Genomic DNA, 128,818 nt, shown 5'->3' on the forward strand with positions numbered 1-128,818 from the left:
ATAGAAAAGAAATATCTATATTAATGTGAAAATTACCTGAAGCAATAGAAGATCAGAAAACGGCTGCACTGGGATGTTGTCAGGAAGCTTGGGATATTGAGAGATTTCCCTGAGGACAATAATGCTATTACATTATAAAATATAGATTTTTATTCTAGGAGAAAGAGAGATAAAGAATGAAGGAAAGTTGAAATTTTCTTTCAACATAAACTATTCTAGGTCAGTTTATCGATTTAACCTTAGCTAATTTTTATTTCTCCCCTTTTAGAGTAAAGAACCTTCTTGCTTACAGGTCTGAATGTTAAGAAGCCCGACTGAAAGTAGATAAGATGAGTCTTGGATTTCCAAGGCTTCACCTAAGGGATTTTTAACGAGAAACCTCTCGGTTTCCCTGGATGATGCTATCGGGATTTTCTTCTTGACTGGACAGCTGCTTAAAAATGGTAATCAGGGTAATTGATGAGGTGAAGAAATGAAGTAGAGTCTGGTTCGACAACTTGTTTGCCCTTAGTTGGCTACAGATGAAATCGTTATTCTCATCAAAGCCACTTATATGGTTTTCGTTCTTGAGATGTAGCATAGCTTCATCAGAGCTTGGAGTTTATCGATATTCAATAGTGTTGAGCAACCGATGTAGGTATATCACTGGGGAATATGTATACCTACTCTAGATGTATCTAGGTGTATCTCGATTCAAGTGAGCAAGAGATGTACGGCGTCTAATACCGTATTCCTAACCGAGCTAATCTAACCACCTAACAATATCAAGCGTGGCGTGAATTGGCCCATGAATCTTGTAGCTAGCATTTATTCGCAAGCGGCACGTAACTTGTGCAGATTTAGTGCGTTCATGGGGCACACCTGATCAGCTAGAACTTACCATTGAACACCAAGAGAAACCGGTACAGTTGTTCTCACATGTTAAACTCCCGCCAATTGGCTAAGATGCTTTGAATCTACCGCTAAGAATTGCGTGAAGTCTACCAATATTGTAGTCATGGCAATTTAATGTATTACCTTCTACCTTTACGATTATATCGCTCCAGAAGTGTATAGCCTTTCTGCTATTGATAATTTTTAAGCTATTTTTTTTTCACTTCATCTTTTTTCCCCCTTTTCTTTTTCATTATTTGCGATATTGAACAGCCGGAAATTTACGCTGTTCACACAGGAAATATTAATGTGAAAGATTAAAGAGTAGTGATGAAAGGGATTCAGAGTTTCATTTATAGAGAGATAAAAACTGAGTGGTACACGTTTATATATAGATTCATTCCAAAAGCTTCTCTACTATTTCCGCCCACTTTCTCTTTAGTTTTCTTTCTCGTTTTTTCTTTCAACTCCGTCTGACCAATTCGAAAAATATCTACTGCGTCTTTGTATCTAGCCGTTTTTCTAAAATGTCATGTTCTATCCCATAACATTTCAATTTTCTTCTTTTTTTTCTCGTAATTGCTGAGAAGCAGACGGCGGTCGACATAGTGGAAAGGCCGATTTGTGATTCAATTTATTTGATGGGTCTAGTGCTACGAGATCTTGGAGTGTATGTTGTCGAGGCTTCTGAAAGCATTTGTATAATGGTATGAGTTGGGTTTACCTCAGAACTTGCAGAAACGTTTCTCTTGGTATTCTACAGACGTCGACGGAAATTGGAACAATGGATACTCTTGCTCAGAGTCGAATAGCTCTTTCAAACTAGACGCCTTTTGCTTCATAAAAAAACCCACTTATATATGTGTGGTTTTTGTATTATCCTATAAATTTGACTTTTATTTTCATAACATAGATGTATATCATTTTAACTTACATTTTGCTTGCTTTTAGAGATGAAATAGTTTGAAGATAAAGAAGATAATGAGGCAACTAAGGGCTTGATGTTCCAACCTGTCTACCATCATTTTATATCTATCTATTGTGTCGTCTTTGATTTATAGTCATTATAGTACTCCCTGCAGGTTTATCTTAATGTCTCAATACCTTCAATATCTGATTTGAACAGCGGTGGAATACAAAGAAACATACAGTTCCCATTTGTGCAACAACAGTTTTAATTTAAAAATATTTTTTTGCGTGAGAACCTTTTTACTATATCATTTTTCAAAAATCATTCCATGCTATTAACTTAATAACTACATTTAATACTTATTCACTCTTTTAAATGACATTTTTACATGTTACAAAATCAATTAAAACATTTCGAAAAGTATTCGTTGGTTTTTTTTTAATTTCATATTTATTTAAAATTATCAAGTACCATTGAATGTTTTCAATTAAATACTGATCGATAACAAATTTAAATTTTATTCATGTTTACATGTTTGAAATATCCAGCACTGGAAATTGCAGATAATTTTAACGACAATAATAATAACAATAATAACGGCATGATTTTGGTTTTATCTCATTTAATTGTATAACATTGAAAGTATTGAAATGATGTTGAAAAAAAATAATTACTTATTTCAGAAAAATTAGATAATTAAATTGTATAGATTGCAAACATGTGAAACCACCCAGAATGGAATTATCACTACTCACGATTCTCTTCATCACACACGAAGATTTAATCTTAGAAGCGTGTGATTCATCCATCTTGACTAGAAAATCCTCTTGTCTACCACTCGATCCAGCATCTGTTGCTGTCATTTTTATGCTTGCCACATATTCCAGGTACCGCCAATTATTTCCTTTACATTTATTTTCCTTTTCTTTTGCATATCACAAACGGCCTATCTACTTATCTACTCTTAACACTTTTATCCAATTATCTTCTGCAGTTCAGTTATTTTCTTAATAAAAAATACACTTTTATATTATTCTGTCTCGTATATCAAGTTATACAGTTATAATACGTTCCCTCTTATTGATTGTTCTAACGATGAATTAAAATTTTATTCAGGAAATATATTATCTATTGATTGTAAATGATCAGAGAATAGGATATACATTAAATAATAGCTTAATCTCTATCTTTAATATTAAAAAGAGTTTTGGAGTATTTTATTGGCATTGACAGACATACTATTTTAAAAATCCAAGATATAAAAATGTTTAGTTATTGATTGTTCCAACTCTAGAAAAATATTTCATTCATTTAAACATATTATCTTCTGATTGTAAATGATTAATGAATAGTTCACATTATGTGAAAGTATGCATATACATTTGTGAGTTATAGTACATTGTTTCTTACTCAAGTTGCTGCTGAAGGAGCTTCATGTATGTATACATCCTTTAAAAACAAACGTGAAAGATGATGTTTTAGAAATTCTTCTTGTAATTCCTATAATTCCTTCTTCACTTCCGGACAATATATCATAGTTTAACTTGATAGACACTAACGAGTATCTACTGCCCTTGTGGTTTTAAAAATGCATAGATCAAACTATAAAGATCAAATGATTACTCTTAAGTATCTATAAAATTAAGTATCTTGATGAATATATATATTTTTTTTATCGAGTACATTTAACAAATTTTATTGAAGCTAAAATTGCTGTCTTATTACTTCAAGTAACACAGAAAAAAAACATGTAATAAAGTCATGATCAAGTTATTGAATAATATGATGTCATTCATCAGCTTTATGATCAGTAATATCCAATGAAAAATAGCATGAACGTTGAATGAGAAATATTTTTACAAAAAATACTGATGACTAATATCTTGACAGTTGATCTGATTTGATTCATTTCAAATAGTTGAGTTGGTATATTGTAATAGCTAATACGTGATGGTATAACGTGCTGGAGATCAGTTCAGGTCACCTGCTACGTGAAAAACCTACGTCGCTTTCACGTGAGGTCGAAGTTCTTGGTTTAATGAGGATGATCGATGTAGTGTACCACCTTCAACTTTATTTTCATCCATACATTTTTATTTCAACGCTACAAAACACGTACAATAAGTGTGGATAGAAAGAGTCATGTGGAAGAGGATGGATCGCGTGGGCAAGAACAATGCTCCTTTAGCACTCAGTTTAGCTAAAGAAACCAGTAAATCGTTGCCGTTAGCAAACTTTGGATGTAGTCATTGTAATTATTAGTGACATATATACTTGTTAGTTTGAGCTTTTAGTAAAGTTATCAATCAATAAATGAAGGGAATCTGTATATCAGCAACATAAATAAACATAGCAGATGTAATTTATTTACTCAACAACATTAGTAATGTTGATGACATTGATGTAATTAATCGATATCTTCTGAAAGAGAAAATGGAATTATTTTTTCTTTAATAAATTATCATGTACAACAAACTCACTATATTTCTGTTGATGTTGAAGCATCGATTGATCATGCCTTTTGACATTTATCACATCTGTTATATCACCGGATACTTAACCTTCTTACCAAAGTACGGCATCTTATCCCTTCATCAGTCATAATTTTCATCCACAATTAGGACCCCAAGAGCTCAAGCTCCATTTGAAGAATATTACCACCTGGTACCGAATTTCTCTCTTCCAGTAGCTGCAAAAGGGCGATAAAGCATAGTCTGGAATTACCTCCAAGCTGGGTTGGTTGCAAGCATTGTCTAATCTCACGATAAAGAGTAAGCGTCTCCATGGATATATAATACCCTACTCATCACACTGACGTTAATCATGAAGCACGGAATCATCCTCTTTTACTTTGCGTGCCCAAGCGTAACTCAGAAACCTTGATGGAAGGTTCTCACATCTATCTTGGAAGATGGTAACAGTGGTAATATTCACAGCTTCTAAGCCTAAATCCATCTCTTATAACCTACCTACCATATGTCATTGAAGTTAGTAGCGTTGCTGCTAAAAGCCTCATTCTATTCTAGTGATTAAGCTTGACATTTTCTTCTTATCTTTCCCTCATATAGACTGAAAGGTTTTCTCCACCCTATATCAATATTTTCTCTGCTGACAGGCGACAAAAATATTTGATGACTAAGCAGCTTTTTGTTGATAGAAATGGCATTAGCCACTGATGATATGACATAATAATATATAAATTACTTAAAAGATCTTGAATACGATGATAGATTGACGATACTCGAGAAAAAATTTCCAGCTGAAAAGCTCAGTTGTGTATAGTCAGTAAACATTTGAAAATATTTTTGTCACTTGGCAGAAATGATATTGATTCAATTCGAGGATATATTTCTGGATGAAGATGGAGTATTTGGCGAATAATGAGCCCTTTATTTAGCGAGATAAGTGAAGGTGCAAGGGAATAGATTATGATGAGGTGATAGGACGAATACGAATGACCAAAGTGATCTGGCAAGTTCTCAAGGGTGCAACACGTTTACATGACTTGCAAGAGTCTACTCATACTCTTGGTCCAGTTGAACACAATGAACTCAACAATGGCTGATTAAGCCGCTTCTAAACGTGCACATTGTCCGAACAATGTCTCTGCACTTCAATCAGGTAGACATATACGATTGCTAGCACTCTCCCTCTTGCTCTTTGCTCATGAATAACGACGATCACGCTGGTACTGCCGCTCTCTCATCTGCGGTGTAAGGACATGCCGCGCTTACGTAGGCGCAGCCAGGCTGTCTGCCCCACCTTGAACCTGCTATTATGCGGAATAGTGTGTGGTTGAGTAACCATTGCGGTGCCGCTAGAAAACCATAAGTGTGTGTCGGTCAGCAGGACAATTTTCTAAAAGTTTAAGTCATCATTGTTTTTTATTCATTCCATCCTTGATAACTGGATCTATGAATTTGATGAATAACTAAGTTAATTAACCAACTAATCAAGATATATAGCTGATTGAATTGACGGATGTTTTGGGAATGCTATAGTAAATTATTTATGACTTAATTAAATCTGAGTTAAAACAATAGTCATAGCACACTGGCCACAACAAAGACACAAGTATTTTAGTGATATCTGAGCACTGTGTCGCCGTCTTGTCTCGACGAAACGCCGCATGAATGCGAGAACAATGCGCAAAGCCTTGACGACATCAGAGGATTAAATACCAGAAGCATTGTTCCACAACACTGTTTGTTGCTCAAGAGCAGCAAAAACTTGCAAAGAGATCCCTATAATTATTTTTAACGAACATCGTAAATATTTTTTTTTATTTTCTTGAAAAAGATTAACATACTATATTTTTATGCTATAGTCTGCTTTGTACAAATTAATCGAACTGTAATAAAAAATTCTTCAAGGTCCACCAGTTCTTTACTCTGTAAGATCGACGACATTTTACAGTTGCAGACGAGGTTAATTCTCCATTGTGTTTCATTTCTTCTTGGAAGCTTTATCACCAATCAACGGCTTTGAATAAATTACAATTCACTGAGGAGTGGCTCCAACATTGTTGAGAAAAATTAGTAATCGAAGTTTTGCTAACTTTCATCACCAATAGCTAAATTTACTTCAATAATTGTTCATCTCTTTCTGTTCCTCTTACATCATGAACCTAATTTAAATCCAGTCATCATCTAGAGTCCTGGACCTGGTCCACTGGATATGCCTCTTGTAGGAGAATTAATTCCGGCCAAGAAGAGGCATCAAGACCAGGATCATCAGCTAGAAGTTGGAGAAAAGTAGAAGGATAGTTGAAGACTAATTAGAAAATACTATAAAATGGTGTACTATAGCAAAACGTGATCAAGTCCATCAAGACGATATTTTATTACCATCTAGGAATATGCTTATCGACCTTTAGCTCTCCTTCACACACTTTCAATTGATTGAAATTCATTATTTCTGCGAAGGTAAAAAGCAACAAAATATATTCCATGTATTCAAGCATGACATATGTGTTTACACTTGGCGGCATGTGAATTACAATCGACGAATATGGTATTGCCATTCGTGGCGAGCATCCTTCTCGTTATCGCGACGTAAACAAACCAGATTTGCATATCGGTAGTGTTCAATAGTACCCTGTGAACGGCATTACGTTTGTATGAGCCGCAAGGGTGAAATGTAAAGCCAATGAATAAATAAATGTAAGACTAGTTTGTTTAAATACGTTAATATTAATATCAATTAAAATTTTAAATATCAAAGATATTAGCCTGGTACTTTTCTAAGAGTTAATTTATTTTTTACGATTAACAGATCTTAAATTTCAACCACAATTATTGGTGGTCTAGCTTAGTCTACCAGTTTAATAAATTCATGAACAACCGTTGTCCTGTCCAACATTGTCTCTCTTCTACCTTTTTACATGTTCCAAATATCTCACTTCTTTATCGACCCACGAAATCCTGTATGTCCTATCCATTCTTCTTGTTAGTCATGTCCTCTGATATCATCGAATATTCATTGAATAAATATCCTACGAATAAATGTCTTGAAAAATAATTAAATAATAACAGAACTTATTTTATAATTAGATTTAGCAGTTCATGTAGTAGTATATAGTCTTGAATATTTACTTTAGTTAACGATGTGTTAGAAACTCATTTCCCAGGTATGTTTATCTCTAAATGGTTAACATTAATGCACGCGAGTTACGCAAGATGATGATGACCTTGCCCTTGTCCACACAGCGACGAAGGTGAGTGTGAAGGTGTTTTACCACCAACTAAAGTGTACTCTACAATTAATTTACGTTTTAGCGACGGTTATTCATACGTAATATATATTACAGTATACGATGGCGATTATATAATTCCAGTCACGCCAGTAGTCAGAGAATCTCCATGAATATCTCTAGATCTATACAGTGATAAATAACACTAAAATTCATTGTTTATTATATCTCCTTTATTCAACTGGGAGCCTATCACATATTGGCATTTTAAAAAAAAATCAAACTATATCCTCTACAGCTGAAATGCTGAAAAAAAAGTAGAAAAATGTTGAAGTAAATTCGTTCAGCAATATCGTTGATGGGTTTTGTTTAATAAATAATCATTATACGGCAATAAATAGCATAGTCAGACAACGAAGTACTGACCACACGGATGTCTCTAATTATTAATGACAGTATAGCCCTTCCTCAGAGACCTCACGTGGAGAACACTTCCTTCTACTTTTGCTGCTACTCGGTATCGTCACGCGCTAGTACCGTACTGCCTTCGAGTGCCACTTGGGGATTTATTATTTTGCTCAGTTGCAGTTGTTACCAGCATACTCGGAGTCGTTTCCGTTACAGTTCAACGCTTTCTACTCCTTGAAACAAATAAAAATTTCTTTATCCCTCGTGGTTTAGCTTTCATAATGATAAAAATAATTAGTTCAATTTTAACTAAGCATCTTCCTCGTCATTTATATATTCTGAGTTATACTCAAGCATTACTTTTTCTTTCAAATAAATTACAAGTTAAAAGTCTGCTGTAGTATTGATCGACTTACCATTCACTTCAGAATTCATTTAAATATACAAAAAGTTGAAATTAAAAAAAAAAGTTTAGAATAACATTATCACTTTTTTTTTATCCATCTGTCACAATGTTATCGTGTAGTTTCAACTTACTTCATTCCAGCTGATGTGATTGTTAATCCTTCCTTTCTTCAACTTAGTCCGAAATACGCTAGCTCAATGTAGCTCCCAATGAAGTTTCTGAATATGAGAGACGATCAGTCGTGGCTCGTTGCACACCTGCGGTATCCAAGAAGCGGAACTTTAGAGTCTTGGAAAGACAAGACACTTCCTTCTGGATTATCGTATCGTGTGGACGACAGTAGATCAAGTTTCAAAGAACATTTCAGAGTAGCATCATCCAAATTAGTTTGAGAAGGAATCAGAGAGTATCTGGTGGTGGTGGAGAACTGGTTGGTTACCGATGACAAACTAGAGTAAGTGAAGCCAACCGCGGAAGGACTTTCTCAGGACTATCATTACTTTTCGGAATTGAGCTTACTTTTAGTTGCTCTTATTTGCGTGTCTCGTCTGTAAGCTTTGTAACATAGCAAAGAGCTTAAGAGTATAGTAACGAGACAAAGAAGAGAGCCGCAAAAACGTTTCCGCGCACTCGCGGTTGGCAACTAACTCTCGGAACTCGTCCAGACCCTCCCGACCTCCTGCCACGCTCTTGGAAAACCAGTTGAGGATTTTCTTTCCTTTTCTCTCTTTCTCTTCCACATCACTATGTCGCGTGTTTCTCTCAGGAAAGCCGCGCCAATTACTTATTTAAACGGACACTTGCCCCATTAAACATTTCGTATCCAGTCTCTCGGATTAGCTTGTCTCTTATTTATACGTCACTGTTGCAGATCAGACACCAAAAGATTCGTGTTACAGTGACACTTTGTCTATAAATCCTACAAATACCATTCATTTATTTTCAATGCAATGATCAAATCTCTTAATTAGTTGATAACATCATAAAATTATTACTATTGCTAAATGATTTATATTTAATATTTAAACAAGTACAAATAAAAGTGGAAAAAATTTTAAATGTAGCAATAAAACAGAAAAAAAATCAAGAATGTCCTTAATAAAATATAAACTGATACCAACGTCAAGATTGCTATCTAACAACCACTTTTAATCACGCCCCCGTATCACTGAGGTTGGACGTTACTCTGGCATATCTGACAACTTTAGATATCTACCTGAATACACCCTAGTTGTTTTATTTCTTCTACTTGTGTTGACATGATATACACCATTAGACTAGCTTTTTTTCGCTATTTTATCGTATTTCTTTACCCCACGTTCTTTTAGCACGATTGCCAAGTCGTTAAGATGTGTCTCTCGTATTTAATGGTGGCATTCTGTCTCGCATTGATTTTTGGAACTGAGCCAATAAGATCACGTTTTACGTAAGTAGAAAATTAACACACCAAGAAAGGTTCATCTTTTTTCCTTCTGTGAGGAAACCAAGAGTAAATTTTTGGTAAATACTCAGAAACAAATTCAACAACTCTGTTACTTTTTCTTTTAATTTCTTCTCCCTTTCTATGAGAGATCAATTAGCTTCGTTATCGATAAAATTATACACGGAGAGAAAAATCATATAATTTTTGTAGAGAAAATTTCAGAAAAATTACCATGCTCTCTTATAATGCGTGCACGATCGACGACCAAAGTAAAAAGTATTTTACGATCATGTAAATATTATTAAATTGAAACGTAAATATTATCAAATTGAAACATAAAGAGTATTAGTCATGGCTTCATAAAAATTGTTGTGCTGGCATGGTAAAATTTAATGTGCTGTATTAGAAAACTTCCTTATCGATTTAGTAAAATTTCTAAGTATGCTTAACAATATTTATATATCAATGTATTAATTTCTCTACAGCTTATTATTTATTTTTGATTCAAAAAAAGGCTGTAACGTAAAAAATTAATAATGTTTTTTTGATTTAGGGAAATTAAGGAATCGCGGTTGAATTTGATAATGATAAAACACTTTTATGAATTATTAAATATATCTTTATTTAAATTAAAACCAATTTTTGAGAATAAATTTCGCACCATTAGATGCTCTTACAAGATTCGTAATCTTAAAGCTAAATAGGTCATCCAAATTTAGTACATCCCACGTATACTGATCGTTGTACAATCGATAACATTCAGTTTTTTCGTAGAGGAATGTACTTATTAATTTTTTAACAATAAGACATACTTTAATATTGCTACAAACTATAATATTATCTACTTTGTAAAAAATAGGAGCATCTTTATGGCACTTGGAGAACTGTTTTTAATTGTCTATCTTTTTCAGGGCTGAGTATAAGTCTGCTGAGTAAATTTCTTAAGGTTTTCTTCAAGCATCCATTATCTCGATAATATTTTAAAACACTTTTGCCATCAGCTGAATTTAATAAAAGTTGGTATATAGGCTGTAAAAAAATTTTTAAATATAAATTATTTGTCCTTTGTTCAAATAGTTATTGATCATAAGTTAATGACACTCACGTTGTTGATAATTTCTGGACGTTCAAAATGCCCTTGTAAATCCTGTAAGATAAAACTATCTAAAAATTGAGAAAGAACACAATTGACTAGTAATTGAAAAAAATGACAACGGTTAAAAACACTGGAAAATGACTACTTTACTACAAAAACCATCATCTTTTGATCACTTATAATTAACGAAAGAAAAATTTTTCAATTTTAATAAATAAATCCACTATTTCACTAACACTGTTAACACTTTTGCACTTTACAAAAGTTGAGTTTGAACAAAAACTGATTCGATATTTTTAATTGTTGTCATTTTTTCGACAAGAAAAGGCTTAGAAGTTGTGTTGTGGGAGTTAGACTATTTAGTATGAACTACTTACCATTTTACTGTAAATAAAAAATAATACCAAAATCAGTTAATTATTTAAGAAATGAATAATAGATATTATGAATGTCAAATATTAGTTGCTATTAAAGTTTGTGAAAGATTACTTACGTCGTTACAAAATGACGCACTTTTATGTGTCACTGTATAATGTATCACTCTCTATTGATAACACAGTCAATTACGCACTGAGGAACAATAAACGTATTCAAACCTGCTTCGAAAAACTTCGAAGATGCCCGATCTTTTCCGACCTTCGATTCTTTCTTATGTTAATAGCAGAATGCACGTTGTTTTAACTTAATAGTAGAATATCTCGAAAACTATGAATCCGAGATCTAGACATAATGCGTACAATTTTTAGAAAATCGCTTTACGAACAAAATGACCCCTTATAGGCTTCTCTACGATTAATAGTTAATGAGATATCATTTTTTTTGTTTAAAATAATTCTCATGCTCAACAGCGTTGATACCTTCTTTCTCTTTCTTTCTTTCTACTATTAGCAGATAGCATTTGAAAAATTATAAGACAGCATGGTAAAATATATTAGTTCGTCTAGGACTCTATGGCAGCTTAAATAGTAATTTTTGTAAGAAAAACAATTAAAAAATATTTTTCTGTCGGGAATGGAACTTTTTACTGTGCTGTTTTACAAATTTTACAAAGCTGAATTTTAAGAAAGAATATTTTATCCTTTAAATTTTCTATGATTAATTATAATTTTTATATTTTTGCCGTACAAAATTGACTATGTTCGGCTTTCACACGTCGATTGTAGTGCTGAGCACAGTAATTTTTCTATGAATTTTCTCTCCGTGTAGGCTTTTCACAATCTTAAATGATCTGGTTCAATTCCCGTTAGACTTGCTCACGTTTACGAGAAAAAATCAGTAAAAATTGACAACGTGCACGCGTTTTAGGTGCTAAGCACGCTGTTCTAGAAAGACGATAAAGTCTAGAGTAGCCTGGTAAACATATACTTACTGGTGGATAAAAACTTCTTCTAATTGCAATCTTTGTTAAAGAAAGATTAACGACTAGTGATGGTGTATAATATCTCATAAATTTTTTCCCAGTCAAGTAAAAATGTTTCTCGCAACTGGCACTCAGCGACATGTCACGTAGCACCGTAACGAGACGCCAGGGAAGAGATAGAACAGTCAGGTAAAGTAATCACCACCAAGAGATGCTCCTAACAAGGGCGAGAATTTCTCACGTTGCAGTGGGTCACACGCAAGAGTTACTCTCGTGCCTTTTGTTAGTCTAAAAATTTTATTATACACACAATATCAGTCATCAAAAATATACCCAGTGTATAATACCCAAGTTAAAAAATAAGATCTGCTTTCGATTTTAAAAAAATAATGACCTAAATAATTAAATATACTCATTTCTTTCCCCATAAATGTACTTTTATGTGCATAAATATATTGCATCATGTCAACTGAGTTTAAAAATGAATAAAAAAAAATATTAATTGGTGAATATTTTATTAATTTTATATTTTAATCGCTTAGATCAGCCATCGATTAAAAGATAGTCGTAAGAAAAGTAGTATTAGAGCTGGATTTTTTTTTCCTCCAGTGGGATTCGAACCTGCTACCGTTGGATTCGAATAGTGCCTTTATTCACGTTGGTATCCAGACATTTCAAATGTTAATTAAGAAAAATGTATTTCTCAGGTATTTGTATTTACTATTGAAACACCGTCTAGAGCAGATCTTGTATTCCAATTAAGAATTAAAACCTGTTTTCGACTTAGTAGCTTTGATAAAAAAAATTTTATCTTATTAGAGTATGTCAAAAGCAAGTTCAGATTGTCTAAATCAGGTCATTTGCAGTCAAAACCTGGTTGTGATTTAAAAATTTAAATAATAATAATTTCATTTTGAAGAGCTCAAATCAGGTCTTATTTTTCGACTTGAGATGATTGTATTTCACCAACAAGACGCTTGGAGAAGACAATAGACACGTTGAGAAGATTATATAACTCCACAGCATTGGATTGTCTTGACCATTTATTTCGTTCAATGGAGACATTATTGTAATACTCAATGCTCAAATGCAAGAAGGAAACTTGGTGATTTTACAATTCCAGAGTATCTTCTATCTTTACTGAACATGTAGAAGCTACTTTCTCTCTCTACACGCAAGAAGATATTAAACTGGAGCTGGAGATTCCTGATAACGATGGCGTCTTTACTACGATATCCAACCTACAGATATGAAACGAAGCCGCAGATGCACTTGGATATTCTAGATTAAAATAATGAGATGTACCTGCTAAATCGTAGGGACAAGCTTTCTCTTCATCTGATAAAATTGTATCATTTATTTCCTTGGGGCTTAATGGCGTTAAGTAACTATGAATTAGCACAATCACATTGCATTTAAGATTAATACTAAAATATCTACTTATTTATTTATTCATTTTGGTTGTATTGAAATATTTATATTTCATTCTTAAAAATTAATAAGACATTATTAATTATGTTAAGGTTTTATTTATTTATTATTACAAATAGCAATTAGTATAATTATTCAATTTAAAATATTACTTGCTATTAGAAGAGAACTTTATGTTTTTTTAGAAATAAAAAATAACGGCACAATTTTTTTCATATCTTATATAAAAATTTTAACAAAACAAAAAAAAAAAAATATAAAAACTTAGCTTTTAGCTTGAAGAAAATATTTTTAATGTGGGCATAGGACAAAGCTGGTGCACTACACCAATATAATACAGTGCAGCTTTTGCTCCCATAGGACAATATAAAGTCGAGAGCTTTCTTATCAGTTGAAATGCCTCTAGCATAACGCCTCACTCCACTTTGCACCTACGAGACGTTTTATCTTTATCTACGCGAGAGTGAGTTTTAACTTGAACGTTTTCCATTTTGTCCTCAAGGGTTTTTGCTTCTTCGATACTATGTTTTATTATATTCATAACATATTTATTAAAAAAATATCTATCACTCTCAGTAGACTTTTCACGTTACCATATTGATCATTTCCGCTCAGGTATCAGATAAATTTTTTATTTTAAATTGTTTGAATTTAAAAAGAAAAATTAAAAAATATCTATTGCATCGTGAATGTATGTTTTGTTATTAATTATTTCACCGATGAATAAAGTTTTATGTTTCATTTAAAATATTAATAATGAATCGAAAAATATTGAAAAATTCTCAACATAAAATTTAATAGCAATTTGTAAAAACAAAACACTTTTTTTACAATAAAATAAAAAAGTCCATATTTATTCATGAATGAAATCTCTGTAATTGCATTTGTTTTCAAGTAAATCTCTGGGTTGTATTTCGAGTTTGTACATTGGCCAAACACCCGATCACAACGTGGAATAGTCTAGAAAAGAATTGGCTAAGGGAAGTAAAAAAGCTCAAAAGCTAACGGGTAAAACGTGACTCAGTTGTGAAATAGCTAAGAAAGTGTGTTCTTTCAATAAGGTGTAGAATAGTTTTCGTATCACAGTTTCTTTTATATAATACCCAACCTCCTTATTTAGTTTTTAACCCTTCAACGCAGCTTCATAGGAGCCAAGCTGTAACAGTGTAATTTACTGAAAGGAACCGATGTGTACTTTTTGCACTACAAAATGAGACACGTTCAGAAGAGTAATTTCCTTGTAGATTGAATATGCTAATGGTATACTTGAACGATTAAAATTAGATTATAACCTATTTGTAACGTGTGTAGAGCTAAACTCATTGATCTTAAGAAGCTTCGAGCAACAGTGAAACATTAGTTTAACTCCAAAAAAGACATTTTTTCAATGGGATCTAACTAAACTGTTCATTACTCACTTTAAGGAAAAGAAAAAATGAATTAAAAAACTTACTACATCCGTTTACAGATGCTACTTTATTTTCTATGTTGCTAAATTATTAATCATTTAATGAAACCTACTATCTATGCTACTTCATCACGTCATTTTCTTTCTTTTTTGCTCAAAACGAGGCCAAAGAAGGTGAAAAAAGTTCAAGGATCTCATAATAAGGGGTTGTTACTAATATTAACGAGGCAAACTTAGCAAAAAGTTGCTCGCATTATATACCATACATATATAAAACCAGCTATAAGTTGCTTTTCACTTCCTTTTTTACCGCAACCACATCGTAGCGGGCGGATCATATCAGACCGATCGCTTCAAAATGCAAGAGCTTCTCTTGTAACTTACATCACGGCCTTCAATATCCTCCCAACTGTATTATGAACTTTGTCTTTTACTTGGAATACTTGTACTCTCCTGAGTTCAGTTGAGAGAAGTAAGTAAAATTCTTTAGTCATCTGATAGATTACACCCTGGACCTGTTTTGTGCTTTTTTACATAATCAATATCATAGTTACTTTCAATAATAAATTTAAACTCTTTGATTCAATATAAACGCAATCAGAATGTTGATGAAGTAAATGATCTATCAAGTTAAGTGCGGTGCATTGATTTAATTTGAATCATATTTTGTAAATGTTTGAGTGAGATTGATGCTTTGGAAAGTACCAGAACATGGTCGATCATATCAAGTAGAAGGTTGAACTATAATGTTATTTATTCAGCTCTTCAAATTTGTTGGCCATTAAATTAAAATTATACCAATACAGCAACTCGTATAAAAAAATTGAGACTATGAAGAATTTTTAGGGAACTTTATTTTTTTTTGAAGATTTTTCTTTTTACTCCAAAAGTTCACTAGACGCCCCTCAATTTTTCGACAAAATAATTTAATTAGATTTCTTTATTTATTGAAAATGCTACAATAAATGATATAATGAGAATAAAATAATAATAATTAACAACAAATTTAAATTTAATATTATTTAGATAAATAAAACAGTTTGAAATAAATACATTTTATTTTATTTATCATTGATAAATAATTTTTATATTTTATTGTATTGTAACATAAAAAAAATGTTAATTTAACTGTAGAAAAAATTTATATTTATTTTTCATATTCCCATGATTATTTTAAAAAAATATATTTTTTTATGATGGATTTTAAATTAACAAAAAATCAAGTTAAATAAATATCTAAAAAATTTTTATTGATTTCATTATATATAGTATTTCTGCAAGTAGGGAACGTTCGAGATAAAACAAAAAATTAAAAAAAAAAAAGGAAGAAAATAAAGTTTTGTTTAGTTTCACTAGGGAAACATCAAGGAAGAAATAACTTGCATTTAATTAAATTACAAAACAACAATCTTTGTAACAATTAAAGTCTGGTCCTATTCTGGAGTTCCAAACATGGCCTACTTAATCTTTAAAACACCTCGCCTGTTATGACATTTATAAAAAAGTCATTCAGTCAATTCAGGTTTAGGAAAGAAAATAAAACTAGGACCATTTAGTAATTATTTGTGGAATGAGTAGAACTGAGATGGTAATAGAGTAGTAATGAGGTAGTCAGGTAATTTGGTCTTGTTATTAAATATTCCAATACCATTACTGCATACTGTAGGAAAACATAATCAGTCTTATACATGGCCATATTTCATTGCTTCGGTAAAGTCATTTAAATAATTACAATTAATATGTTTACTTACGTTTAATAAAACATTTAATTATATATTTTCCAAACTAGGTCATATTAAAGTGGTTCGTTTGCATGCTTTTAGCCACTTAATGGAACATTTTAGAAGCATAAGCTAATTGTAACAAGTAACATTGTTTTATACAAACAACAAATTAATCATAGTTCATGGAAAATATTAACATCTAATATTTTAAATGCACATGCATCAAAATTGTTCTATAAAATTTCGATAAAATATTCAAGGCAATGAATGTGTATTTGGTTTTTTTTTTCGCTCGATATTGCTACAAATAAAAACTATTGTCACATCAAACATTTTCACCCATTGTTTGATACACTATTGTACATCTTCCATAGATGAAATTTTGTCAAAAAATACAAAACATATAAAACAATGTACGTCTATATGATATTTTTTAATTTTAGTTTTTGAATAACAAATGAATTCAATGTCATTCCAAAAGTATTGACATTTTACATTCAATATCTTTGGCAAATAAGTTGAAAGCAAAAATCCAGCTGAATCATATTCTATTTTTATCGTCATCAATCTCAAAGGATTAAACAATTCTTAAAAATGATAAAAGATGATGATGTGAAAGAGTTCATTAAAAATAATTATATACAGTATTTTATTTATTTTTCAGATCAGTTTTTGTTGTTCACAAATATTGTATAGTAGTGAGGTTTATGTTCAATTCCATCTTCAAAGAAGAACCAGTTGTAAGAGCTGCTTTATTATAAAAGAGTACTTGATCTTCTCGTGATGTCGTTTGACTTTGGAGAATTTTTCATTGTTGAGTATTCTTATTTATTCATCTGTTTTGTTGTTGATCAGAAAAAACTAGAGTTTCTCTTTCTGTATTCTTTTGTTTGATCAACAGATTTTCGTGGCTCTCTAAATCTGCTTTCTCTTACCCATCCTCTGTATCTCGTGTATTCTTTGTTTATCAGACAAACAGAATCGTAGTACAATATCAAAGAGCTGAAATTCGATTTCAAATAATTCACATTCCCTTTTATTTCATTTCTTTTTTTATCCCACTCTCATATCGCTCAGCTCGAAAAAACTGAAAATCTTTTTATCTATCGTCGCGTTGAAACATTGAAATCGGCTTTGTTGATTTTGTTGATTTCTGCCACACACACACGCACACATGTGGCACATCGTACTTGCAAGTTTTTTGCCAATAGTACTTGGATGCTCGATAATTGCAAGGGTGAAAGAGTAGGAGGAGAAGGAGGAGGAAGAGAAGAGCTCGGTGACGAGACCCGAAGTTTCACCCTGCAATTTCCGGTATCGTTCAATCGACAGTAACGTTAATTCCCGGAGGGCGTTACGCGACGAGACCGTTGAAAACTGTTGCATACGAATCGAACCCAAAGCCCGTTGTCGTTTAGGTCGCTAGAGAGTAGTGTACACATACTCATTCTCTTCTATCTGCAACTTCTCTTGCATTGTAACCGCACCAATCCACCCCTTCGATGCACCGAGTGATTTCGCATTCGAGGCCAACGGGGCCAATTTATCCGGAAAACCCCTTGCCAATCGCTGCGAATCGCCAATACTATAAAACATCAATGCGAATAAAAAAAATTTGTGTTTATTTTCCTCTGAATTAATAGTTAGTTTATTTTTACAAACCTAAAAGTCGGTATCCAGTTGGTAGGTCTCCATTACAGGACAGCTAACTAAACCATCTGATCACTGCTTTTGACACTAACATTCCAAAGTTGTCATGCTCAGTTATACATGTTGTTGCACAAAACATTGGCAAAATCTATATACAGTCTAGTGGGCTACAGTTAATACATGCGATTACACAATGATACGATCGTAGTTCTAGGCTGTGAAGAGTGTCCTACATTGTCTGCTATGCTTTTGCTACATCGAATCTGTCACAACCAGAACACACTATCTCTTGTACAATTGTTACAAGTGCTCTTGATATATATTTTATCTCAATTCCAATGAAAAGCACGAAAATTGCTCAAGATAACGATAAAGTTACTTTCATCCTTATTGTTCTTTTACATTTTAAAAATACCTTTCCAATGTTTACTTTTTTAACTACTTAAATAAGACGTTTTCCGGAATTGTAATGATAAGAATGTACGTGAGATGAAGTTTAATTTATAAAAGCATTCTTGCAAAATGATAAAATACAAAGCACGAATAAACAGTTTTCATTTTTTTTTCTTTATGTAATATAACGAATAAAGTTGGATTTTAAGTTCGTTAAATTGTCTCAAGTGACATAAAATTACTTGAGAATTTTGATTTATTTCTAAGATTCCAGCTAGTTGAAATAAATCATTTATTTTTTAATTTCATTCCATTTCTATTAATCATCCGCTAATTTAAATAAGTCTTTAAAATACTTTGAACCTTTTTTCAAATTCATATCTTGTATATTATCACTAAAATGATTTATGATACATGAATTAACCAATAGAAGGAAAAATTAACAATTTAATGTTAAAATATAAGCAAGATAAACAAACGTTTATGCTAATTACTGTGGAAAATGTTGGATTTAGAGTTGAATATAACTAACGAGTGGTACAGTTGTGAGTAATGTCTCATAGGGTCATAGAAACGCCCTCGTTCTTTACTGTCTACAGTCAGACTGCAGATATATTTACAACTGGCAACATTCAGTTTTCACTGTGCCATACGTTGTAAGTAAAGAAACACGCAATGTCGTGCCACTGATGTACTACATATTCTATACATTCAAGAATTAATAAAGATCTTGGCTATTGCACCTGCTCACGAGCTATCATCAAATCAAGTTTGCATCTTGTTATACAAATTGAATGCACTTTCAGCACATTATCCTGAAAGCTTATAGTTACATGAAAATCACCTCAGTATTTTATTATTAAAGTTATTTCCTTAGATTCCTATGAATATTTTTATGCTCACTCATCTTTTATGTTTTATGAATTTTAATTTTGTTTATATAGTGATTCTATTATATCCATGATAAAATTATCCTCTCTACAAACGAAACAATGAAAATAATGAAATAAACTGCAAAATCAATGAATATTCACTGGTTTTGCAGTTTGTTGCATTTTTAGAACGTCCCTTTTAGATCATTTTGGCTATTTTCAAAATCTGTTTTAATACTTGAGATTTTATTTCTAACTATGTACTTTAAATAAATAATACTTAAGTAATTTAAATACTTAAAAACGAGAACCTAAAAGTATTCAACAATTTTTAATAAATTCCCCCAGAGCAGAAATGATATCTTGATAATATGACGGTCAGAAATAAGGTGCGTCAAAATCTTATATCCATACATAAACTTTTTTTTCATCACATTTTCCTGAGAGTTTATGTCAACGTTAGTGTTATTCGAAGCAGTTGGATCTAGATCCTCATATAATTTGACGTCGAGATAAAATCCTTCAGGAATGTCGACAATGAAACCTTGGCCTGGAATCTATGAGGCAATGTCGTTTTATTGGTCACTATAAACAACATGTTTCAGATGAACTCTATTTTTTCGCACAAATATCATTGTGTTAAATCGCTCTTGAAGATCTTTCATGGTCCTTATATATAGATGATAATAAAAAAAAAATCTAGATAAAATGACTTTTTTTTTTGCAAAATAATTCAACTGGAATAGAGAGAATTTAGCATTTCGTACCAACGTCAACTAAACAAAGAATACGAAGGATTGTAATTCGTTGGCACGACGTGTGTGCAACTGGAGGCCAATGGTATTCGGTATCATATTTCAGAATAATATTTCTGGTTATGTGTCTGGGTTGTCATGCTAGTTGCATACTAATGTTCAAAACTTGGTTGCACCTTTCCATCTATGTCTTTTGGAAAATATAATTTTTCAAAAAACTACCTCTTATGACAGGATTTCCTTTGATTTTCAATCTACTTTCGAATATTGAATCTACTCTAGCTATTATGCAGTCATGCTGTCAGTCAAGTACATCATTTTCATTTGTACATGCTTCTTATTTTTATAAATATTTTTCATAAGGCCAAAGAATCCCCTATTTGCTTGCCAAATAAAATGTCATTGCATCATCAAAGAATTGGACTACGCTGATTTAAATGATTTCAAAATAGAATTTAGTTGTTCGTCATTGAATTTCAGTTGAATTCAAATTATTCATTTCACGTCACAAAGGGACAATATTATACTGTTATAGAACTCGAGCTAGACTAATTGTAATACAAAATAGTCATTTGATTGGCTTGTAAATATTCAGACATTTGTAAAACAATATTCAAATGACATTAAATCTTAAATAGGAATATATTTAAAATAGTTGTATCAATTATTTGATGTTTTTAGAGCTACATTTCATCATCAGAGTTTTAATTATAAATTAATTTGGAATGTTTGTGAACTTTGGTCAGACGTTTCTTGATATTTTGTTCAGATTTTTCTTGCCAAAGGTTACACTTATGTTCAGGATTCATAGGACTTCCTCTAGGACAATTGAAAGTTTTTGCAAAGTCTTCCATATTTGAAACTCCACCTATTACTCGAATACGACCAATACTATGAGAATTTAGGCGTTTCAATAGCTCTGCATATTTCTCAGTTGAAGCTTCACACATAATCTATGGAAAAAAAATTTTTTGATTAGTTGTTATTATTAACATTTAATGGCTTCTTTAATTTACTCACGTTAGCAAATGAAATAAAGAACATTTGCTCATCAGTAAAATCCTCAAAGCCTGGAAGCTTTAAGCCCTTCCCATTTTTACTCATCAAGTTTTTATATGCATGAAATACTGATTGGATTCCTGTTGCGTCAGCAAGATTTTCCCTCAGAGTTCGAAATCCTGAACTTGGTTCCTTTAAAAGAAACATTCATTTTTTGCTAATCGATGCCAATAAACATTTCATAAAATTCAATTGATTATTTTACCTCAGAAGAGTTACGTTGAGAATCATTATACAATTTGTTATAATGATCAGCATAACATTTAGCTTTATCAAATAATTTTTTCCAAATTCCATTATCTCTACTTATTCTCTCCATATCAGCGTCAGTTTCAGCATAACGAAATTCTAAAATCAATCTTCAATAAGTAATATTGAATGTAATATATTTTATTAATAAAATTAATTAGTTTTCTTATTATTTATTAGCCCATCAGCGATTGTATGTGTGATATTACATTACTAACAATCCACAAAGTGCACATACATTTACATCTAATCTAATATTAAAATATTTTATGTGATAAATTTTGAATAATACAATACCACGAGTATCATATCCATGTCCCATTTCGTGACCCAGCACAGTTCCTATTATTCCGTAATTAACAAATCTATATATTCAGAAGAATTTACTTTATTAAAGAAAAAAATAAAAAAATATTTCTATTGCTAATTAGATGAATTAATTATTTCTTACTCTGGTAATTGTGGTGCGAGCAAAGGTGGTTGAAAAACAACAGGTGGTACCTCTTAAATATTAAATAATAATCACATTAACAATTAAACAAATTATCATTATAGTTGAAATAAAAAAATTTAGTAAATTAAAACTTACGCACTCTGCCACCTCCATATGCTGCATTTACTGTAATCATCATCTCATCACTGGATGATTTAATTTCATTATTTACAATATTGTTTGTTGATTAATTTTATACTGAGAAAAAAATTTAATCACAATTAAAAATGTTTAAAAAGTAACTATTTAAACTTACCATAATCTTGAATCAAATATAAAAATAAATAAATAAATTTATTGAAATCTTTTATTGCGAATGTTTCAAATTCTTTCTATTGATTAAATAAACATTTTTCTGCATAGCATAAATTGTTTTCTCAGTGTCAGATTATTGTGATTCAAAAAAATACCTTAACCATATATCTTCAAGTTCAACGAGTAGTCGCATTCTTCTCTTCACTAAGAATCTTCTATAGGCCAAAACATTTTCCATGTAATCAGAGCCAATGGTCAACTATTGTATGAAATCATTTTTATTATTTTATAAAATAAATAAATAAATGTCAATAAGTTTTCATGATAAGGTTAATAAAATACTTACACCACGATACACTTGAATAATGATAGAAGTATTTTTGTACCAGTCAGGAAATCCAACATCAAAATCCATTATGTCAAGTTTCTCTAACATATTTGTTCGTGTCTTTTCATCTATTACATTCGAGGTAACGATGATGTTCCGCATACTTTTACGAATGTTTTCTACGATTGTTTGTATCTAAATAATCATTATTAATAAATCAATAATGAGCTGTTTATTTTTATGTAATTAAATGAAATTATAATTTTAATAGAAAATAATAATAAATAATTTAAATAAAAATAATCAAGAGTATTTACTTTTTTATCAGTTTCTTTAGAGAAATATTTTTTCATAAATCCAAAAGCTACAGCATCAATTATTTTCGTTTCTTGAATACACTCTAGCCATCTGAAAAAATTAATATTATTCTACAATAAAATTTTCATAAATAAAATGTATTAACATCCATAATATATTAACCGTGGAGGTCTTTCAGTAATACCATACTCTTTCTCCATTAATTCAAAGAGCTTATCTTTCAAATCTTTTGTTGAATATTCAAGCATACTACTTACAAAATGCCAGTGAATGTAATTAACTGAAAATTAAAATTGTAATAAGCAATAAATATATATTAATTCATTTATGATAAATATTTTACCAATTGTCCTTTTGGATGTCTTTCTCATGACTTCGAATAATTTTAGAAAATACATTTTGTCAGAGACTCCAACATTCAAATCATCACCATAAGTTAGACTAATCATATCGAACATCCTGCCCATCAATTTATCAAAGTCTATGACATAACTGTCGTCCTTATTATCATAATCAATATTATTTTCACTCTCACCATTCTCTTCAATGATTGCTGTTATATTGTCATGATACCATTTTTTAAAATCACCAAACGTGTCGAATTTCCAATCGAAATATTCATCACTTTGAATCTATAAATATTGTATTGAATAAAATTATGATTAATCAAAGTAAATTATTAAAAAACATTTGAGATTTATAAATAGATACTTAAACTTACTGTAAATAACTTTTTTTCAAATTCAACTAATTCTCTCACATCCCTTTGAAACACCTCTTCAGAAACATCAGCTTTATTTTCAGCAATAAAAATCCTTGCAACGCTTTCAACTAGAGTCTGATAAGCATCATAATCTTCACCAGTGTAATTTCTATATTTAAGCGGAAGCTTTCCAATTAAAGGAAGTTCACCAGGTAGAATCTAAATTAATGAATGAATTCAGTAATTACTACGAAAGAAGTTTTAAAAAATGATTAGATGAAAAAAAGAACAAATTAATAAAGTTGATGATATATTAAAATAACTCACACCAATGTCATCGTATGAAAATGCTCTTGGCTTGAATTGATAAAATATATATGATCTTGTCAAATGAAAGTAATATCCCTCAACTTGTTGCCATGAAAATTCTTCTTCATCCCACATCTCTTCATCAATAGTCATTGGCCATCCTCCAAAGCGCATCAAAATTGTTTCTATTGGTTGTAATCCTCGTTTTTCAAGTAAATCTATTAAACAGAAATTTTTATTTTAATGTTTTAGTTATCTCGTATAAAAAATTTTGTTTCTCGACCGCTCATCAATAGATTCGTGAGAATAAGATATTTTGATTGCACTAGTTAAAATTATAATTGTTGCGAAATTTATGCAAAAATTGGAGTAAGTTCCCGTTTTACCCCATTTTAGGGGTGAGAAAATTAATTTTTTAAATGTTTGACCTGATTCCGCATTTCTACGCATCAAGACGGAGAGAATGAGTGGTCGAACTTGAAAATCGGACAACTTTGATTTTTCGACCCAAAAAAATGGCAAGTGGTACCCCTTTCCATTTTTTTTGGCCAAAAAATAAAGGTACTCCGATTTTGATGATTGAGGACTCATTCTCTTCGTCTTGATGTGTAGAAATGCGGAATCGGGGCACCGGTCAAGAAAATTCACTTTTACACCCTTAAAAACGAGTTACACTAAATACAAATTATGGATTATCATCCCCTTGACTTTAAACCCTTATAACTCATGAACGGATGGTTCAATAACTGATTTTAGGGACGTTTCGAAAAGCTAAAAATCTAAGCTAAACATACATATCTATAAAAAATATTTAAAAAATTTCTTTCACCCTTAAAATCACTAAAATATAAGAAAAAATCACATTATTTCAGGAAGTTGCCAACTATTTCGGCCATTTTGAGGGTGAAAGAAATTTTTTAATTGCTTTTTATGGATATGTGTTTTTAGCTTAGATTTTGAAGTTTCTAAAGAGCCCTTAAAAATCATTATTCGATGCATTGGATAAGAGTTATAGGGGTCCAAAGTCTAAGAGTAGATTATTTTTTGGCCCTTACGCGACTTTGGACCTCTTTAACTCTCGAACAGTTCATCGAAAAATGATTTTTAAGGGCTCTTTAGAAACTTCAAAATCTAAGCTAAAAACACATATCCATAAAAAGCAATTAAAAAATTTCTTTCACCCTCAAAATGGCCGAAATAGTTGGCAACTTCCTGAAATAATGTGATTTTTTCTTATATTTTAGTGATTTTAAGGGTGAAAGAAATTTTTTAAATATTTTTTATAGATATGTATGTTTAGCTTAGATTTTTAGCTTTTCGAAACGTCCCTAAAATCAGTTATTGAACCATCCGTTCATGAGTTATAAGGGTTTAAAGTCAAGGGGATGATAATCCATAATTTGTATTTAGTGTAACTCGTTTTTAAGGGTGTAAAAGTGAATTTTCTTGACCGGTGCCCCGATTCCGCATTTCTACACATCAAGACGAAGAGAATGAGTCCTCAATCATCAAAATCGGAGTACCTTTATTTTTTGGCCAAAAAAAATGGAAAGGGGTACCACTTGCCATTTTTTTGGGTCGAAAAATCAAAGTTGTCCGATTTTCAAGTTCGACCACTCATTCTCTCCGTCTTGATGCGTAGAAATGCGGAATCAGGTCAAACATTTAAAAAATTAATTTTCTCACCCCTAAAATGGGGTAAAACGGGAACTTACTCCAATTTTTGCTTAAATCATGCTCCAATTCTAATTTTAACTAGTGCAATCAAAATATCTTATTCTGACGAATCCATTGATGAACGTTTGAGAAACAAAATTTTTTACACGGGATCATTTATTTTAAAAAACATCCTCACCTTCATCCATGCATGAGTGATACCATTTTTTGGCTTGTCTGACTGGCAAAATGTCTCCTGACTCAATCTTTTCCTCTAATATACCTATAAATATTATCATTATTAGGAAGTTGTTGTGACCAATTTTTTTACATTAACAAACCTTTCACTCTCAGATGAACCACATTTTGAAACATGTGAATTTTTGACCATGCTGGAAGATATCCTGGAATTTTACTGGATTGATTCCAATTACCACAGGTAAAATCATAAAAATCATCACACGGATCAACTGATTTATTCATACTATGAAGAAACTCTTGTGCTGCAATAATTTTTTATTCAAGAATTAACATCAATATTTTCGAAAAACAATATTTTAATATATTGAATTGATTTTTACCTATTTTTTGGCATTCTGGTGTTGTACAAACTTGTTGATTATCAACATTTTTTTCAACTCCATTCCCATCTATATCCACAAGCCAACTATAAATGTCGAAATAATCAGCATCATTTTCCCATGTTATTTTTCTTGAATATGTTGGAGCTAAAGTATTAGATAATATAACTGCAACCAATCTGAAATCATAACATTATTCCAATTATTAACAACTATATCCAATAAATTATTCCAGTAGACGAATTTACAAATCATACATTATTTTAATGAAAATTTTGTTTTCCATCGGAGACCAATTAATTGGACACGATATTATGCGAACTCTGAGTAATGACAACTAATGATCTATTTATATTGCATGCTGTCCATGAATACTATCGGCTTACGCTTATCGTCATGGTACATGCATCCGTAATAGAAAATATATCTAGTTTGAATCATTAAACTTGAGGTATATGTGATTATTTTTTCTCGACCATAATTATTTTGCAATCATATAATTTCTGATATATTATTCTATTTATTATAATTTATTTTTAATAATTATTTTATCATCAATTATTTATTTATTATTATTTTATTATCTCCCATAAAAATGCACTTGAATTTCTTCTGGGCATATAGAATACTTTTCTAAAGACACGGATTCCTTAAATATTTTTCACCATTCCTTAGCAATCTTTAGATACCTTTGGTTCATATTAATTCCAAGATAGAATTTTTTCAGAATATTTTGTGTTGTGGATTTGCATTGTAATCATGAAAAAATCTCCATCCATCAAACGTCAGTAACACAACAATAGCTGTGTTGCCCCACAGAAAGACTTCTCGATCCCCACCGAATTCATATCCCTCTCTTCAAGCATCATTTAAATGCCCGAATACATCACATCAATGAGTTAACGAAAGAGCCAGGAAGAAGGGGAGCCAAAACACAACTCTTCCTCAGGGACAACGATATTTTTATCTATCGAGACTGATTTATTACCTTTAATCCTTTATTGTTGCTTCCAAGTTTTTTTCCTTACTCGTGGCATCAATAAATTCGCAAAAAGTTTCGAAAGAATTTAAATCTATTATTAGTATCTTAAATTACAATTTTTTTTCTTGTTTCATAACTTAAATAAATTCATATAAATTTGACTTAAAAACCTTTTAAATATCATTTATACTTTTTTCAATATTTTTATTTACATTTATAAATTTTTCTTTTCAACAATATATAATTATAATAAATGATCTATTTCCAAAAAGTCAAATTCACTCTTCTTATTCCCCATCTCTTTCAAGAAATATATCTCTTGATAAATGCATGTGTGATAGCATCAATCATTTATGTTTGTGTCACATATTTCATATTTAATTGAACATAAATAAATGCACAAAAGATTGATAATAATAGAGAACCATAAAACAGAAAAATATTTCTCTTTCTTTATTACTTTTTCAATTAATAAAGTTAATTCAATTGTGATAATTTATTCGTGCAATGTAACTATTTTATTTAAGAGAATATTTAGAAACTTTGACACAAGATCTAATGAATATTTTCTTTCATTTCCAACTACTTGGGTTTTATAATAAATGAAATCAATTGGTACAAGAATAGTAATTAGTTCAATTTTTAATTTGACTTGTAAAATTATATATTGAAGATAAAATCAAAGTACAGCTTCATAAATTATCGATATTGAATGCAGTTTTTTTTTTTAATCAACTTCGATTAATAATAGAGCCAGTTTTTAAATGGATGATGACGTCTTCGATGTCTCCTATTTTTGCGAGAAGCTTTCATTTTTTGTTTCTTCGCAGCTTTAGATTCTTGTGATTTCCAAATATTACATTTATTCTCAGGATTCATTGGACTTCCTAAGGGACAGTTGAATGCCTCTGCAAAAGCTTTCACATTTGATACTCCACCTATTACTCTCCAACGTCCTGGACTATGTTCATCATACTCGTACATTAAATCTTGATATTTTTTTGTCATTCGTTCACACCATACCTATCAATAGAATCATCCAGTTGTTGATTTATAGAAATACTATTCCAATGGAAATCATGAAAATTATTTTATGGTATACGTACTGTTCCAAAGGAAATGAAAAACATTTGACTATCAGAATATTCTTCAAACCCTGGCAATTTGTAATCACTTCCACCCATCTCTGTTTTAATCATTCTTATATAAGCATCGTACACTGAATCTAGACCTGTTGTGTCAGCGATATTTTCACCTCTTGTTCGTCGACCTTTACTTTGTTCCTAGAAGTAAATACCAAACAATTGAAGAATGAATCTAAAATGTATTAAAAAATATTTATACCATTCCTTCTGATTTCGATCCATTACAATTGGCTTCTGTAACTCCATAATATTCGTTGAATTGGTCTAAGAAACATTCAGCACGTTTGTAATACATGTCTAACATTGTTTTCGATATATGTGTAGACTCTCCATTCTCGCCATATGTAATTCCTTCGATAACAAATAGAAATAATTTTATAGATAAAGATTATTTTATTTAATTAATTGATATGATGTGTTGATGGTTTGCTAATTGAAATTTATTGATAGACACATTTTTTTTCTTACCATCATCATCAAAGGCATGCCCTATTTCGTGACCTATAACAACACCTGCTACTCCATAATTTACAGACCTAATGGATAAACACACAAATAGATGTAAATAAATCAGTTTAATGCATTTATTAGTCAAATAATAATATTAATATTTACCATGGAAGTTTCGATGTAAACAATGGAGGTTGGAAATCAGCCGCTGGTAAATCTGAGGGAATAATATTTTTATTAACTCTATCAGATATTCTTTTAATGAATAAATAAAAAAAGTTTCAATAATTATCGTCACTTACAAATGGCATTGGATTCAGGATCATATGCTGCGTTTACTTCTGTTGGATCCATAAAATTCCTGTAGAAATTGATTTGTAAATTTACTGTTTTATATTATTAAATTTAAAAAAAGAAATACTTACGTAGCTACACCAACATAATCAAAATCATCTAGACCAAATCTCATACGCAGCCATAATTTTAATTCATATTTTTCATAGCTCAGCATGTTATCAAAGTGATCAGATCCAATGATCAACTGGAACAAAGAATCAAGTCATGTTATTTAATGAAAATTTAAATCAATCTTAATCGTCATCAATCCTTACCCCTTTATAAGAGTTAATGATGATTGTTTGATTATTAAACCAACTTGGGAACCCAAGTTCCATTTTGAGTTTTTCAAGTTTCTCAATTACTAATTTTTTGGTTTCATCATCCATCCAAGTAGAGGCTTGAATTTCTTTTTGCATTTGTTTACGAATATTTTTAACCATTGTGTGTCCCTATCCAATAAGATAAAAAATTAAAGTCCATTTAAAAATGAGAATAAATATTACTTACAGCATTGTCAATGTCGTCTGAGAAATATTTTTGAGCGAATGCATAGCCAGCAGCAGGCATCAGCTTCATCTCTGTTATACATTCAAGCCATCTATAAAAGCACCGTGAATATTTAATCAATTTCTCATTAATAAATAAAAAAAATAAACCTAAGTTCACCTTGGAGAACGTTCTTTAACTCCCAAAACATTGTCCATCAACATGAAAATTGCATCTCTCATGTCTTCTGTGGTATATTGAAGTACTTTGCTGATGAAGTGCCAATGCATATAATTGATCACTGTTCTTTTTGGAGTTTCATTTAAAAGCTCAGTTAATTTAATATAATACTCGGGATTTTGAACATGCAAAACCATAGAATTATTAAGAATGTAATCAACTGAATCAAATAAAGTAGAAAGTAGTTCATGGAAGTTAATCTGAAAATTAATAGATTTAATAAATATGATTAATTATTAATATAATAATTAATTTAATTGATGTTTACCATTTGAATGTCTGAATCTTTATCTTCTTGACTGCTTTCTTCACTTGACATTGCTGCTAGTGTCACATTTTTACGATACTCTTTGACAAATTTATGAAATGGCATTGCAATACTGCCTTCTAAATTACTGATCTAAAAATTGATTTGTATTTATTAATATATAGTTTTTTAATCATGGTAGAGAGCGTTTATTATTTTACCATATATAACTTCTTTTCAAACTCAACCAAATCTTGTACATCTTGCTCAATCATTTCCTCGGTAACATCAGCTTTAGTATAATCTGCAAATAATAATGCCACACCTTTTACGAGGGTAGCATATGCTTCATAATTATCAATATCATAATCTCTGTATTCTGATGGAAGTTTATTTTGTAATGGCAGATCTCCTGGTTGCATCTTTTATAAAAAAAATAAATAAATAAATAAGTGATGATCAAAACGTAGAAAAAGAAAATCTGAATTTTTATATTACTTCTAGTTGAAATTTTTTTGCTGCAGGAGAAAATGTAAAAAATACATAAGATCCTATGATTTCCAGGTAATGCTGTTCTATGTCTTGCCATGAATTTTGATTTTCATCCCACTCTTGAGGATCTATAGCTATGGGCCATCCTCCTACTTGCATCAAAACTGATTCTATTGGTGTTAGACTTCGTTTATTAAGTGTATCTATTAACAACAAGTACATTTTAAAACAAGTCTTATTTTTTTATTCCAATATCAAGGTAGTTTGGCATCCACATATTGGTAGTCAAAACAGTAACGATTATTTTAAATTGTTTTGATGAGACATGACTTTAAGTAATTATTTTTCCTAAACAATGTTGTAGAAGAATCTTTTTTTTTCTCTTAACTTATAGAAATATGATCTTGCAGATCAATTAAAATAAAAGGGTTGTCAACTGTCAGCCTGTCAATGCCAAACTACCTTAAATAGAACTTGGAATAATATATCAACCTATATCCAAACATGCTTGGTACCATTTCTTAGCCTGTCTTACAGGTAAAATTTCATTTGTCAGAGGTTTCTCTTCGAGGATTTCTGTAAAACATTTCTCAAGTCAGCAAAATCTAAAATTATCAGGCAAATATTACTTGAGTCTATCATAATACCTTTGAGTCGACGGAAAATAACTTCTTGAAATGATTCAAGTCGATTCCAATTGGGTTGATATGGTGGAATTATATCAAGTGTCAATGATCCACAAACATGATCATAAAAATTGTTACATGGATCCACAGACTTATTCATACTTTTCTTGAATTCATTAGCTAGTAAAATCATTTCATCATTACATCATCATTAATCTTTTTATTATATTTAAAAAACATATTACTTACCAACAATTCGACATTCTTTTGAAGTACAGACACGAGATTCATCTCCTTTTACGAGATCTTCAACATCCGGTCCTTCATCCATGTCGAATAGCCAACCAAGTCTTTTAATAGAATCATCATCTTCCCACTTCTTGACATATTTGGAGAAAACTTGATGGTTGACGACACTCAACAAACTGGGATAATAAAATTTCATGAATGAGTGACATTAGTGTAATAATAGTTTATTCGCTTAGAATATTGACTATTTATACGTACATCAAAAGTTTCAAAATCATTTCTATTTATTTTATATTTACACATCCACTCTTTTGATTAACATCCAACGAAATGTAGCTAATTATTTTCCACTGTCTATTTGAAGCATTTTAAAAGCGGATGAGCCTTGATGAATTTCCGATGATAAGCGTTATTTTGCAACTTGCATCCTCATTAAATGATATCAATAATTTTTATATTCAATTGCAAGGTAATGATATAACTCATGTAATATTATCAATATAATTATATTTATAGAATAGAAACTTTCAAGTATTTTATTGAAATATTTGACTGGTAATATTTTTTATACGTCATAACTTCATGTTTAGTTAGAGAGAAAACTAACAAAAGTTTTCATTTTATTTTTATTTTTATTTTAATGATGAATTGTTGATTATATCCTTCAAATTGAATTAATCATTATTCAATATGACTTTAATTCTCATGTAATCTATCATTGTTTATTAAATAATTGTCAGAGAATAAAATCATTTATTTTATTACTGCCATGCAATTGTGGTGAAAATATAAAATAATATGTCTGACAAATACGTAAGACCAAGTAAGATAGATCTAATATGCAATTTTCCATCATGAGTGTCCACTTTCATTCTACTCTTCAATATCCATTGTGAATGGCTATTCTTCTAGTGCCATTAGAATTGATTTTATTGAGTTTATAGCAAGTGTTTAAAGAACTTCGATTTTATGCAATAATACTTCAGTAAATAGCTATTGAAAAAAAATTCAATCAAATAAAAGTATTTTTTTCTTTATTTCTATTTATTCATGTGCATATGAAAAATTTTAAAAAAAATTATTACAATTGATGAAATTTTTTTAGATTTTTTATAATTGGAATATATTTATTTTATTTATCCTTTATAAATAAAAACTTTTTTAATTATCTTGTGAAACAATTGTATAAAAAAATTCTCATTATATTTATTCTTTATAAAAATTCATACTTTAAATATGTCATTCAAACAAAAAGCTTTGTGAATATTTTTTGTGTAGACCGTTTTTGTTCTTATTCTATCGATTTCACAACGAATTGTATTTATATAAATAATTTATTTACGATTTAATAATGTTAATATCAATACAAGTATGAAATATTTTAATAATTATTTCCTACTGTTCTATATTTTTTTCAAATTTTTAGTTACAGCTCATCGTTTGTTTAATATTCAAATGTAGAAATTAGAAAGTATTGGAAAATTTGGTTATATATAACTACGTTTACTTGGGTATCATCATTTTTTTATTGATTTGAAATTCTCTACTACATTTCCTATCATAGCAAATCTAAATTATTGGAAAAATAATATGTATCGACATTTGGACCAGGACCTATTTATCTACGCCTGAACTGAATAATATATCATAGATATATAAAAACTTTTCAATTATTCTATCCTCTTTATTTTATCAAAAAAAAAAATCCATGAATTTTCCTTAAACAGACAATTTATAACCTATGATTATATTCAATGAACAATTGAAATTCTGATAATCCTTGATATGATCCATAAATTTTCCAGTATTTAATTAATTATTAAATTTAAAAAAAAAATACAATACTCCATTCAATGAATTTATTGAAGGCATTTTTTTATTTTGTACTGATCAGAAAATCTCATAAATAATATTGAAGCTTTTAATTTATTTGCTGCAATTTCCTCAGTCCTTTTATATAACCAATATGATTTATTGATTTCCTTTAAAATATCCATCATGTTGAATGGTTAAATATAAATTAACTGATACCAGAAACAGTAAATATGAACAAGTATGTGGAAAAATATATAAAACTAGCTTCATAATATATTTTTTTTACTTTATTCAAATATATTAGACATTTATATATGATTTATTTCATTAAACTGAACAGAAATATACTCCAACTGTATTACAGAATAAATTTATTCATTGCTGTCGTAGAATGATGATCTAAATGTGGGAAATTACCACTTCAAAACCCATGGATAACGATAATTCTTTTTAACCTTTTCTGATCCATCATTACTTTTAGGTTTCCAAATATCGCATTTATTTTCAGGATTCATTGGACTACCTTTAGGACACTTGAAAGCTTTTGAAAAATCATTGGTATTAGAGACTGCACCAATAACTCTTATTGGAGCTGGACTATGAACGTCATACATTTCAGACATTTTTTGAAACTCTGGTGTTGTTTTTTGACACCATAACTATAAAAAAATAGTTAATGTAAAACACTAATTTTATTAATAATTTATTTATGACTTACTGCTCCAAATGAAATGAAGAACATCTGATCATCCGTGTATTTCTCCAAACCTGGTAATTTAACAACAACATCTGGATTTTTGGCTCTCATTTTTTGATAAGCTTTCACAACTGAATGAAGACCAGTTGTATCAGCCATATTTTCTCCTCTTGTTCGTCTTCCTCTGCTTCCTTCCTATAATAATGATAATTTTAAATTGAAGAATAAAGAATGATTTATTTATAAAAAGAATTATAATGATTCTCACAAATGCATAAGGTGTTGTGTCTTCATATTCAGGTTCAGTGACACCAAAATATTCATTGAATTGCTCAAGGAAACATTCAGCTCTTTTATAATAAATCTCCATAACTTGCTTTGATATTTTTGTTAAATTTCCATCTTTTCCATAGTGAATTCCATTTATGTCGAAAGCATGTCCGATTTCGTGACCAATGACAGATCCTATTAATCCATAATTGACGACACTATAAGATTATTTAGAGATTATTTGATAATCAAACGTTAAAATGTAATTTATTGAACATATAGGTTCATACCTAGGTAGCTGTGAAGTAAATAGTGGTGGTTGGAAATCCGCAGCTGGAAGTTCTTAAAAAATAAATAATATTTTTAAAAGAATTGTATTGCACCATCTCATGTATCATTTATAAATTGTATATTTACCTATAAAATTGAAGTCAGGTGAATAAAATGCGTTAACAACAAGAGAATCTACACTGTATCTAAAATAAAAACGATTTTATTTAAAAATCAAATTTAATGAATTATTCAATTGAAATCAGTTTTAAAAAAATTATACCCTATGTCTTTCGGTTCTTCAGTATCTTTCAATACTTGTTCCCAATGTTTTTTCGTTTCGTACTTCCGGAAACTTAAAACATTGTCAAAGTGATCGTAACCAATGATGAGCTGTAAAAAAATCAATACTTGATTAATTTAAACTGATTTTTTGTAAAAAACCTGATGTATTTATAATAGCAAGTTTTTTACCCCTTTATAGTAATTTTTAACGATCGTTTTATTTTTAAATGACTCTGAATATCCAAGTAAGACTTTCATCGACTCTAATTTGTCTATTGTTACAGCTTTTGTTTCTTCATTCATCCAAACTGAAGTTGATATTTGTTCTTTCATTTCATCTCGAATATTATCAATCATTTTACGAGCCTAAGGAAGGTTTTAAATTAAATAAAAAAAAAAAGAGAAATAATAGTAAGATATTCACTTACAGTTCTTTCAACTTCTTCTGAAAAATATTTCTTGACAAAGGCATAAGCTTGAGCTAATTCCAATTTTACCTCTTTTGTACATTCAAGCCATCTGAATAATTAAAAATCATCATTACATAATAACATCTAATCATTCATCAATTTATTATTTACTTTTAAAGCATCAAGATGCTACGATAAATTAGACCTACCTTGGTTCTCTCTCCATAACACCATATTCATGTTTTTTATATTTATGGAACTCATTTCTCATTTTCTCTGTTGTGTAAACAAGCATGTCACTTACAAAGTGCCAATGTAAGTAATTCACTGTAACCAATATTTTTATTATTTACTGGCATGATAATTGAGTACATATTTATAAAGAAACTTTGACAACTTACCGATGGTGCGTTTAGAAGTTTTATTGATCAAGTCAGTAACCTTGGCATAGAAGCTCAAAGGTCGACCCATTATGTACCAAGATGTATTAACAGGCATATTAATCATATCAAATTTACTTTGTATTAATCTTCTGAAATTGATCTGGAATATCGAATAATTACTTGTTGGAAAGAAACAAGTTGTTGAGTTGATATTAGTTTTAGATAGTTGCTAATGCTATACTGACCTTAGCTAAATTTCGACCCAATTGAGCATTAACTTTATCATCATATCTTTCAACAAATTCTTCAATAGTATCATAACTATCATCACTTTTGTCATCATTGCTAACATCGTCAACATCTTTAACATCATCATCTCCAACATCTTCATCATCATTATCATCATTATCATCATCATTATCATCACTATCATCATCATTATCATCATCATTTTCATTATCAATGTGCTTCTCCACATCATCAGATGTATCGAGCTTGCAAAGAATTTATTTAATGTAAATATTTTATTCAAGGAATATAAATAATTACCCAAATTTATTATCTATAAAAAATACCATATATAATCCTTTTTCAAACTCGATCAAGTCCTTAAGGTCTTTCTCTAGCATAGTTTCTGACACATTAGCCCTATTATGGTCAATGAACATCTGGACAATATTTTTAACAAGTTTCTTATATTCATCGTATTCATTTGCTGTGTAATTTCTGTACTTCAGTGGAAGTTTGTTCATCAAAGGAAGGTCCATTGTTTCAATCTACATTGAAAATAATTTAAAATATTCAAATTTTTTTGGTTAAACTAATTTTTAATTAATATCAAACCTAATTACATACCCTTACTTGAGAACCCGCCCATGATGGTTTAATATCGAAAAATATATGTGAACCAGTAAGATGGAAATAATGTTGTTCGATTCTCTGCCATGAATGTCCATTTTCATCCCATTCCTCAACGTCTATTGTCATCGGCCATCCTCCAAGTTGCATTAATATTGACTCTAGAGGTTTAATACCTCTTTTTTCAAGGGTATCTACAGAGAAATTTTTATCATTCTTCCTGTTGGAATTCTTTCTTAAATTATTCATAAATGAAACTAGATTCTTTTTTACCTGTATCCATACAAGCTCGATACCATTTTTTCGCTTGTCTCACCGGTAAAATATCACTCTTTTTGGGTTCTACTTCCAATATTCCTATCAAATAAACATCACTTACATTAATTATCTCAAATATATTCATTCTCACTCTGATTATATGTCTTTTTATTCACCTTTGATTCGACGATATACAGTGTGCTGAAACATCAGTGGCCTACTCCACATCATAGTATATCCAGGAATTTTATAATTTGTTTGCCAGGATCCACAAATGAAATCATAGAAATTGTTACAAGGATCAACATTTTCGTCAATTCCCTTCAAAAATTCTTTCGCTGAAGACATAAACATTTCTTATTATCAAAAGACTCAACATAAAATTTTTAATATTAAGTCAACATTTCATAGTAAATCCAACTATTTTATTTCTCTCAGTGCAGTGAACTTTGTTTATTGTTTTTCATGAAACTTTATATTACTAAAATGTTTCAAAATTTCCCAAAATAATTTTTTTTAAACAAAAAGTAATTATTATTAATTACACTAAGCTTTGTTTTAATTGATTGAAAATTATATAATAAATTATGATTTATGGCTATGTAAATTTATTTATTAATTTTTAATTAATAAACAGATTTGTTTTGTGGATAATTAAAAACATTTTAGTAATATAATGTTACATAAAAAACAATAAATAAAATTTCCCGAACAATCTACAATTTGAGGAACGAAATTTTTTTTCAATATCATAATATAATACGTACCTAAAATTTCACATTCATTGGTTTTACAAACTCTTTGTGTTTTATTCTCTGGAGTAACAACGTCATTATCATCATCAAGTAGCCAACGAAAATCATTTTTATCACGAATGTCATCATCCCAATCAACGTGTTTATGATGTTTAAAATGTTTTGAAAATACTACATTGGTAACAAACAATAAAACTCTGAAAAAAAATTAAACCAATAATTTAGTGATGAAAGAACAAATTTTTCACTTCACTTTAATACAATTCTAAAAAAAAAATTCTTACATTATTGCTGAATACTTCATTTTATGCCACTAAATATTCTACTGCACGTTTCAAAATTATTTCTAGCAATTCTACTTATTTATTTATACCTCTTTATAAACTTAACTAAAAAAGGATGCACCTTGGAGAACTTCCTATGATAAATGTAATATTCAATATGCATCCGTTGATAATCTGAATAATCTTTTCATTTGTTCAATAATGAATTTTGATAAGCAAAAAATCAATTCTTCCATAGAGTATGATGAGAAAATTGATAAACTCTGATTTGTGTTATTTATAGAATTGAATTCATTCCAGATTCATGACTAGCAATGTCTTATTTAACACATCTTATAATCTCCTCAAGCTATTTAATTATTAATTATTCTATTTCATCTTTCTATTAATTTTAATTGTTCAATACATTAAATTTATCAATTCTAAATAATTAATGAAAAGATCAATATTACAGTTAATATATATAAATACGTAATAGCAGGGTTTAAGGAAACTGGGAAGCCTAAAAGGTAGTTAAAAAAAAACTCATAAAACTTCATTGAATTGAATAAATTTTATTCTGACCATAAATATAATAAAACAGAATTTTCGATATTTTTTATTTTTGTAGAGAAGTAATATTACATCAAGTGTTGTGTGATATAATAAACGTAACTTCATCAATTTTGAGTTTGTAAGCTCTTGATATTCGAACCATAGTTGAATTACTTTTTTGACACGAGTGTTGCTTGTATATTTTTTAACTCTATCAATATCCTAGCCATTGATGATGAATCTTTTCGTTCAAATTGGTAGAATTTTCAGGATTCCAAATGTTACATTTATTTTCCGGATTCATAGGACTACCTCGAGGGCAATTAAAAGCTCTCGCAAAATCTTCACTATTTGCTAGTGCACCAATTGATCGTAATTGCATTGGGCTGTGAGAATCATTTTTTTCTGAAAGTTCTTTCATCTGGGGTGTTTCAATTTGACACCAAAGCTAAAAATTAGATACAATAAGTCATGAATTTTATTCAATTGTATTAATATTAGTTTATTTTGATTAACAATTAATAACTCACTGCTCCGAATGAAATAAAAAATAGTTGATCATCAGTATATTCCTCTAAACCTGGTAATTTAGAAATAATATCTGGATTCTTGGCTCTTAGATTCTGATAAGCTTTAACTACTGCATGAAGCCCTGTTGTATCAGCCACATTCTCTGCGTATGTCATAGCAGCTTTTATTCTACTCTTCAAATAAAATAATACTTCAGAATTTTTTATAAAATTACTGCAAATCGTAATGTTTTGTTTGAATGCACTTAATGTGTTTTAATATGACGTCATCTATTTAATTTGTATTGTAGTCACTTTTTAAGCAGGTTCAAGTGCATTTAAATAAAACACCTTCAAATTTGAAATTTGCAGTGAATAATGATAATAATAATAAAGTTATATAAATTTTACAAAATCTTTCCGAATGGTCTCTTCAGCATCAGCTTTAGCAGCTTCGTAATAGTTTTGAAATTGTTCAATAAAACAATAAGCGTGTTCGTAATATAATTTCAGTATTGTTTTTGTTATTTTGGCACGTTTTCCATCTTTTCCGTATGTAATTCCTGTCGTAAATTATAAATTAATTTTAATCATCAATAAAACTAATTATAAAAAATATTGTAATTTACCTTTAACATCAAAACCATGTCCAATTTCATGGCCAATTATGCTTCCTATTGATCCATAGTTGACAACGCTGCAAAAAATATTTACATAAAAGAGAATGTTATTATTTGTATTTATTTTCAATTTACCTTGGGAGTTCGGATGTAAATAGAGGAGGTTGAAAATCAGCTGCTGGAAGTTCTGTGAGAACGAATAGAATATTATTTTTTTATGAATAAAATTGATGATGATGTCATGCATTGTTTCATACCTATATTATTTCTGGAAAATCTGTAGAGTGCATTGGTAACAAGCGGGTCGAAACTGTATCTACAAAAATCATTTTATTCAGTCAATATTTAATCAAATTTTTCTCATTTATATGGTAATTAAACATACTCTCTGTCTTTGCCATCAATCATTGCATTATGCCAGCTTTGTTTAACAGAGTATTTTTTGTAACTCAAAACATTGTCGAAATAATCATATCCAATAATGAGCTAAAAAGTTGATATCAAGCTTCCATAATGATTGTAAATAAAAATAATTATTGTAGTCATTATTTGTTATGTATTACCCCTTTGTAGTAATTGATCACACGAGTTTTATTCTTGTACCACTCTGGAAATCCTAGCAATACCTCCATTGATTGCAATTTATCAATAACCAAATCTTTTGTTTCTTCATCCAACCAAGTGGCTGCTGAAATTTGTGACTTCATCTCTGCTCGAATATTTTCAACCATTCGTCGAGCCTTGAATAATTTTTTTATCATTCAAAATAGACGGAGTAATAACATCAAACAATACTTACAGTACGTTCAGCATCTGGTGAAAAATATTTTTTTACAAAAGCATAACCTGCTGCTCCTGACATTTTCATTTCATTTGCACATTCAAGCCAACTTTAACATACGTTATATTTAATAAAAATTTAAAATATAATCAATACTTTTAATTTATGAATATAATTATGACTGTTTACCGTGGTTGTGTTTCTGTGAGACCCAACTCATTCTCCATGAACTCAAAGAAAACATCTCTCACTTCTTTAGTTGTGTAAGCCAGCATATCACTCACAAAGTACCAATGTAAATAATTAACTACAGCACAATAAATTATTCTTAGCTTTGAATATGAATTAAAAATGTATTTGAAAATGTGTTGATAATTATTTAATTTACCTATTGTACGTTTGGGTGTTTTATTTAGTAAATCAGTGAGTTTAATTAAATATTTTATTTTATGAGTCATCACAGATACTAAATTATTCACCTCTGAATTTATTAAATCGAATTCATTTTTAATTAGCTTCCTAAAATTTATCTGTAAAAACAGAAATTATTTACATAATCAAAATGATACAATTAACTTGTGATGATTGATAAAAATAAAATTAAACTTACTTTGATAGTTGATTCTTCCATGGTAGCATTGACTGCATTTTCATATTCTACAATAAATTCTTCAATAGATTGCCACTCATCAGGACTATGATCATCTCGAAAGATCTTTTCCAATTGTTTCTCAAAGGCAACTAAATTTTCCACGTCCAGTGATAATGCACTTTTAAAAACATCAGCTTTATTATGTTCAATAAATATTTGAACAATTTTTTTGATGAGTTTCACGTATTCATCATATTTATTTGAAGAGTATTTTCTGTATTCTGATGGAAGTTTGTCGAATAAAGGTAGATTTCTGGCTCGAATCTATCATCAAATTATCATCATTAAAAAAAAATAATTGCTTTACATTTTTTTGGAATTTCTTGATGATACTTACCATGATTAATTTATCATCTACCATCACTGGTTTAATATCGAAAAATATATGTGAACCAGTAAGATGGAAATAATGTTGTTCGATTCTCTGCCATGAATGTCCATTTTCATCCCATTCCTCAACGTCTATTGTCATCGGCCATCCTCCAAGTTGCATTAATATTGACTCTAGAGGTTTAATACCTCTTTTTTCAAGGGTATCTACAGAGAAATTTTTATCATTCTTCCTGTTGGAATTCTTTCTTAAATTATTCATAAATGAAACTAGATTCTTTTTTACCTGTATCCATACAAGATTGATACCATTTTTTTGCTAGTCTCACTGGTAAAATATCACTCTTTTCGGGTTCCACTTCCAATATTGCTGTTCAATAATCAATATTATAAGTATCTATGTAGATAATTATCTTAATTGTATATGTCTTTTTATTCACCTTTAATTCGACGATATACAGTGTGCTGAAACATAAGTGGTCTATTCCAGAATGACATGTATCCAGGTATTTTATAGTTATTTTTATATTCTCCACACATAAATTCATAAAAATTATCACATGGGTTGACACTTTTATTCATACCCTTCAAAAATTCTCTCCCTAAAATGTGATTTTTATTCAGTGGCTTTCATCAAGCTAATCAATCAACAAATTTGCTAATTAATGTATCGATATGATGGTTTGTAACATACCTAAAATTTTACACTCGTCTGTTTGACAAACATTGATCTCTTCATCATCATTGTCCACCACTTCATTATCAGTTATCCACTTGGGTTTATGATTTTCGTTCCATGGTTTAATATGTTTAGTGAATACTGAATCTGCTAATAATAACAAAACTCTGAAACAAATAAAGACTTTTAGGTATTGTTTTTTTACTTATTTAATAACAAAAATTAATTCCTTACATTGATATTTGATATTTCATCTTGCCGCAATAGTTGAAAATTTTGTTCAAAATGATTTATTTATACTCATTCATTTCCTCGGTTAATTAATATGTACTTCAAACAGCTATTGATGATAATGATATCTTCTATATGCATCCGTTGATAGTTTTACAATTGGAATTTTTCAATAGTGTTACACGGAACAGATAAATAGAAATAATCATGTAGGAAATAAATAAATAAATAGATGAGATAATAACAATTAGCTTTCTTTCCATTTCTATCAAATCAATCAATACGATTGTGAATAATTTCATTCATTATACACACTGTGCACTTTGATGTATTTTTAAAAAAGAAACAATTATATTATTAAAATTGTAATTAATCAAACTGAATCGGTCCTTTATTATAACATGATCAATTAATTTGATACAGAAATGACCACAATTTCATTCGTTAATCATTAATATTATTAATTTAATAATAATTAAAATAAATTCAACATATGCATAAAAGCTGATTGATTTTATTTCTTTTAGTTTTATTCATCAAGGGAGATTTTAAAAATTTTATGCTTGTTATAACTCTTAATTTATATTTTTCATCAGATATGATAAATGTTCGTTAAATATTAAAATTTTCATATAACATAATACTTTTGAGATGATAATATACGGCTTCCTAAAACATATGAATTTTACTTTATTCCACAGTACATCCAGGGATTTTGTTGTAAGATTTAAATGATCCACGTATGAACTCATAGAAATTATGATAGGGATTGACGCTTTTATTCGTGCTATGTATGAATTCTTTGTCTAAATTAATTTTTAAATTAATTCAATTTAATAAAAATTCCATCATGGAAAAGTTTTCATTGGTGATTTGTGTAAAGCAATATATAATTAAAATATTCCTAAATAAAATAAAGATAAAGCTGACAAGTTTATGCTGTTATTTGTTTTTGAATTATTAAAAAATGGTAATAAAGATAAATAATTAGATTGATGTTTGCTATTATAAATTTGATTTTTATATTGACCCAATTACAATAACTTCTTAATGGGAAGTTAATAAAATTACCTAATTATGTATTAAAAATTAGGAAGCTTGAAACTTTAACTAAATAATAAATGTTTTATTTTAATGTTCAAGCTGTCGTGTTACTCATACTTGCTGTGGTATTTATTTCTTCCAACAAACGTTATCTTGACGAAACCTGGCACTGCCAAGACATTTATTTGATTTTAATATTCATGGGGAAGTAATTCAGCTGATGATGCAGTAGACTCTGAATTTTATTTCAAAAACGTGCACATCTTGAACTATCATTCCAATAGATAAAATAATTTTAGCTGTCAAATAGTAAATGTAAATGAGTGTTAAATTTAATGACACTTTAGCTTTAATAAAGCAGTCGTTGTAGGGAAAACTGGTATTAACCCTAGTTGCTCCGGACACCAGTGAGTTGGCGTAATCGAGTTTATCAAGATTTCACAGTTTCATTCTCCTCAGTAGAGTAAACCAAAACATATTTCCACTTTTGAACTTATACCAGTTGTTTGCTGTTTTCTCAAGTTTTCAGATTTTTTTCTATTTTTGTTTTCACCTTTTTTCTCACCCTTTTTCCCTTTTTTAGTATTTCTGCTTGCACGTACGTTCTGAAACTTTTTCGATTTAACCACTAAGCCAACCAAGATATGACCAATATATCCTCATGAGGTTATTATCAAATAACTTTGTTCTTTTGACGTGATCACATCTTGTGATATCGCCTACTCCAAAGATAATCATGGTAAATATTTCAATTCCTTACCTGATTTACTATATTTTTTACAATAAAAGTCCAACCATTTTAGATTTAAGATTTATATTTTAGTTTTCCTAGATGAAATTACATCTCAAAGTATATTAAGAGAATAATCCTTGGCTGTTTTTTTGTCTCTCTTCCTTCTCATCTATACCAAGTGCTTAAGTCTGCTATTGTATATATATAGCAACGGGTATTTTGATAAAATAAAGTAACTCAGTGTCTGACACTAAGAATACCACATTTAATCCACTAATCTCTACACAGGATTACTCGGGAATATTAAAAGATCATTTACTTCTTGTCTAACGGCATTTATTATACACGTAGTAAATCTTAATCTGGTACTGGTGCAGTATCCTAAATGGGACTAAGGTGTAACTAGGAGTTGTTGCATAGCAGAATTGTCAATATTTTAATATTTAGTGACGCATCCACAATAAACATCTCAGCAAGTAGTAACGCCCGGTTCAAAATATACCTTCAGGTAACTACTTCAAGTCTTGATTAACTTACCCTTATCCTAAGTTTGTACTCAGTAAATATCGCATAAATTCACTGGAACACAAATTAACAGAATATTCGCGTAGATAGGGTGAAAATACTACTACATGAATAATAAATACAGTTTGTGAGAACAGAAGAGATATTTAGCAAGTATATAAAGAGCTCCCTCGAGAAATATTTCCCGCAGGGGGCGTTAACGGTATTCCTCAAGGGAAAGAAAGAATAGAGAAGAGGAAGAAAAGTAAAACGGAAATACTACTCTATTGTATGCCACGACTTGCTATGTGAAAACGAGCAATATAAATGTCTTCTACCAGCAGGATTCGAATGCTTATATCGTCCGTCAAGGGTAATTGTAATATATAAACCCAACCCAAGTCGTCTTTTCTTGTCATGCTATTAAATTTCACGATATAGAAATTTATCGCTCCCTACGTGCCCTGATAAAATCTCACTGCGACACCAACCTAACGCAAGTCTGCATCCGTTTATTATCTTTTTTTCTTTCATTTTCATACTATAATTCATTGAATTCTCTTTCATTCATAATAGATATTACCACTTTGTAATTATTAATATATTCAATATTCAAGCTGTGTTAAAAATAAATAAGTATTATTATTATTTTCTACATATATATTAATAAAATCAAAAATTGAATAAATTAGATATAATTGTTAATTGCATATTTAAATTATTTCTGACATTAATACTACGTGTTTACTAATTTTTATTATTTTTCTACTCCATGAGTTTTATAATTTATCTTTCATTTCTATTACTTTCTGATTATCATTTTAATTGCACAATATTTCTATCACTTTGAACACCAACTTGAATTGTTGATTACATTTAATTGAGAAATGTTTAAAGTAAATATCAACGAGTAATCAATAATTTTTTTTTTTTTATTTTTTAACAGTTCAATTTAATCTTTCAATGAACTTTAAAACTTGTATTTAATGAATAATTGAAATAAAGTAATTATTTATCAAGTATTTATTAATTAAATCAATTATTAATGATATTATTAAATTGAAGCATTTAATATTATTTTATAGTTAATTTATAGCAGATGGGTAAATTAATTTTTCTGTAGTAAATAGATGAAAGAAAAAAAAAATACTCCATTTAACTTTAATTAATTTCTTTACAACTTCCGTCTTGGAGAAAAAGTGAATTCTGTCCAGGTGAATTTCATGATTATATTAAAAAGTTTAAATAACAAAGCTTATAAGTATTTAAAGTTAAAAGTGTATCAATAACAAAATTAAAAGTATAATAGGGAGGTGAATATTTTTTCATAAATATGCATTACATAAGTCAATCGAATGGGGTTCAACCCTTTTCCCTTCTTACTTTACCGAGATCTTAATTAACTTTATTTCGAAGAATGTCGAGTCTCTCAACCTAACAGTCTAATCGTGCAAACGCATCTACGCCTTCGGCGAATCGCCTCCCTATCTGTTCTTTACCAAGCCAAAAGAAAGAGCTAGAGAAGAAGTGGATAGAAAAGGATACAAGTCAACTTTTTGCGCAAAATCACCAAGAATACAAGCCTGGAATTGGAAAGTTACAAGGAGGGGTTTACTCTTAGTTCTATACGTTCTGAGAACGCTCAAGATTATTTATTTATTTCCGTCTACATTCTTTTTTATTCCTTCTTTTGCGACATGCAATCGGCTTACGTATTTGAGCCCAGTCTTGAGGATATCGAAGATCTATCTTGCATCCTTTTACGTGTTTCCGATAATTTTTCTACTTCGTAAAGGGTAAATACAACACTGTAGCAAGTTTGCCGGTTATATTACACAAAAGACTCCGAATGCCAAGTTTTATCTAAATAATCAAAGGTTTACTTTACTTTCATAAGCTCTAAAAATTGAAGAATGCTACGATAATAACTATTACTGAGTTAATGAACTTGGATGTTCATTTCATTTAGCAGAGAAGAAAATTTACCCCTTGGCTATCATTATTTAACCCTTCTTGAATTTATAATAAATTTATCATGCCTTTACAAACGAATTTTACATTATTTTATTAAGCCGAGTGTCATGATCAAACGTTATTTAATTCCTCTTTTCTATTTTACACTTTTTTTCTTGGAAATTCAACTTGCAAAGTCCTAAACTCTCTTTAATTAGTCATTCTGCTTGGTAGAGACACCAAGTAATTTTAGTCTCGTTCTTCTCCTGGCGCTTCGTTTGCAAAGCAATTCATTATCAAAGTGAATTCTAGACTTTGACCAACTCACATTTCCTCATCATACCCATCAACTCCCTTTTTGTCTTCTTTTTCTGTCTGCCAATTTTTATATAAAGAATTTTCTTTATATCAAATAATAAACCCACCAAAGTCTATCTATGATTATTTTTATAAACAAAATCCATCATCATTCTTATTTCGACGAGATTGACCTCTCTATATCTGTAAGACTCACCAACAAATACAATAACCATTTCCGTAGAGGGTATACTGTGGTCTTATATATCTATAGTTGCTTCGGGATCTATCTTAAGGTTCTAGCATATCTACTTTCTTCTCCTCCTCATTCTACCTTTATAGAATAGGGTACAGAAGCTCTCACCCTCAACGACTTTGTAATCTTCTTGATAGTCCCTCGAGTATCCTGATGGTTTCTCGAGACGCTTCTGATACTACAAATCCTCTTGTGAACGATGTTTTCATCTAGAAAATTAGCTAATGAAAAAGAGATATCAATTTTTTGTACTAATTACTTGTTTTTCGTTTAATCTAAGAAAAAAAAAAATATCTTGTATTTTTATAACAATTAAAGTCATCAACATTGAACACTGTGTATAAATTTATGATACAGATGAAACTAATCGTGAAATTTCTGAAGCATAATAATGGAATGGAGAGAACAAAGGGCGAGGGTCAACTATCTATAAACAAGAGTTAATTATTTCCTGCAATAATGACAGAGTTAACGAAAAAGAAGATATTAGTGTCTAGGTCGATGGAATTCAATGTAATGAACAAGTTTAATGAATGTTCACAAGATCTCATAAAAGCTCTTAATTATTTCATTTTCTTTCTCTTTCTACTTCAACCATCTCCAGGTTGATTTATTCTTTTAAGTACAGTAATGTGGTCAATATAATACTATCGATGTAATCTACTTGATAGCACTGAAATCCAAGACATTTTACATAAAGAAAATGACCATAAGCCTGTATTATTTTCAATTGGTTCTATAAATATAATGAATACAATAATGATATTTTTAAAAGTCAAGTCAAATATTATTATAACTAAATTCTAATACATGCAACATGAGACTCAGATAAGAATATGCAGTAAATTTATATAACCGTATAATATCTACTTTATTTGAGAAGTCACGAAGTAAAAGCTAATCAGCTTTACATACGACTACATTTAAGTTAAGTAGAAATAGTCTGTGCAACTAAAGTAGTTGTTCGTAACCAAACTATGTCCACTTGAAAAGGCTAGAGATGAAACCTCACAACCTCTTTAGTATTAGGACCCATGAGGGTTAGTCTAGTTCTACCCTATCTCGCTTTCTGACGTTATAACACGACTCTGAATTGTTAATTCTGATTATATTCTCCTAGACGTCCAGACACAACGTAGCTGGAGACTTGCCCTTAATGTACCTTCATTTATGTCAAGACTGAATTATGCAAGTGAAACTGTAGAGTCGTTAACGTGACTTTCAAGAAGTCGTTAAGGGTCTTTGAATCTTCTGTCGATCGATTGTAGACACATTCAATATTTCTGGAACACAAAACTATTGCTATTAACATAAATGATCTCAATTTTCACTTATAACTGTGCCAAGTAAGCTACTAGTATAGGTCATGCTTTAAGATATTTCGATTGCTTTGTATCATATCAAAAAAAGACCCAGTTAAAGTTATTAAAATAAATTTTGTATAAAGTTCATTCAATCGTCAATTATTTTTCGATAAATATTTAAATTAATTCGTGAGTTTTATTTGATAATAATCGTTCATTTTAATGAAGTAAAAAAAAATCTCAAGAAAAAATTAATATTAATCGAAATACCTTGATATACATTGTAATACCCTTTTTCAAAGTATTAAAAAAAATATCCATTCTATCAATTTCTTTGTCCAAAGCTTCAATTTGCATGACTCTTTACTCTAATTGTTTATTAAAGTTATCTAGTGCATAAAATACGTATTAAATAATTGACTTTAAAAGAAAATAGAGTGGGCCAAGTACTTTCTCTTAGATAGAGTATTTAACAGCGTCGCGTGCAAAGAACCGATTATCTCAGGCAATCGTGGACGCTACTTGAAGCCCAAGTACTTTGCTGGAAGCATTAATTTTCGTGACGGCTTTCTCACTCTACATTCACTCCTCCCTTTAACTAGAGACTCTCAACCCTGTTTCTTATACTACCTATACGACCCCTTTGTATTTCTTTCATCAGATTTGCCATCATTTCCCACGCTTCGAATATTCCAGCTATTACGACACAAAGGCTATATTGGGGTTGAAAGCCTCTGACTTTAAGGCGTAAATATGAGAACCGACAATACTCTCCAACAGTATGATATTAATCATCTTTCTATTAATTTTCTATTGTATTTCACATTATGAAGTGCCATCTTCTATTCATATACTTTATTAAAAATTCATCCCTTTCTAAATGAACTTTTTTTTACAAAGACAGCAGCCCATTCAATGGAGATCTATAATTAAAATTTATTTGACACGATTTTTACTCAACTTTATTTTTCCCTGAAGTGGTAAGAACATCAGCTAAAGTATCTTTTTTGCTAAAATTACCACAACAGAGTAATGATAGTTTTATGCTAATAACGATGAACATCTAGCCAGCGTCTTATGAACACCATCCTAGAATTTGTGTAGAATACTTAAACTAACTTTATGTATATATTTTTTTCTCAACCTGTCTTGTTGATTTTCTTGTTTTAAATATTATCTCTCACGAAGCCTCCACTTGATGTGTTTACTTGTCAAGATATTTTCTGGAGATCTATCACTGTCTTGATAGCCTAACATTATTGAAACGCTTTAGACTGTGGTCAAGATAGCTAGAGTATTAAAGTAAGATAGTAATGTCATACCCATCAGTATTAAAAATATCAAATGGAGTTATATTCTAACATAAACATTCATCTTCAAAGATATTAATTAGTGTTATTTGTTTGTTTCAGTAACTGCTAACAGTCCGCCTCAGAGACCATGGATTCCCTTGACAAGACCCAATAGGACGAGACCTACATGTAAGTCAATGAATTTATTTTCAATCAATACTCTTGAATGAATTACTAAAATAGTTATTGAAAATTGTATGTCAATTAAATTAACAACAATTCCGTGATTATTTTGTATATTAGAATGGTGAATTCTAGTCAAACGTTAATCATCAAACAAAGTATTATTGACATTGGCAAACAGTCGTCTATATTCAGTGCCATACTATATAACGATGATTGCATTGCAATAATTGAATTCTTGAACAAACAAAAAATTCTGAAGGCTATGAAACACAAGCGTCAATTCATTTGACAGTCAATCAAGATATAACAGATTTTATTACTATCTAGATTTGATATCACACTTGTATAGCGAAATTGATATGTGATGTTATGATGATGATCTTTCCGTAAATACATATGCAAAGATATGGTTTCAACTCAACGGAAATTAACATGACCATATTTCACAAGAAGCAATAGATGAAGCCTCTCACGTATGACTGTTCTAGAGAGATATAAATTATTATTGCTCGGTGGGAGCTGCATTGAATGCTTGTGCAGCTGATGTAAATTTTCAAATGCATATAAAGACACTGCGTTAATATCCACAGCTTGAAAGCAGCACAGGCTATAAAGACGTCGACGTAACGGCGTCAATGCGAGAAAGATTATTGAGATCGTACTCATGCGGCAATTCAAGATTTCTGTGACTAACAATGCATTACGCACGTTATACTCGCAACCGGAACGAATAACCGCCTGGGGAGGTCTATAACTCAGTCTCGGTGTGACGCCATTAATGTGCTCTAATAATAACAGCGCCGCGGCTAATTGATAATCGCACGAGGATCAACAAGCCGCCCGGATATAAAATTAAGTCGACTCTCCAACCTATCATTTGTATCTTATATTATTTTATATCTTTTTATTCTCGACGTTCATTTATTCGATTAATTAAAATTGTAAACAACACGATAATTAATTCATGGTGTCGTAAAAACTTTATTTATTAATTCTAACATTTTTACACCAATATCGAATATAAATAGACGATAATTATACTTACATAAGTTATCAACCATCTCATTTTATTGCTCATATTATTGAAACTTATTTGATATGAAGTCTAATCCTGGTGCAATTAAAAATAGGGTTAATAAAAAATCTCATTACACTAATCAATCGACTTATATGCGCAGAAACTATTAATTTGAATTGTGCGCATTCCCGCTAATTAATTAGTACACTGCGATACCAATGAACCCATATGTTTTTGAAATCAGTGCATTTTTTTATATTAAGATTTTTCATTAACTCTATTTTTAATAGCTCAGTGTAAACCTGAGAAATTTAACTCTACATAACATTCTAACTAATGTATCATTTAAAAAATGAACAATTGATGTACACGACATTAGAATTCGAATGAGAAAGGATTTCCTGCTTCTACACTTGTACCAAGCAAAAGAATGCATTATAAATAATAAATAGATTAAACCATAATGAAACGATTTATGGTTTCTATTCCATGCAAGTTGACAATAGTCTTTTTTGGGGCATACAAAGGCAGTCCATATAGAAGTAGCAATAGTAGCAACCAACAAATATATAGCCACAACAAGTATGAGCCAGCGAGAGTCCAAGCAATAAATCTGTCGACGATGTGTGTAGTATAGTTCTGCAAGAGGCGAGGATTATATGCACTAGCTTCAGGGCTACGAAACTTACCGGTTCAGTAAGTCAGTACATTGGCTCAAATAACTATCGTTGAGAAACACTAACTCTTTTTACATTTCTGTCAATTTAATTGATATAACTCATTTTTTCTCGTTTACGACATTTATTTTATTACATTACATTGAAATAAATTGTTGGAGAAAAAAAAACAATTTTATCAATTAAAATAAATTTTTGATAACCACAGAGATATAAATATGAATGATTTACAGAATGTAAAGAAAAATGAGGATAAAATTTATAGGAATAAATAAAAAGAGAAGTATAAAATTAGCGGAGAAATCTATATGATTTATAAGGGAGTAGTAGCTGGTGTGGTGATTGAGTCGACAGTGTATATACCTTGAAATAAAATTAACGATAGATATATATATGTATGTCTTGTATATATAGAGGATACGATGCATCATAATTACTTGGACACGTCTGGCAGCAATAGTTATTATCTTCGGCCCACGTGGATGATCATTTCAAAGTGAAACGATTATATTATTATTCACATTATCGTCAAGTATTATTATTATTATCATAGTTGGGTGCAGGCATGCTGGTACCACTCTGTTGTATTTTGTTCGTAATCGCAACCACACAGGAATAATTTTTTTTTTTGCTCAACGTGCAAATGCGCAATACGTACGTCGGTACTTCAGCAGGCTTTTCTCTGTTGTACTACAGGTTTTCCTCTCGATAAATCGTTGAAGATTCGAGGGCAACCGTCGATTTATAGTGCGATAAATGCGACCAAGAGAAGCAGCGATTTTGGTATCGGATATACACAAGGCGTAAAGTCGATTATTTATTATACCAAATCTTTTTCAATGCGAGCAGTTTGTCTGGCTTCAAGTCTAATTCAATGCAGACTGCAGAGACAATAATCTTATGGGATATATTTGTTATTCATTTTATGAATATTTTAAATAGTGATATAGTAAAGCAATAATATAATAATTATCTCAAAGCAGTTATAAAAATGATAAATAATGTACTTATCTGTGCAACGAAGCGCTAAGCTCGTTTCAAGCGCCATCGAGAATCGATCGTGACACCGAGTTACCCTCCTGTGGCTTCCAATGCGACAACGACCAACATCGAATCGACGCTATCCAACCATAAAGCCATGATGGAGTGTGCAAGAGTAGACGACCTTGCACACTCCATCCTTTACCTAAGTCTCCAAGAAATACACTTCTCATAAAGTCACTTAGACAAAGACATAAAAGCCTTTTAGAACAAAAGAAAAATACGCAGTTATGCTAGCAACTAGGAGTACTGATCATAAATTTACCATCCAACCAATCATGTTTTATTCCATCTCTAAACAGGTAGGGGTTATTTTGTCCCTGTATTTCATTTCTCATAAAACCTTCAGGCTTCCTGCAATGTATATTCCTCTCTAGTAAACACTTTACTGCGTTGAAGTGATTAACAGGTTGGCTACCTCCGTAGGCACGTTTCTCCACGGTGTGTCGTGCATCTTATGCTCCAGGGCACCAACAAGCATCGTTTGCTTCTGCGGCAAACACACTTTGAACTCGCCACCAGACCTATCTCTACAGTACTTATCTGTCGTATGACAAAGTACAAGCATCTACACGCGAACAGTGTTGGTCGTTGCTTGACGTAGATCGATGGCCATCTACCGATCATTCAAGACTTACGATTTAAATAAACTTCCTTCGGCCATTCCGAACGTTTTGCTTGTCTTACAGTGCACAGCTTAATGGCTTTACGTTTTGCAACTGTCTGACAAGTATTAGGTATCTTCCCTAATGGTTGTATCAATATTCTCCTGCTATGATTGAAACGTAATCATCACGATGGACCAATAATACATCTACATTCCTCGTTAATCCGATCAATTTTTTTGTACTCTTTTTTTTGTTCTCTCTACTAATTTACGTGGTAATCAATCGAATTTGCTTTCTCTTTATTTTCTACGTTCGCTTTGTTACAGCCTCCAACTCCCAAGTGGTTCTTGATCTCATTAGCTTTTCTCTTCTCTCCATACCCTTCAACTCCCTCGGCAGTTCCGTCGGTAACAAGATGTTTGTCGCAATGAAGTGGGAAAAATTGATTAGCACCAGAATCATCACAGTCCATTCTGTCTTTGTCGACATTCTCTCTTCATCCATTCCCTCTCAACATAAACGTTGTTCAAGTATGGATCGATGTTATACCCTAAGGGTAAAGTAACAAAAGGCCAATCTTTATTTCTCTTCACTCAACTATCATTCTCTTTTTTTTCTACATTTCCACAACTTCACATTTTCTACTTTTTTGCAAAACGTTATATGAGAGAAAATTTTTTCATGAAAAGGAATATCTTTTTCAGTTGGATTAAAAAAAAAAAAAAATTTTAAGCCTATAGCTTTATTTGATATTTAATAAAGTAGGTAAAAGATAGTCTGCTAGAAAAATCCTCATTTTAGAAATCCAATTTCTCTTGAAAAAGAGGAACAAGAGAAGTGATTAATCTTGTGAAGTAAACTCCAATGCACTCTCTGGGTCATCAAAGGGTACGTGATCGGTGCTTATCTCGATTGACGATACTTTCTTTATCGTACATGAACACGTTTTATCGGCACTCCTACAATTGTAACGAGTTTAAAATGGATCAGACGCATTAGTGCTCTATCCAATCTGATGGATAAACTAGATAACCTAAAACCTTATTCCAAATAAAATAAAAGTGGTCATCATGTGGTATGGTAATAATATATTGCACAATTGATTGGATTTGAATAACCACTTTACTTTAATCTTCAAATGTAATTAAATAAAAATATTCTAAATTAATATTAATTACAGTAGTATTTGTTCTGTACATAGACAATATTCCTCTAACAATTTTCATGTATTAATTATTGTTAATATTTAATTTATAGTCAATTGTAGTTGATCAATTTCATCAATTTAATCTTAATCAACAAAATTTAACTATATAATAAATGAAACCAATTTATTTTTAATCAAAAAAATTTCTATACACTCAAAATATGAATGGCATTATTGTCATTTGTTTTGCTGTAGAAATATAGAATAACTTTGAAGTTGCAATATTTCAAGTTGAATGTCCGGAGGGTTGTTTTCATTACTAATGCATATATTACGCCTCATCGAATTCAAATAATGTTCGTCCCTACTGTCATCTTTACAAATGAGTCTCAAGTCGTTTAGATTCATAACAGCATTCGTCTGTGAAATATTTGAATTAAATTGACAGTGGATTGTTTTGAAATTTACAATACACTGGGCTCTGATAATGACATTTAACATTGATGAGAAAAAGGTAGAAATGAAGGGAGAGAGAAAAAGAGAGAAATTGATGCCAAGGTCTATACTTGGAAAACATACATTACATTTTCAGATATATATATTGTTCTGTAATCAAGCTAATGCACAGGTGTACATTTACTCATTAATCTCCAAAATGAACAAGTTTTTATTGAGAGCATGAGACGGAAATCCAATTACTGCAGTCGGTTTATTTTAAAGACATTATATTGTCGAGCTTTCCATTTCGATGAAACAAACGCAGACATTTGCATGTGGATGACTTTTATTAAATTTCATATAAGTAAAGTTGACAAGTAGAAATCAAGTTAGCCAGTGCTAATTCTTATTCAAAGAGTTTGATCTTCAGTATCTGGAACTGAAATGAAAATACTCGCATAGAAGTCAACCTAGAAGCCTTGCACATAACATACAGTCATGCATGAGAGATAAAGGATGAGAGAGCAAAGTCGTGATGGGTGAAATTTATACAGACGTATAACGCGACGTTAGTAAGACAGCTCACTTTATGTTGATCCTCTTATCCTCCCCGTGGGTTGGAACTCACGGTATTGGGTAAAGTGAGACATGCTACTATCAAGGCTCTTCATTTAAAGTAAAGGATTTTATCCTTGCATTTGCTGTTTTATTAAAATTTATTTCAAATTCAGATTTGTTCCTTCCTTGTAATCAAAAATACATCTCAACACATTAAAATAAAAAATTCAACAAATCTCTGTACTATTATCTGGGAAAAAGACATTTCAACTCACCAATTGCTTTTTTTAACTTCCTGTTAGGAAGTTATTGTAAAAAAGCTAAAAGATGAAAAAATTATTGATTTCAATGAATGGGAAGTTTGTCGTCAGGGTACAAAGTAAGCCCAGACTCAATTATTTTATTTTAATGTCATGAATGGTCATAAATAATTGTTTTAATCATTGATATTTAAATAATAATATCATTTTCATTAATTAAAGTAAATAAAATAAAGTAAAACAGCATAAAAACCAATGATAATAATTTCAAGTGTCAGTGTCACTTTAATAATTATCTTTATGACTTAACATTAACTTTAATGTTGATCCACTGTTTATCTAAATTACTTAAATACATAAAATATTTCATTTGAGGTAAAAAAACAATCAGATAAGAGTCAGGGAGACGTGGTTTTCTTCAATAAAAATTTGTCTAAACGTTAAATCTTCATAGAGAGCTTTCCTTGAAAGATGAACGAGCAACATAAAGTAAAGGGAGCTTGATGATAATTAGAAAATTCTATTGTCGATTTGTTAACAGATTGAGTTTATTATCTTGAAGCTTTAGCATTTGTGTGTACAAACTTTCTCAATCTCGATTGGCAAGAATTAATCAGATATATAAATAGTAATCTCCATTAGATTTCCTGGCTCTATTATAAGCATCCATACCAAGGGGTTTAATTAGAAGTATTGGATGAGCTTGTAAATCGTCTTATTTACAAAAGTTTGACCATAAAAGATTTTCAGTACTCGGATATGACTTTAGAGAACTTGTAATTAATTCTTGAATGAAAACTTTTATTTAAGATTATTTTATGCTGAAAAGAAGAGTTCAAGGAAATGTAGTAATTTAATTAAAGTTATCGACTGCAATAAAAATAATAAAACTTGATTAACTCACTTGCAAATATTAAAGTAATTTATGAACTTCTTTCTAGGTATTTTTACTGTAATGTGTTACAACGTTTTGTGCGATAAATATGCGACACGTCAGATGTATGGCTACTGTCCAAGCTGGGCACTAGACTGGGAATATCGGAAGAAGGGAATTCTTCAAGAGATTCGTCATTATGCAGCCGATTTGATAAGCCTCCAAGAAGTTGAAACGGACCAATTTTACAACTTCTTCTTGCCAGAACTTAAACATGATGGCTATGATGGTATTTTCTCTCCTAAATCTCGAGCTAAAACGATGGCTGAAAATGACAGAAAATACGTTGATGGTTGTGCAATCTTTTATAGAACAGCCAAGTAAGTAAATCTTTTTTTTTATTCTCTTCATCTTTTCACCATTAAAATTTTTGTCTCTTCACTTTTATGGTGAAATATCCCGAGTCGAAGTATAGGTACTTCTTTAAGTCCTTTTAGATCATTTTCGCCACTTTCGAAATCTGCTTTAATACTTGAGATTCTTTCTTTCGATAATAATCCTTTTTTAACCCTCAGTATTATTTTTCTTATATTTTTTGAGAACTAATGCGTACTTACATGTTTTTTAATCAACTTAGTACTTTACATAAATGCAAATAAATTTTGAATTTTAATCATATTATTTATGCATACACAAAAGAAATAATAATAAACAGAAATGTTGAAAGATAATTTCAAATCCTTAAAAATCAGGACTCTACAATATGAAAAAAACCCTATATTGCGACTTTGGATACATGACTGCTTGGGGTAAAATACTTTACCAACTTTCTCGAAGGTTATTTCTTTCTTTTCGTCGATCAATGATGTAGGAAAAAAGTAGCCATCACTTGGACGATCGACAAAGTCTAGATAAATCGGTTGTCCCAAACTACTTGGGGTTACTTGAAAACAAGAGGTGATCGAGTGGAAGGGAAAATTTAGCATTGAAAAATTTGAAAAGTTTCCTTTCTAGTCCATCTCAACTCCCAAGAGTTGGTCTTACCTTTTCTTTTCCTTCAGAGTAAGTTTATTGCTCGCAAAAGTACCGCCCGAAGAGAGAATCGTTCCGATAACGCGACGACTCTACCTCTTTACGTCTCTCGTTCTCACGGAGGGTCCCTAGAGCATTCACATTAAGTTAACCATTGTATGCTTTATCACTTGGTAAACGTGTATGTGCATGACCGCTTCTATATGTCCATGTACCAAAGGTCGCGTTTATTTTCAATATCGCGATGCAATTGAAGTCCAGTTTGCGATATTTGTTAGGCGCGTTGCTCCGGGTTATCGAGCTACGAGAGGCCATTACCGTGATGTATAGCCAGACCAAGCATATATGCAATCTTGCTTCTCGCGGTTACTATTTAAGTATGTCCCCCTGTAGTAACGGTTCGTTTATATCTGCCTACGTTCCAAGTGCTATTAAATGCTTGCTACAGTATATATCTCCATAACTATCGATGTTCCATGTGACCCGTTGAATAATAACATGACACATTCTTAACAACGACTGATCACTTACGCCTATTTATATTTGTCCAAGTCTATTTTTATCAACTTGACTACTTCAAGTGGAAAATTTTCATTTAATTAATATTGCTAATTCATTATCGAGACAAATGAAATGAAAAAAAGTTATGGAAATATCCAACTCCATCTGTAACAGTTACAAAGATAGTAGATGTATGTTCAAAAACTTATATGCGTCACATGGTCAAACGAAATTATATTCCAAACTTCATATTTTAGGTTACACTTTTTCGATACTTTGATATTTGATGATATTAAACTTTTTCCATTGGATTTTCTGTCAGAGAAAAAAAATTAACCCATATGTGCATAACCAATACTCAATAAGTCACCCTAAAGAATAGCCGCAAAAAATTCTTTTATTGAATTTTTTTCATTTCACAGTCTTTAATTATTAAAACGATTTTTCATTCCGATCATTAGTCTGTTAATTATTGAGAAATAAAAATTTTTATTACTCCTTTTTTAGATTCACTTTGATAAAAGACCATCTTGTAGAATTTAATCAATTGGCAATGGCAAATGCCGAAGGGTCGGACCATATGTTAAATAGAGTTATGCCTAAGGATAATATCGGATTAGCAGCTTTGCTTAAAACAACCGAAGCAGCTTGGGATAATGGTGAGTATTTTATGTTACATTTTGTTTTACTACTTTTTTTTTAATTTAACTCACAAAGAAATGAGTTTTTAATACCTACTTTTTTAAGTATAAAAACCTTTACCAATGGAAGCTATCGATACAAAAAAAAAGAATACACTGATAGAAGAGATTCCGTAAATGCTTAAAAATATTTTTTTACCTTAAAAAATATTTCTTTATGATAAAACAAGGCTTTTTACTATTAACCAAGTCATTTCTCTATGATCAATGCTTCTTCATAGGGATAAAAAATTTTTTGCAATAAAAAAAATATTTCGTCGGTTAAAAATTCATTTGTTTATCAATAAAAGAATAAAAAAGTGCCAAATAAATGAGTGGATTAATGATCGAAGAAAAAGAGTGTAAAATAAATTTTACTATTTTTAAATCGTATGAACGAGTTATCTTAAAGAATCGATAAGGCAGATGACATTAATGCATATAATCAAATTTACAATAAAATGCATGTATTATCAATTACCTTGTCCAGATGATAAATTAACAGAGAGTTGTAGCAATGGATATTTTAAAGCTGTAAGGCTTATTGACGGCAAAGAGTTGTTGAGAAATCATATAAATGCCAGCAAGTAAACTCGTACCATAATCGTGTATCATTTCCTGGAGTGCTCTTATTTCGTCAGTAATGAAACTCAAATAGTATACTGAACATGTAACGATCTTGAAAGTAAATGCCAGAGGAAAGTGCTAAAGGATCCAACGATGATCGCTTACCACTCGTGTCTCAAGATTTTTTTCCTTTTTTTTTTTATTACCTTATTTTATTTCTCAAGTAATAATTTTGCACTGTGGATAGTAAACGAGTCTCAAGATACGCATTTCTGTAATTCAAGCCAATTAACGCGAGATCATAGGTAATTGATGGGGATGTACTGGCATCGACACGCAACCAAGTGTGGACCGAGAAAGATCAAGTTCGACACAGAGAAAACTGCTACACATACACAAGTATTCAGCAATAAATTGACGCTGTCGTAATCTCATACTTTTTACTTATTCGGTTCATCTTCATATGCCCCAACTATTTGCTAATGACATTTAACATGCACTGTTAAAAAAATATCTGGAATGAAAACATTTCAGTGGAATTTAAATAAATGATAATTATTTGCACATAATTAATTACATAAAAATATTTCAAAAAATCTTTATTTAATTGATAAAGAGAACTTGAAATATTTTATTGAATTTAATGAAATGTATTTTGAAATTTACTTTAAGCTTATGATAAATTTAAATACAAGTGATATTAAAATTTTAATGCACTTAAAGTGCTTTAATATGATGTCACCGATTTAATTAGCATTGTAGTTACTTTCTAAATACGTAAAAATGCATTTAAAGTAACTACAATGCTGATGAAATGGGTAACATCATTTTGAATCACTTAAGTGCATTGAAATAAAACACTTCCAATTTAGAAATTTTATTTAAAATAATCGAATCCACTAAGAACTGAATCTATAAAATATTACTATGCCAATCAAAAAAAAATTTGATTACGACTATTCAAAATTTTGCAAAAAATATTATTTGTTCACATTAAATTTTTTCTTAGTGTATAAATAGGAAAAATATTTTACCATATTTATTTTATAAGAAATAAAATATTAATGCTTTATTGATGTAAAAAAAGAGATTAATAGTCATTAACATCAATAAACTAGAGACTAAATTACCTCATAATAGTTGCAGTTAATCGCTTTCTGCATTTAGTGTAGGATTAGGTTGGAATTAGGACGTATTAGTATGAAGTCAAATCATTGAATTAATCATTCGATTATAGAATATGTATTACATACATAAATGTTATGTGAACAGCTCCTGACTTTCTATTCATCTAACATTTATTTTACTATATTTTATAATTTCAATATTTTTTATTACTTTTTTTTTTTAAGAGCCTTTAATTAAAGTAATATATAATTGAAATTTTGTTTGTCTAAAGTTTTCGAAAATACATTTGACAGAATCAAAGTTCTGATTGGTGTAGTTTTCTAGACAAGAATCCAACTTGGAGAAATATGTCAGTATTCATCTCAAGTTGTAAGTGCAGTACATTCTCCAACTGAGCAAAGTACGATAGCTTTGGTTACGTTGAAGGAAAGAGAAAGAGCGTGAGAAGTGTTTAATTAATTACTTGCGACTCAAAGTGTTGTACAATTATTCTTGTCTCGTTGTATTAACACATACATAACATGAATACACGTGCATTCTCTTCTTAAAAAGATGAAGTGCTGCTGGTTAAATACCATTTATACATGACGTGTCGATTGTTTTAATATTCTATTCATAATTTCTAGCATAAATCATACTAAAGATTTTTCATATTTACTTGTGTAAAATGATTGCAAAAATTAATATACAATTGAAAATATTTTATCTCATTTAACAGCTATATCAATAGTCATTTACTATTGTGATGTGAAAAAAAGTATCAAAGACGTTTAAAAAAATGGTATTTGAGGAATTTATTGTCTTTATGAAACATCGTGATATTAACCCTGACATGTTTGACTGCTATAGAATTTATGATTGGCTTCCTTGTTCAGTTGAAACAAAGACTGACGTCTAGATGTCCCCGAGGCGTTGATCCATCAAAGAATATTTTTTTTAAAAAAGAGAGAATTTTTTTTACAGTAGAGACGACTCTAGCCATTCATTCAACCTACCGATAAAAGCTTTCTTGTAAAAGCCCATTCTTGTGATATTGATTCCCTGTAATTTACGAGGTCTGGGAGGTTGAGGTACTCTGACTGGACTGAGAGAATCTTAACCGGTTGTGCTACGCCCATGATACCTAAGAGATACCTATTCTAAACTGGACTGATTTATTTCTGTAATGGGAATCACCGCATTACTTTCTCAGCTTCTCAATTAATACTAAATGCAAGGAAGAAAAACATAGTTGTTTTATTGAAATATGTTTTATCGATTGAACAATTTTATAATACCTGTTGGGTAAACTGGTTTCAAATGAATACATTTTGAACAAAGTTCTAACATTTTTATCCATCTTCAGTTTTACTGGAATGATTTAAAAATTAGAAACTTGAAGTTGTGGTAAACTGCGCGCGAAATTGATACTGTGCTGTCATCTGCCAAAAATTTATATCATTCTTTACTGGAAAAAATTCAGTCGATAAAGAAGGAAATAGAAGTGACATCTGTTTGATCATACTTACTGTCGTGTTGTCAACAAAGGTGCTGAGATACTTGTTCAATTTTACAAAAAATCATCAATAATTTATATAATTAATTGTAAAATATAAAATGGCAAGATATGGTGAACAAGATATTCCTTGGGACCCACCTTCTCAAGGCCAATATAACTTTGAAGCTGCAGGATTTGGTCAACCTAACCAACAGTTTGATTTTCAATCATACACAGATGATCAATCACCTGTATATTCTCCATATCCGCCAGGAAACTTTTTGGATCCAACTAAAAATGTATATACTGGTGATATGATGTATCCAGATAATGATTATGGAAAAAGTAAGTATAACTTATATTTTATCACCAACATAACCAATCACTAAACTTAGTATTTCATCAAATAATTGCAATAAAATCATTACAAGTATTTACCATTCATTTGATATCTATTTAAACTGACAGTAAACTATTGTTACCATTGATTATTAAATATATTGAATGCTTAATAACTTTCAGCACCTGGATTCAATGAAGAAGAAGATGAACCACCTTTATTAGAAGAGCTTGGAATAGATCCAGATAGAATAATACAGAAGACTTTAGCAGTATTAAATCCATTTCATAGACGCGGTCAAACAGATGATGCAAACTACTTAATGCAAGATTCGGATTTAGCAGGACCAGTTGCTTTTTGTTTAGTCCTTGCAGCATTTCTACTATTAGCTGGATCAAAAGCTCACTTTGGTTACGTTTACGGTCTCGCATCTACATCCTGTCTTTTAATGTACGTGCTTCAATACTTGATGAGCACTACCGGAAATGTTACTTTGTCTTCAGTCGCTTCTGTTTTGGGCTATTGTCTACTCCCAGTGGTTGTCCTAGCAGGACTTAGTGTTTTCACAACTCTTAAAGGACCAGTAGGAACAGTTTTTGCAGTACTTGCTGTCGCATGGGCTACTTTATCAGCATCAAGATTATTTTCTGCAATGTCTGGAGATGAAAAACAACGTTTACTTATTGCATATCCTTGTCTTTTGCTTTACGGTGTATTTACATTAATTGTCATTTTCTAAGTAATTTATCTTAGGTTTTATATTTTGAAAATCAATGTATCGTTATTATAATAACTCATTCAATATATTATAAATTGTAATTTATTTTTGAATAAATCGTTTCAAGTAAATACATTATTTGTTAGTGTGTTATTTAAAATTGTAAACATTCTCTAAATATATTTTTAAATTAATTCAGTCATATTTATTATAAAATTAATATTTTCAGGGCTTCCTTCGGATCCAGTTCAAATTGAACAACCAATTCTCGTATGCACTGCTCATATTCATTGGGATCCTGAGTATTGTGATGTAAAATTAATTCAGACAATGATGTTGAGTAACGAATTACGATCTATTCTTGATCAAGCAAGCCAGCAATTCAAGCCTGGTCATAAGCCTGACTCCAATATTGTACAACTTTTGCTTTGCGGTGATTTTAATTCATTGCCAGATTCAGGTAAATAAATATATCTAACAATTATACAAATATCGAAACAACTGCAAAATTTTTAATTTATTAATATCAATCATTGGATGAAATTCTAGGTGTAATAGAATTCTTGACGTCAGGAAGAGTTGCTTCTGATCACCGTGATTTCAAAGACCTTGCTTATAAATCTTGCTTACAAAAAATTTCTGGATGCGACAAACCAAATGAATTCATCCATTCATTTAAGTTAGCTTCAGCTTATAGTGAAGACATAATGCCGTATACCAATTATACGTAAGTAATTTTACAATAAATTCTAGGAAAAATATAAAGAATATTGACTAATAATACACTAATTATATTTTTTAGATTCGACTTCAAAGGAATTATTGATTATATTTTCTATTCGAAACAAAGTATGGTTCCACTAGGTTTATTGGGGCCTTTAAGTCCTGACTGGTTCAGAGAACATAAGGTTGTGGGATGTCCTCATCCTCATATCCCTTCAGGTATAAAAAATATTCTATTTAATGAGATAATATATAACGATTAATTTAACCACAGTAAATTGGTATCTAGTTATAAGGAAAAAAACTTACAAATCATCAAGCAATATTTTCTTTCCTTTTACTTCTCTACAAGGATGTAATGAAAAAACTAAATGTTTTTTGCAGATCATTTTCCTTTACTAGTGGAATTAGAAATGACGCCGACTATAGGGACTAGTAATGGTTTGATTTCACGCAGGTAGCAGCCGCTCCGATCTAGACCGAAATAAAAAAGCAAAAACTGATTACCGATTATGAAAACCCGATGACTCCTTACATTCTGGCTCTAGGATTATCACTCGCAACAGACTATTATTGAAATAATTGCAAATGTTCAAATACTCCACATTACCGCACATTCTATTTAAACTGACCGATAAAATCAATTAATTTTAATGATTTAGGTGATGGGAGCCATGTTGTAATGCGTTTAGCCCATGTATAGTGTATTGCATTTTTAAGAAGTTATGAATATCATCGTTAATAATCACGGTAATATGTATGTAGATACCTATTTTCCTACTTAAAAAAAAAAAGAAAAAAAGATTTAAGAAGCAAATTAAATATTCCGATCAAACCTCTGTGATATTGAGACTAATTGGAACAATTTCACATATTTATTAAACACTTAGAATCTACTAGAAAAATTCTGGAATCTTCCTAAATGTCATTACAACAATCTCCAAGCCAATTTTTTAATAAAAATGCTGCCATCCATTGAAAAATTGTATTTTTAAACAAAAACGACTAAAGAAGAAAAAAAATATACATATATATAATAAATATATATGAAAACATACACGCTATACTGGGCTGTGCGAAATGATTGGAGTTGACTTAACAATTTCAATGCAAGTACAAATCTGTTCTTATTGGCCACGTATATTGATAATGATAATGTTAAATAATAATTAAACAAAAATAGATGATATTATAACAAATGTAATTGTATGTATGACTATGTAATAATATTCATGTATGGTAGTATTGTCTAGATTCGGTTGTCATTCATTCATTAACATTTTTTAATTCAATTTATATATAAACATACTTAAACGTATGAAATGTATTATTTTACTGCTTGTTGATTCAGCTTCTACTTATTTTGCTAGATGAATTTCAAAACGATACGATTTCTTCATTTTTAATAATCGAATAGGAATATATTAATAATATGATGAATTAACTCTATCCAAAACAATATACATTTTTGAATATATTTGCGAGTGCAATTGATATAATTTTTCATTTATGAAATAAATTTATTATGCAATTTTTCTCAGGACAAATATGAAAATATTTGAAATTTTTTTCATTTTATAGAATATAGTTTTCACGACGATCAATTGTAAATAATTTTAATCAATAATGATTCTGTAATTAACGAATTTAAACAATGTAAAAATAGTTTTAAATAATTATTTGATACTCAAAACGAACTGAATACAACAAGTGGTAACCGTGTGAATTTATATAATTTTGCATAGATAATGAATATTTGTAGTGAATGTTGTAAAAAAAATTACATAACTGACCATTTTTATGAATCAAACAAAATCGGGGTTCCATATTTGTATATTGGTTCATTACGCTCGTTTCATACCATAATTTAGAGCAATTGAATAATAAGATATCACTATAATGAATACAGTTTATAATTGATCTCTGGCCTAATTTGACAAGATGCATCATGTATTGTTTACCTTCATTAATGAAGGTAATCTATCAATTTACCATCTAAATACGATAATTAATTAATTAATAATTCATGTCTACCATTTAAGCCTCTTAAATTACGTTGACAATATTATATTTTATTATAATCCTTTTACCAATTAATTACAATGGAAACTCATTAATTAAATGTATTGTCAACATTATATCTCATTCAGGATAAGTTACCATCATTTACATCTTCATGACTTTTTTGTCATTAATCGAAGTATATTTTACTCGAGATACATAATTTGTATTTATAATTTAAAAAAATGATTAGGCCACACATGCATGCACTGAAGATATCAGACTTGTTATTTAGACATTAAGACATACGAATTTCTAACGGAAATTAAAATGGAAATTTTATCGCATAATGAAAAATAAGTGTGTTGTATAATTAATTCCATGATCGTTTGGCATTTTTCTTCTTTCCAATAAGTGTAGTAATATAATAATAGTAAAGACAGAAGTACTTATTTATAATTATTAAGATATAAATTTCCTATTTTATTTCTTTTATAACAATAACAAAGAACTTTAAAAAGGAAATTAATCGTATATTGAGTTGTATGGGATTTTTCAATTAATAAGTAATTATGTGAAATGATCGAATATGGATATTGATATTAATTATTTGAATTGTGTAATCGATGCAAGCTAGATAGGTTTAATAAATAAAAATTCGACTAGTTATCATTTAAAGTTTAGCAAACAATCATGTTGTGTAGCATATATTTGCTATTGATTGATAATTTCTGCTTTGTCAGTATAGATCTATTGGCAACAAGATGACATTACATCAACTTAACTTTATTAATTATTAATTGACTTTAAATGCACATCGAGTTTATATAGATTGAGTGATAATTGAAGCATATTAATTATACATGATAATAGTAAAATAGTATAATGTAACTGCCTCTTTCAATAACGGAAAAATATTATATTTAATCATAAATCAAGAAAAGCTTTATTCAATAATGTTAATGATAAATATTGAAAAAGAAATCTTTGATATTAAATTGATCATTCACAATAATATTGTTGAAATTTAATATCAAATTATATTAATTCAATCGGGTCTCGCGTTGGCTTATCAATACAGTAAAAAATTTTAATATAAGAAATAATCGCACAATTAACGAGAAAATTTTTTATCACAAATTAATTATTATTATGGTACCATTTTGCACTTTTTCATACAATGTAGTTAAGCTACAACAAACATAATCAATATTTTACGTATTTACAATACAAGATGCATCCTTTTCCACCATGAGCTAATGGTGGAATTTTAATAATTTAATGTTAAGGATTCTGTGCATTTTTTAACATTAATTAATACGCATTTAGTTGAAAAAAATTTTAATAATTTTTATAGAACTGCACTGCTGTCAAATTTAAGTCTTATTTCAATTATTATGTAAATGAATTAATTTTCCATCGTATTGTCTATTTTAATGGTAACATATATACGAGTATGTTAACATGTATATAAATTTATTTTTTATCAATGGTGTTTGCAATTAAAAAAAGTTATCAATTAATGTTGTAATGATAAATACTCGCAAATTAAAAGTGCAAAAGTACAAATAAATAGCTCAGCGAGGCCTGATCGGATATTGAATGATGTAAGTTGTAAAGACATGCTACGGAGAAAACGAAAAAATCTAGTAGTTTCCATCGTTTGTCTCATAATTTTTGATTCAATCATGTTTTTTCATCACTACATCTCATCAACGTTATAATTCAATATCCATTCAAAGGTATTGTATATTTCAAGTTTGATTGACAATGCAATAAATTGTATGTGGGCTACGTTTTCATCATGATTGAGTGTAATAATTAATAATTAATAAAATAATAAAACAAGTAAAATATGATTAAACGATTTTCTTTCTTCTTACTATAATTATTAAATTGATTTTCAATAAAAATTCTTTTATTTATATCATTAATATAATTCAAAATAATGTAAATGGTGTTTTCTAAATACAATTCTTTATATTTCTAAAAAAATTTCGAATATCAATATATCTTATACATATCTAAATACTACATCTTCTTTACTCTCAACTGATTGTAATTCTAATTTAACAGGACATTGAAGCCAGTAACTCAAGAGCTCTTGAGTATATCCAATTAAGAAATACATTTTTCTTGGTGCTAAATTTCTCTGAATAATCCCAGCTATTCGAATAATATTGTGTTGTCGTTTTATAATTAATTCTGATACAAAAATATTGTGCCACGTGCCACACATAAATCGACGAATAAATTCATCTTCTGCTGCTGTCTCAGCAGGCCGATTTCCATCCAAAACATTTGCTAAATAATTCAAAGAATCGTTTACTTTTCAATTGATATCCATCAAAGGAATTATATAAAAAGTACTCACAAGTGTTCCATGCATTCCATGATTTTCTAGCTGCAATATCCCAAGGTTTCATTGCCATTTCATATGTAAGAGGTTTGGTTCGATTTCTAGTAGATTTATATTTTCCAGAAGTCGTTTTATTAAGTGATGCAGATGTATGAATTAGTTTTTGCAAACATGATTGTATTTGTAAGCTCCTTGCGACCTGTTCAATAAAAACGTTGATTGTGTTGCATTAGCTTATTTTACATAAACAATAATTGACAGTACAAGAAGTTGTTAATTGTTAAAAATACAACAATATTCATTAATTCGTTAAGAATAAAAAGGGGAATATCAAAAGTTATTATTAATAAAAAAGACCTATTATTAACGTAGCCATTCTGAGGTTATATTGATAAAGATTACTTCTTAATCAATGTCAACTTACATTTTGGACTATTAATGCCATAATTGATTGATGCTATTATAACTCAATATTCATTTAATTGATAATTTATTCCAAATCGTTCATTAATTTAAAGTTAAAAGAGAAAACAATTATGTCATAACCTTCCACAACAATAGGAAGTCTGATCATAAAATTTTGAACTAGTACAGCAGAGAATATAGATGAATTCTAGTTGCCAGCAGCTAGTGACATCCAAAGGAATGATATGGAACCAACTTCCGCGTCGTACGAAAATTTAAAAATAAAAAATAATTAATGCTAAACGAGCACATCAATAATAACCTATAAATAAAATAAAAGTTCAATTCAATTCGAATGGAAATTAATAATTAATTAATGCTAATCCATAAATGGAATGAAAAAGGTTTTTTGTATAATCAAAGGTTACATGATTTATTTTATATGGAATAAAATAAAATATCAGGTTTTATGGGAATTGATTATCATTAAATTAGAATCATACTACCAATGCTTTCAGAATAAAGATAACAGTCAATAGATGCTGTAATATAACGACAGTGTAATAAATGGATACAAGAAATGTGAAACAGTGTTGCTAGATAGGTTTCAACAATACACATATGAAGCAACGTCCTTTTCCTATTCAATATATTACGTATGATTCCGAAACATCATCATCTCATATATAACTTTGACCTACTTAGAATTTAATTACACTTGTTTGACCTCTACTGGAAATTACTCCATCGCTACTGGATTTAATTTTTGTTTGTTTGGTAAAGCTTCCTCCGGTTATTAAAACCTAATAAAAAAAATTTTCTATTGCTACATTCAACTTGTATCCATCTTCAAGTCCATCTATTGCTCCAAATTAAAAATAAACTTGTAAGGTTTAGTTTGATGAACAAGATATGTACATAAGTGTGTATGACATAGATGAGAATAAATAGAAAAAAAAAAAAAGATGAAAGAGGATAAGCAAGAAAATTAGCTCACACAGTCCAGTTGGATGATTCTTAGTACGTCCAAGAGAACTAAGAAAATGTGGAAGAAAATAAAAAACAAAAGAAAAAATGGGCGGGAGGGGTTAAACGGTGGATGCGTGTGGCGCCTGCGCGAACCCAAGCACCATCAGCAGGTAGTTGCATGCTCATGGTACAAGAGTGAGTCGAGTTGTTTCAACTGTGAGGTGAAGACTAAAGGGTAAGGTGGCCGCTTCTATTGTTATCATTTGAAACTTGAAAATCCAAAGACAAATGTGGTATAATAATAATAATAACAAATAAATGTGCTGGTAAATGGAAAGATAAACATAAAATGAGGTCGCATTAAAAGCTAAAAATAAGAATGATGTAAAGAAAGAAGCAGCACAGGGTTAAAAAGCAAAATAGAAAGAGAACGAGATAAACAGGTATGAAAGGTGACTGAAGCGAAAAACGAAGTAGTCGAAAAGAAGGGAGAAAAGTAAGGGAGAAGACTGATAAGTAGTGGGGAGTGCGAGGAAGAAAGTTGTCTTTTTAGTAAAGGAAGGCTGCAATTGTGCGCTGCTGAAACACACGAAGTGATAGAGGGGAAATGTCTGACCCGCTCGCAGTCTCGTTGATCCGGCACTATAGTCGGACTGAGAAGAGAGTTCCTCAGATGCTCTTCATGTGTTCTTGTACGCTTGCGCAGTAGTAAAAAACATGGTAGAAGGGGTAGAAAATCAGTGGTGGGGAGCCCGAAAGCATTGAAGCAACTGAGGAACTCTTTTCTCAGTTCGACTATAGCAGTGTGCCGCTGCGACGTGACAATGGCAGTAGTCGTTATTATGTGGGATATTGTGATCAGCTGATCGGCTGGCAACGACTACTGCCGGATTATAATTAATTAAACAAAAAAAAAGTTTATTAGTTTATGAAAATATTTAAGTAAGTAAAACACAAAAATGGATCCGCCATGATCACTGTATAATTATGCGGGTTTAGTTATTGTTTTCAAAGTGTATTTAATTTTGTTTGTTGTTTTTATTTTTGTTTTTATTTTGTGTTCTTTCTTATTGCTCTTCGAAAAGTGCACATGTGCGCGTGTGAGTCAAAAGGCGCGAAAATCGCAATCAGAAACAGGAGATAAATGTATCGTAATCATGCCTGCAAGGAAGTACAGAAGGGATACAAGTGAAGTGAGCTGCTGTCTCAAATATGTGATCTTTGGATTTAATGTTTTGTTTTGGGTAAGTTTTTATTACTTTTTGTAACTTTCACTTTTTTATTATAATATTTTATTATAAAAGTTCATTCCTAGACTAATGTAAATTTATTACTGACATTATTTTTATTCATACGCTGCTCCAAACAATTAAGGCTACGTAACTTATTTACTTACCTTGACTTTGGAGTGGAGTTTTCATTATGAGCTACTTTTTCTATTGCAAGCCACTATTTATTTCAACTCTGATAAACAAGTTTAATTAATATTTTAATTACCTATTGTCTAACAAATCTTTGATCTAACCTTGGAATTTTTTCTTAGTCACTTAAAAACAAAAGTATTTCGAGATACATTAAAAAGTCTTTTTTTCTTTGAATAAAAAAACTTGACTAATTAATTTATTCATTTTTAAAGACAATCAAAATGTTTCTAAACAATAGTTTTTATATTGAGTTTAAATAGAAATCATAAATTAAATTTAAATAATAAAATTTGGATAACAATTGAGTGATATTTTGTATGTATTTTTTTTTTTATTTCTCTTATATTTCGGCGATATACTCTTTATTTTTGCAAGTGACTATAACACTGTGAAATAAAAAGAGATTACTTTGCCGGCAGACGCTGTGAGAGACAGTAAAAAAGTTTATAACTGACTAAAGGGGTAGTGGTATGATGGTAGAGTGTGCACAGATCGTATCCCTTATGAAACGTTCGCTGGTCCAATTGCACTGCATGTGGTACGTCGCGGTCTGGTTATTGCTGTAGGTTGTGAATTCTATCTGTATACATATATACATAAAACATATTTTTATATAAATACAAAAATAGTAGTCATATTTCGTTATATAAACTTCACGGGACATAAAACAATTTGACCCATAATTTAACAAATTTTTGCTTTATGTGCAGAAAAAAATTTCACATTTATATGTTTATATAATAAATAATTAGCTTACTAATAATGTTTATGTAGCTGAAAAATAATTATCGTTTACATGACCTTTATTAAGACTCTTTACAGTTGCAATGGGGAGTAAGGGAGATTTAAACTTTGTTCAAATTATTGACTTTATAAAGACTCGACATTTCTATTTACATTAAAGTTTGTAGTCATTCAACCGGATGATTTATCTTTCGTCTCGTCTCCATCGTTTGAAGATGCTGAAACATGATTGAGTTTTATAAATATACTAGACGGCACAAAAATCTACGACTCTTTTTTTTTTTTAACATAAAAAAGTAGAGAAATGAAATGAATTGTATTCCCTAACTGAACAGAAAACAAAAAATTTTCTTTTCGTCTCGAAAAGTTGGTAAAACATTACACAGTCAAAGAATTAATGAACTTACTACTTTTATTTACCGTAGGTAGTAATTAAATTCCATCTTTTAAGTAATCAAAAATGATGTTTGCAAAAAGAAATTTTGAAATAATAATCAAATATTTTCCTACTACACACTAATAATTGAAATTGGTATGGGATGTTGTTGATTTATTTCAGGTATTTCGGTTGCTCCGCGTTGTATAGAAAAAAAGACCCAAAGCCTTTTGAAATAAGATTAATATTTTTTATTAAATACACACACCAGCTCTTTGCATATTGATTAATTTGTTTTCTATTGCTTCGAAAAACATAAAAAGATTGGAAAAAGAAATTTATTGTCTATTTTACAGGAGAGTTTAAATTAAAATTATTATTGATAATTTTTTTTTCGTAATGGTATGATAAAATTTGATTTTTAATATCATTTTTTTTAAACGAAAATTTAAAGAACCGCTTTTGAATTAATGTTAAAATACCTATAGTTACTATAGTTTTACAGTCAATCATCAGTGAATTAAATGGAGAGAAAAGGGAAATTTGATTTCGAATAACTCGCGTTCCAAATGATTGGAATTATGGAATAATAATTTTTGAGTAAATATTGAAATACATATAACCGAATTTCCTTTTACAATAACATCAGTCTTACAATTGTCGTAAACATATATGGACTTTGCACACGAGGACATGCAGAGTCGCGTGCACACCCGTGTTAGGAAGTACACGGAAGTACCTACTGTTCTTTATGTAAACGTCAGAGTTGCCCCTTTATAAAGTCTTTCTTTCTTACTCCAACATTCACTCTTATCTTCAGTTCTTTCTCTGATCGACGAAACGTTTGAGGAATCTCATTATAAAAGTTGCTTGCGAAAAACCGGTTTGCATCCTTTAACCACTTGCGTCTATTGGTAATGCTAGTGCACTCAACAACAACCACATAGATATGGAAAGGTATAGGTTAGGCGTGAGTCTCACCAACCGATTTGTCTTCTTGACTCTTGAGAAAAACAAACGTGCTTCGAGATCTTCCGGTATCAATACTTGAAGACCTTGAGAGTGACTCTTTCTTCCTTCGCCCACGTTTCTTATCTTATTTCACTCCGTCCCTATATACGGCAACGAAGAAATTGTCCTCATTATTCCGCCTCCGCATCTCGCTCTGAAACATTTTTTTATTCCATATATCTATTCAACGAAACAACCGTTGAAAGTAAATTTGAGTTAAGGAAAGCGTTTTCACCTGTGAATATATTCCAGTTATTCCCAACAGGATCACTAAAATGAAAAATTCCCACTCGAATCCTAAGAGACTGAATAATCTCAATTTATGCAGCTCTATGAAACGATCGAAATGTTTTTTAACATTCATATTTTTCAACAAAAAAATTTTTTTATCTATTCTTTCATAATGTGACTATGCTAAACGACAATAATATCTCATTAAAGTTTCTATTATCATGGAATCCATTGTCTAAATGAAGAGTTATAAATGAGAAACTCTAATTAAAGTTGAAAATTATATTAAAGAGTATTAAAATTAAATTGTAAATTATTCAATTGATTTATCATTAATTTTTTAAAACTAAAATTATAGTACCATACATTAAATAATATTAGTACCTTGAAATAATTATACAAACTTTGATTTAACTCCAAGTTTTCCCATCATCATCTTCTTGGATATTTTTTTATTTCAATGAAATTAGCCACAAAGTCTTGAATTTTTTTTGTAGATTAAATCCACTGAGAAAAACGTAAAGGTTCGTCGAGTGAAATGAAGAACACGCCAGTCAGAAATACCCGCATGTCACGTTTCACTCAGATTTTTTATTTTATTTCTTCTATTTGAAAGAAGAAAAATAACTGTGGTACGTTTAGTGGAAAATTTTTTGTTAAATCTCATGATTTTGACACCAAGTCTCAATTTCAATCAAAGGAAAAAACATTTAAACAAAAAATTTGTCCTAAATTTTAAAAAGATTCTACCACCACTAAAATAAGCAAAGAATAACAGTTAAGATATAACAAAGAAAAAAAAGTGTGAGAATAAAAATGGTTTTACTATATATATATATATATATATCTTCTTTACTTGGAGATTTCAATTCTCTCTTTACGACTCGAAAGTTCGAATGAAATATACGAGCACAAGTAATAAATATTTCGCACTTTTCATTGCGATTATGATCGTATTGGTTTTAATAGCAAGTTCATTTTCATTTTATCATCTTCCTCTTTGCTCGTTTATTTCGTCTTTGTTAGAGTCATTTACTTGGAGATAATGTAACGTAAAACTCTGACAATGGCATTTAATTAAACAGTGAAGTAATAATTAATAAAATAAGCTTATAATGAATATCAAATCTCGTCAAAAATTTTCACCTTATCTTTCATCACATTCATACACTGGAAGTATAAATTTTTTAGTAAATGTAATATTGTGTTGTACGTTCAATTCACAGTTAATTTACTGCTTTAGCTCATGTATGAAAATTTCACACGAGGAAATTCGCTTTTCCTTTTGAACTTGAGAAGTGTAAAATTCACGAGAAGATAAAACCACGTCACTTTGTAAATCTCATAGGAGAAGGTAATGCTTTTGCGTTGACATCTTTGATGTTCTCACACTTCTATATATATATACATATATAACATCCTCGGTAGGTACTTACCTGGTGTTCATACGCATCGCTACATTTTCATGCAATATTCTTACTGACGTTGGAAGACGTTCTAGATGCTTTGACTTACTCCATAATATAACGCATACCTTATAGAAATGCACCTCCGGCAGTAGCAGTAGCACAGAACGATAAACTAGAACAGATGCGACAAACGGAAATCGACAATGAGATAGTAAATGTAAATGTAAAAAAAAATTATTATTTCGAGATATTTTCATAAAATATTTGAATTTTAAATTCATTTATTACAAGGCCAGAATATTAGACATTTACCTTAAATAAGAAAAAATATTCTCCTTTAATCTCTTTTTAATTCAACCTTGTGTATAATTCTTTTCAATGTAATTATATCCAAGATTTTAATAACACTATGAATATAGATTAATTTATCCACAGCATTGTAAAAGTAGTACTCGGTTTCTCAGTTGTTGTTTTTTGTTTCTGATATTCATTATATAGAAGAAAGTAGGCTAAATTATTAACTGCCAACTTAATTGAATCTTTGCCTTTGAATTTATAAAACAGTGTTAAAATATTCCCAACAAAAATACGAATACTTTTATTAAAACTTTTTCATCATTTTTATGATAAAAAAAAATATTCATCTTGACTTGTATTAAATATTTATCACAATGTACAAGTTAAAATCTATTAGGTCGAATTTATCATCATATTATTGTGAAATAGGTCAAATCCTATTTATTTTATGATTATTTTTTTTTTTACTCCAAAACTTGAGTAAACTTTTTCTACATTATTTAAATGTTAAAAAACATTTTTATCAGTTGAGTAAAAATGGAATTTCAATTTAAAGTTTTTTTACTTTTAAAAAACAAATGTGATAATTATCCAAAATATTAGTTGCATAAATTTGGGATGAATTAAACAATAGTGGTAATGGAATAATAAAAGAGAGATGAGGCTGGAGGGTTTTAGAAGTAATTGCTACCACAGGCAAACTATAATATGCACTGGACGTTGGTAAATTTCAGCATTTGCATCAGTGCTAGTTTATCCATTGAAAGATATATAATAGAATCATAAACTATAGTATATCAGTTTCTGTGTATGCGTAATATTACACGTATATACAAATGGAGTAGTACATACGTATCCATTGTTGGGCCTTGTGTGCATCCCGAGGTCGGGTCGATGCCAGGCGCGGTCTTGCAGTTCACTTGATTAGTGGGGGAAACTCACGGAAGATACTTTGAATCAATTGAGTTTAATTAACTATACAGCTATTATATTCCAACAATATATTTTTACATAGCTATTTATTTTTATCACTATTTGCACTTTATGAAATGGTCATTTTTTAAATAAACCATTTATGTTATGGACATTATTTTTTTCCAACGTTTAAAGTATGAATAATAAAAGGAAAAATAATTTCAAAAGATTATTGATTTGTTTCGAAATTGAAAGACCATCAATCATCTTTCATTGTGATTTTTTTAGGGTTTATCTGAAAAGGACGTAGCTGACCTCGAGAGCATGATGAAAAGCTTTTACATGCAGCCCTCTCTCAATAGAATTTGTGAAGCTAGGGGTCTCTTTGGAATTCATTTCGTTTAATTTTTAAAATGACAGTTTTAGTTCAACTCTTAAATCAAAACATTTTTTTTTCGCAATATTTATAATCACAACACCTATTAATTATGTCACTAGCATTTCGATATCACTAGATATATTAATATAAATCCTGTTGTTTTGGAAGAAAAAAGAAAGCAGTAATAATTCAACTTCTCGTGTAATTCGCAAAATAATATTTAGTAGCAGCACGAATAATTCGGTAACTACAAGTTTACCAAGTGCTCGGCTGTCCCAACTACTAAGAGACTTGTGGCTAGAGAAAATTAACTGAATTATCTTTATTGCATTTCCAAGACTAGCAATATTAAAGCTCTAATTCTATTTCAAAAACAAGAGGAGTTTAGCTTAGCACGCATGAAAAGTTATGAGCTAACTTACATTCTCTATCTGTTGTACGCATTTGCAGAATTCACTGCTTAATCTATTTACCTACGTTTGTGTTTACGCATACATTCATGTAAAAGTGATGTATATGCTATTCTATTCACACGTAGAAACGTAAATTATACAAGTACTTTTAGTATTCTATACTTTATTGAAAAGTTCATTACACTATTCTCCTGACAAACTCTATCCATAATACGATGACAACTTGAAATGTCATTTGTTCATATGAGAATTATATTTGTTTGTGCCTATGTCACTTTCATGTCTCTTTCAATAAATTAAGAGGATTTACTCTCCCACTTTTCCTATTGTTCCAGTGAAAAGTTTGACATGTGGCTTATGTGTTGTCAAAAAAAAGCACTTTCTATAATTTGTATTCAATATATAGAGCAACAGGCGAAAAGTTTCAAGTTTATGTATATATTTTATTTTTCTCCACTGTATTGGTAATTTCGTAAGTTTTTTATTTGTCCACCCAAGTACTTGAGACTTTGTTGATAACTCAATCTAGCCTTGGACAACTGCACAATCTACTAAACCAGTAAAATGACTTTTATAAATTGATTTTAGTTAATACTTAACAAGTACAACAAAGTAAAAAATATTGCCACTGTATTCCAGGCTTCTAAACTTCTTTCTAGACACTTGTGGATCTTGAACCATCTGATCCAAGTATTTTAAAAGATTTTATTGTTTTTTTTATACGGTTGTTCCACGGTTTAATATAAATGCTGGAATGGAAAAAATAAATATATTGTTTTTTAAGATATGGGAAGGACATAGTTTAAAACCTCACTGGTCTTTAGTCTTGAGCCAACTCTCAATAAGCAAAGATAGGTTCTTCCTTCCATGAATAAATTTAGCGAGATATATTTCTTGTAACTTTCAACTACACCTATCCCATTTCCAACAATAACAAAAAACTTTGAAAGAAATATCGTTCACGGACCTTGGACGAAATTTTTTCTGTTCGATCAGTATCATCATAAAAGTCATCCTTTATAACAAAAATTACCGTCATTATGGACACCTGTAAAGTCATCATGAGTCATTATGTGGTGTATAAGCAATAGGAGCTATATAATTTAGCCATAGTCATTATACTTATTATAAAAAAAAGCTCGATGCATAACTGTTGAAAATTACTGTAATTTTATTACATATATGGTGGACATGAGTTGTAGTATAAATGACATTATATTGATTAAATGTATTGAATATTTATTTTTACCCTATCACACAACTGATATACTTTTAAATATGAATTATAATATTATATGTTAGCACCAACTGTCATATCATATGAATCAGTAGAATGGGGTGGTTTATGGTGTTTTTATATAATCGAATGAATAATGGTACAGCCATGAGAATGAATACATTACATAGGATAAAATCGGTTGGTATACATAACTTAAACCATCGAAAAAGAAGCAGAAGTTGGAATAACTATTTTTAGACAATTCGACAAGTTTTAAAGTTCGGCAATACTCTTGCAAAACTACAAAAATCCAAGTCTTTGGAACGTTTATCACAAGGGAGATCTTTTACACCCTCTGGGAGTGTCGAGACCGTAGATCCCCTATTTTCGTTAAAAAATCCCACGAGACAAATCGAACGATCGAACAAGATTCAAAAGGCCACTCTCGTCTATATCCATTCTATTCTGCAGAATACTGATGAAAGGAAATTTCTCTAGAGTCTTGTATGAGTTTAAATGAACTTTTTCGGATCAAACTGGCCACAATTCCCTGGAAACTGTTGTGTAATTAAGTAGCAATCGGAGACACTTTTTTTTTATTTATTCATTCTGTCGCACGAATTAATGTCAATTCGACAGAGTTATTTGTGGCTGAATAGAACGTGATAATTTTTTCACAAAATTTTAGCTTATTGCTTATTCTCTTGTGTGAAAAATATGTATTTTTCCGCTTGATACAAATATTATTAATAGCATGTCAATATAATGTTCATTGAAATGCATCGAGCCGTATATAGCTCCTCAGTTTAAGATCCATCTTGATTTTCCACAAGACCGCCTGAAACTTCCATTTCTTCCCATTCTCCTTCTGCGTTTGATGGCCAAGTGGATCGTTAAGTTTGCTTAACGTGCTCTTAATTGCGAGAAACATTTTCATTCTTTTACACTTCATTCTTCAACACGATTTATATTTTATTCAAATAATAAATTCATTGTTCCATAATAAATTACCCCAACTCTCTTGTATTCACTTCTATCATTTGTTTATTTTTTTTCTTTCCACCATTCAATTGATTTGAAAGAAGAAAAAAAATAATAATCGCGTAAAGAGCTTCAAAGTTTGCGTGTTTTTAAAAGCATAAATTTATTCCTTTATCATGAAACTGTAAACTCACCAGGTGTTTCCAGTCCAGTTACGATGAGCATTTTTGTAAAAAGGGCAGTGACGAGGTTCGTCGACCCTTTGTATGTCCATGAGTCATACGGGCGATTAAGTATGCACGTGTGGTACCCTATCTTCCGCTCAGCGGAAAGTGTCATGAAGCACGTTATTCAAAGCTTCCCCTCTAGCATGTCCGCGCAAACTAACTCTCTCATCGTCATAGCAGGATTCGATAGGCTGGTCTACCGGATTAAAAGCTTCGTCCGGGCTTTAAATGATTCGCTTTTCCAATCCCACTGTGGAATAAACCGATTTTATATTCATTTTCATTTTCTCTTGATTAAAAAAAAAAATTGATCAAAATAAAAGTGAAAACTTTGATAACACGTTTCCAATTTAAACGTACATTCATTTAAAATGAATAACACGAAACTTGAATATTCGAGTGAAAATTTCGATAGATTAATTCTCTCATATCGAAATAAAAATTCAACCAATCTCTGTACTGTTATCTGATAGAAAGACATTTCAACTTACCAACTTACCTTGTTTTTTTTTTTAGCTCCTTGTTATAAACAAAAAAATTTAAAAGATGATTATATTTGCTTTTAAAGTATTTTTCAGTACAAAAATTAATTAATGAAGAATTTTCATTGACTTGAATTTTCATACATTTTTACTAGATACACTTTATTTACGAGAAGTACACATGTTTGTACATGGTAGCTACACTGCATGTTGTACACTGTATGTCAAGACTCATATTTCGAAACATAGTTTAAATTATATAGCTGGCTGTAAAAGGTGCACGTGTTCTCGAAATGGCGTAAAAAATATAAAAAATGTCAATATAAAAGTCTAACTGACAATTTAATCTTCTTTCGGGTGTAAATTTTTAAGTTTAATTCCGAATGTTTTCCAAAACGAAGATTTTTTTTACTTATATTGAATAGTCTTTAGAGTGATTATTTTGTTAACAAAAAAAAACTAATGGAATAAAACTTTCTTAACTCATTAAGAAAATGGCAAGTAACAAAGAACAAGTTTGTGTAGGTTGACTGAGTCCAATAATGAAGTCTAGACACGATTTAGTAAATAAAAAGTATTCAAAGTTTCACTTAAGTGAAGAGACATTTTTGCATAAGTCATGTAAGTCATTGTAACTTTTAACAATATATTATTCAATAATATTTTAGGCATTTGTCAATTAAATTTGTTGAAGATTAAAAGTGATTGAATAGATAAAGAAAGAAAGCTAAAGAATTCCCTTCTCATTGTGTTCTTAATATCAATAAAAAAAAGTTACGATAAATCTTTTTATTATTATTTAAGTTAGTTCATTTTCTTCAAAGTATCAGGCAATAAGCGCTATTGGATCATTTTAACTGATAAGCATTACGTCGAAGATCACCTTCATCGAAGTTAATTGGATCGCAAAAGAGAGGAGAAAAAGAGTTATGAGGAGCAAACGGTAGCTCTGTGAAAGTACCACTCGAATGAATAGCGGATTTATGAAGTTATTATGAGAGAAAATCCAGCTTTGTGCCGAAGTACTAGAGTTTCATTTCACGTCTTCCAAACCTGGACAATTTGCCCAAGTGAACAAAGAACTCAGGAAGTTGTCTGCTCAATAAGGATGACCCTCAAATTCAATATCATAATAATCATCAGATTATCAGTTACTGCAATTTATTTTTTATTTATTTATCATCACTTTATACATGTATTATTTTTTAAAATCTTTTGAAAATAGTCATAAATAAATTTTTGCTTTCTTATCATTTACACTTTTTCCTTCTCTTAAGAGAATGAATTTAATATTCATTTATGGAATTCTATTTCCAGATATTCTTTACTATAGTTTTATAGCAGCAATGCGCCAGTATTGTCGTATGCATTATTTCTGTATAACTTGAATAAAAAATTCTCTTACGGTCTTAAGATAGTTAGGCATCCACAATAAATAAATAATAATTCCAATAATAAAATTCATTATTGAAAGTATTTGATAGCCACAGAAAAAATTATTAAAAGCCATAAAAACAGGTTTGTTTTATTAATTATACTTTATGTATCATAGAATAAACATATCATATAATGAATTCGTTACTTTTATTATTATCATTATTGATAGCATCATTAATAAATATTAATTAAATAACCGATTCATTACATAAAATCAATAGCCCTGCTATTATTGGAACACATTGAAATGTTTATTTCAACAAAAACAATTTGCAGTAAATTTCAATAAAAAAAAGATGATGATAATAATAATAACGAGAGAAAATCGAAATTTTTCATGAGTTCATGTTCATTTTCTGAAAATCTTTTTGACCTATAAAAGGTTTTCGTATACTGGGATTCGTCTTTTTTCATCAGGGTCATACAACATAACTCTTCATCTCTCGAAATACCCGTGAGAGTCTGAAAGCTTGAAAGCTAGTGTTTTGTACTTGAAACATTCCATATATTTTCGTAAGTGTGAGTTTATTTTCAAATGAAAGACTTACGATATGATCATTAATTGAACAGCAGGTCTGAAAAGCTCTAGATATTTTATTTTCATTTATTAAATTTTTCCTCTCAAATTAACTAAATTTCATGCCATATAATATCATTATAAATAATAAAATTGAACATTGTATTACCTAGAATGAAAAAGAATATTCCAACAAAACATGACTTTTCTTTTATAAAAAATTTTGAATGTAGGTCAAACATACCAAAAAGCCTAGATGATGTACTTGGTAGTATAAAGGAACTAAGTGCACTTATGTAATTCATCTTAAAGCCATGTCCTTCATCGTTGATGTTACAAGTCGGTGGGATAGTGAAGATGAAAATGCTTTAAGAGGGTATGTAAGATGTGCAAAGATCAAGTTTGCTTCTCAACAAGAGGTGCAAATGTTAAGCCGTTGTCGTCGCACTTGAACGCTTTGGTAGCTGTGTGCCAATGGCTTTCCTATCTTTTTCTTCCTTCACGTTTTTTTGTCTTTACCTCGAGCTAACATTGAAAAGAACACATTTTTTGTTCTGTTTCACCTTCATACTGCTTGTAAAACCTTTGATCTCCGTTTGGTTGAGGGACATCGCGGAAAATCGCTTTGAAACGTGTTTCTCTGAGCCTCGAACGAGCTGGAAAAACGTTCAATTTCCGACCTCGAATGCTGAAGGTAATCGGCAGAGCCATGTGTGCTATCGTATTCTGGATTTGCTACTACCATCATTCTTCGACATTCGATCGACTTATACCAGAGCATGTAACTTTTTTGTTCTTACTATATGCTATTGCGTATTTTTCTTTATCCCATTTCTCTTGACACATAGCTCATCAGTACAGAAAATACAAAGCTCAAGAAAAACAATATAAGAATTCTTTACAGTCCAATAAATCCATATATGTATACATATGTACATATTCTTAAATATTGGATGCTCTTGGATCCTTGCTAAATGTTAAGACACTTGCACTAATGTAAATTAAGTATGCGTCATAAGGTTTAGACTTTTAGATGTAACTTTGAGGTTTATCCACTTTTGGCTTGGCTTCAGGCCATTGCCGGATTTCCCCAAATGGATCAAGATGTCTGCTGATGAAATGATGGCGCGAGAACCCTTGCAAAGAGGAAAGGCAAGTAGATTGAGCCACGGCATTCGAACAGATTGGTTTGCGAATGAGCCAAGACTTCTATAGGTATATATAATCCAATCCAGAACCCAAACAAGAGCTTTTTCACGACTTGGAAAAATATCGATGCTGAGAGAAAAGAAATAACGTGGATACACAAAAAATAACAAATACATTTCTTCAGATTACAATTGTTTTTCTTACAGTTGATACAGAATTTAATTAACTTTATTGTTTATTATCATATTTGTTTGCGAAAAGAGTTAAACTCTTTTAAATAATCACATAATAATAATGGAAATGAAAAAAGGGTTGATGAATTTTTGATATTTGTTGATAAAAAGCCATTAAAGACTTAACGAGGGCTGAATATCTTTTTGAATGTACGTCTAGCGCAAGAGCAAGTTGTTCGATCGATAAAGGTTGAGGACCCTCTACCCTTAACCCAAATGCGTCCGAGCGTCACAAAAGCGATATGAGAAGGGAGACGCAGCTTTAGTACGCAGGTGCAGCTGACGCAAATACCCTCCAACGAGATTTCCAGTAAGCGCGGTAACAAGTAGCGAAATAAGAGAAACTTGAATAAAACGTTGATCACTTTGTGAGATGCTTATTTTACTTGAAAACGATTCATTGTCGCAATGCAATTACTCTTATTCTCTAGAGGAAAACCGATTTAAACCATAACTGAACTTAAAACGATACACCAACTACATGAGCAAAACACACTTAGACATTGCAATCAGCTAGAAATAAATAATATCAAAAGTAAGTATCATGAAAGGTGGTTTAGTCGTTCTTGATATTGATCCGATTGACAAACAGTTATAATACTTGGACTCCAATTTTGATTGACTATTACTCATGAGAGATTGGAAAGTAACTTGATTTATTTGTACATACAATTAAACTCTTATCGGAAAGTCGTTAAAAAAATTTTAATTCGTCTGTTGGCATCAATATTTTGTTCTTTTTCTTAGCCCATTATTTAGCTTGACGTCGTAGCTTGCGAATAAAAGAAATGAAAACGTGACTGTCACTAGATATAAATAATAGGTGTGCACGCGGTAATTCTTGGTACCGTCAAGCTGCCATTACACCTCTCTTCCTTTCGCTTTCCCACTCATTTACGAATACGTATTATAGATGACTAGAATATGGAACGAAAGAAATGCCAGGCAGGTCAGATGAATAGAAATGCATACTGCATACGATATTCGAGCACACAGACTGAGAAGCATTGGATCGTATGAGCTAGTCTCTCGTTCTCCAGCTTGACGCTTTTATGTCACGTGTAATATTTGTTTCGCCTCTCCAATGCGTTCAACAAATGGACCTTTGTTGTTCTAAAAACTACGTTACGATTTTGCATCTAACTGGACTGTTATTATTTTTCGATCATTGGTCTTGCAATAAAGCTAACCAAAAGAGGATAGAGATGACTGTTCGATACATACATACAACTAGTCTACCTATATAGTATGGACTACATAGAACACGTTGATTGTTAGTAAATAGACAATGTCCCCCTCAGCAGATCGATACGATACTGTTAGAAAATAGTTAAATTTTTTTTTATTCTTTTTGCTCAAACGCTCCCATGAGTGTCATTTGTTTTATTTATAGGACACAGGATGACAAAACGGAAACGAATCGTCCGTCACGTTCATTCCTGTTCTCCGGAAATTTATTTTGAAACCTGGGCACAGTTTGAATCAAATAAAATATCACACTGAAACATGTATAATCTATATTATATTTTTTCATTTTTAACTTCTTCTTTTTTTTTTTATTATTTCACTGAAATACATTCTCTCTATATTGCTCGTAATTCAAATTTTTCATATTTACCCGTTACAAAAGATATCACGAGTTTTCTCGCATCAGTTGGTGGCATGTAGGATGTAGGAAAAAAGACCTTGACGGAAGACAGTGACCCGTAACTGAGAGATACAGCTCGTTGTGGCCAACGAATCTGGTTCCGCACTCGTATGTTTTGTCCTGCTGCGTATTCTTGTTCCGTAAATGACCTCGCCGGTGAATGGCCCGAAAATTCAATAGCTTTTCAAATTCTCCACATTCACTAAGCCATTCTTTCCAAGTGAGTCATACGATTCTCTAGAGACAGAAGAAATTAAAAATCCTATAAAACTCATGATGATAGAGTAGCTGTTTTAATTAACTAGTCATTAAGAGATTTTGATAAGATAATTATTTCAAAATAACTATAATAGTAAATCTTTATTCATTACCCTATTACTCTTAACATCAACACTATCAACTGTTCTACTTTTCTATGCTGATCAAAGAACAATGGAAAATACCTTTGATGTAAAACTTTATTGATAGAATCTTATTTATGAATTTACATAGATATATGCTAATATATCTAGCTAATAGCAATAAGCTAATAATCAGAATATATTGAAAAATGAGTGACTTTGTCCTTGTTGGTTAAAAAATTTAAATTACCATCCAATAATCGGTGCACAATTGATTCAAGTATACATGAAATTACATTTCTAAACTACCAAGTTTAAGAATTTTATTAATAACTCATTCTGAAGTTTTATGTAAAGTAAGAATGAAATTTATTATGTATTTGAAGTTCATTCCTTTGAGGTATGTTCTACTTGGTTGATAATATTAACTATAACATTGTGATCTCGATAGAGAAAGTACTCTCGCTGTTCTAGAAAATATGACTTAAGAATTATCTATCTTATTCTCTCTAATATAATCTTATTCTTCCTCTCCAGTATCCAACCACGTGAACTAATCGCACTTTTTATTTTTTTTCCAGGTGAGTAATCTAGATAAAAGGTTAAAAGACGTACTTTATAGCTGTAGGCATACTTATTATGGTAAGTTTATATTCGTCACGTGTAATCATTTGAAATTGAGAGCAATCACGCCAACGATTTACAAACACTTACTTCCTCAGTACACATCAGTTGATTTGACCTATTACTCAACTAAGTACTTTAAATCGAGTTGATTATTACGTTAATCAATTTACCCAAACAAAAAAATATACATGTCGACTACATATTTTTTATTTAATCTCAACATATTATTATTGCTTGGAAATACTGAGATTGCAACATGCTACAATTATTCATGTCGAATAGAAAAAAATTATGCTAATACTTTCAATAATAATAACGATAACAAATAAACAATTCACTTTGTCCACTTTTATATATGTTCTTATTTGTTCCATTATGCTGATAAAATAAAAAAAGATCGTATAGAGTATAAAAGTAAATCACAAGAGAATACATTAAGCAATAATAAAATTACACAAGCACATAAGCGATTACTCTTCTACTATACTTTCAATAATAATCAATTGCCTGGAAGCTTTTTACTCATCCTTTTTATAGTAAAGTAACATGACAGAAATTGGCCTCTCTGTCTTTGTTCCTTTTTTATGATGAAATAATGGCGATGAGTCCCTCGGGTACGTACGTAAGTCTTCGTTGTCTCTATGTCGAAGAGATTGTGTCACCAATAAGCCATAATTGCAGAGTTGGATCAATGTCCTTTATTATAGTAAAAGCGATTCGATCACTTTCAACTGAGATGACGAAAAAAAAGAACGAATTAGAAATCATAGATTAAGTGGAAAAGAATTATCAACAAGACATGACTACCTCAAGATAGAAGTTGAGAATAATTTTCACTGATTAAATAGATGTTGAATTCACGTTGAACCGAGTGTTAGATGAGGAAGTCATGTGTAATTTGAAGACACATCTGCAGCAAACTAAGCAAATGCCAGAGAGGTTGCTCAATTTCTAGAGACTAGTCAATTAGCTTAGATCAACTGACTTGAGCTTCAGGCTGTATACCATAATAACAGTGAATCAGATATTAGTCTCAGTAAACTAGACGCTAATAAATAGACTTTTGCTTTCATTTTATCTAAGTATACTTCAATCTGGCATTCTAAAAAGCTCTATGAGAGCAAACCGTGAATTCACATCTTGATAATCGCTTTTCCAATCCGATGCCTCGTGTTTCTCCCGCTCTTCTGCCGCGTGATGGTGGATAATGGCATCTCTGGGATAATTCGTTGGAACGTAATTACATAGAACTTTAGGGGAGAAACGTGAAGAGATGACACAAAAGATGTGAATTATGTTGGTGCATGAATTCTGATTTGCCGACGTGATAAATGCATAAGTAATTTTCGTCTTGTAGAAAAGTTAGCATCAAGCATAAACGTCCGTTGAGCACAAACCTCGAAAAATACACTCTGTGTGATTCTGTGATCTAACTGAAGTTACATAAAAGAAAACCATCACCAGATTCACCAAGATAATCGACTCTCATATTTTCCTTTTTTTTCCTTCCATATCATTTCCCTTTTTATTTTATCCCATCAGATGTTCTTTTAAACTTTCACATGACGTTTTTACCCAACTTTAACTGAGTACGCAAAAAAAATTAATTGCTCTATATCTTATCCAAGACAATTATCTTGATAGGTCTAGATAATTCAGTGATCACTTTTCTTTTTTTCTGTCTTTGATAGTTCGATTGGATCTTAAATATATTATCCCAGCCTACTTTCCTTTAACTCAATCTACATTGTCAGTGAGTTAGATTCCCATTGGACTCATTTCGTTTTCTGTCATATTGTTGGAGAAAGATTTTTCTTTTTCCAAAGTACTCAATACCCACGAGCATCAGATAAGTGTTGCACACATATGGCCTTGGGCTTTCTCTACTTATTATATTTATACTACATGAACAGCAATTTCAGCTACAATTATTCTACACTCTATCGATTAAGTAAGATGACAAATTACTTTCATAAATCATACTCTTAAATTATACGATGACGTAATATTAATGATATTATTACATCCTACTTTTGTGGTGAACATTGATGCTATTTGCAAGAAGCTTACTTAATGCTATAAACCGTTTTCTCTATCAGTAGTAGTGTCGTAGTGTAGGAAGTTATTTAGAGAGCTTGGAAGACTTACTTACTTATTGGTTGTATATAGAGTAAAGACGACCATCGATGTGTCTGAGTAATTTCCCAGGGGCGTTAACCCATGACTTATAGCCTCAATGTATTTCTCCTAGTCTTGAAGTCAATCAGTTTGCCTAGGATAGTTTTAAATTGAGGATGTGAAGTGTATAGAAAATCTTGAAGCATGTTGATCGATGCCAAGTTTCATAAAAACCCCTATATTATGCTATCTAGCTGGAAAATTATAAAAATCTGCCCATAAAAAGTTTGAGGCTGTTAAATGATTGATGATAAAAGTAGATTTTAACATGGTACAGCTAACTTAAACTTCAATTTCTCTCTAGATTGACATATCAATCAACCTATCTAATAACAGTTAGTAATAAAGATATTTTTAATAAGCTAATAAATAAAATAAATCATGCTTTAAATTAGCAATGATTTTAATTTTTAATATTTCTTTTTATTTAAATGCAAGTAATTTCAAAGGATTCGATAACTTTTGCTACCAAGCTCCCACTGACTTGCAGAAGTTGCTAAATTTATTTTTTTTGTATTTCAACATCAAACTTACTTATAAAGTAGCTTCATTGAATTACCTTAATGACGTACATTTTAAAGATTATAATTAACTAAAAAAGTAAGTCCATTGGAGGTTCGTTAATTATGATTATAAAATAAAGACAAATAAATTATTATTGTCATGTTTTGGTTTATTTTATGTTTTATTCTTTATACTGAAGATAATTCATAATATGGTATAATCATACCAACTATTGTTCTATTATTAATACTGTTGTGAATAATAGAATGATTCAGATACAATTACCAAAATTAAACAGAATAGAATTTGTTAAATCATGAGTGAATTGATAAAAATAATAAACTTTATCAAATATACATTGATGATGATTAAATATTTATTGTCTGTGTTTATTGTTGTTTATCTTTTATAACAATCGAGCGGGGAAATGAATAATTCACAATTAAATGTACTCCAATTTGTTGCAGTTGATATTCTCTCAGTATATTTCAATGAATAAAAATGCACATTTTTAATTTTATTAATAGCTATTCACCATTAGATGATCAAATGATTCATTTATTATGAAAATCAATAAAATAATTGGCATAAAATATTTTTAAATTGATGACAAACATTCGTTAGTAAATTCATTCTGACAATAATGCATTCCAATTTCGAAGTAATGGATTTTGATTGATCGAAAATACCAGCATATTTTTCCCAAAAGGACAATTGTGCTATTGAATAGGCCAATGGTTATTGGATTCTATTGACATTGAAGTGAGGAACTTTGGAGTAAGTGTTGTTGGTATCTAGGAAAATATACAATTTTTTGAAAGAAACTAGTCTACCATGAACAAGAAATGTTATTCTCAAGTAACTTCTTCAGTAGTCAAGCTATCAAAGAAAAACTGATAGGTATCATCGAAAGTTGATGTAAATATTCGAGTACAGTATATATGAAGTGTTTAAACGATATTCCATTGGGTACAATGACGTCGTTGGGGTTGAAATGCGCAATTCAGCAAGTGAAGCAACAGCTGCTTCAATGCTCGTTCACATTCCACTTGCCCTCTAGATATTAGCTCAATCGTATTTGACAGATTCCGCATTGCTGCTTCTGTGTGCAGTTGTGGTAAAGGTCATCTTGGTGATATAACGACTGACGTTGAATAGGAGAAAACGATTTTCGAGGTAAAAATCACTGTTGAAAGGAATATAGAGAAGAGTTACGATGACAGTCAGTCCCCCACGAACAAGGTAATAATTCCTTTCATTCGTTTGCTCCAACGGTACGCGTGCTCGAATTACGTGACACGATTTTAATGGCTGGGACGATTTGCATCGTTGCATTTTCGACGTGACGCCTCAAGTGATCGCCTATATAAATGCTAATAGTAGAACCCTTGATGTTCGACCCAGTTGCATGTTATTTCCACAAAGCTTTTGTACTATAATCGGATTTAATATTGACCGTATGAGTGGTTCTGATGCATATGTATTGCATAAATACTAAACACATGAGTCACTAAAAGATAACTCGTAGATCCAGAAACTATTGGAGTATCCATTGAGTTAAAAGGAGAAAGAAAAAAGATATAGAGGTAAAAATTCAAGCTCTTGTATAGGAATCTTTATGTGGATAGAGGAGATTACACGGAGGGTGAATAAGAGAATGAGAAGTAGAGAAAGAAGAGGAAACGAAAGCACTGGAAATGCCATAGCAATAAAGGGTCCTGTGCCGGGATTATTTTATCAAGGTTTCCGGCAGCCATGTACCATCCGGTAGAAAATGAAATACTGTGAATCCCAGCAAACAGACGATCTGAAATGTTACCTTAAGGCAATATTTGAATCAAACCGAGTTCTAAAATTTGCATTTATCATCTGCAAATATCCAACAATTGATGTCATCTTCGTTGTAGTGTTCATTTATCATCATGTATTCATCTTCTTTTTTTCCAATCATTTATTTGTTATTATAATATTTCAAGTCTAAATATAGGTACTTGGTTTAGTCTTTTTAGATCATTTTTGCCACTTTCAAAGTCTCTTTTAATACTTGAGATTTTTTTATATTATTTATGCATAAACAATGGAATTAATTAATAATACTAAAAAAAAAAAATACTGAACTAGGAATTAAAAAATGTTTTTGTAAGATCCTTAATAAGTCCTGATGTGAATGATAATTCAGGACTTAAAATCCATAATAAAGCTTCTTGATTTTTTATGAATAATAATTAGGTAATTTTAAATACTTAAAAATCAAGACTTTAAAGTATTAAAAAAATATCTACATTTCGACTTGGATGCTTCTTTCAATTTAAATAGATTTAGTGCAATCATATGCTTTGAGTGGCCATAACAGTATGTCTAGCTCTAGTATAGATAGAATTGTTAAGTATCAGAGTTCTCCTCACGTTTCACGATTTCACAGAGTATATAAGCTGTTACTGGTATACTTGCGTTCATACCGGAACTTATATTATGAACGACACAGAACGTTTTTGGGTTCACGTACCACGTAGAGCTTTTACATACGTACTCATCTGCTACGAATAGTTTACTGGAAATTACTCTAGTAAAGTTTGAAATTCGCAGTAACGACTTTAAATGTCGCATGCTTAAATATGCCAAAGGTTTATAAAATGGTAAAAATTTTTATCTCACTGATATATATATATATAAAATAATAAACCAGTATAAAAATATTGTATCGATTTATTTGATTAGTTTACCTATTTTGTTGAGATATCAGTATAAATCAATTGAAGCAGAAAATTGAAACATTTTGTGTATTTTATTCGATAACAATGGAACAATTGAAATACAACTTAAATTTTCTTATATTTTCTTTAGAATAATATTTTTTGAATAAATATCATTTTATTGATAAATAAATGGAAATTATTTACATCTTATTAGGAACTTTTTTTACTTTAAATAGATCGGTTTTCGAAATTCGTGATTTTGTCATATTGTCGCTCGCCTGACATACACACGTATTTTGCAATTTTCTCGTAACTGAACTGAGTCGAATTTAAATAAATATATAAAATATAAATAAATAAGACTTTGATAAAATTGGACGGTCAAAGAGAAAGGAAAGTTCGTCATGCAGGCACAAAGTGCACCCAGACCAATTTGTAAAAATAAAAAAATATGTAGTGTTGAAATTTCATTACATTAAATCAACGGATAGTATATATATATTTTGTATATAATTAAATATTGCAAAAGATTTTTAATTACTTTTGTCACGATACTTTGCATGAATGACGAAGGAATTTGCAGTCTATGTAGATGTAGGTACCATGTAAAGGCTTACCAAGGGAATGTGCACAAACATCTTTGACCTAGAATTTCATCCTATTCAAGGGCTAACCTCTGGTACACTACTCTATTATTCAAAGCTTCCAAGTTTCCATCAGAAAAAAGGGAGAAAGATAACTTTTTTCCCATTGCATTCTCTTCATTTTTCTCAACGTAAGACTTTAATTTGACATAATGGTTGACTGCTGTGTATATCTCTAGCCAACGTCACATGAATTTTAAGGTGATAAATAATACCGGTAAAAGTATAAAAGTTAAGTCTTGAGTTAACTGAGATTTTTTGTTCAAGGAGTCTTGATTGTCTCTCACGTATATCCAGATAGAACAACTGACTGATTAATTTCACCGTGGCCAGGCGTGCGAACAATGTTCCCCACGGACAGAAAAGTTTCTGCCCCAAGGAAGTTCTTCTTTAGTACAGTTTCTCTTGAGAATCATCAACAAACTCACTGCACCAAAGAAACCTCATATTTTGTCACGTGAATAGTAGGTCTTGTAAAAAGAAAAAAATAAACAAGTTAACTTTAGTAGAGTAATATTTATTGATGATAGTTTTAAAATGTCATTATAGAAGTAGAGTAATAGAATTTTTTTCCATTTTGATTAGATGGTGAAGATAAAATGACGCAAAAGCAATTGGTTCAAGCTGCGATCAATGCTCTCAGCCTTCAATTGGAATTCTCAACTGGGCATACCGACGTTCCGGAAATTATTTCATACCCCCTACTCCCTTTCTCGATTGTCTCTCTTTCTCTGACTGTCTAGAATCCTATGGCCACTCCATCTACACCGTCGATCCCTATCGACGTCGTTGAACAAGCCCCTGCTGGCACTTTCATTCGACCTACCAGCACGTAATATGTAGTGGTACCAGTGTCTATACAGTTTGCTTGAGACATTATTAGGACACGATGGCTATTATGATCAGCAACAGATTAATCGACATGCTTAGTTCATGGTTAATTAACCAACGTCGCTTGTAATTGCATTACACTCAATACAAATTGAAACTATTAAAACTTTGCTTGGACTGCACTGCTAAATATTTTAATTAAACCAATATCTCAACTATCTGATCGACAGTTGTTCTATTTTATAGACATTAATGTTTTTTTTTATTTCTTCTATAATTTTCCTCGGAAATTATTACGGTAAATTTTCCATTCTCATTAATACACTTCGGTAATTTTCTATTTAATCTCACTGCAAGCTCTATGTACATACATGTGTAGACTTGAGCCTGTATTTTACACTTTATTGTTAACTCACAAACATGATTTTAAATCTGCTGATGAAGTTGTTTCAACTGCACAAATGAAATTCATATTAATTTTGAATAGCTGAATTCTCCACACTGATTATTATTTCACATATTTCCGGCTAAGCATATTAACGCATTTCAACTATAAATTTTCTTTATTGTTTTTAACTCTATTCATTATTTTGTTGTTGTCATGAATGTTTATATTTTTTTCTATGAAGAACGGAAATAATTAAAATATTAACAAACGTTGGTAATTGTGTTCTCGGTTAGATGCTTTTAAATATCATTTTTTCAATCTTCTGTTTGATCAGTGAATAGAGCTTAAATAATTAACGATTTTCTCCCCATAAAAGTTGTCTATTGACATAGACGGAAAAGGAATTTTATTCAATACTTTTAATTTAATAAATTGTTTTTGGAAAAATCAATAAAAATAAAATGTTTTGTGACATTTCATTTCCTCAAACTCTCAACAGAGTGTCTTTTAGGTTAAAAGCGTACCTTTCAAATAACCTGACTGGTCATTCATATGAGATCTGAGACAAAGGACATTTTATCCGATGACATCACAAGCTAACGGAAGTAGAACAATCAACAACGAGCAAAAAGACTGTTGTTCTCGGAGTATCGCCTCGACTCAACGTCATTGCCTTTGCTCTTTTCTACTTTTCATCTATATGTCTACCCTTTATGTGCAGTTTTCTCAACCCGCTCTCAACTGTAATTGGTCAACCGTATCGGGTTCTTTTGTAAAATACTCCAGCTTGTTCCACCACTTTTTGTACACTTCTTCTTTGCTCACAACTAATTATAGTAATACCTTCTTTACTGGTCAACTTTTGACTGAGTTCTGAATATTCTCTAATTATTTATTGATTCTTCAACTTTCCTTCAATCATTTCCCAGTTAAAAAAAGCTCAAAATGGTTAACTATTCAACTTATACACTTTAGCAAAAAATTTCAAAAATAAATCTACTCAATAAGTAAAATTTATTTCAAATGTCTTTTTTACTCAACTTATTTTAAAGTCCTATTGGTATAACAAATACGTGTAATTATACGTACGGACAATTGTACGTACATTCATTTTTAATGTCTTAAAAATATAAAGAGATGATCAAATTACAAATTTTAAAAATTGACTCTATTAAAATAACTTCCTAAAGGGAAGTTAATTAAATAGAAATTAACATTTTTGTTAATCCAAAAATACGACGAAAATTTGATTTATCAAGTGTTGTATTTTTAAACATTTTGAATAAATTTTTAAATATTTAAAGTACTAGTAATTTTAATAATATTAAAAGCATATTTGAAAATTAGTCACATGATAAATATATTCATGTTTAAGAGGATCAAATATTAACGTTTGATAATTAATTTTGATAGAACTTTAATGCACATTTTTACGGTCTAAAGCTTTGATGATATTAAAATACTTTTATACGAGTATATACGTACTGACGTTAATTATTCTCATCGCTGCTTTATTGGTTATCAAAATTACCAACTAAATATAAATTACTGGTAAATTATCAAGTTTTATTTAGATAGTTATTGATATATATATATTGTAAAACATTAAATCATCATTTGATAAATAATTCATTCATTTTATTAAAAATTTTCATGTTAAAATATGATTTTTATATTGCAATCAAAAACACTGGTGATAAATGTGTTATTACGTATTGAAAAGAGGTCCAGCTGTTGCAAAATAGTTAGATATAATATTCTACTTCTCTTTGGTCAATATTTCAACCACATATAACATATTTGTGCACCCTATGACCATGAACTATTGGATATCACTGATACTTTAATACCCAGTGGTTTAACAAACCAGTCACATTTTAATACTTGATACAAAGTACACCAGCAATACATGCATTTTGAGTAGATAAAACAGTAGACGAGAAGGAAGAAAAATAAATGTAAGATGTGTTGGTTGCACACTGGCCAAGTTTCGAATGTTCAGTGAACTGCAAACGATTGTATAGTGTGATTTGCTTATAGAACTTGGTCACGGTTTTGCAATAACTTTTATCAAACGTATGTATTGTAGATACGATACTAAAATAAAATGATACAAAACTACTTCAACAAGATGAAATGAAATATTTTAAAAACATTAATCATTTTAATGAAGTTTATTATTTTGACACTTTGTAATTGTAATGCAGTTTTCGTCATTAAAATTACTATGAAAATATAAAGATAAAAAAAATATCTTTTATACTTGGAAAGGAAGTGAGGTTTAGTAGAAAGAAGCAAGCAATGGTTGGATACTGAAGAAGATACAGACGTTATTAAAATCCGCAACGCGATGAAACATGCTCACGTTTTATAAAATATATTTGTATACATCTGTGTGTTGATGTAAATGTATTGGTATGCATAAAGTATCTCTATATTCTTGTATGCTTTTATGTCGATCCGTGTATTTTGTGATTTGGTAGCTTCCACAAAAGGTACGTGTACACATACCGTACGCAGAATATTTTCCATTAAAACCCACTTTTGTTAGCCCGCTTTTGCACTCCACGCTCAAATATTTTAACAACAATAAAACCACTGGTTGAACTAGGTATTTATTTCTCGACATTGTAGTAGGTATTTCCACGTATTATACACATGAAGTATCCAACCTTGTGTTAGACTGCATACCACTTTGGCCAGGCGCTGTTCAAGCTATACCCTACGGGTTGGTTTACTGTATACATTTTATGAAAAGTAAAAATGCTTTACAAAAAATACATCAGAAGAAATATAAGATAATAATAATAACTGACCTGTTTATCGTACAAAGCTTGTTTAAAACAATCATTATTTAATTTAACATCTTTTTTTAACGTAAATATTCATCTCTCCATAATAATATTATTTATTTATCTTTTAATTTTAAATTTCGGTAAATTATCTCTTGCATTTATTTCGCGTGCGAAAAAAACATATTTCGAGACATTTAAAATCATATTAACAAAGAAAAACTAAAAGATGACAAAATTACGAATTTCAAACAATTTTTATTAATTATTTATGAGAATTCATACTTTTCGCATTTTATTTTATCCATTAATGTCATTTGTCATATTTATCAGATTATCAAGACGTTTTATTATTAAAACCAAACGTCTTTGAGTTAATGAAATAGACCTTGCGTGCATGTAGGAAAGAAAATAAAACCACACCTACATTTTTATTCACTATGCATTGGTTACACCTACTCATGGTATATTTTTACATCAATTTTTTTTCCGCTTCATCATATTTAAGACCTTTATAACTGACATGTTAATTAACGTCACTATTCCACGCCAACTTTTAATTGTCAAATATGTTAAAATTAGTGAATTTCATTAGACTTGGAAAAAAAATTCACAATACAAAAGTAATTATTATCATCATCACTCTTCTTAATGATACATAAAGTTTGTAATTAAAAACAAAAGTGAAAAAAATTTTAAAATACTGGAAATGTGATCTTTTTCCTTAGATTATACGCAATACTATATATCCACTGGAGGTAATAAATTACAAAAAAAAAAAAAATACTCGTGATAAAACTCTAGTCCACTTTATTCTTCTACTGCTTCACGTTCGTCAAGTTTGATCCAGGGATTTTCTCAAGAACGCTTGGTCCTCTGAAGGATATTTTTCGTTTCAAGTGAAATGGCAGAATCATCCGGGCAAATGGTCAGTTCTCTCAGGATATTCAACCTAATTCCACTCGGTAGGGACGCTAGGTAATCCCACAAGATCCTACTTGGTTTAGCCTACATATACACAACTCATGCCATCTGTATGCTTCAGGTTATATAGCCATTGATGAACTAAATAGCCTACACACCTAGCTAGATCCTATATGTACGGCTTAATACATGCACTGAACATATTCACTGATGTCAAAATGCATAATCAAGTGAACTAATAGCAACGTAAAGTGACTGGCAAATAGAAACATCAATTACATTTATCATTAACTAACCAACTTCTAGATTTTGAGCTGCTATTGATCAAGTTTATTTTTAATTTTCAATTTATAAGAGATCGTAATCCTAGCAAATACGTTTCGTGACTCATTTTAAAACAGAAATGGCCATGTTAATGGTCGATATAAGAGTTTAAGTTGAAGTGTGACTAACAGAGTTGTGTACACATGATGAGGTGAATTACAGTTGTATAGTATTTGGAGCTATTCACGTGCAAATGTTTCAGTTCACTTGGAGGATTTAGGTTAAGAGGTTGGTTTAGCAAGATAGACCCATCCTCATCTCATTAACAGTCCACGAGGCTGTCCCAAGAGGCAGACGATGACGGTGCAAAGAGGACAATTTCATCGCCGTTAGCTGGAACTGTTCCAAATGTAACTCCTTTAACATCACTCTAATCGTACGGAAAAAAGGATTGGTAAAGTGTCTCACACCAAAGCTTTTTGGCTAGTGAACCTAGGGATTGTTGAAGGTAACAAGAAAGTAGAAGTAAAGTTAAACGGTTTCTTTTCTTCTTCTTTTATATGTTAAGATTTCGTGAATGGCGTAAAATAAATTTTTCAACATCCACCAACCTGTATGTCATTTAATAGATTATCCCAGACGTGCAGCGATATTTTTTATTTCTTCTTTTTTAGAGGTAAAATAAAAATAATGGCGCACCACGACTACGGAAAGAGACAGTTTCTGTACATTGTTTCTTTTTTTTCAATCTATATACACGAACGTGAAAGGCAACAAAATCACGTACTCTCCAACGACTGGTTGGTATATTGAATTAAAACGTTCAACGTGGCGTGCAGCTTCCGTCATTGCTTTGCAAAAAATATTTGCCAATCGCATTGGCACCTCTGCTAACTAACGTAACTACTTTACGTTACATCAAATTCAAACATTGGCTTTCGAATTAATCATCTTCTGTGGAAACGGAAAAAAATTCTACAAACAGTTAACGACAATGTTGAACAATTATTTTATATCAAGTTGAATGATTAAATAAATGAAAGTTTTGATTTATTGCAAAATACTAATAGGATTAAAGTAAATGGATGATGGAGTGATGAGTAGAATATTATCAAGTACATGAAATATTAATAATGTTGATATGTACTATAAGCAGAAATACTCATAGAAGTCCATCACTTTGAAATTACGTTGAATGTCAGCTGTCTATGATGATTAAACTCAAAACGAATAACGCTTTACGATTGCCTGAGCTTTGTTATACCAATGCAAATTATTGCAAATCAACGCAGACACAAATTGTGTAGGAGCTTTCACGAGGAATACTGGTATCCTATATACCTACTGGTGGATCAAGAGTACTTCTCAAATTTCTCAAGGGCTCTGAAGGCAAACTGGGCGGAGAGGTAAACCTTTGAGAGCGTAGTGAACCATCCAAGTCTACCAAACACTCGCGGATACACTCAAAGCAATCTTGAATTTCAGCAAGTTGAAACGTCTATCTAACACAAAGGCCACATCTCCATCTGTATGCGCACATCTCTTTTGTACTAGTACATGAATTCAGCAACGACCGGAACAGGATAATTCGCTTGTAAGCATGCCGGAGTCACTGGTGTCCGGGGCGTAAATTATCACGCTAGCGACTTGCTCCACGAGCCACGTATTCTAGCATTTTATCACAACTGCAGAAAATAAGAGAACCTTGGCACTATTGCTGAACGAACAATGCTTCTTTCGACACACTCCACTACCGAGTTGGAAGCCATTTGTGTCCAGTGAGGTTTTAACACTCTTTTCATTCCCACGAACCAACCCTGAATCTCCAACTACCCTTTTTTGTTCAACCACATCCACTCTCATTCGTATTTTATCTTCACAAATACTCGAGTCTGCTTCTGTCTCAAACTTGTTTACTACTTTCCTGAGTTTTTTTCATCAAGTACGTAAAGGTGAAAGAGTAGAAAAGTTCCATATCCATGGTTTTTTCTTCATAAACTTGGAGACCATTTGCTTGGATGTTTGACTTCATTATCTAAAATATGTATCACTTTTTGCCATCACTTATTCATTTCATTTTATTCAAGTATTTACACTCTGTTTGCCACCACCGACAACTAGATTTTCATTTAAAATTCATATAGATTTAATGTAGCCTTCCTAGATTACATCCCATGGGTGTTAGTTTCATCTCTTTACTCAAGGCTTGCTTCTTAGAATTTTCAGAAACCCTAGAGGTTCTTCCGTTGTGGTGTACCACCACGTGCACTTCATTTAAGAAGATGTCTCTGATGCTGGAGTAATGTGAAAGCGACTTTTAGTGTAGACATGGTATATCCTGGTGTAGTACACTCATGGGACAGGTGCATTTTTCACTAGATATGCCATGTGGTGACAGTACAAGTTTCATACCATCATCAAAAATTATCTATCAAGTTTCAAAATTTTTTATGACTGTTACATATTTGATACATGTAATATCATGCCAATTTTTAACTTTCAAATTGAATTTTTTTCTAATATTATTGAATTAAAATTTTCTTTCTTCAGTTCAACCCATGTTTTCTTTTCTCAGCAAACTCATGCTTTTCTCAATGTATTAGAATTGTGTGGACAAATAACCCTAGGTAAATATTCTTTATCTTGTTATAACGTGCGAGTTTTATGTCAACAAAAAATATTCACGATTGCTGATTTTTTTCAACCCCTGATAATTCAAAGGAGGTTGTTTTTTCAAACATTTCAATCTCAGTAGAAAATATCTAAATATGATATATAAATTTTTGATATGTAAATAATTTTATGCAAATATTTTTCATCGTGTCACATATTATCTAAGCTTTAAACTGACAACATAAGTTTTATGACATAACACCAGATGATATATCTAGAGCTTAACAACTTTTCTATTTTCAGAGCATACAAAATACGTTTTGTATTTCTATTCTGTTCTAACTTTCATTGTTTGGTTATTAGTAATAAACGTGTTTTCAAGTTAAATATTGAACTTACTAACTAATAACTATAATATGCATTATCCTATGCATAAAGCATGTTTCACTAATCCACGAGTTTCTCATTGAGTTTCTCCGTGTTCTGTTACTGTCGCTGACTCATGAACATTGAAGACACTTGAGACCTGCTTAACCTAGGCATCATTGTCTTTCAACAAACATTTAACGTTGGTTCGTTGTCTTAAACATGTTACTTCACATTTAATATGCAACCCTGTGTTTTCTCTATTCATTTCTTTATGCCATATTATGTCATGACATATCAAAGTCAAAGGCTATTTCTATAATTCCCCAAGATCTTCTCTAATCATTGTAATTAAAATAATTCTACGCTGCTATTGCTGCTAGGATTGACAAATTTTCTATCTCAACATAGCATCAAGCTGCTCCTTGATGTACTGAAAGATGACACAAAGATTCTACTCAGCTGTAGTATAAATGATATATAAGACTGATTTTCGCAAAATTTAGAAGCATGAGATGGCGTTATTTACCTCGACGTCGCTTCGGCGCGTCCAAATAGAGTTAAAGCGCGATGGGGTTGCTACCGTCGACGTCATCGAGCAACGTAATACTGCATCGCTGAAGCCAGTTAATCTGGCCTCCATTGTTCTTACGGCCATTACCTTTAAAGCTCTGTGAGCGTTACTAATCCTAAAAGTCTTTCCTGATGGCATCAAACACCTGCCTTGGATCTATAAAATATTCTCACGAAAATGTTTAATGCAAAGCATCCAAACTTGCTATTTTTATTTCACCAAAACAACTAAATGTACCCAAAGGATAAGTTTTGTTTTAAAGCTTGAAAATTTTTCCATCCTCCTTTATTTTGACGTTGAATGCAATTTTGATAAGAAGGCGACAAGAACGTCTGCTCCAAGCTATTTTTTTCTACTTTTTTTATACTTTGCTTTCTCTCTGAGGAATAGATGCTGGCGAGCGTAGAGCGACTATCCAATCTTGAAAGTTGTCGGTACGTATAGTCAACGTGAGTCTGACTTTTTTAGTCCAAGAGTTCTCTCAGGTTAGCAGTTAAAGCCCCAATGTTACCCTCCACTTTATATTGTTCGCTTGTTTTTGTTTGTATATCACATTGTGTTCGTCTTTGTTCAAGGAAGAAAATAATTGATCTGTTCAGTACCAAATGAGATTCCCTCGTATTCATCTGTTTAATAAATAAAAACTCTTTTTTAAAAAATTTCAACATCTGTTTTGACCATCTATTTACAATTTTATCTTTCCGAAATAATTTTTCCTTTGTGATTTAATTTTCAACATGTGATAGACATGACACGCAACTCTGCCCAGTCTCACTAACTCCCACCATAACCGTTTAAGTCTCACCATAACCGTTAGATTTCCTACTTCCTACATTTTGCCCTTGTAATTTTCACGATACATAAAACACCAATTTTTGTTAATAATAATTTTAATAATTAATGCGCTAATTAAATGAAGTTTTCACAAATATATAAAGGTGTACAACCAAATTTAATTAAAAAACTCCTCGACAAACTGTTGCAAAACTACTCGCGACATGATCAATGATAAAATACATATTTAGAAGTAAATGGAAAATAATCACAGGAATAAATGAACGTTTTTATGATAGGATAAACTGGAGAAAAAAACATATTTACGTAGCTTGATGTGTGGTGTAAAATTCGAATTAGATAAATAGGTCGAGTGGCAGACAAGGGATTTAAGAGGCGAAATTCATTTCTTTCTTTCTTTACTGATCCCACCACATAACACTTTACTCCCTTTTACTAGACGGGGAAAAAAGGGTCGTGCTCACTTACCGTCACACTGAATACGTAAGGGTGAATAATTACACGCGAACAAGTTGGAAAAATATGCGAAGCGTTACACAAAATTACAATTCTATAGACTAAATGACATTTTTTCTGACATAAAGTGCATCAACCAGCAAAGTAATAGAGCCAGAAAAAAATAAATAGTGTTTAATTAAGTGTGTTAATTTACTCAGATCTACTATCATTTTGTCTGAGAATGATAATTAAATTTTTATAACAGATGAAATAAATATTTTTTCTTTATTATATCGGAGTGAGAATAAAAAATACTTTGAAATAATTGTTGACGTTTTAATCATAATAATTTAATTAGTAGATTTATTTTAAAATATAAATTTAAATAATTTTATCTTTATAATCAATTTCAATAGCAGCAGCTGATTCATTAAATAGCTGTATTGATTATAAAATACTTGTTTAATTTATTATTTCAATTACTTCAGTAGAATAATAAATTGCTGAAAAACAATCACCACTAACGAATAATTAATGATTATTTAATAAAAGAAAATAATAGTAATGAAAGTTGATTGGATGAAAGTCATATTAGTTATAATTAATTTTTTCAATAATTGTTCACATGAGAATTTTATGTTTTCATAATGTATCTGGAGGATAAATGAAATCTACCCAAAATATATCTAATACATATTTAGATGCGAAAAAATATATTTAAGATATTAACAGAATATATCTTATACCTATTCAGTAAAAAATTTTTTCGTAATTAAACTTTTTAATAAAAAACTAGCAAATGGTAGGGAAACTTGGGGCAGGATAGATTTTTTGATTTTTTACAACTTAGTGAGACAAAACGAATCCTCCAAAGCTGTTGATACGAAAGCTTACGCTGATAAGAAAATATGCTAATTACTCGAATTACATTATTACGCGTATTAATTCTTTTTAAATTCAAAAAACCGTTTAGCCTCACAGATCCGTCTTGCTCCGAGTTCCTCTATTAACAGCAATTAAAAAAGTCAAGTGATGAACAATTTAAAATGTTTTCTACCAATCCAATAATACGCTACGAGAACCTCTGCTCGTTTTTTTTTGCTGTTAGTATCATTTTCTAGTTTTTTTATTGATGCGTTTAATTACAAAAAAAATTTCCCTTCTTTTTGAAGTTTTTTTTAAATTCAAAACATTTGGAATTTTAAAATAAATACGACATATCGTCCAGATAGATTATATATGCATAGTATTTCCGTGTGGGTAACCATTAATTTATAAATAAAAACTAACAAAAAATTTAATTTTACAATAACAAAAGTTAGGATACAATATATTAAATTCCATTTTCCATAAGTTCACAAAACAAAACTCAACTGTTCTCTTCTTTATATTATGATTTATGATTAATTTTCATCATAAATAAATTTAATTTCAGTTGAATATGCATACAAAAATAGTTTCAACTCAGTTTGAAAACGATTATTAATATAGACTATAGTTATCAACATCAGTACATAATAAATTTACGAACAATTTAATCTAGTTGCTGTGCGTCATTTCATAATTAGTAAATGTTAGAGGAAGTAAAGAGGAAGAGAAGGGCAATTAAAATCGATCAATATCCCGCATCATAACGATTCGTCGCGACGGTCCAGCGGTGCATGAAGGAACGGAATCTGGGTCGAATTCACAGACACAATGCTTTTAGCCGGAAATTACACACGCTATTCTCACAAACCTCGACGTTTATAAAGCTTTAGTTCTACTTTGAGTAAACGAGAGTGGGAAATATAATACCATAATTATTACGAATAATAACGGTTAATAGAGTCACGTTCATATACTATATGCACAAGCATTTAACAGTAGGAATAGTCATCTATTCATAAATCATATTAGTTACTTTATTACCAAGATCTATTAATAAATTTTCTTCTCTACCTAATAAACAATAAAATATAAAATACGGTTATATTCCTCTGGATATCGTACCTCACGACTTCCTTATTTATCTCGTATGTGAGAATTATTGTATTAATACTGAATAAAATACTGCATTTTTATTCATTTATACTCCTCGTGAATTCACTTAAACAGACTGCACAAGATGTTACAATCTTTTTTAATGAATAAATATTTATAGAATAACAAATAAAGTAAAAATTTATTTAAAAGTCTAATAAAAGCAAAAGGTTGAATAATTTTTGCATTATTTGAATAATAAATTATTGTATTTTACAAGAGTAAATATTTTTATGAAATGTATATAAGCTTATTAATCACGCCATAATCTAACAATACTAGGGACTACATTTATAATCACATGTTGAAATTATTCCTAATGAATGAAATGTGGAAATAAACATCCTTGTTGAATGAATAAATAAATAATTAGTAAAAAAAAAAAAAATTTCTGGACTAAATACAAAAAACATTACGTGTATTGGCCTCATTAGATTACAGTTTTATGTATACATTCAACTAATTTTTAAATCAATATGAATGAGAAAACGTACTCAAAATAATGAGTAGCAATAAGAGTAAATTTAAAGATAATTAGGTTTTAAAGTAATTGGTTCTGCTAATCAAGAAACTAGTGCTATCATCAAACGATTTCTCCAACACATGCTTGGGAGTAGTTGGAACTTTTAAGTGACATTAAATGATGAAAAGTGTGCGTTCATACTAGAAACAGAAAGTAAGCAAGGAATTCATTTTTAATTATAAAATTAAATTTTTTAATAAATATAATAAACAATATAACGATAACGCAGATTTTTAAATAATTAAATTCGGAAAAATTCGAGTGTTTAGTAATAAAACGCTTAAACTGTTTACAACGTTGAACGCATTTTGGTAAACAGCAAGAAGCAATTAAGACCGAGCTTCACTAACCTCAAACAACCTCAAATTTTTCTCGTTAAACTGTGCATTTTTTACTGAGTTTTTTCGTGTAAAAAATATTGATGAATTTTCAAAAAAGCGGTTAAGAAATTGGAAAACAGAGATTGATAAAAATAAGTGCACTAGTAATCGTAGAATAAGTAATTTTTTAGTAAATTCCAAGGTGTCATGGTGGACGTTCTTCTCATGAGCTTTTCAATAAAAAATTACTATAGTTTGTGAAGTTCAACATGACAAACACTTTAAGTGTTTAGTTTCTAAACACTCAGATTTTCAGCATTGACGATAATAATTGGTGACTGATGGACCGTAAAATACTTGATAAAATTAACAACTACCTTTTACGCTAATAAAGTGCATGTTCACTTTTTTGTTTTCCCGTCATCGCTAGTTTGTTGGAAAAATTCTAGTAGAAGCCTAATCAGTCGTGACGGAGCACTTGACCGTGATTAACATCGTTCGGTAGTTACAAAAGCCGATTTTCCAGTGTGGCTTGAAGAAAAAAAAGATAACAATCTATCGACTTCACTACCAGCCGTATCTTTACACTCAACTTTTAAAATAAAAAACCCCAATAACATTGATGAATAGCCTCACATATAGCTTGTGGTATTTGTTTTCGTCTCATACCTTTCGAGATTAGGTCTGCGGTTATATCCAGAATGAAATTAAAATGTAAATAGAAGCATACGAGATCGTTTTACTTGAGCTGTTTAGCCCTTGGGAAATTAACGATCCCTAGACGCCGATGCCAATTTACACTAGTGCTTGATGAACAAACACTCCGGAGACATTTTGCTCAGTATCAAATTATCTAGTGACACTTTATTTTAAATACCTCGTCACCTTATTGAATATCTGATTTATTTTTTTTTCTACTGAGCTGCTGTATTTATTATCAACCTGTCAACAAAGTCGATTTATTTATCATCAATACACCATTAACATGATCAGTTTAACGATTTTGTTTATAAATAATAAAAAATACTAGCAAGTAATCTTCCTCCATTTTGATTTAAAAATAATGTTTGCATCTTTTTATAGCTAAATGTCTGTTGTTTTAAATCGTTCATATATGTCATCGGCTTATCTTGGAAGAAAAGCATTCAAGTCTTCAATAAGCCCAAGAAGCTTTTCGAAAATAAACGTGCCCAGGAGTTTGTACCGTCGTGTAAATAAAGTATCTCACCCTGAGGATGTAAAGAGTCTTGAGCGCTTCTTTTTTCGTAGACTTTACGAGTGATGGGGAAGAGGTAAAGACTTGGAGAGTAGAGTGTATCGACTCGCATGTATAGTTTCCAGATACCCCTCATTCCTTTTCAAACACGTGCATTTCCGTTTGCGTGAGAAAACTCCAGCTATACATATATATATATCGTACACTTGGGAAAGTGAGATTTATAGAGGCAGAAAACTCTACCAAAATTTTAGAAATTCCATCCACGAATGGCGATCGTCTATCCAAGAAGCACCAGAAAAGAGAATCGCTCTCTTTCATGTTCCACTTTATTCTATTCATTTTTTTTTTCCTTTTTTTAACTTCTTTCTTTGTTCCATTTCTTCTTATCCAATCGCGGTCTCTAATAAATGTCTCAAACTATGATCGATTTTTTCAAACTCTTGGCTTCACTTCTACCCATGATATGAATCTGCTTTAAACTATTCATCATTTTTATCTCGACACTGGAGCTGTGAAAAAATAATATTACAAATTAGAATGCATTATGGAATTGGCAAAAGTTTCATGATCATTTATTCATATAAATTAACTATTTATATTAATTTTAAATGAAATTATAAAAATAAAAAATGGGTCTGGGCTTACTTTATCTCCTGACGACCAACTTTTTCATTCATTAAAATTCATAATTATTTCATATTTTAATTTTTTTGGTTATAATAAATTAAAATTATTACGAACAATACATAATTGTTTACAGTCTATATTATATTTCGAATTAAATTAGTCTGTATTTTTAAACCATCTATTATGCTTTCAAGTGGGAAGTGAAAAAAAAAAAAAAATGATTAAATACTACAGTGAGAAAGTAAGAAACAATGAGATAAAAATGTACCATAGAAAAATGATAACTTTATTTGGAGATGCAAAATAAAATGGTGAGTTTAAAATTCAAAGTCGTGCAAATGCATTTTAAATAATGATTATCTCAATCGTAAACTCTATCATGAGGATAGAAGAAAAAGAGTAATTTGTGGGAAAATAACCATCAGACTTACCAGTAGAAGAGTTAAAAGAAAAGAAACATAAAGAAATGTAGATTGCGCCATTTTTAAACATTCCCTATTCGAATTGCTCACTATCTATATAAACTCATGATCCTTCTTTTTCACTGAAGCAATTTACAATTCCATTTGATGTAATTTCCTCTTATATGAAAGTGGAAAATCTCAAAAGTGCGACTAAATGGTCCGTTTGGCAAATCGATAGGAAACACAACGAGCGAATATTCCAGAGTGCATTTCCTTTATTACCTACACCCTGTTGCCTTTCAGTAGCAAGATGTTTTGCAGTGGAGTAGCACTGAATATAGTCCGGCTAAACTGAAAGGTCAGTTTTGAATAGCAGAAGTATGTATACCTATGTGTATACAACACTGATGTAAACATTCAACTCATTTGAATTAGCCCTACAATTGAGTTTACCACGACCCCTTCCATTTCTTCAGTTAAAACTTGTTACGAAGGACTCGGTAAAGTTTTGGTAACTCGCCAAACACCAAGAGACCTTTCTCTCGATCACGTTTCGCCGATTGTTTTCACTCTTCTCATGCTATATGCTCGCGAGTTTGAGGGAATTTGTCGCCATCAAGTTGAAACATCGTATGGTATATCCTTCCGGCACACGCGAACTTATCTGGCCCACAGGAAACTCCAAGTTATCTGTCTTCTGGTATCCTTAAGATTTGTCTTTAGCAACCGCAAATATTGGCATCCGGAACACACTACTGCTCCCATGATTTGTTCAACTTGTTCTGCATCTGCTTCAGGTTAAATAAAACTGGAAATTCGATAAAACGTTTGCATTTAAATTTGAAAAAAGTTTCGATGGATTTGTGCAAAAAAGTCAAATGATTTCTTTATTCTGAATAAAACTCAACATTTTACGTGACTTGGTAGTGCATGTCTCGAGTAAAAATATTTAATCGGTATTCTTAAAGACATATGTCGTCCTAATTACGAAACTATAAAGCATGCCAATATTAAGCACAAATGAGGTATTTATTATTATATTCTTATTAAAATAAAAATATTATTTATGTAATAATATTTTTTATTTATTAGTACATGAATGACCTTATTACACAACACGTTTAAGTGTTAGGACTGCCCCTTGGGTTTCACATGAGGAACGTGGCAAAGGTCATGTGGACCTAAGATAAAATTTCTACTCAGGGTATTATATAATTTACATTCACAAAATTTACCGTAATATTTTTGATCGTTCGAATATTTGTCTTTCCAAAAAACTAGATCAATTCCTACAATATTTTCAAAAAATTATTTGATATTTACACACATATAGAATAATTTAAATAATGTTTGCCTAAGTAAATACGTACCTCAAAAGGAATTTAAAAAAAATTTATATTTGAAGTTTTTTTTTAAACAACAAGCATGAAGAGAATAAAGAGGGTACTTGGTTCTGCTGAATGCTAACAATCAATTCATACACTTTTATTTAATTGAGTATGATGCACTTGTATGATACTCAATTGTATTAGAGTATGTATAGATCAATAGGGTGAGAAATATAGGCAAGCGAATTGTTTGCAATCGCATACGAGTATTAAACCAAAAATACTGATGGACTAGAATTTCTATGTTCATCAGGTTTTAAAGTTTGATAAGTTAAATTGAAAACCTTCGAAAAGTGTATTAAAATATTAGTATCTCATATTAAATTGAATTGAAAAGCTATTATTAAGAATACGAAAGAGATGAGATAGCTATTAAAAGAAAGATTTGGTGGCATCAGATAATACTTTTAGAAATATCGATAAGGAAAATGAAAGAAAAATTATTTCTAGGAAAATGGATTTGAACATTGCTACTTGGGGCATAAGAAACTATCGTCCTGAATCGTTGTTGAAAAAATATCTACATATACATTTTCTTTTATGTTCTCATTATTTAATCCCACTAAGAGCTTCTACAAACTCGTTGCATCTGAGTTTTTTTTAGCATGAATTCGGATGAAATATTTAATTTTTTTTTTATTTAACTCTTTATTTTTATTACAACCTTTCCCTTCTATTTTTATTTAAAAAAAAAGATCTGGTCAATATTTAGAGTCACAACCGAATGTAAATCCGATCCCTAAGGCGCCACTCAAATCGGTAATCCAGCTCACGCACGAGATAAATTTATCTCGACTGTCTTTCTTTTCATAAAACATTTGTGGTTGACTTTTAGGTCGTTTTTTTCATGTACATTTACACATACCAAGTTGTAAGTAAAACACATGGAGAGTTTGATTGATGCGTAATACAAAATAGGTTATAACGTTCACGAGAATTGAAATGCGTGAATGGAATTCGTTGAATTTGCATTTATATTTTCACCTGGACGAGAGACGTAGAGATGCCAGGCGAATGAGAAATATGTATGGAAAATCGAGTATTTGGGACGTGGCTGAAAGGGTTGAACTTCCTATTCGAGAAGCGAAGCGTTACGATTTTATATGCATTAAAGTTTGTTCAACTGACTTGCGCAGTATAACTTTCGATCTATAAAGTCACCTGCACCCTCTTATCTTTCTTCCTCCCCGTCACTACTACCGCATGAATTATTATTAATCGGTAAACCATGGTAGCTTGTCAGGCATTTGCAAATTAGCGCGCCTACGATCCAAGTTATGCACATGATATTCTAACCTTTCATGAATATTCATCACTATTTACATATACATAATTTTCTTGGTTTGATGTGATGATCTTCAGCCTATATTTTCTTTACAATAGATAAGCATTTTAGCCATAATAATCCACTTGATAGTTTTTTCCTCCTTTCTTAAAACCTCCTTCTTTTTTTTCTATTTTTTTTAACAAATTCATTACTATTTCTTTTTAACTAGTGAAACATTTTTGGCTGCAAGCTCAACAACACATTTGCATTCTTTTAACTTTGTTTCGCATTTTCCTGAAATCAGAGGAATAGAAACCGAAATTAGCAAAGGTAAATATTAACATTCAACTCATGAAAGATTGTTAATTTTTTGTCGCACTCTAACGAAATATCTTCACAATTTTGACTTGTGTATCATTAAAGATAATATGGGGCAAAGTTTGAATAATTAAAAAGAATTTTTAGTTAATATCTAATATTTAATATTTAATTATTCAGCAATAAAACACTTAAATTGTTTAATAATAAAACACAATTATTAGCATAGCTATTGTATTTCAGTAATAATTACAACGTTTTCATTTCACACCGATTACTAATTATGTTTAATTAAAAGCGTCATTTATTAATTGATAAAGAAAGTTTAAGTACACTCGGTGAAACCTAACGTCTTTTTGCGTATCAAGTAAATATTCATGAAGGGTTCGTGGTGGTTGCATAAACTTTAGAATAAAATTATCGTTTCTCTAAAGTTGACAACAAATTCTAAAGAGTAAACTTTAGAAGAAAGACCATTATAAGTATAAGTGAATGGATCAATTTATCTCTTTCAGATTATCTTTTGTAATATTTTAAAATTTTTCATTAATTCTATTTCTTTGTTAATTTTACAAAATGATTCAGATTACTGATATTCAGTATATTAATAAAAAAAAATCATTAATTTGTATGTGCTTCTTTGATCAATGATAATCAGCAAAACATACAAAATGAAACTAATGATGTTTTCTCTTCCAACCAGAAATCATCTCCAAAGTTTGTTTGAACTTAATTGAACTAAGAAGTTTCTGACTTGTGTCCACTTCTTTTTGATCTCCTTTACTTGACTATAATCCCACGGTAAAGAACCACAAATCTAAATCTTTCTCATTATTTTTTTTTTTATTTCCATCATCAAGTATTTCTTCAAATTTTTCTTTGCCAAAAAGTTTTCATAAAGAATCATAAAATCATTGGCGTAATTTAACAGTAAACTAAGTACCAGAATACTATACTTTGAAAGGAAATAATTGTAGCAATACGTTTTCCGAAATCTGTGGTAATAAAGTCGCCAACTTTTGCTATTACTGTAATACGAATCCTAATATATAAGAAGACAAATGAAACTGCACTTTATAAAAACATTTTAAAGTAAAGATAAAAAACTTGTACTTTTATTTCACAATTTATAAACATTTTATGATAAAAACTTATTTTGACATTTCATAGATTTAAAATAGAATTATTAATTAGTTCAATTTTTCCCACCAGAAATAAATTATTATACATAAATGTTCCTGTACATTATACTAATAACATAACATTAATTAAAAACTTGATAGTTTATTCAATTCATCACAGCAAATTTAAAGTAATTATAATGGACGTGATATTAACAGAAATGATTTAATTGAAATTGAAGTAATTTAAAACTGTAAAAGTGTCAAATGAGTTAATATCAAAATAATAGTAACAACTCGATCAAGAATTGCCAATTATAAAGCTTATATTGCTCGTAAGGATAAGACATAAAATATTAAACGTAGTTATCAAACAATAACCAACTCTATAAATCAATGAATCCAGTTGTCATGAACAACTGCTCCTGGAACCATACATGAAGTGTAATAATTAATTAAAAAGCAATTAAATTGTTTGTTAGGCTACTTTATTGAGTGCAAAATAAAAATAGAATCCTTCAATGAAAATGATGTAAAAGTCGAGCTATTCTATTCATTCAATGAAATTATTACATTTATGACTCGTAGAGGTATATCTTGGTAATGGCAAACTAGGTTGTGGAATCTCGAAAGATAATCGAGTTATACTATCGACCACTTCTCTAAGCCTGTAGTCACTTTTAATTAATGCAATTTGCAGTGCAGTTAACGATGCAACACGTGCAGATTATCTGAAAATCTTTCTCAATCCTTCCATTTGCAAATCAGACCTCACAATGCTGTTGAGTATTGAACGAATTCAATAAAAACTTTTTTAAATTTATTTTTTATTAGTTACTAATAAAAAAATCATTGAAGGGTTGTAAGTCTAAAGGGTTTAAATGTTGAAAAAATTGAAGGTCAATATTTTTATTTAAAATGTAAAGATATAATAAAATTATGAATTTTAAAATATCAACCCCAACTTCCTAATGGGAAGTTAAGAAAATTGGCACTTAAACAAAATAAAATTTCATTAATTTTAAAGAGATTTAATTCGAAAAATGAAGGGCTCAATTCAACTCAAACATCCATTGAATTAAATACGTTTACTTGAATCACTGAGTATAAATTAAACTTCAATCAAAGTCAATGCAATAATCCTAATAATGAAATGTAAAACTGTAGTTAAATTTTGGCAACAACTGATTTTGCTTTAAGTTTAATTTTTGATGATGCTTAAAATCAAATTGACTCTGATTGAAATTACGAACAAAGAGTTATTTGAAATAATTCTTTTACTCAAGTACTATAAAATAACCAATTTATGCTAAACCAATTACTATTTGATTACACGTGAATATAAATGTTTCAATAGGATACTTTAGTTAATAAATAAATAATAAAGTACAATATTTATAGGATACAAAGCTAACAAAAATAAATAATAAATTTCAGTGGCTTGGTCTTGGGATTATGGCTGTTGGTGTTTGGGCATGGAAGGAGAAGGACACTTTCAACAATCTCTCCCGTCTTACAAATGTCGCTCTCGACCCGGCATTTATCCTCATTCTAGTCGGTGAGTAGTTATTGTCGATAATGTCTTTATCAGAAACTAAAAGTTTTGAGATGTTTGAAATGATGGACTTTGTGTGAGAGATTCAATGAAACGAAGTGAGTCTGGCACTATAGTAGAGAGACAGACTTTCGATATACCGGTGAGGTGCTACAAAATCAACTACGACAGTTTCACCCTCAAGCCAAAGAGAAACTTGTGAACTAACGGAAGTACAGATTCTTGTATCATACTCCAAATGTAGCTCTTTGTAAAGTTCATTCTGTTGTTCCCTCGAGTCCTATTGAATTAAAGATAGGAAATGACTTATTTTTTGTCTTCTTCACACTTGTATTAGCGTGTTATGTCGAGATATATGTTTATAATAATCATAAAAACTTTAAGAAAAATTTCCCTCAGAAAAACTTGTTCATCTTTTAAACAAGTAAGACGTAATTTCACAGCAAAACTTGTGAAAAACCGGATGGTAATAAATTAGCACCCGTGCGCATCGTTATAACGGATTATGTACCAAGGTAGAAGGATAGAAAGCCAAAGCAGTTGAATAAAAATCAAGTCATAAGAATATCAAAATATGTATATGTATATAAGCTTAACGACTTTCCAGATTAACTAATGAGTTTTAAAAATTCATTTTTACATAAAAAAATTAATGTTAAGATTAAAATTTTTTTTTTAGTTCATAATTATTTTAGCAATATCGAAAGAATTTATTATTTAAAAGTCTAACAGCTTTTACAGTTAATAAAAAAAAAATTGTAGTTTAAATTATTTAAGGTATTTCGATCGCTTCGGGCAGTATAAAAAAAAACCGAAGGCCCGATGGAATAAAATTAATATTTTTTATTAAATATTTACATCAGCTTTCTGTATATTGATTAATTTGTCTGCCATTACGTCAAAAATTATAAAAAGTTTTAAAAAAAGGAAGTTAACATTATTATTAATTATTTTTTTTAGGAATTTTAATCAAATGAGTAACGTCATTTTAAAAACACTCTAAATGAATTGAAATAAAACACTAAGATTTTCAATGACTACATAATTTTTTGTATTAAAACAAACGTTTTATTTTCTGAAAATTTTTAATTCTAGTATAGTTACAAAAATATTTTAAGAATAAATTAATCTCAATCGGAATACCTTAATGTAATGAAGAAGATTTTTAATTTAAAATAAAAGTTACTTTACTTCATTTTTACTTCTTCACATAAATTGAAAAATTCCTCGACCTCCATTTCCTCTAATCACTCTCAAACTCTTAATTGAAGTAAACCTTTTAATTCATCTGCTAAACATCAACACCAAGTATTTTTGTGTAAATTTTTTGAGTCTCAAGTATCATTTGAATAATGAGAATCACAGCCTCTGCTTCCGATTGCATGTTCACTTATTAGTATGCTCTTAAACGAGGTCTGTTGGCTTCCTCTTTCCTGGTTTCTCCTCTTGTACACACTTGATGTTGGCATCGAATGGATCCGAGGGTAAGCCTACCCCATACACGTACTTGACTGTCAACGACATCATTCTCATTAAACTAATCCAAAGCCCCTGTAATTTCAATCAAAAGTATTTTTCTCAGAATTTTTAAACCGATGTCTTATTTTTCATTTCTAATCATTATCAAAAAATCGAACATCAGAATTTATTCTGATGAATGGAAACGCCAAATATACACTGACATAATGTTTTTATCTTTTTTACAGGCACAGTAACATCGGTTATTGGATTTACAGGATGTGTAGGTGCACTCAGGGAAAATACATGTCTTCTTGCTGCTGTGAGTCCTAAATAAATACTTTTATAATATGTTCACATTTTAAGGTAGCATGATCGAAATATAAAAATCAGAACAGTAAATCTCTTATTATATTAAAGATAAACATCCAAATGAATTTTTTGGCAAGTTTAAAAATGCTTCAACGACTTTGATAACAAAAAATCAATTATCAAATATCGTAATTTTTAAATTGACACAATAGGAAACTGTTCAATACTCTTCCGATTGGCCTAAAATTCTCATATTTCCAGAAAAATTCGATCTATACAATAATGCACCAAAAAAAGCTCAAAATTTGAAGTTTATAAACTATTTTCTAATTTATATAATTAATGTAATTAATTATTAATATCTGGATAATCTTTTGTACGTTATTACGTACTATCTTAAATCTACTATTTTTAAAATAATAATATTAATAATTTTTGTATTCTAGTATGCTGTATTTTTGGGATCATTATTACTCCTGGAAATGACGATTGGAATACTAGGATTTATTTTCAAGGATTGGGTAAATATTTCTGAAATGTTTACATAAATTATTTCATCTAAATATATTTGAATTCAATAAATAGCAAGAATTCACCGAATAATTTATTTACAATTACCCATATATTAATTAATTTGTATAAAATGCACACAGAATTCTAGTTATAAATAATAATTAGAAAGGACCGAAATATTTCAGGTGCTTTTATGAATGAAAATAATGTAATTCTATTTCAAAACTCATTTCAATACAACTGTAATTACGTGACAAAATTTTCATATTTATCGAGTAAATACTAAAATGATAACATGATGACAATGTGATTCATTACAGAATTACTTTCACAAAAAAATTAAATTATTATCACTATTATTATGACCTGCTTATAGATCAATTAATAAATATAATAATAATCATAATAATATATAGTTATTATCCTATCAAATTTGATTGAATTCATAATCATAATTGAGATAGCTTTTTATTGAAGCTCTACTAATAAAAATAATAACAATGATAAATGAAAAGATTCTAAAGAATACGATTTATTAAAATAATAATAATTTTCTATTTTATTTTTAGATTAAAACTCAAGCAACAGGAGGTTTTCAAGCATTCATCATTCACTATCGAGATGATCCAGATCAACAAAATCTCATAGATTGGATTCAAGAAGACTGGGTGAGTTTCACTATTTAAAATAATATTATATCAGTGATTAAAAAAAATCAATAAAAATGAAATTGGAAGCTGTATAGATATTTTATATATGTACACAAGTTTGGCAGACACAACTCATAGAGGCGCAATGCCATTTGTGCAATCAATAGCCAACCGCAGAACCTCGGTTCAGGAAATTTCAATAGTAACTAGGAGAAAGCCATCGATGTTGTGCTATCAGTTTGGTACCATGTATATCATCTTCCTCCTATTGGTTCCCTCTTCCAATATACAAGCACGTTTGAACCCTATTAATCGAATATTTCTGTGTGAAGCATTCCAACAGGGATTGTACTGCTCATTTGATTAAAATCAATTCTCTTGTGTATTGAAGATTTCATTTTGCACTTCATTGACTAACCTGACGTAATTGATGAAATAAAATAAATTAAATACAATATTATTGGTAATTTTGACAAGAAAGTAAAAACAATTTTGTTTGGCACTCATCGTTATTGCATGTACCAAAAGGCAATAAGAGCTGTGAAATGGCTTGATAAATAATTTTAAAAATGCTTTAATCTGTTGGAATAATTTAATGAAAAAACTTGTCTTGGTATGATAGTACTTGATACGATAAATAAAGTGTCCTCAATAAGCCACCAAAAGTTACATTCTACTGCTTGGTTTAACGGCAACTGACAGGTGATAAATTAATCACCAACTCCAAGACTATGATTTCCTAGGAAATATGGCAATTTCCAATTCTCGATCCTAGCACTATTAAAACCATTGATTAAACCTTTTGCTCAATAATTGGGTCATTGATTGATTATTACATGTTGATTCTTACTATAAAAGACGTGACCTGACCTACATCCTGAAGCTAAAATCATCTCAAGATTTGTCAATTGACAGTTGAGCTGTAAAGATATGCGAAGACGATTGACGTGCTTCGTATAAACTTCTATTCAATATCCTTCTTATTCGATTCTTCCATGCTTATATTGGAGATGTGAGATTTTTTCATTTAATTGTTCTTCTTTGACATTTATCATTTTATTGGAATTTTTTTATTACTGTTTATTTTTATTATAATGGAAAAGTGAAGCACTACAAATAATAAATATTTTCCAGTTGCAATGCTGTGGAATCGAAGGACCAAAGGATTGGGACCGTAATAACTATTTCAACTGTTCTTCAAGCGAGATTGGTTCCAGTGAAGCCTGCGGCGTGCCTTTTAGCTGTTGCAAACGGGAGCCCAACGTGAGAAGTGTAAACTAAATTTTGATTGCTCATCGAATGCTCATTCAAGTTCTCGTTCCACCAGTCTATTTTGAGGACAACATTTGATTTGCTTCATTATCAGTCAAAATCAATAAAGCACAATTGAGTGTAACTCAATGCATGTTTACTATTGTTCATATTTAGAGTCCTCAGTTTGTTTAAAAAAAAATCTTCTAACTCTTGTTAAAAAAAAATTCAACTGACAATTCATCAAAATTCATTTTACTTTGCAGGAAATCACCAAGAATAAACAGTGTGGTTATAACGTACGGAAACCTGGCAATGTAAGTATAGAGTATTAATTTTTTATTATGTTTCCATTTTGCTTACTTCCTTGCTAGTTATTTATGAAAATTATAACGTCCATACAACCCAATAAAAAACATCCAAGTTAACATTCTATCTAAAGAATAAATATAACTTAACGAATAATCCTGGAAGATTAATTGATATTTAAATAAAATATTAACTTCTTGTATTGCTGTTATTTAAATGATAAAATAGTTGACTATTTTTTTTTTTTTTTAATTCAATTATTTATATTTGTAGAAATACTTAGATCTATAAAAATGTAAAATGAAAAATTATTATCATAATATTCATGAATTGTACCTTCATCATAACGGAGATTCTCGCGAGAGAAATATTTTCCGCGCCTAAATTATGTCTGGTTATTTCGTTGGAAATGCAGCCAGGAGAACGGAGTATATTTGAACGAGGTTGCTTGAGGGCAGGCGAGGAGTGGCTAGAATTGAACCTCGTGCCCGTTGCAGGCATCGTCGTGAGCACTATGGTTCTTCAGGTATCATAGCCACTCTAAAAATTCTTGATTGTGCTTATAGATTCAAACTTTTTTGTTATTGACAAATATTTCTCATAATGGAAATCATTTCCGCATGTATGTGTGTAAATAATATATATCTATAATAGTTTGTGTATTATAATGTTGATAAAAAGCATCAAGTAAATATTTTCTTAATATCTTTCATCATTTCAATTTGCACATGTTAGTAATATGCACTTGTCAAGCCTGCCATTATTTTTATCATTTTTTCGAATAAGTTTTATTGAATCACAGTATTATGAATACAACATGTTATTAAATATTTTTCTATTACAAGTAAAAATTAAACAATTATTCAATTAACAATTGGTTTGATTTTTAATTAAATAAATCAGTTTACTTTTAGCGAAGAGTAATGTTTTTTTGGTAATAAAAATACTTCTTAACTAATTAAGTCGAAAGTATTTCAATTTTAATTTATTTTTATTTAATATTTACATGTATATAAATAATTAAATGAATTTCAACAGTGAGAATCTCCAAAGTAAATTTTTTTCTTATATATATATTACTTCACTTATAAAATCAATGTTAACAAATGTTGAAACAAAATAAATTTTTTCCTAAATAATTGAATAATCGTATTAGAGTATGTTTTCATAAAAAGCTAGTGAGAGTACAAGTTGTAATACAAGGTAGAAGTTACGATTAATGAAGAGTGAAATAAAAAAATAATAGGTTCATGTTTCAATTGCAATATTTAACATTTATGAGGAAATTCGAACGTCAGATACCGTCGCAAAAATATCACGTTCATGCAATTCTAACATGCAATCTTATAATAACAATTTTTTTTAATATATTTATTCAAGCATATTATAAATTAACGGTATCAAAAAAAAAATACATAATGTGCTTTATGAATGACAAACCTAAATCAACAAGGTTTTTCACATAAAAGCAACATTGTTGAGAATTATCTTGAATTTTTTATCCTCGCTATCTTCCTCTACAAAATCCTGCTAAAATTTAACTTCACTCTGAACCGCAAATTAACAAAGCATTTCGTGTTTCAACAATCATCCGGTAAGCAGTAGATGTTGTATTTATTTTTTTCCAGAATTCTGATGTTACAATTTATGAAAAAGGATGCATTCAAGCAGGAGAAGAATGGATTGAACGAAATTTACTTGTTATTGCTACTAGTGCAATAATAACAGCATTTGCCCAGGTATATTTGTAGTCAAGACTTTTAGTGAAATACATTAAGAAATTAAATAAAAATATTTTTTTAATTACTCTAGCTAAAATAATTATCATACTTCATTTTTTATATTCATTGTCAGGAGTCTAGATATCAACATTGTTAATTGTTTTGTATATGCATGAAAAAAATTATGTTATAATTGTTAGTGCATGATACGTTCAATGTTTACTAACACCTCAAAAAGCAATTCATTAAATAAATACATTTATATTGATCAATGAATATTAAATGTAATAAATTAATCCTCTATTTCGAGTGATGTCAATATTTTCTGTAATCACGAGAAAAAATTTAATTAATTATTGAAATAAAGGGATTAATTTATTTTATACATTAAAAAAAAAATGTTTTCAGTATAATATATCACTTGTTGTAACGATAATTCATTTTCGATAATTATTTTTTCGCAGATTCTTGGGATTTGTTTTGCGCAGAATCTACGTGCTGACATATTTGCGCAAAAAGCAAAGTGGCACTGACAATCAAGAGCCCCCACGGCAGTTTAGCATCTTGTTCTAGTGGATGCTGATCGATCGCGTTGAGTAAACTGAGCTTCGTCAAATGTGACTGTAATCCAACTGATTTAATATGAAATGAATATTTTCATTAATCAATTACACTGATATACACCCTACATGAACATGAAAAACAACAAGGTACGATTGAAAATATCACAATGGACTCTAATACTACTGCATAAAGAAGAATATTAAAAAATTTCATTATTTAAAATTTTACCAAACCTATTTTCTAATATTAATAAATAAAATTCCCTTAATGCTGATCGATTAACTATAAAACTCTGAATATTTATGAAATATTAAACAAAGAAAAATAGAGTTATAATTACTTGTAAATATTCAATCAAATTTGATGCTGTTATAAAGACAAATTGAAAATAATAACGTGCTTTATTCCGTCCAAGGGATCGGATAATTATTTTTCAATAATAAAAATTCATAATAAAACTCCTTTTTATTGTCATAAAATAATCATTTTATCAATAATCCGATTCTGTGAAAGACTGCTATATAAAAATTCATTTACAGTGGTACAATGTTAACAAAATTGTTCGATCAGCTTTTATTCCATACATTCAAATAATCCATAAAGGGACATTTTATTTTTTTCTCTCATGATATTTTAAAATAATTTGAAACCAAGACAAATTGATATATAAAATAATTCATACCATTTTTTGTCTTTATAATGGTGCAATATGTAATATAAAAAATTATTAAAACGTGTAAAAGTGTGGGTGTTGAATGTAATAATCAACGCGTGGTCGTGGGGGCTGCAACGAGTTAGGGCCGATCTCGTTGCATAAACTCGGTATATGCGATACTATGGCCGTTATAAGTAATGCAGGCAAACTTTCGTTTACGCCAATTAGGCGTTTAATTAGTTACTAAAACTACTTTCGGGACTATCGATTATCTTCTTCATGAATAACTCGTTCAAACACGCGTAGGTAATATTCGTGTACTATATGGACGGACGTCTCGATTTTCTCTGCCATTAGGCGCTTATTATTAGACTGTATATTTTAAATAAACTACCGACAAAGTTACGAGTATTTTATGATGGTAAATAATTTGGTAAATGTGTTGAAAATAGATCTACAGATTTTTTTCAATACTAATCAATTAATAATTCAAATGAATAAAACCATTATATAATTATCTACTTTCAACGCTAGTTTATCAATCATCTATTCAATTGGATAAAATGGACGGTAATTTGTTGTCATGAATGGCATTTGAATAAAATAATAATTTTATCGATAAAATAATTAGATTAATGGTATGCTGGATAATCTGAGAGATCTATTTTTAATACATTCATGTAATGTAACAATAAAAATAATTCAAGAGAAGGTGCCTATAAAGCCAGGAAATCGAGAATTTTCGACTTTACTAATTTAAATATCCATGTGATTCTATCAGTTTCTAATTAGATTAGATTTTTAAGTAATCATATTTACTAGTTGTAATTTAAAGTGCATATGTTGTAGTCGACATTATTTTAATGCAAAGTACTATTATATATATATATATATATATATATATATATAAATATATATGAATAAAAGATGGTCGACTGCAAAGATATTTTGAAAAGGGTCCATCTATGTAAATGGAGATGATGATAATGTTGGGTGGATTTTTCTAACTGTCTATATTATAGTCAATACAATATGCGATTTGTTGTCGTTACTGCCCTCTGACATATATGTATATGTAAATTTTCAAATTATCATTATATAAGATAAATAATTATTATTTAAGTGAAAGAACATTGAGCCTTTCATAGGTTCATTTTGTGAATTGTAAAAAGCACGCAGTGTATTGAACGATTGATGTTTGTGAAATATCACGGCGCTCTGAGTGATAATAAAAATTGAAATGTTAAATGCGAGAAAATGTTATTAAATGTTATGTTTTATGATGAAACTATAAATACATGGAAATACTGAACCGAAAGCTGAGAGAGAAAACTATTTTAGAAAAGTTAAAAGTTTTAATCTAGTATGTTTCAACACGAAAATAGCTATCATTTGTCCTAATTAAAACAGTTTATTGTTATGAATATCTTATACAAAAAATATTTCATGTGATATTTTAAAGATAAAATATTTTTTAAATTCAACTTCTTTAATGTGTCATGTTTTCTCTCAATGCAATAATTGTAATCCTAGAATACCGCAAGGTGTTCTCAATTTTCAGAAATTATTACTCAATTTATTCACTATTTATAAACGGTCATAAAGTGTTTATTTAACAAAAACAACAAAAAATGATTGTATTAAGAAACTCAAGCTCTTGTAGAGAAGTAAGTCATTAATTTTAAGTAAAATGAGAATACGAAACTGAGTCAAATACTGCGCTTCATTAACAGAAAATAAATCGATGAAATAAAATAGCATCAATTATGTGAATTTAGATTATTTCAATTGAACGAAAAGAACTTTTCTCCAATAGTATTTCATACTTTCTTCCTCTAAAGAATTTAATGAACTTGCGCCGTGTTTATCATTAAAAAAATCTGTTTAGCGAAGGCTGTGTTTTTGTAGCTAAAAATATTTCATATTAATACACAAACGTGAATTATTTGTAGAATAAATATCGTTCAATAATTAATAATAATAGCCATTTGTTATATTTTAAGTTAATTGTTTCACCTGGTCCGATATTCTTTTTTTTATTAATAATTGTTACGAATATGCGGACCATGTAATTGAAAATGAGTTCACTTTGAAAACATGACGTGCTTCATTGATGCAGATTCTAAAATTTCAAAGTCAGCTTATTTTATAAAATGTAATTAGTTAATTTATTAACTGACAATGATTCAATTGACTTATGTATGTTTATAAATATAAATTTCATATTTTGTAAATTTTACGTCGTCTTTTTTGTTTATTTTATAGCTAAATTACTGCCGCAATATTTAAAAGACAGAAAAATTTTCTATACTATAATTCATTGCCATTTTTTTTATATGTAAGAGTGATTAAGAAATGGGTGCTTACATGTGAATGATAATTATTGTATTATTGATATTTAATTATATTGAAATCGATAAGTATGGTATAAATATAAATTACAACTATTATAAAACAACAATATGTCAAAATAATAACAGATAAATTTTATTAAATTTTTCGTTTATTTTATTTATTATGCATTCATTTATTTTTTACATTCATTTACTAATGGCGAAAGTAATTGCAAATGAACAGATTGAAATGAATTTTTTTTAACATGATAAAATATTAAATACGCGAAAAAATTTTTTTTTATTATTACTTTTTCAAATAATCCTTATTTTAAAATTTATGTATTCCATCAATTATATTCTGCAATAATTTGTTTTTTTATTAAAATAACATTTTTTATTAATAACTTTTGAACTTATTTTTCATTATGAGTAACCAACTATAGTTAGTTTATTCAAATACGTGTTAAATGTTATATTATATAATATAACATTTAACACGTATTTGAATAAATCACAATTACTGCTTCAAAAGATGTTCATATTTTTGACAAAATAAAAGCTGGATCATAAACTTAATATACCCATGTAATGTAAATACTGTAAATATATTTGTAAAAATGACAAAAAGGAAAATTATTGAGTTATTAATTTATTGCTTAACCAATATAAATATATATATATATAACTTCGGCTTATAATTTAGGGTTGAATGAAATATTTTAGTATATTTTCTCCTACAAATATTAATAGAATTCCATATAATTTTGTGCCAAAATATATTGATTTTAATTCAAAAATGTTTGTAGTATTCTCTAACAAATATTCAGCTTATAATTATTTCATTTATTTGTTGAATTAATTTATTTTCTATTTCACAGAAAACTAGCACTCTATTGACATAAAATACATTCAACCAATAATAAAATTCTGTTATAAAAGCTTTAATAACGCAAACCAAATATAAATTTTAGATGTCAAAAGCAAAAAATAAATAGAGTTCATTTTATTGACTAATTAATACAATTTGTTTGAATCTCTCTAAGTGTTCATCGAGTCTTAAAAATAAAAAAAAATCAATTTCGAGTCGTTGAATGGTGATGTAGCTTCAAATAAACATATTTTTCAAACTGACTCGACTTTTTTATACGATCAATGTATGTTAAATTACTACTGACACATGTGTATTCATCAATTCCATATAAATATGTATAATAAAATAATTTAGTTGAAGTTCTTCAATGAAAATACATTAAAAAAAATGTAAATATATGTTAGCTATGTATCTTATATATGAACACAGCTGTTAAGTGATTACTTGTAACATTTTTATGAAAAAATAAATATGTATTTATACTGACCAGCAAGAATATAAATACTAATTTTCGCGAGAAAAATGATTATTAATAGTAGTAAGGAATGGTATTTTTCTACAGTGATAGATGAAGTGTAGACATTTTCTGACAAGTAGGGCATTGCAATCTCTGGTCTAGAGATTGAAAAATTTCAGATTTCAAACATTCTTGCTTACAAGTGAGAAGAAAATACTTATGTTTCTATAGAGCTGAAGACAATTGGCTGATGAATCGATAGAATTTTCATTTGAAGGTTGTTCTAAATCTGACTTAATAAACTTCATCCCTGCTGGAATAACGTCATGAGTCTTCAACTTGTTCTTCTCTAAAATCAATTGATGACGAAGCACGATCTACAAAGTACTTAATCCTCGACTGAATTTGAAGTCTAATGAGAATGTTGGTCTGATAAGTAGCCCTTTTAAGCCTTTGCCACTAGTTGAATTTTGGCTAGTAGCCACAACCTTACGTCAAATCATGTTCTTTGATGTTTAATAACTGTTGATGCCACTCAAATGGTTCAATACTTCATTTGTCATGATTTTAAAATTCTTTATTCCATCTCAACTAATTGGTTTCATACAATTGAATAAAACATTTAACATAATTAGTTCTGCTATTAGCAATCCGGCTTGTGATAGCTAGGAGTAATAATCTTGAATGATTTTGATACCATAAGGTACCAGGTTTTTTACCTCCATCACTTGGACTAACTGACTACGAATAATCCAGGGACTAAAATTATCTACGAATAGCTATTCAGAGAGTAGGATCCAGAACCACTTGTAGGTATCGTCCAGTTTCTAGAACATGAATCAATATCGTTCCTGTATGTAACTGGTTTCGTGGGCAATGTAAATTTCTGCAAGCTATTTGGAGCATTTATTTCAAGTAGTATTAATATGTGATGTAGTAAGTCATTATAAAAAATCACTGCATTTCAAAGATTATGGTTAAATATAAATTGATTCTTGAATTTAATGGGTATTATATTTTATCTGTCCAACAACTTTTTTACCTCAGTTATTTTATAGCTCATTTTCTTTATTTCTGTTGTTGTACACCCTCTTCAAAATGAGCTTACTTTTCTAATATAAGTACTCTAAAACTTTCTTTATTGATTTAACATTGCAACCCATTTTTTGTATGATCCAAGTAACTGGAGCTACATAGTTTTTGTAGACTCATTTCTTCCTTTTTTCGCCACATTCTACATAATGATTTAACCAGATGTTTCAACGCCAGCTCTACATAATATTGTTTCTAAACTTCCCCTCTTTGACTTTTAGATCAGGCATTTTCGCCATTACCATCAACTACATCATATTGACACTTTAAAGAAAGCCAAAACATGTTCCCACATTGGTACGTGAGATGGAAGTGAATTTTGGTAATATTTAATTTTAATTCAATTTAAAAGCTTCCAAATTAGCATTTACTTTACCATTAGGAGTGTGAAAAAACTTTTTTGTATTCATTTGAATAATTTTTTTACAATTCAAATTTATGTAAAAACATTAATTAGTAGCGTTTTTTAAATTTTTCATTCTGATGGATGTACATATGATTTTAATCTTAATCCCATGTTGTTATTTATTCTTTTTTCTCATATCTTTTTGTTTGTTCCATTTAAAAAATTCATTATTTCCTCACGCCTTTTTGTTTATTAAAGTAACATACAATCGCTTTATGCTATATGCTAGTCTTGAATAAAATAATACCAACAATAATACTACTTTTATACAAGACCTCAATGGTCTCGACCATTTATTTTATCATTCTTCTGTCGCACCCCAAGCATTTCCTCTGTAGGATGAGTTTACTTACTAAGATTTATGTCTACAACTTGTGCTGGATTTCTCTACAGCACTAAGAAAATAAAGTTTAGAAAAACAACACGTCGTTAGTCACAGGTAAAGAAAAATTTTATCATTCGTTGACATGATCATACAAATGTTCTATAGAATATTCTATATTTGTTATATCACTAACGAATGCTTCTGATTATTATGATGAATATTCATCTACATGCAGACGTATAGAAAGTTCAGAGAAGATTCCAACTTCAAGTATTCGTTTAGGAATTTCTGTTGTTTGACCAGGGAAAAAAGCCGTGATTGAACAGTAAAAGAAAATCTCAACTATTTTTCATTTGTTGTTGATGAATGAAATAATTTTAAGTTTCTGAGTTATTGGGAATAGTGAAAAGAACAAAGGTTCTTTTCTATTTTGAAATAACAGAAAAAATATCAATTAAATAAAATTTGATTTATTTTTATGGGTACCACTTTGATCTGGAACTTTATGTGTATGTTCATTGTGGTAAAATCAAGAGAGTTTCCGGATAATAAAGAATTTATATTGATTGCTGCCCTATTGCAATATCCAACTAGCTGGCTAATAATTGCTCCCTCAAGGTTTTATAAATTTTGCCACTGGGATATTCGTATTTTTTAGAATTTTTTTTATTTTTATAAATTGTATAATTTATATAATGATTACATAAATAAAAAATTTTATCACCAAAAAAAGAATCGAATCAAGTAAAATAATTGTGCTATAAAAAAAATTGTAGGTTTCTGAAATAAAATCTGACGGGGGCCAGGAAAAATGAAGTCACTTTTCATGCCAGAGAAAAGAAAATGATCCTCCATATAATCTCGGTTTTTTATGATGTAAATTTACGAATAATATATTATATTAAGTTAAATCTTGAATTAAATAGAAATTTCGAGGTTGTTCATATTCTTAAAATTTTTTATAAAAACAAAAATAACTTATAAGATCTTCTGAATTGACATTTCCTTAAGGAATTATGATCATAGAATAAATAACCTGAATTAATTATTCAATACAAGCTAACTTGATATATACTTAGAGAATGATATTTAATGAAAGTTGTAATTTAAATAAACATTCCCGTATAAAAAAATTTGGTTCCCCGGCGTTTTTCTCGGGGGACTATGGAGGATGTTTTGGGAATAAAGAATTTTTTTTTTTCTTCGTTGTAGCATAACTTAGTTTTCTGCTAATATCTCAGGATCTATGAGGCCTATATGGAAAATGGGCATACCAATGGATTCGTGAGAATGAGATCTTTTTATTTCAGTAGTTAAAATTATAATATTAATAATTATTAATGCTAAAATTAAAGCAAATTCCCGTTTTACCCCATTTTAGGGGTGAAAAAATTAATTTTTCAAATGTTTGACCTGATTCCGCATTTCTACGCATCAAGACGAAGAGAATGAGTGGTCGAACTTGAAAATCGGACAACTTTGATTTTTCGACCCGAAAAAATGGCAAGTGGTACCCCTTTCCATTTTTTTCAGCCAAAAAATAAAGGTACTCCGATTTTGATGATTGAGGGCTCATTCTCTTCGTCTTGGTGCGTAGAAATGCGGAATCGGGGCACCGGTCAAGAAAATTCACTTTAACACCCTTAAAAACGGGTTACACTAAATACAAATTATGGATTATCATCCTCTTGACTTTAAACCCTTATAACTCATGAACGGACAGTCCAATCACTGTTTTTAGGGACGTTTTAAAAAGCTTAAAATCTAAGCTAAACACGCATATTTATGACAAGTGTTAAAAAAATTTCTTTTACCCTCAAAATTGCAAAAATATAAAAAAAAATCACATTTTTTTGAGAATTTGTCAACTATTTTGGCAATTTTGAGGGTGAAATAAATTTTTAAATCGCTTTTCATCAATATGTATTTAGAGCTAAGATTCTAAAGTTTCTAAACAACTCTTAAAAACCATTATTCGATCAATTGAATAAGAGTTATAGAGGTCCGAAGTTAAAAAGTCGATGATTTTTTGACCTTTCTTCAACTTCGGACCTCTATAACTCTTATTCAATTGATCGAATAATGGTTTTTAAGAGTTGTTTAGAAACTTTAGAATCTTAGCTCTAAATACATATTGATGAAAAGCGATTTAAAAATTTATTTCACCCTCAAAATTGCCAAAATAGTTGACAAATTCTCAAAAAAATGTGATTTTTTTTTATATTTTTGCAATTTTGAGGGTAAAAGAAATTTTTTTAACACTTGTCATAAATATGCGTGTTTAGCTTAGATTTTAAGCTTTTTAAAACGTCCCTGAAATCAGCTATTGGACTATCCGTTCACGAGTTATAAGGGTTTAAAGTCAAGGGGATGATAATCCATAATTTGTATTTAGTGTAACCCGTTTTTAAGGGTGTTAAAGTGAATTTTCTTGACCGGTGCCCCGATTCCGCATTTCTACGCACCAAGACGAAGAGAATGAGCCCTCAATCATCAAAATCGGAGTACCTTTATTTTTTGGCCAAAAAAAATGGAAAGGGGTACCACTTGCCATTTTTTCGGGTCGAAAAATCAAAGTTGTCCGATTTTCAAGTTCGACCACTCATTCTCTTCGTCTTGATGCGTAGAAATGCGGAATCAGGTCAAACATTTGAAAAATTAATTTTTTCACCCCTAAAATGGGGTAAAACGGGAATTTGCTTTAATTTTAGCATTAATAATTATTAATATTATAATTTTAACTACTGAAATAAAAAGATCTCATTCTCACGAATCCATTGGTATGCCCATTTTCCATATAGGCCTCATAGATCCTGAGATATTAGCAGAAAACTAAGTTATGCTACAACGAAGAAAAAAAAAATTCTTTATTCCCAAAACATCCCCCATAGTCCCCCGAGAAAAATGCCGGGGAACCAAATTTTTTTATACAGGTTACCTATAATTATCAAATGAAAATTCGTAAGAGGTATCATAAAGGAACATTACATAAATTTCTCTTGAATATTTCAATAAATGTTTAGAAAATTAAAAAAAACTGTAAGGTTTTTAGCTCATTATTGACATCAGAGTACCAGATGCTCCCTAATTACTCGAAATAATGTATTTATGCTTCTTATGATTAATGAGAGAAGTAATTACATTCTAAGTATTCACAAAATAACGTTCTATATATAATACTTACATGAAAACTTGGGGATAAAATGAATTAGTATTCACTGAGCCTCTTCATTATTAATAAACTTGAGTAGGCTCAGTGCACAATGTAAATATTTAACAGCCCTAAATCGATTCTAAGCATCGTCACGCAGACTTTTTTATTCTGTCAGAAGTTGACGTTCATTTTCTGCATTTCATTCAATATTTTCTTCATTTTATTTTTTGCTGGTAATTATTTATAATTGCTATGAACATCGAATACTCTTCATTATTGATGAATGCATTGGCAGTTAAACGAATGGAATAAATTGAAATAAAAGTTGAATATCTGACTGTTACTTGGATTTTAAAATTCATAAAAGTAATCAATTATTTATTCCTTGCCGCATAACATCGTTAGGTGTGCACATAACTACTTCAGAAAAAGCAAAAACGATGAAAATAAAACGGCTCATGCTACCTACATCAAGAAATGAATCGTTCGATGTAATCACTCGTTGACATTGATATCGGACGTATTTTATTTGTGACACAGAGTTTTACATCACTCATCGCTATTGAAACTGGCAGGTGATAAATTTTTCCTATT

General features: G+C 30.0%; 7 protein-coding genes and 1 long non-coding RNA gene across 11 annotated transcripts; 3 read left to right on the forward strand and 5 right to left on the reverse strand.

The window, feature by feature from the left end:
• Positions 1 to 10,308: 10,308 nt before the first annotated feature.
• On the reverse strand, positions 10,309 to 11,778 carry LOC118069205 (uncharacterized). The gene is made up of 4 exons (XR_004690592.1): positions 11,302 to 11,778; positions 11,186 to 11,192; positions 10,818 to 10,859; positions 10,309 to 10,741 (listed from the first exon to the last, which is right to left on the reverse strand). It is a non-coding gene; the product is annotated as an uncharacterized lncRNA (long non-coding RNA).
• A 9,246-nt stretch (positions 11,779 to 21,024) lies between these two features.
• Positions 21,025 to 26,674, reverse strand: LOC118069222 (neprilysin-like). The gene is made up of 17 exons (XM_035087190.1): positions 26,610 to 26,674; positions 26,353 to 26,531; positions 26,113 to 26,274; positions 25,971 to 26,054; positions 24,134 to 24,333; positions 23,825 to 24,025; positions 23,447 to 23,735; positions 23,266 to 23,383; positions 23,103 to 23,193; positions 22,804 to 22,980; positions 22,613 to 22,716; positions 22,299 to 22,348; positions 22,161 to 22,212; positions 22,007 to 22,074; positions 21,666 to 21,808; positions 21,422 to 21,592; positions 21,025 to 21,354 (listed from the first exon to the last, which is right to left on the reverse strand). Exons 1-17 carry the CDS (start codon positions 26,636 to 26,638, stop codon positions 21,106 to 21,108), a joined length of 2,367 nt encoding a protein of 788 aa, XP_034943081.1. The 5' UTR covers positions 26,639 to 26,674; the 3' UTR covers positions 21,025 to 21,105.
• A 1,284-nt stretch (positions 26,675 to 27,958) lies between these two features.
• Positions 27,959 to 37,955, reverse strand: LOC118069288 (uncharacterized). The gene is made up of 33 exons (XM_035087286.1): positions 37,894 to 37,955; positions 37,622 to 37,806; positions 37,031 to 37,192; positions 36,870 to 36,953; positions 36,594 to 36,790; positions 36,314 to 36,514; positions 35,984 to 36,232; positions 35,757 to 35,898; positions 35,565 to 35,682; positions 35,374 to 35,464; positions 35,135 to 35,311; positions 34,944 to 35,053; positions 34,808 to 34,866; positions 34,681 to 34,732; positions 34,389 to 34,608; positions 34,142 to 34,315; positions 33,841 to 34,082; positions 31,609 to 31,784; positions 31,381 to 31,539; positions 31,226 to 31,309; positions 30,740 to 30,936; positions 30,463 to 30,663; positions 30,263 to 30,394; positions 29,935 to 30,194; positions 29,776 to 29,866; positions 29,541 to 29,717; positions 29,355 to 29,470; positions 29,232 to 29,290; positions 29,095 to 29,146; positions 28,948 to 29,015; positions 28,679 to 28,830; positions 28,441 to 28,617; positions 27,959 to 28,357 (listed from the first exon to the last, which is right to left on the reverse strand). Exons 1-33 carry the CDS (start codon positions 37,911 to 37,913, stop codon positions 28,076 to 28,078), a joined length of 4,866 nt encoding a protein of 1,621 aa, XP_034943177.1. The 5' UTR covers positions 37,914 to 37,955; the 3' UTR covers positions 27,959 to 28,075.
• A 476-nt stretch (positions 37,956 to 38,431) lies between these two features.
• Positions 38,432 to 42,282, reverse strand: LOC118069223 (neprilysin-1-like). Its single transcript, XM_035087191.1, has 17 exons — positions 42,233 to 42,282; positions 42,014 to 42,165; positions 41,760 to 41,921; positions 41,606 to 41,689; positions 41,327 to 41,526; positions 40,948 to 41,253; positions 40,726 to 40,867; positions 40,527 to 40,644; positions 40,356 to 40,446; positions 40,120 to 40,296; positions 39,942 to 40,042; positions 39,814 to 39,872; positions 39,692 to 39,743; positions 39,566 to 39,633; positions 39,348 to 39,499; positions 38,958 to 39,131; positions 38,432 to 38,875 (listed from the first exon to the last, which is right to left on the reverse strand). Exons 1-17 carry the CDS (start codon positions 42,250 to 42,252, stop codon positions 38,642 to 38,644), a joined length of 2,292 nt encoding a protein of 763 aa, XP_034943082.1. The 5' UTR covers positions 42,253 to 42,282; the 3' UTR covers positions 38,432 to 38,641.
• Positions 42,283 to 49,731: 7,449 nt separating this feature from the next.
• On the forward strand, positions 49,732 to 67,440 carry twin (CCR4-NOT transcription complex subunit 6-like twin). The gene is made up of 7 exons (XM_035087118.1): positions 49,732 to 49,801; positions 56,487 to 56,799; positions 58,460 to 58,611; positions 63,092 to 63,322; positions 63,412 to 63,589; positions 63,665 to 63,804; positions 63,970 to 67,440. Exons 2-7 carry the CDS (start codon positions 56,501 to 56,503, stop codon positions 64,044 to 64,046), a joined length of 1,077 nt encoding a protein of 358 aa, XP_034943009.1. The 5' UTR covers positions 49,732 to 49,801; positions 56,487 to 56,500; the 3' UTR covers positions 64,047 to 67,440.
• On the forward strand, positions 61,817 to 62,951 carry Yip1d1 (Yip1 domain-containing 1). Its single transcript, XM_035087117.1, has 2 exons — positions 61,817 to 62,149; positions 62,327 to 62,951. The coding sequence occupies exons 1-2, from the start codon at positions 61,924 to 61,926 to the stop codon at positions 62,881 to 62,883; spliced, it is 783 nt and encodes a 260-aa protein (XP_034943008.1). The 5' UTR covers positions 61,817 to 61,923; the 3' UTR covers positions 62,884 to 62,951.
• A 46-nt stretch (positions 67,441 to 67,486) lies between the features above and the next one.
• mRpS24 (mitochondrial ribosomal protein S24) lies at positions 67,487 to 68,533 on the reverse strand. The gene is made up of 3 exons (XM_035087119.1): positions 68,370 to 68,533; positions 67,961 to 68,144; positions 67,487 to 67,890 (listed from the first exon to the last, which is right to left on the reverse strand). The coding sequence occupies exons 1-3, from the start codon at positions 68,388 to 68,390 to the stop codon at positions 67,601 to 67,603; spliced, it is 495 nt and encodes a 164-aa protein (XP_034943010.1). The 5' UTR covers positions 68,391 to 68,533; the 3' UTR covers positions 67,487 to 67,600.
• A 1,590-nt stretch (positions 68,534 to 70,123) lies between these two features.
• Positions 70,124 to 120,346, forward strand: Tsp26A (Tetraspanin 26A). Of its 4 annotated transcripts, none has more exons than XM_035087206.1 (10): positions 70,124 to 70,563; positions 112,033 to 112,153; positions 113,857 to 113,930; positions 114,367 to 114,441; positions 115,003 to 115,101; positions 116,218 to 116,346; positions 116,601 to 116,651; positions 117,059 to 117,169; positions 118,272 to 118,382; positions 118,829 to 120,346. In XM_035087206.1, exons 1-10 carry the CDS (start codon positions 70,477 to 70,479, stop codon positions 118,895 to 118,897), a joined length of 927 nt encoding a protein of 308 aa, XP_034943097.1. In that variant the 5' UTR covers positions 70,124 to 70,476; the 3' UTR covers positions 118,898 to 120,346. The 4 variants fall into 4 exon arrangements, with proteins under 4 accessions (XP_034943097.1, XP_034943094.1, XP_034943095.1 ...); XM_035087203.1 differs by lacking the exon at positions 117,059 to 117,169 and having other exon boundaries at positions 70,124 to 70,261; positions 70,405 to 70,563; positions 116,218 to 116,355; XM_035087204.1 differs by lacking the exon at positions 117,059 to 117,169.
• The last annotated feature ends 8,472 nt before the right edge of the window (positions 120,347 to 128,818 follow it).

Source organism: Chelonus insularis, unplaced genomic scaffold, assembly GCF_013357705.1.
Source record: "Chelonus insularis isolate UGA/USDA-ARS -01 unplaced genomic scaffold, ASM1335770v1 contig_406_pilon, whole genome shotgun sequence".
Classification (NCBI taxonomy): domain Eukaryota; kingdom Metazoa; phylum Arthropoda; class Insecta; order Hymenoptera; family Braconidae; genus Chelonus; species Chelonus insularis.

What these genes read in the sequence shown, in the direction of transcription:
- LOC118069222 (XM_035087190.1), bottom strand. Translation starts at nt 26,638, where the DNA reads ATGGAAAACAAAATTTTCATTAAAATAAT. An exon ending in AAAATTTTCATTAAAATAAT is followed by an intron (nt 26,532 to 26,609) that starts GTATGATTTGTA and finishes TTATGATTTCAG; the next exon opens with ATTGGTTGCAGTTATATTAT. An exon ending in TCTTTATTTCATTTGCTAAC is followed by an intron (nt 21,355 to 21,421) that starts GTGAGTAAATTA and finishes TTTTTTCCATAG; the next exon opens with ATTATGTGTGAAGCTTCAAC.
- LOC118069288 (XM_035087286.1), bottom strand. Translation starts at nt 37,913, where the DNA reads ATGAAGTATTCAGCAATAAT. An exon ending in TTAAAAATTACTATAAAGGG is followed by an intron (nt 35,054 to 35,134) that starts GTAAAAAACTTG and finishes ATTTTTTTACAG; the next exon opens with CTCATCATTGGTTACGATCA. An exon ending in GATTATGTTGGTGTAGCTAC is followed by an intron (nt 29,291 to 29,354) that starts GTAAGTATTTCT and finishes CAATTTCTACAG; the next exon opens with GAATTTTATGGATCCAACAG.
- LOC118069223 (XM_035087191.1), bottom strand. Translation starts at nt 42,252, where the DNA reads ATGAAATATCAAATATCAAT. An exon ending in CTCACAGAAACACAACCACG is followed by an intron (nt 40,447 to 40,526) that starts GTAAACAGTCAT and finishes CGTATGTTAAAG; the next exon opens with TTGGCTTGAATGTGCAAATG. An exon ending in CACCAGATGCTGAACGTACT is followed by an intron (nt 40,297 to 40,355) that starts GTAAGTATTGTT and finishes AAATTATTCAAG; the next exon opens with GCTCGACGAATGGTTGAAAA.
- twin (XM_035087118.1), top strand. Translation starts at nt 56,501, where the DNA reads ATGTGTTACAACGTTTTGTGCGATAAATATGCGACACGTCAGATGTAT. An exon ending in CGAAGCAGCTTGGGATAATG is followed by an intron (nt 58,612 to 63,091) that starts GTGAGTATTTTA and finishes TAATATTTTCAG; the next exon opens with GGCTTCCTTCGGATCCAGTT. An exon ending in ATGCCGTATACCAATTATAC is followed by an intron (nt 63,590 to 63,664) that starts GTAAGTAATTTT and finishes TATATTTTTTAG; the next exon opens with ATTCGACTTCAAAGGAATTA.
- Yip1d1 (XM_035087117.1), top strand. Translation starts at nt 61,924, where the DNA reads ATGGCAAGATATGGTGAACAAGATATTCCTTGGGACCCACCTTCTCAA. An exon ending in AGATAATGATTATGGAAAAA is followed by an intron (nt 62,150 to 62,326) that starts GTAAGTATAACT and finishes AATAACTTTCAG; the next exon opens with CACCTGGATTCAATGAAGAA.
- mRpS24 (XM_035087119.1), bottom strand. Translation starts at nt 68,390, where the DNA reads ATGGCATTAATAGTCCAAAAT. An exon ending in TGGCATTAATAGTCCAAAAT is followed by an intron (nt 68,145 to 68,369) that starts GTAAGTTGACAT and finishes TTTATTGAACAG; the next exon opens with GTCGCAAGGAGCTTACAAAT. An exon ending in ATGGAATGCATGGAACACTT is followed by an intron (nt 67,891 to 67,960) that starts GTGAGTACTTTT and finishes TGAATTATTTAG; the next exon opens with CAAATGTTTTGGATGGAAAT.
- Tsp26A (XM_035087206.1), top strand. Translation starts at nt 70,477, where the DNA reads ATGCCTGCAAGGAAGTACAGAAGGGATACAAGTGAAGTGAGCTGCTGT. An exon ending in ATACATGTCTTCTTGCTGCT is followed by an intron (nt 113,931 to 114,366) that starts GTGAGTCCTAAA and finishes TTTGTATTCTAG; the next exon opens with TATGCTGTATTTTTGGGATC. An exon ending in ACGTACGGAAACCTGGCAAT is followed by an intron (nt 116,652 to 117,058) that starts GTAAGTATAGAG and finishes TTGGAAATGCAG; the next exon opens with CCAGGAGAACGGAGTATATT.